Source organism: Nicotiana tabacum, chromosome 1 (assembly GCF_000715075.1).
Source record: "Nicotiana tabacum cultivar K326 chromosome 1, ASM71507v2, whole genome shotgun sequence".
In the NCBI taxonomy this organism is placed as follows: Eukaryota; Viridiplantae; Streptophyta; class Magnoliopsida; order Solanales; family Solanaceae; genus Nicotiana; species Nicotiana tabacum.
The window spans coordinates 674,839-819,017 of record NC_134080.1 but is presented as its reverse complement, the minus strand read 5'-3'; the positions used below and the strand labels follow the sequence as shown (position 1 = coordinate 819,017).

Here is a 144,179-nt window from a genome sequence, read left to right as displayed (position 1 = left end):
TCATAATAATGGAAGAAAACAAAGAAATAGATGAAGAATAACCCATAAGATTTAATTACAAGCTAATAATTGAAGATTCAATAATAAACCCACTATAAAATTACTCAAAATAGTCAACTACAGCCGTTCACGTGCTCTGCTCTAAGATATATTACAAAAGATGACCTAAAAATGGGAAAATAAAGTATTTATACTAGGCCGAATTTTCTGGACAAAAATACCCATGCGAAGGTAGTGTGGTCCGCACAAAATGCACCGCGGAACGCAATGAGGCTTTTGGCTTCAAGTCTTTGCTCTTTGAACTTGGCCATCGCGGGCAGCATAAAATGCGCCGCGGCCGCGGTGGCTTCAACTGCGGTCCGCACAAAAAGGACCGCGGACCGCATTGGCATTGATCTCAGAATTCCCAACTCTCTGAACCCCATCTTTACGGACCGCACAATCTCGATTGCGGCCGCAGTGAGGCTACTGCGGTCCGCACAAAATGCTTTGCGGCCGTATTGCTTGAGTTTCCAAAATATGCACCTCTCTGAATCTCCTCACTACAGACCGCACCAAATGGATTGCGGCCGCAGTGGATCTGTTGCACTATGCTTGGACTTGTTCTTGGTACTTGTGCATGTTTCACTCCTTTTTGAGCTGATTTTGACTAATTGTCACCTTTTTGACCAAACCTTGCAAACAAGTACAACATGTAAGCCTTTGGGACTATTTTGTACACATTTTTAATCAAAACTCAAGTAAGAAGGAATGTAAAATGAAAATAATCCCTAGTTATCAGGGGGGAAGGACTGATCAAGCTTGTGTGTCGGGCTAGTAAGGCCCCATTTTCGAGTATCGATGAATATTGGGATCGAGGCTGGCTAGGCTATTTTTTCCGAGTGAGGACCTCAGACTTGATCCAGTTGAGCACATGCCAATCCTTGAAAAGTGGAATACAAAACGTAAGTGAAATTTCGTTTTCAAAATTTTATTTTACTCTTTTTTTTCCTTCCTTCTTCTCGGTGCTTGGTAGCAGTGTAGCCGTCGCTCGGGTCTCGAATACAGTCCCTCAACTCAAGGAGTGGGTCGAGGGCATCGTGTTACAAATACCATATTCTGAGCGCGCATGGCGCGAACTTTTGAAGGGTCGGTGGGAGGCCCATTCACATGGTGAGATTCCTTTCCCGAGTGAGCAATACTTGGGTTTCTTTTGTGTCACTAAGTCTTTACTTGTTGCATTTCCTTTTGTTGGTTTATCCAGGGACGTCACACTGAGGCCTCTATCCGGTGATGAAGACTGCCTGCCGAGTCCCCTGCTCCGAGATAGGGTGATGAGAAGAAAAAAAATAGGGCTCCAAGCTCAGAAAAGAAGAAAACAAAAAGAAGGTGGTGCACAAGACCAAAGAAAATACTAGCGCTTGAGCCCCACCCTCGGATTCACTCAGACCGACAGGACGAATCCGAAGAAGAAGAAGAAGAAGCCTCTGAACTGGTGGCCCGTGTGCGGTTGCAGTTCGAGGGACAAGGGGCCTCCGAACCATAGAGAGGTGAGGCCGATCTGCCTCGAGCCAGGGAAGCCAACGAGGAAGCCGTAGTCGAGGCCTCTCGGGATGTAGGCAATGCCTTGAAGGATTTACTCGGTGTGATAGACATCACCTAGTCTCCTTCGTTCACTGAGTCCATGATCAACGGGGGGTCCAAAGAGTAGAAGACCCCATCCGCAGCTTTTTAGATGACGTGGATTCTGCCACCACGGAGGACGTCACCAGATTGGCTGACTTGGTGATGCCGAGGAAGACTCCATCTTCAGGAATAAGCGGGCCTTTCTCAAGTCCGATACTGATCAACCGGTTCCCAGTTCCGAGCGTGGATCATGACCGGAGGCGATCGATCATCATCTCTATTCTGGAAGATGCCCGAGTCCCCTCTGCCCCCATAGGGGTGGCCAGTTACCTTCAGTGTTTGGTGATCGAGAAAGACCAATCCAAGACGAACAAGGTGGAAGCGCCCTGCACATTCAACGAAGCTCAATAGGCGTTAAATCGGGTAATTTCAGATACCTCTTGACGACTTCTAATTTGTATTTAGATTAATTTGTAGATGATCATATCTTCTTTTTTTGTGTTTATAGGCCTCAATGCTTCATCATGAGACTTTTCTCTGATATCGAGAAAAGCTAGACCAGTATAAGGCCGAAATTCGAGGGCTCACTGAGAAGAGAGATGCTTACAAACTTCTCAGTGAGCAACATAAAGGGGAGGGTAAGAGCCTCCGAGTTGAGCTAGAGGTGGCCCGGAAAGAGCATGCCGACCTGGTGGAAAAAGGTAAAAGTCTTTGAGGTTAGTGACGATGAGCTAGACTCGGTGACTAACGCTCCAAACCCGTAGGTCCAATAGAAACTTGATTGGACCGACCAACTTCGTGCAGAAATGGACGTGGTAAAGGTCGAGGCCGAAGAATGGAAAATCAAAATGGACCGCTTGGCTTCAGAAAAAGAGATTGCCCGGGCGGAATTGGCTTCAGCTGAGGTTCAACTTCGGGCAGCAAAGTAAAAGGCTGTGGTGCAGGGCAAAAAGATTGAGGAGCTCCAGTCTCAGTTAAGTTCGGCCATCTTTGATCGAGAAAATATGGCCAAGGATCTTGAAACGGCCAAGTCGGTGGCCGAGGTGGTTAAATTCGATGTCGACGAGATGGTGGCCCAATATAGGGCCGATACCAAGGCGGCCCAGGATCTAGCAAAGGATATCATCGAGCACGCAAAGCGGCAATCCCAAAAGGAGGCCCTCGAGGAAATTCGTGCTCGAGGTTTCGACTTGTCGGCCAAAATTGAGAGTGCCAAGGGGCTCGAAGTCAAAGCCAAGAAGTTGGCTAATCCTGAGGATGATAAAGACTTCAAGGATTTGTGCGGATCCGAGGGTGGAGGATACCCCGAAGATCTTGGTGATGAGGCGGCCCCCAACGAAAACTAGGCCACTTAGGCGCTTCACAGATGTTTTTGTTTTTCTGCTTTTTGTATTACCTTCTTTTTTATTTCTTTATTTCTTTTTTTTGTTGAGGCGTTTGGCCTTTGTAAAAATTTGTATCGAGGCCGTTTGGCCTTTGTAAAAAAAATCTTTTGTTATGTAAATAAGGCTTTTTTCTTTCAACAATTTCTGAGTTTTCCCTTTGCTTCATTATTTATATTTACAAAGATTGAAATGCCTTAACATAAAATAGTTAGGTTATGTTCAGAGGTTCGAACAAGCCTTGCCTTCAACATTATTTTGTTTAAGGAATCGTAGGGGTTCAGTGTGACCGGAAATTTCCCCCCAAAGTACTTATAATTTTTTAGGTTATAGTTTGTCGAGGGTAGCCTTCAGAACCGATTAAGAAATTTTAAGGCCTTGTTGTTTTTGTTACGGGTCTCGGACGTCTCCGAGCCATTTTAATATGGTCGTAGACTTTTAGTTTGGGTGTTACTTAGCGGGCCCGTTATTCTAAGTTATTCGGGCTTGCCTAAGATAACAGTTCCCGAGCAGGGATGGCCGTAGCCTTTAAAGTTCGGGCGTTACCTAATAGGTCTTGTGCCCCAGGCTTTGATAACTCGGACCGTCCAAGTTTGTCTTTGGACAAAAGTCCCTTAGTGAGAGTGATCGTTTTCACTCGGATTAAGGCGGCCCTTGATCTCGATACCTTTAAGGGATCAGATGTAGAAAATTCCTTAAGAAATGAAAAAAGAAAAATTTTAAGGGACAAATATCTATCTGCAAGGTAGGGACTTCTTTTATTTCTTGTATGTAATAGTTACAAATGTGTACAAGCTTTGTGCCAGGGATCGAGCAGTCTATTGGGGCACGGTTCATTTGACCATTTGGCCTTTACAATAAATCCTATCGATCGAGCCGAGACCGTTCAATCATAGAGTCTCTGTCCTTGCTAAAGTTGTTATCCGAGGGTAATGCCCCTAGTGTCCAAGGTTGATCATAGAGAAGCCTAGGATACTGTTGATGTGATCTTTGACACCAATTCATGGTTGGCCTTCGATTCTAAGTTAGCACGATCCACTGCTGCCTCGTTAAAAATCTTGTCGGAAAGCCCATTTGGGACAAAACCGGTTCAAGGAAAAAGGAGTGTAATGCGTGCTTTCAGATCTAAAAAATGTACAGTTCCTTATTGGTTACCTTCAAGTGTTAGTTCAAAAATAAGTAAAAGGAATGAATGGGGTCATACTTAGCAGTATTATCGCTTCAAGTGAATTACGTTCTAGTTATTCGGTAGCCGTTCACCGTTCATTGCTCCAAGTTTGTACGATCCTTTTTCGGTGATCTCGGTAATTTGATATGACCCTTCCCAGTTCGGCCCCAGCTTCCCCTCATTCGGAGTCTGGGTGCTTAGTGTGACCCTTATTAACACTTTTTTTGGGCGGCCAACCGGACAAGGGCATCTTCGTGCCTTTCATCTAATAGTTCCATGCTCGTACTCATGGCCTCGTCATTTGATTCTTTGGTTGTGTATCATAACCAGAGACTTGGTTCTCCGACTTCGACCGATATTAGATCTTAGCTGCCATAAACCAGCAACAACAAGGTGGCCCCGATACTGGACTTCGAGGTCGTACAGTACATCCATAAGACTTTGGGTAAGATTTACCTCCATTTTTTCTTTGGCGTCGGTTAACCTCTTTTTGAGGTTTTGGATATGGTCTTACTGGTCGATTCTGCTTGTCCGTTCCCACTAGGGTGATAGGGTATTGATAGGGTTCTTTTGATCTTGTGGTCTTCGAGAAATTTGCTTACTTTGTTGCTGATGAATTGTTTCCCGTTGTCGCATACGATCTCGGCTGGCATTCCGAACCAGCATATGATGTGGTACCAAATGAAGATGATGACCTTTTTCTCCCTGACCTTCTTGTATGCCTGGGCTTCCACCCACTTAGAAAAAAGTCAGTCATAAGTAATATAAATTGAGCCTTACCGGGTGCCCTTGAAAGGGGGCCAACGATGTCTATTCCCTACTTCATGAATGGCCATGGTGACAAAACTGAATGTAGCAGCTCCCTGGGTTGATGTATCATCGGGTCATGTCTTTGACATATCGATCCAATAGTAGCCGGCTCTAATTATTTTTTGAGCCGATGATTAGGCGCCTGAATGATTTTCGCATGTGCCCTCATGAACTTCCCTTAGAACGTATTCGATATCTCTTGGTCCTAGACATATTTCTAGTGAACCATCAGACGTTCTTCTAAACAGGGTTTCGTCTTCAGACAAGCTAAACCGAGCTGCCTTCATACGCAGGGCCTTTGATTCTTTTGGATCCGAGGGCAGTTTTCCGGTCTTCAGAGATTCTATATATTTGTTTCTCCAGTCCTACGTCAAGCTTGTGGAATTTATCTCGGAGTGGCCCTCTTCCACTACCGATCTCATAAGTTGTACGACTGCCCCCGAGTTGAGCTCATCGTCCTCGACCGACGACCCTAAGTTAGCAAGGGCATCAACCTCACTATTTTGATCCCTAGGTACGTGTTGCGAAGTCCACTCTTTGAACCGATGTAATGTTACCTGCAACTTATCCAGGTACCTTTGCATCCGTTCTTCTCTGACCTTGAATGTCTTATTAACTTGGTTCACTACGAGGAGAGAACCGCGCTTAGCTTCGATCACCTCCGCCCCTAACCTTTTGGCTAGTTCGAGACCTGCAATCATGGCCTCATATTTGGCATCATTGTTTATCAATTTCACAGTCCTAATAGATTGTCTAACTATATTGCATATTGGTGGCTTCATACAAAGCCAAGTCCAGACCCTTTTGTATTTAAGGCGTTGTCCGTAAAGAGGGTCCAGATTCCCGAAGACATCCCCGAGTTTACCAACAACTCTCTTTCAACCTTTGGTATTAGAGCCGGTGTAAAGTCGGCCACGAAGTCCGCCAAAATTTGAGATTTAATGGAGGTTCAGGTTAATATTCAATATCGTACCCGCTAATCTCCACGGCCCATTTGGCCAATCGTCCCGAGGGCTCGGATTTATGCATTATATTTCTCAATGGGTAAGTAGTCACAACACATATAGGATGATATTGAAAATATGGTTTCAACTTCCTAGAGGCGCTTAGCAAAGTGAGCTCCAATTTTTCTAAGTTAGGGTATCTAGTATCGGCCTCGCCTAGAGTCTGACTAACATAGTAAATTGGAAATTGCGTATCTTGTTCTTCCCGGACCAGGACCCTACTTACCACTATCCCCGATACTGCCAAGTATAGGTATAGTCGTTCGTCTACCTTCAGCGTGTGAAGCAACGGTGGGCTCCATAGATACTGCTTGAGTTCCTCCAAGGCCTGTTGGCACTTTGAGGTCCATAAAAAGTTGTTCTTCTTCTTCAGTAGTGAGAGAATCAGTGGCTCTTATCGGAGGACCTCGAGATGAATCGCCCCAGGGCGGCTATGCGTTCGGTTAACCTTTGCACGACCTTCATGTTGTCCATAACTGTGATATCCTTGATGGCTTTGATTTTTTCAAGGTTGATCTCAATTCTCCGGTTGGATACTATGAATCCGAGGAATTTTCCTGATCTGACTCCAAACGCACATTTCTCCGGGTTCAGCTTCTATTTCTTCAATATGCTAAAAATTTTCTGCAAATATTTTAAATGGTCCTCTGCTCGCACAGACTTAACCAACATATCGTCAATGTAAACATTCATTGATTTTCCTATTTATTCCTCGAACATCCGATTTACTAGGCATTGATAAGTGGCACCGGCATTTTTTAGTCCGAATGACATCACAGTATAACAATATGTACCATATTTAGTGATGAATGAGGTTTTTTTCTTGATCATCCAAGTTCATCCGTATTAGGTTGTACCTGAAGTAGGCGTCGAGAAAATTGAGGATCTTGTGGTCGGTCGTGGCATCAATCATGCGAACGATGTTGGGAAACGAGAAGGAGTCCTTGGGACATGACTTATTTAAATCCTTATAGTTTACATACATTCTTAATTGATTCCCCTTTTTAGGGACTACCACTACGTTTGCTAACCAATCCGGGTATTTAACCTCCCGAATAGATCCTGTTTTAAGGAGTTTAGATACCTCGTCTTTGATGAAAGCATGTTTGACCTCAGACTGGGGTCTCCTTTACTGCTTGATCGGGTGGAATTTAGGGTCCAAGCTTGTAGGTGGTTATCTTTGGCGGGATCCCTGTCATATCAAGGGGGATTAAGCGAAACAATCTATGTTAGCTATAAGATATTGAATGAGATTTTTCCTAAGCTCAGGACTTAACCCCGTGCCTAGATGTACTCAGGACTTAACCCCGTGCCTAGGTGTACCTTTCGATCGGGTAGATGCTCGATTAATATGACCTGTTCCATCTTCTCGACCGTCGATTTAGTGGTGTCGGAATCATCGGGGTTAAAAGACCTGGGAACCCCGTAGTCATCGTCATCATCAGTCACATGCTTCTCCGATTGGGTCGGGGATGGTGTCGGTAATTGCTATTTAGCTTTTTTCTTTGTGGACGAACTTGGCCCCCTTGTCGTTGTGAGTGCCGATATTGGAATCGCCTCTTCAAACGCAAATATTTCGTTTGTGGCTAGCTGCTCTCCATAGATTATTTTAATCCCTCCCGGTGTTGGGAATTTTAACACTTGGTGTAGAGTCGAGGGCATTGTCCTCATGTTGTGGATCTATGGCTTCCCGAATAGAGCGTTGTACCTTATGTCTGGTTCGATCACATAAAACCTGGTTTCCTGGATAGTCTCAACGGCATTCATCGGTAATGTTATTTCTCCCTTAGTGGTTTCACATGCCATGTTGAATCCGTTTAGAACTCCAATTGCAGGCACGATTTGATCTTGTAGGCCGAGTTGTTCTACGACCCTTGAGCGGATGATGTTGGCCGAGCTACCTGAATCAATTAACACATGCTTAACTTGAGATTTATTTATGAGTACAGATATTACCAGTGCATTGTTATGGGGGCTGCACGATCCTTTCTGCATCCTCATTGTTGAAAGACAAGGTTCCTTCCGGTATGTAATCTTGAGTCCATTTTTCCCTTATGATGGATACTCTGGTGCGCTTCAACATCAGCCCTTGAGGGCATCGACCCCACTGATGATCATATTAATGATGTGTTGAGGTTCTTCTTGTTTGGTCTATTTATTAGAATTCCTATTCCTAAAATTGTTCTTGGCTCGGTTACTCAGGAATTCTCGAAGGTGCCCGTTGTTGAATAACCGGGCTACTTCCTCTCTCAACTGTGGGCAATCTTCTATTTTGTGGCCGTGAGTGACATGATATTTGCACACCTAGTTAGGATCCCTTCGGGCTGGATCAGATTGTAGAGGTCGAGGCCATTTGGTGTCCTTAATACATCCAATAGCTGATCAATGGTGGCATCATTGACATTAAAGTTATATTCCGATAACCTCGGTGCTTCCTTAGGACGAGAGGTCTGACAAAACCGTTCTTTATTATGAGTCCCCGGTTTCTCTGAACTCGATCACTTCTCATTTCATTTGGGATTCCGCCCGGATCTACTGTTTCTTCGGTCTTCATTGTAAGGCTGGTACCGATCCCTATTTGACCTCGGTTCACGGTCGATATCTCTCTTGACCCCGTCGATGGTTCTGACGGGATAAACGGATCCCTAAGGGGCTCTAAGTTGATCATCTTCGACTTTGATTTTTGATTGATACCGGTTATACTCGCCTGCCCAAGTAACAGTTGAAAATTCTATCAGATTTTGCTTCAACTGCTGTGAAGCCATTAAGATTCGAACATTGAGTCCCTTGGTGAAAGCTTGGATGGCCCAATCATCAATGACCGGGGGCAGATCAATCCGTTCCATCTGAAACCGGGACACAAACTCTCTTAGCATCTCATTATCCTTCTATCTTACTTTGAAAAAATCCAACTTCCTAGTTTCGATCTTGATAGCCCCGGCGTGTGCTTTCACGAAAGAGCTTGCAATCATAACAAATGAGTCAATAGAATTAGGAGGAAAGTTGTGATACCATATCATAGCTCCCTTTGATAGGGTCTCTCCAAATTTCTTCAACAGGACAAACTCGATCTTATCATCCTCTAAGTGATTCCCTTTGATGGCGCATGTGTAGGAGGTAACATGCTCTTTTAGGTTGGTCGTTCCGTTATACTTAGGAATCTCGGGCATGCGGAATTTTTTTAGGGTTCGACTTTGGAGCCGCACTCATAGGAAAAAGTTTTTGCACGAACTTCTTGGAATCCAGGCCTTTCAGTATCAGCGGCGCTCCCGGGATTTGGTCAACCCTGAAATTGTAGGTTTCTACCTTTTTGTCATTTGCTTTGATTTTTTTCTCCCCTGATTCTATCCGTTTTGTCAGCTCCCTAAGCATTTTTATAATCTCGGGGTTAGTCCCCGATTCGTTTCCATTCGACCACTCTATGACCGGTTCATCCCTGCAGATGACTTACCGGGACGGATCAGGTTCGATGCATGGCTTTGGTTCTGTAACTGAGCTATCGCCGCCTGTTGTGCTTGTAACATTTCGAAGATCTTTAGTAGATTGATCCCGTCTCCTCCATTGTTTTGAGTATTTTGTGTTGTCGATCGGGCTCTACCACATATGCTATTCTCAGGGTCGGTAGGCAGATTTATGTCGATAGCCAAATGCGAATTAACGTCCAATGGGTCTAAGACTGGAATTTCCTTGGGATCAACGGGCGGTACCTCGTTACCGGGCGCCATGTTGTTATTTTCACCATGATGATCAGACTCATTGTCAATAGATATGGGTGTTAATTGTGAGTTTGACATTTTGAGCTTTAACTTGAAATTAGAGGTACTTCAAAGAACAAGTGTAAAGTAGTGTGTGTTATGGAAATTTGTATCAAATAGCCACTATTATCCTTAGCCCCACGATAGGCGCCAAACTGCTTACCCTCAAAATCAAATAACAATTGAATTTGTAAGTAGTTTTAAGGATACGTGGATTAAATTGACACAAAGTAATAAATTAAATTGCAATTGAAATGAACAATAATAAAGTAAATTCAAACCACACGAATTGAATAGTTACAACCTTAGGGGGGGTGAGCTACCCTCGAATTGGACGCACTTCGATCAGTATCAAGACACAGTTGAATTAAAGAGAAAATAACAATATATTGCTTCTGAGTGCGTATTACAATATGCTTTTAAAGTAATTAGACCCCATTGATATAGTAGGGGAGTCTTATGTTAGGTACAACTCCATAAAAGGTAAAAATCCCCTAATTAACTGATTGCTGATCTCACGTCGACATATGCCGTGATCCCCGCCATGATATTCGGTCGGTTACAGATATCATAACCTTCTGTTGGCCGAGCTTGACTACCTAACAACGTTCTTCGAAATTAATCAAGGCCAGGACCGATCCCGAATTATGGCCCCGATATCCTCGAGGGCGGGTGTTATTGTCTGGACTCAAAATTGATGAGATCCCTACTTCGGAATAGGCCCCCGGTTATCATATCTCGAGCTTGGCCTATCATATCGGAGATCGACATGTATTACGCGACCAATTTACCCGTATACAACCTTATTCAATGTGGGATAACAATCCGAGAATTACTAATCTCACAATAAAACAACAAAATAAGATATTGTCCTTCTACTAAAGTCTTTTAAGAAAGTCAAGATTAAAATGAAGAAATGAAAGTTTCTCCAAGTTTTCTTGTGTAAAATCAAACACATATTTTATATTATACTTTGTACAAGAACAATAACAATATATCCAGTATAATCTTACATGTGGGGTCTCGGAAGGGTAGTGTGTACGCATACCTTACCCCTATCTGGACAGCTAGAGAGACTGTTTACGATAGACTCTCGGCTCAAGTAAAGGTAGAAAGGAAGAATAGGGGAGAAGAAGAAGAAAAAGAAAGATAGGTTGTATATACTTTGTATATCCTATTTTTTAAGTAACGAACCAAAATTATAGTAATAAACATATATTCACTAAATAATTTCATAATGATTTAATTCCGTATAATTCATAGTATTACAATCACATTATAACTTAGTTCACAAAACAAAGGCTCTCCTTTCAATATACCATGCGAAATCCTTTTCTAATCTTATGTTTGCAGCACATGAAGCATAAGAAGAATACACAACTATTACAACGTTGATGTAATGTTAGCTGGTCAAAACACATAGTAAAAGAGATAGATAGCCAAAGTCAAATGGTTTGAACGAGAAAGATAAAAACGCGGCGATACTACTCCAACCAAATTTGGAGTAGTATTTAACCAACCCTTTTTTCATTCAAAAGCCAAAGAGCATCTTTTCCTTGACACCTCTCTCTCTCTCTAGAACCCCATTAACCTACCAAACCAAAATACATAACCAGCTCTTTGTGTCAATTAAAAACCAATATATTCTCATTTAATAAATTTCGAAACCACAACCACTAGTAGTATTATTATTTAGGTGGATTTTATTATTCCGTGTGGCTCTCAGTCTCAGGCTTAGAAGCTAAATTGTTTGTGAGGAGTAAATAAAAGAGAAGGGCCTACCAGAAATCGAGTAACACGTTTCTCTACCGCTAATATCTCACATCCTTATCCTCTTTCTGACTATTCCCATTTTCCTCCATACCCTCTTTTGTATCCTTTCTTTCTCTATCGAAATCTATTCCTTCATCTATCTAGCTTGCTTATTATCTTTTCTTTTTCCATCCATTTAGTATAGTTCTTCTTTTTTTTTATCTATCTTTAGGGTTGGTTTTCTCTATCCTTTTCTTTTCTTTTTTTGAAACCCTCGACTCATCGCTGTGCTCAAAGGTTGTATCTTTTTTAACGATTGAATCGGGGGTTGTATCTTTTTTTTTTTGTTGGTTGTTATTATGGCTTTGGTGGCGGCTTTGCTTGAGATTTTAGAAAAACCTAGTTTTGGGGAGGTATTATTAGAGCTGGTGATGTTTATGGGTCCTATCTGGATTGCTGTTGTTGTTGGGGTATTGGTGGGATGGGTATGGAAGCCCAAGTGGGCTAAGCTTGGCCCTGATTCCTTTGATTCAAGGGATGTTTCTGCCTCTTCTTCTTCCGGTATGCTCCTCCAGAATTTGTCTTCTGGGTTTGCTTCAATTTCAAGCCTCAAATTGCAACTTCCCACTTGCATTCCTTGGATCAAGGAAGCTCAGTCACCGCCCTCTATTTCATGTTCTAGCTCCAGGTTAGTTGGAAAGTCTCTATCTTTTTGTTTTGTTTCATCTTGCGAAAAGATAAAATTTCATTTAATTGAATGTGTTGTTATCAGTTCGTCCGAGTTGGAAGGCGAGAAATCAGTAGTAACAGAGACAGACCTTCTTTACCTAGACGGATTGGTTGAAGAATCAGATGGAGGACCCGCTTGGATTCAAATGATGGACCGTTCTACCTCAAACATGTCCTATAAAGCTTGGCGTAGAGATCCTGAGGTACATTTCTCTTCCCCCTGGCCTGGTATGTTGTGTGCCCTTTTAACTATGTTGCACTTAATTGGCTTAATTGGATTGCATTTGTAATGTCTTGATGCTAGACTGGACCCCCGCAATATCGTAGCAGAACTATATATGAGGATGCCACTCCAGAAATGGTGAGGGATTTCTTCTGGGATGATGAATTCCGGTTGAAATGGGATGACATGCTTATTCATGCTCAAACATTAGAAGAGTGTCCTACCACTGGAACCATGATGGTTCAGTGGGTGCGTAAGGTATGAGCGCCTACTCTGTCTTGACTTGTGCATACCTTTGAAATCGCGTAATTGAACTATGGCTTACATCAATTCATTTTTGGTCCAGTTTCCCTTCTTTTGCAGTGATAGAGAATACATCATAGGCCGTCGAATTTGGGAATCAGGGCGAACTTACTATTGTGTCACAAAGGTAAGACAATGAAGTCTTTTTCCTATATGCACAAGTAGTATATGCAAATTGTAGATGTCAAACATGTGTATACGTCATTTTCGTATTCACTGGGATTTGTGTTTGGTAATGGTAAATAGACTGCTTTTCTACATGGCACACAATTTGTTAACCTAAATTTGATACTACTGTTATATCAGTGGAAGCCAGATAATCCGAGTTAGAAATACGCAAATCAGATTTAAGGGTGTGCCCAACTAGGATGCTTTTAGTCATGGAATACTAGTTGGGAACCTAAACCTGATAAGCAAATATCATTTTTCATTATCTGAGTAGAGCTCATAGAAGTAGAGTTGTGTTCAAACCACCTTTAAGAGGTCCACTACATTTGAATGTGGCACAGAATATACTTGTTGTGAACTGAACGTTCATAAGCAAAGATATGTTTTCTATCTACGGAGAATACAGAGAAATTGGAGTAAGAGTACACAAGTCAAATCTAAGAGGGTGTAGTAACCTCTCTTCCAACCCCTTTTCTCTTTAAGGATATCCCAGGTTTGGAAATGAATATGCTGTGCGTGGGTTAATCTTTATTCGTTGATGGCCAGAAGGACCCACTCTTAGATACCTTCCATTTTCAGAGTCAAGCCTTCTCTTAGATACTTACCATTAGTTGACTGGAGTTGGAGGTTATTTTCTGTCTCATTTGCATTTAAATAGTGAGAATACTTCAAAATTAGCCCCAAAGAAGAATATTTACCTGGACCTAGGGCTTTAGTATAGTAGTAAGAGCACATTATGTGATGTGTGGCAGTGTGGATTAGGCATACGTCACGGGTTCAAATCCTATCGCAGACAAAAGCCTGCTATTTAAGTGGATAAGGGTAGAGGGGCAGGTCCATTATCCACAGAGTTTGAAACCATGCTCCACTGGCGTTTCGGGATTTCTCGATTATAAAGAAAGAAGAAGAATATTTTACCTGTGGGAGAGGGAAAGACCCAATAGTACATTGCAGGTACCCTAGTGGGAGCACCTACCTCATGTTTTTCAGTGTCAGCCTAGACGCTGCATGAGTACTGTTGCTTCAGGAGAATAGGGTACTGAACACTAAATACTGATTTTTGACCTGATATTGGTTGATGGTGCCCTCACTCCCATTCATATTCTCCATTGTACATCATTTTGTTGAAATCTTGAATAATAATAGTTTAAGATCTTTAAAAATTGAGTTTCTCTACGTTTCAGGGTGTACCATGCTCCTCTGTGCCCCGTCGCAACAAACCAAGACGTGTTGATCTCTACTATTCAAGTTGGTGCATTCGTGCAGGTAATACAAAGTGATATTGCTTTGCGTAATTGCTCAACTTCCAATAAAATAGTGGTTACTCTTATAATAAAATAATAATAATAAAAATAGTGGAAGTTACTGAAGCAACTATGATAATTAACCATCTGATGTATTGGCATATGGGGTCATGCTAGGGAATATTATTATTAAAAATGAAATTTGAGATGTTCCATTTTAATATCTGAGAAGAGTTACTTTCATTACTATGCCTCTTAAGTTGCTTTTTTCCCTGTGAACAGCTGAATCCAAGAGAGATGGTCGGATGACTGCATGTGAAGTGTTACTCTTTCATTATGAAGACATGGGTATACCTTGGGAAATTGCAAAACTCGGGGTTAGGCAAGGAATGTGGGGAGCTGTGAGAAAGATTGACCCTGGTTTACGTGCATACCAGCAACACAGAGCATCCGAAGTCCCAATTTCAAGAAGTGCATTCCTGGCGCAGGTCAACACCAAAGTTGATATCGATAATCTCAGATCATTGGGGAGCAGAACCAATCTGTCTGAGATTGAGCCTGAGGATTCATACGAGAAGCCTGCTCGGAGGAACATACCGAAGTTCCTAGTTATCGGTGGGGCAGTTGCCCTTGCTTGTAGTCTTGATCGTGGACTCCTGACAAAAGCGGTTATATTTGGAGTTGCTAGAAGGTTTGCAGGGATTGGGAAAAGGTTGTGAAACTGCTCTAGTATGTCAAAGGCATTTATATACATCATCTGACCCATAGGAGAACATACTTTGCCAGCAAGGCAGCCGTTGTGAAGAGCTATGCGAGCTATATCCTCCTCCACCGCGAAGAGCATCGAGAGTTATATTCTGTTGTTTTCTGTCGAGCTGCAACGCAGCCACTGTTCAGGAGAATCCAGATAATATACATGTATTCTTTGAAAATTCTGGTTATCACTGAATATCTCATGCTGCAAATAAAAAGCAGAGCTGATTCTTTTTATGGACTTTTTGTCGTTGTCTTATATTTTAATTAAATTTTTCTTGCTTTTCTTCTTCGATGGATCACAGATATTCCCCTACTTAAGGACTGGGAAAATTGGTCAGATAGAGCCCGTTTGGATTGGCTTAAAAAATGTGACTTTTAAGCAAAAAAAAGTTGACTTTTAAATGCTAGAGTAAGCAGTTACATGTTTGGATAAAAGTGCTGAAACTAAAAAAAAGTTGTTGAAGTGTTGGGCAAACAAGTGCTGGTAAGCACTTGATTATGTTAAAATGATTGAAATATCTTAAAAGTTATTAACACTATAAAGAAGATGATTTATTATAATATTTTATTTTAAATTGATGCATACAAATAATTTATAATTTAGTTCACTTTTAATTTAAACTAATTACCAAAATATAAATTATTTATTTAAATAACATGCAATAATTAATTATTTGACCAAAAAAATGATTTGTTGCTCATAACTTCAAATTCTAGGGTAACATGTAAACTCTTAGAAAGATTTTGAGTTAGAATATAGTTTCATCAATTAAAAAGAGGAGGGATTCAATAGCTATTTTTTTAAAATTTTATGGAACCAGAAAAAAAAAACTAAAAGAACAATATTTACAAAATATTAGAATCTATCAAACATTTTATTTATAAAGCTAGTGTTGCCTTTACGTTTAGGACATCAGCGAAATTGAAAGAGTTTGGAATATGACAGCAGAATGTTTGAAAACATCGATTAGATGACACAGGGATTTAATTAATAAGGGATGGGTAGTTTTGGGGTTTAGAAAAAGTAAATGGGATAGTAGGGTAAATTACTAGGTCAAACATAAGAAGCTTGTAAGCCAAAAAACAATAAGTTGGGGTCGCCCAACTTATTGCTTTCGGCTTGTTTTGGGTATTTTAACTTAAAAGTATTTGGCTCAAAAGCACTTTTATAATTCATCCAAACACTCAAATAAGTCCAAAAGTGCTTTTACAAACCAGCTTTTAAGCCAGTCCAAACACCCTCATGAGAAGAGGCTCAGAATTGGCTGGCCTTGGCATTGTTGTCACGATCCAATTTTTTTTATAGGCTGTGATGGCACCCAATGTTGCCGCCAGGCAAGCTAACGCTGAATTAACCTGCAATTTGTGTTTTTAATAACTTTCCAAGTAGTTAAATTTCATTTATTAAGAAAACGAGCGGTAGAAATTTAATAAAGTAAAACGAAGGCTAATGAGTGAGCAAATGCAGTGAAATAATTACTCAAAAATCATAAAGTCTACTAGTATGTGTTCCAAAACATGGTGTTACAAGCGTATGAGCAACTAGTAGAGTATACAAAACTCTAACTACTGTTTGAAATAAAGTAAGACAGAAACTAAATGCAAAAGAGAGATCCTGAGTGCTGCAGAATGACCCAGGAAGCATCTCACCACCAGGCCTCAGGATAGGGAGAAATTCAAAAATAGCCAGATTTACAACTGATCGTTCAAAAATAGCCCAGTTTCAAAAGTAATCGAAATTTAGCCACGTTTCATGTAAAGATAAATTTGAGCGAAAACACTGTTCAAAACCAAAAAATATGCCAGTATATTATGCTGGAGTTCCAGCATAAGTACACTAGAACTCCAGCATAATATACTGGAGTTCCAGCAAGTATACCGGTCCAACATAATATACTGGAGTTTGGAGCACCGGTGCTCCAGTCTCCAGTATATTATACTGGAGCCAGCAAAGTATACTGGTCCAGCATAATATGCTGGAGTTCATACACAGGTGCATCGAACTCCAGTATATTATGCTGGACCAGTCTTTGTTGCAACAAAACAGTGGCTATTTTTCATTGACTTGGTAAACGCTGGCTATTTTTGAATGACCAGTCCGAAAACTGGTTATACCGTGCTATTTTACCTTAGGATATCGATGGTATGCGCCCGGTATGACAGCCAGATGCACCTGCCTCAGATCCTGCACGATTAGTGTAGAAGTAAAGTGTGAGTATATAAACATGTACTAGTAAGTATCTAGTCTAACCTCGAAAAAGTAGTGACGCGGGATCGACTTCGACATTTATAACGGGCCAATAATACAATACATAAATTCTAATTGGCATGAAGTACGTGAATAACAACAATAACATGATAACTATTTCAACAATTGCAGGCCATTAAATAGATTATAGTCTCTTAAGTCATAAAGTAATATCAAGTGTATTCAGGCTCCAAACATTATCACGCACGATTTATGTCGAAGTTGTATGGCCTGATCCAGAATAATATGTACACTGTTGAGGGTCGAGCGACACGAACCATAGATGCATCTATTCTACTGTCGAAGTGTTCGACCCGCTCCACAAGAAGAGAGGATACTTTATGAACATCTGATTTAAAAGCTATTGCAAGGCTAATACACAAGGAAGCACAATTTCTATCAGCGGTAAAATAATCCGTCAAAACTCAAGTAAGTGAAATTCGATCTTTTACAATTTCTTTATCAAGTTCCAATATAATTTATGCACTTTAATTAACAAGTAAGGTGCAAACATTACAAATATTTCATGAATTGGGTCCTAAACTACCCGGACACAAGCATAATTTGTAGCTATGCACGGACTCTCGTCACCTCATGCGTACATAGCCCCTACAATTAGAAGCAAATAATAATTTAAATCACCTATGGGGTAAATTTCCTCTTACAAGGTTAGGCAAGAGACTTACCTCGTCTCAAGCTCACTTTCCAGCCCACAAATTCGTTCTAAAGTCTCAATTTGGTGCCGAACAATATGAAACTAGTCAAATGTTACATAAATTAATCAATACATGTTCAAAAGTTCCTAATTTAAATATTAGAGTAATTACCCAACCCAAATTGGAAGATTCCTAAAATTCACCCCCGGGCCCACGTGCCCGGATTCCAGAAATTTTCGAAGATAAACGTTATCCCTGATCTCAGGAACTCAAATATATAATTTTCATCCAATTCCATTATTATTTTCGTGGTTGAATCTCATTTTTGTCAAAACCTAGGTTTTTCACCTAAATCTATAATTTCCATTATTTTATATGTTAAAATATACCCATAACCTATGCATTAAACTTACATTGGGTAGAATTACTTACCTTCAATAGTTAGATTGAAACCCCTCTCTATAGAGCTCCAAAATCGCCCAAGAAGTGTAATAAATAAACTCAAAATGGCCTAAGTCCCGTTTTTAAAAATATTTCTACCCAGTGGTCCTTATACGCGATCATGGCCAAGCTCTCGCGATCGCGAAAGCTAAACCGAGGAGCCTAGTAAAAGGCTCTACGCGAACGCGAGAGGACCCATGCGAACACGGTGCACTGGGCCGCCTACTCCTCGCGAATGCGGGGCCCAACACGCGAATGTGTAAGATAACTGAGTTGTCCAGGCCCAGGCCCAGGCTCCTACGCGAACGCGGCCTGCCAAACGCGAACACGAAAGCCAAAGGGACCAGGCCTCCGCGAACGCAAAGGGAAAAAGCCCCGGTCCCCAAATCCCCAAATCCCTTATTGCAAACGCGAGGGTCCTTCCGCGTTCGCGAATAAAGAAACCAGAACAAAAAATTCTCGTGTTTCCAACTTAACTCTGGGTGGTCCGAAACACACCCGAGCCACTCGGGACCCCTTCCAAATGCACCAATAAGTCCACAAACATGATAGACCTGCTCGAACTCCCGAAACGCGTAAAACAACAACGAAACTAAGAATCACACCCCAAAACCAAATTGAATCAAATTATGAACTTCAAGTTTCCAATTTGCTCCGAACGCACCGAATCATACTTAGACTACTCGGAATGATACCAAATTTTGCGTGCAAATCTTAAATCACCATACGGAGCTATTCCGAGACTCGGAATCCCAATTGCACCCCGATAACATCAAATCCTAATTCAAACCAAATTTAAAGAACTTTAAAACCTTTAATGTGCCAACTTTCAATATTAAGCGCCGAAACGCTCCCGGATCATTTAAAACCCGATCCGAACAAACGCCGAAGTCCAAAATCATCATACGAACCTATTGGGACCGTCAAATCCCGGTTCTGAGGTCGTTTACTCAAAATGTTGACCCAAGTCAAAGTTAGTCCTTTCTAGCCAATATTAAGGGACTAAGTGTTCCGATTTCAATCCGAACCTTTCAAACTCGAACTAACTATCCCCACAAGTCATAAAACAGTATAAGCATATACGAATAGTCCTATTTAGGGGAACGAACATCCGGAAAGTAAAACGACGAGTAGAATCGTTACAATTGTGCTAACGGCTAGCTATCCTGCATCTGATACCGTTTGCATAAGACCGTGTAACAAGTGCCGACAACATGACTCATATGCTTGTATCAGGTCAACTGAAATATTACTGCATCAAATAATAGGGGAAAAAGTGACATTCTTCCTTTTCTTTTTTCTTTTCCTCCTGGATGTCGGTCTGTCACGAAACCCTTAGGGGTCGTTTGGTATCCGTATTAAATCATTCCTGAAATATAATCCTAAGACTAATTTATGTCACATAAGAGATGGGATAAAATAATCTCACATTTGATGAGATAAGGTGGGATAAAATACGATATTCCGGATTAAGTTTGGAATTAAATTTACATCTTATAAGTTTGGGATTTATTTGAGATAAATTTATACTGCCAGCCAAACAAGATATAAATTTAATCTCACATCTTATCTCACCTCCTACCAAACGACTCCTTAACTTTGTTTTCTTTTTAGGTTGTTCATTCTACAAGTATTGTCTAATTTATTAAAGTGGAAGTTCTAACAAATTTTAAGTACCATAATAAGAAATTCTATGAGAATAAAGCTAAGATTCATAATTGCTGCCCAAATCAAGTTTCCTTACTACTTGGGGATTGCGTGGGGGGAAAAGACTAATGCTGATAGATAAACTCCAACTTACATCCTAATCTTTTCCGTTAACGATCATGATCAAACTTGTCTCTTTTTCTGATTTTTATTATGAACACCCAAAATTAGCGCAAGACATGGGTTTAAGGAGATCATATTCAAATTCTGACTTAGACGCCAATTGAACTTTGGGATTAAAAATGAAATAGCAATAAAGCATGTAGTACACGGGTTAAGGTACATTCCACGTTTATAATACAAATAACAACAACAAATTCAGTGTAATGGCGAAATCAGAAATTTTATCTAGTGTGTTCAAACTTGAAAGAAGTAAAAACAATTCTTGATAAAGGGTGTCCGATGTTGCGGAAGCCAAATGTATATAGTGTGAATAAGTCACAACTACTATACCAAAAATTATGACAGCCACCAAATAATAAATAAGACGGTAAAGCAACAATAAAGGGAACACCAGAATTTACGAGGTTCGGCTAATTTTGCCTACTCCTCGAACACAACCAATATTTTATTCCACTCCAAAAATACAAGTGAAATAATACTAAAGAGAGAAGATACAAATGCCTTAAACAGATGAGAAGGCAAATGAGAGGTGTGTTTAAATCCTAAACATTAAGCCTTCTTTTATAGGGGAAAAATCCCCCCAAACTTAACTCCCAACCAATGTGGGACTTTGGCATTTTGCCAAACTTCAACAAATCTCCACCTTGGCAAAATTCCACATTTTCAATTCTCTCTCAATAACAAATTTTGGTTGTGTCTTCATCTTCAATCTTCAGTGTTCAACAATGTTGATCAAATCCAAACAATGTTGAAACTTGATCGCAGTCACCACCTTAGTTAGCATATCAGCAGGATTCTCCGTAGTATGAATTTTCTTCACTGTGACTCCTCCTTCTTCTATGATTTCTCGTACGAAATGATACCGAACATCAATATGCTTCGTCCTTGCATGATAAACTTGGTTCTTCGCTAATTGAATAGCACTTTGACTATCACAAAAAATTGTGATACCTTTTTGTTCAACACCAAGCTCCTTTAGTAATCCTTGAAGCCAAATTGCCTCCTTCACAGCCTCTGTAATAGCCATGTACTCTGCCTCTGTTGTAGACAAAGCAACTGTTGACTGCAAAGTAGACTTCCAACTAACTGGTGCCTTTGCAAAAGTAAACACATAACCAGTAGTTGATCTTCGTTTGTCCAGATCACCCGCAAAATCTGAGTCACAATATCCAACTACAGACTGATTGTCTTCCTGCTCAAAAACTAACCCGACATCTACAGTATTATGAATATACCGTAGAATCCACTTCACAGCTTGCCAATGCTCCTTCCCTGGATTGTGCATATATCTGCTAATAACTCCAACAACTTGTGAAATGTCAGGCTTTGTGCAAACCATTGCATACATCAAGCTACCAACAGCATTTGCGTATGGTACCTTTGACATATACTCTCGTTCAGCTTCATCCATTGGCGACATAGTAGTACTTAACTTAAAATGGGAAGCAAGTGGAGTACTAACTGGCTTAGTCTTGTCATCTATGCCAAAACGTTGAAGTACTCTCTTCAAATATTCCTTTTGAGATAAACAGAGTTTCTTTGAATGTCTATCTCTAATTATCTCCATGCCAAGAATTTTCTTTGCCTCACCCAAATCCTTCATCTCGAACTCCTTCTTCAGTTGAATCTTCAACTTATCAATTTCTTCCGAATTCTTGGAAGCTATCAACATATCATCAACATATAGGAGAAGATATACAAAGGAACCATCTTTAAGCTTGTGCAAATACACACAATGATCGTATTTGCTTCTCTTGTACCCTTGCCGCAACATAAACTCGTCAAATCGCTTGTACCATTGTCTAGAAGATTGCTTCAATCCGTACAACGATTTTTCAAGTTTGCACACCATATTTTCTTTTCCAGCAACTTTGAATCCTTCTGGCTGAGTCATGTAGATTTCCTCCTCCAAGTTTCCATGTAAAAACGCAGTTTTTACATCCATCTGAACTAGTTCCAAATCCAATTGTGCTACCAAAGCCAACATAATTCTAATGGAGGAATGTTTTACAACTGGAGAAAACACTTCATTGTAATCAATTCCCTCCTTTTGAGCATATCCTTTGGCCACCAATCTTGCTTTGTAGCGAACATCTACTTGGTTAGGAAATCCTTCCTTCTTTGCAAATACCCATTTGCACCCAATTGCTTTCTTTCCCTTCGGGAGATTGGTCAATCTCCATGTATGATTCTGATGAAGGGACTGTATTTCATCATTCATGGCAATCCTCCACTTATCTTCTTCTGAACTTTGGACAGCGTCTTTATAAGTAGTAGGAACATCATCAGCTACAATTGAGGTTGCACAAGCAACTGTCTCTATGAGACGAACAGGTTTCGTTATTGTTCTTTTTGGCATGCTGGTTGCTATTGATTCAAGTTGTTATTGAGGTTCCTGAGTTGGAATCTCCTCTACTGGCTCTCCTTCCAGAGGGTAATCTTCATTTGTTTCCTCCTCTGCTTCTTGTGTAGGAAAAATAAATTTTCCCTCAAACTCCACCTGCTTAGAAGCACCTTTATTTTGTTTGGTATCTTCTGTTACCTTATTTACCATAACAGATTCATCAAAGGTAACATCCCTGCTGAATATTAATTTCTTTGTCATAGGACACCATAAGCGATATCCTTTGACTCCAGAAGTAATTCCCATAAAAAATAGCCTTCTTTGCCCTTGGATCCAATTTTGACTCCGTCACATGATAATATGCAGTTGAGCCAAACACGTGCAAAGAGTTATAATCTACAGCAGGTTTTCCATACCATTTTTCAAATGGTGTCTTGCCATCAATAGCAGCAGATGGTAGACGATTAATGAGGTGACATGCATATGTAATTGCCTCAGCCCAAAATTCTTTGCCCAAGCCAGCATTGGACAACATACACCGTACCTTCTCCAGCAAGGTCCGGTTCATACGTTCTATCACTCCATTTTGTTGTGGTGTATGTCTAACAGTGAAGTGTCGGACGATGCCATCATTTTCACAGACCTTATTGAAATGATCATTTTTGTATTCACCTCCATTGTCTGTGCGAAGACACTTGATCCTCTTGCCTGTTTGATTCTCCACCATCGTCTTCCATTTGAGAAAAATTCCCAACACTTCATCTTTGCTCTTCATTGTATACACCCATACTCTTCGGGAAAAATCATCAACAAAGGTTACAAAATAGTGCTTCCCACCCAATGAAGGTGTTTTGGAAGGACCCCAAACATCTGAGTGTACATAATCCAAAATGCCTTTAGTATTATGGATCGCTGTACCAAATTTAACCCTTGTCTGTTTCCCTTTAACCCAATGCTCACAAAATTCCAAGTTGCAAGCCTTTACTCCTTTTAACAATCCTTGATCTGATAGAGTTTTCAAGGATTTTCCTCCAGCATGTCCCAAGCGCATGTGCCATAGCTTGGTTGTTTCTGCCTCTTTGTCGTCACTGGATGTCACTGTCGCTGTCCCAATAACTGTACTGCCACGATAGCGGTACATATTATTATTCTTCCGATTAGCCTTCATTACCACTAGTGCACCGGAGCATACTCTCATCACTCCATTTTCTGCAATGATTTTGAACCCTTTTGATTCTAGGGCTCCCACAGAGATGAGATTCTTCTTCAAATCCGGTACATATCGAACATCTGTCAATGTTCTGATCATTCCATCATGGTTCCTTAATCGTATTGAACCAATGCCATATGAGGTAAGAGGGCTGTTATCCGCTGTGTGGACGACTCCATATTCTCCTTCTTGAAATTCCACGAACCAGTCCCTGTTGGGACACATATGATAGCTACAAGCCGAGTCCATCAACCATATGTCTGATGATGTTGATGACTCTGTTGTAACTAATGAGAAGTCTGAATCATCACAATCAGCTACATTTGAATCCATAATAGCCTTTCCATTGTTATGTTTGGCCTTATTCTTCAACTTCGGACAGTCTTTCTTCCAGTGCCCTTTTTCTCGACAAAAGGCACATTCATCTTTGCTGGGTCTGGATCTTGACTTGGATCTTCTCTTCTTTGTCCTCGTTTGATTTTGAGGACGACCCCTCACAAACAGTGCTTCTCCTTCTCCGCTCTTCTGTTTTTCTCACTTTCTTTGTTCATAGTTGTACAAAGCCGAACAAACTTCTCTGAGAGAAATTTCGTCATTTCCATGGAGTAGAGTAGTTTCAAGGTGCTCGTACTCATCAGGAAGTGACGCCAACAACATTAAGGTGAAGTCACCATCATCATAAGTTGTATCCATATTTTGCAAATTTGTGACCAACTTATTGAAACTGGTGATATGTTCATTCATCGTGGTACCAGGAACATAGGTGAAGTGAAACAGTCTCTTCTTCATGTACAATTTATTTTGACTTTTTTTCTTCAAAAATTTATCCTCCAGTGCTTTCCATAATTTACTTGCAGAAGTTTCCTTTGTGTATGGATATTTCTGCTCTCTAGCAAGGTAGGATCGAATGGTACCGCAAGCAACACGGTTGATAATTCTCCAATCTTCTTCTCCAATAACATCTGGTTTCTTTTCTTCAATGGCCAGATCTAGCCCTTGTTGAAAAAGGACATCTAGAACCTCGCCTTGCCACATCCCAAAATGTCCGGACCCGTCAAATATTTCGACCGCAAATTTCGCATTTGACACAATTCTTGTCATAAGCGAAGATGCCAATGATGATGTATTGTTGACACTTGATGTAGATTCTTCTTGTTTATTGTCTCCCATATTTGACACAAATATTATTTAATAGCTGACGACACAAATCAAGATTATTTCCTTTCTGATGTAGAAGATCAGACTAAGCTGCAACCACAGAGCACACTCAGACAGAACCTTGACTCAGTTACCAAGATAAATCTTTTCTGATGTGGAAGATCAGACTATGCTGCAACCACAGAGCATACTTAAACAGTACGTTGGCTCTGATACCAATTGTTGCGGAAGCCAAATGTATATAGTGTGAATAAGTCACAACTACTATACCAAAAATTATGACAGCCACCAAATAATAAATAAGACGGTAAAGCAACAATAAAGGGAACACCAGAATTTACGAGGTTCGGCTAATTTTGCCTACTCCTCGGACACAACCAATATTTTATTCCACTCCAAAAATACAAGTGAAATAATACTAAAGAGAGAAGATACAAATGCCTTAAACAGATGAGAAGACAAATGAGAGGTGTGTTTAAATCCTAAACATTAAGCCTTCTTTTATAGGGGAAAAATCCCCCCCAAACTTAACTCCCAACCAATGTGGGACTTTGGCATTTTGCCAAACTTCAACATCCGATATATGTTATATACCTCTAAAATATAATGTTTTACTTATATATAGGTGTAATTTTTCGACGAACGACGGTCAGTTGACCACTCTTATGGCTATATAGCTTCGCCCCTGATCCAGTATATTCCCCATAAATAAGGTCTGAGAAGGGTAGTGTGTACGCAAACCTTACCCCTACCTTATAAAGATAGAGAAGTCGTTTCCGATAAACCCTCGGCTTCAATTTATAATAAGCATAAATCATTTTGTTTGACAGCAAAAGATACCGTCTTGATCAATTTTAGTTGATTTATTTGTTTCTTATATTAATCAATCCCAATATTCTAATAATCTCCTCGTTACGTAGTAAACATTTCCCTCATTAAACGAATATAAGTAATATTGTCTTATACTATTCGGCACATGATGTAACAATTGAACTAACGTCTCATTAATCTATACACAATTTAAACTAGTAGTACTATTTCAAACTTTCTTTAGAAAATTCAGAATGAACTATATGAAATATCAAATTTTAATGGGACGCGCGACATGAGTAATTAGAATCTAGGAGAATAGAAAATGGATAAAATGAAAAGATAGGAGTAGAAGGCATGCAACAGCTAAAAAAGAACGACTATTTGATCGTCTCGTACAGAGTAAAAGAACACACAAAGTAATTAAATTAGGTCAACATTTACATACAACATAAATTTATACACCTACCCTCTTCCTCTGGTTAATAATATAATAATACTGATTAAAAGGAAAAAAACATCGACAAGTATTTTCAAGGCACTAAGATTCACAAGAATTACGAATAAAGAGAAGAGGGAGCTTTTTCATGATGAATTCATGAGCAAAGCCAACAGATATTGCTGAAACCTTGGCGTTGGTAGATAGGGCAGGGCTTTTTGATTTGTTTTGTATTTGGTTGAGCTTGAGCAGCCTTGGATATTTGTGTTGGCGGAGAACAAATGTGCTCCTCTCCTTCTTGTGGGAAGACATGAGCAGCAGCACAGGGCATAGCAGCCCCAACTTTTTGCCCCAAGAATTCAGCACAAACAGCATCAAATGAACTGAACAATGAATTCATGATTCCTCGCCTGTCACTACTAGGATTGATAGTAACAAAAAAGACTCCTGAGTTTTCTTGTGCTATAGAAAGCAATATATATATATATATATATATATATATATATATATATATATATATATATATATATATGTATATATATATATATATATATGTATATATATGTATATATATATGTATATATATATATATATATATATATATATATATATATATATATATATAGGCAGTGGTTCAAATGAATTCAATATTTTCAACGCGAAATATAAATTTATAGTAAAAATCACTAAAATTACAATAAATACTAGTAATAGATATGATCAACTCATAACTTTTCAATATAATGAGTTGAATGCTAAAAACTTTAAATATACAACCCATAGAATTAAAATCCTAGATTCGCCGTTGTATATAGGAGCAAGGACGAAGCTACATTAGCCTAAGGGTGATCAACTGAACACTCTTCGCCAAAAAATTACACTACATATAAAATAAAATATTATTTATTATTAATTAAAAAATAGATTTTAAATACCTTCCATAATCCACTAGCAAAATGATATTAAATTTTCTTAAGGATGGCTAAGAACAACTTATAGTAGGACAAATATTGCGTCACATAGGGCAAAAATCACATGATCGGAGGATGGGAATATCATATATTACATGAATAATACCTTATTGGATTGAGAAAAGGAGAGCGCGATACTAATATGAATATTGACCGCTGTGTTACAGCTGAGCAGTTTTGGGTCTCATTTGTAGCTTGTTAGAAAAGATAGCCATTATCGAGCTTCATATCTATCTATAGCAGTAAAGTAAAGCCGCCAATGACCGCTTTATACAGCTGTTTTATGTTTGGCATTGTGCATTCTTTAAGATGGCAAAACCCAAAACGACAAAAATTAAATCTTTTTTTTAATAAATAGGATGTAGGGAGTTGCGACAAAAAGGGGAATAATTTAGCTGAGTGCATGATTCTATGGAGAGTTAAGCTTACATGAAAAAGTAGTCCCAACAAATTCAGCAAGCCAAGGACATAATGGAATTATATGATTGTATGACCCAAAATTTAGATATAAATTTATAGAGAAAAGGGTTAATTCAAATCAATATTAATATCTAAATGACACATTTAGTTTGTTTATGAAGAGTTTCAAGCGTGTATTACTAGATAATGATATCTTGGAGCAATAATGATTTAAGAATATGAAAGATAGCAATTAATGATAATAAATGATATTTAAGTAATAAATAGTGCATTAATATTCACCCGACAGGGGTAAGATTTTTAGGTGATCCTTGTGACAATAATAGATGATGAGAAGCTACTGAATATTCTGATTCTTCTTGGATCAGGAGAGATAGATAGAGAAAAAACGGTGTAAAGGTAAACTTTATTTGTATTCAATAAAAAGAGAATCTTCACAGAGAATGTCAATGTTGTACGTTCCTTATAGAAATGTTTAATTCCTTTTTTTAGAATTACATCTCTTTATATTTATAAGGATACATGAGCTTCAAAACCTTAATAGTACAACATAGGGGAATATTCACTAGGGAATCTAAATCTTTTAAACTATCCGTTACTGCCCGTCGAGGACTGATGCTCGTCCTCGTCCTCGTCTTCTATTAAGCTACCCCGACCTCGACAACGATCTCCTCCCTATCCTCCCCTCCCCCCATTTATTCTTTCTCCCCCGCTTTCCCCATTCTATTTTTTTCTTCTTTTCCCCCAAGTTCCCCGCCGTCGTTTCTCAGCCGGCGACCCCTCTCCTCTTTCCTCTTTTTTCTCTCCTCCTTCTTCTCTCTTCTCTTTCTGCTCTCTTTCCTCCCCTCTCATCCCTCTTTCTTCTCACTATCCCCCCTTCCAGTTTCTTTTTTCTCCCCTGCTTTTCGCCTTCTGTTTTTTACCTCCAGTTCTCCACCGGTGTTCCCACCCGGCGACCCCTCTCCTCTTTCCTCTTTCTCCTCTCCTCCCTCTTCTCTCTTCTATTTCTACTCTCTTTCCTCCCCCTTTTTGCGTTCCCTGCCTCTGAAACCCTAGCTGGCAACCGAGACTGCTGTTTAGTTGGGCAGCTCGGGCTGCCGTCGAATTAAATGCTAGTGCAGCGATGACGGGTTGACAGCCCCCTTGTTGGTTTCGTGGTTGGCATACATGATTTTTCAGGTTGTTAGTCGCGACAGTTGGCGACGAGCATGAGGCGTACGAGCGAGAAGCGCGGAGCAGCCCTTGTTGGTGCTTGCAAAGGCCGATGGGAGTTGGAAGGAAACACGTCAGTGTATGTAACCTCGGGTGTGCACCGAGTCGAATTTCCAGGTTCTACTTTCGGGAGTTGGTTCCTCCCGCTTTCCGTCTCCCTTCTTTGTGTTAGTTAACTTGTTCCATTGTAGTTTGCATTAGTTTAGTCATAATAGTAGCGTGCCGTAGTTACTATTGTCGCGTCTTTTTTTATTGCAAAATCAGGTTTCGGCACGTGACAAATATTTTAAGCAAGGTATTAAGGGAGAGAGTCGCCATCTAACGGGTTTGAGGTGCATTAGGGCACCTATTTGCAAATAACTCTGGTTTAACCAGTTTTCGTCACCAAAGATAGGGTAAAGGCTCAAATTACCTCGAAGAGAAGGTCTTAGGCACTCTCGAGGTCTACAACTGTAAGTCCTGATTGAACTCGAATTATATGAATTAGTCAGACAAACAAAGGCAAAGAAAGCAAGAAGTTTGGAAAAATTCATTATTAAAAGATTTTGAATAAACATAAATAATTGATTTAAAGACAAGATGGGGGTCATATATTTTTTAGCCTAAAGGATCACCCTGTGCAACATAAATAATACTTCATAACTCCCTCGAGATGGGGTGTTACTCGTATTATTCAGCGGGTACAGACTATCATCTCCTGCTACCCGATTACTATCTTTAGGTTTTTACCTAAGTGCACTAGTAGATTCTAAATTGTGCCATATGTGTGCACTACCCGTCCCATGCCTATGGCCCAGGAGGCATTTGGACCTCTATTTTGGGTGGTTCTAAACTTAACTTAGGCTACTCAAAATGATAAATCTAAGCGACATTCAAAAACACGTAGGACTATACATAAGGGCAGTAAATGGCTCAAGTTGACCTCCACATATAAGCAACAAATGTACGCAATCAGGTTTTACATATTAAGCAGGTGACAAGTTCCAGAATTAACATGAAATGGGGTCCTCAAATCCTTTAGGCATGATTTCTATGTGATTCTGAATTTTAAACATACATGCAGTGCTACTTTTAGGAACAACGAATTTGGCAGATTGCTAGTACTGCAAACCCTATAGGCATGCTTTCTAATTCGTTTGCGAAATAAGGCAGTAAAATAGTTGGTAGTTCAAAATTAATAGTATTTAATCAACGTACTTTCCGGGCTAGCAGTAGAGTCCTATAGGCAGGATTTCTAAGAAGTAGCGCTTGAAACTGGTTCTTTATCTTTTCATTCCTACGGGCATGCTTTCTAGGCGGGCAGTATAATAGGAATAACAAAAATAACAGCTAATTTGATTATGTTCTATAGGCATGATATCTACGCGAATATTGTGAAGAGCAGGTATTTGTTACTCAATGTAATCCTATAGGCATGATATCTAACATGGAGCAATTTAAAGAAATAATTGTTGTATTACAGTTTAGTAGGCAGTTAACAATGTGTGAAAATGAACACGTGCACATGTGGGATTATTTGTGTCCTATAAACATGTCATCTAACAAAACAAAGAGAAGCAAAACATGTTTGACAAATTAAACATTTAGATCCTATAGGCTAGATTTCTACCTTTTTTACGCAAACATTAGAAAACCCATTTTCCTAATTTTACTAATACCCCAATTGTTATTACAGAATTATTACAGGCACAATAATGAAGTAAATTACAAAGTGATAGAAATAACTATAGTGGGCCTAAGACAGGCCCAAAGTATACCCAACCCAGCCAGGCCTTCTATTCGTATCAATACAAGTTTCACCACAACCCAGAAACCTCAAGAGCACTCGAACCAAACCCAGTAGCCATAGTTGATCAAAGGATCCAGAAAACAGTCATTTACAAAAGCCAATGGGCTTATTCAGTAGGCATAGAGAGTGACAGAATTGAGCAGTTAGGACAAAGAACCTTAGGCCCTAGTGTGTCAGAGTTCACAAGTGTCTCAAAATGGACCCGGAGCAGTGCTCACACTAGGGAGGTTAATAGAGAAGTTCAGGAGGCCTTGGCTTTTAGCCGACCAAGAATTAAAGGTTTAGAACAGGGAAGAAACCAATAGTAGTAAAATAACAACTCTTAGAAGAGCACTTTCTAACATTACAAAACGATCACATAATGGTCATGTAAATACAGGGGATGCATACACTCAAAAAATAGGCTAATGCTGCAAATTATCACATAACATATTGGGTCAGGGTATAGGAGGCAAGGAGTCTTAGAGTTCTGGGATGAGATAGTACATATGCAAAGGAACATTAGGCCAAGTAAGACAAACACTGATCATTAATGCAATAAGTTCAAAACCTAAAGGATAAATTTATGCTAAACACAGGGATTAAACAGTATAACTTATACTTGATGAAGCAAACAGAATCAGATGTCACAGAGGGCATCCATCAAGAAAGACTAGTTTAAAGGATAACCAGTTGTTAGAGGTACAGAATTGGATACATCAAGAACACAATAAGTGACAAACATAGTCATAGAAACAAATTATAACTAAAGTGAAAGTTTAAATAGATTAGGGCATACTAATAACATAAAATCACTATAGAAATTCAGAATCAGGCAGGAAGCATGGATTAAGCCATATAACCAAACACTCAAATTATCAATAACATTAGGTTAAACATGCTTCGAATTGTCCAAATTGCCTAAGTTAGATATAAAATGCATTATTTAAGGCTAACAACTTATAGGCAGAATCACACATGAAGAGAGTCAAGGAATTATATCGTCGGGCAATTTCAGAAATCATAGATATGCTAATTAAAATATAATAGAATAAACATTGCGAATGGTGAGAAACTTACAAGTTATTGCTCAACAAACAAGAAAAGAACAACAATCATGACCTAGAATCTCAGATACGTCAAGTTCCCAAGGGTTTCAAGAACCCAAGCAGTGCTCACACCCAAGAAAGGTCGAAAAGTAGGAAATCCGGTGGCCTTGGCTTCAACCGACCAAGAACCAAATAGAACAAAACAACAAGTGAACATAGAGTAAAAGCCCCAATATTTTCAGTGAAAATTAGCGATTAAAGTCCTGTCTAGAAGGGAATGGGGGAGGGGTTTATATAATAGTAAAAATTAAACAGTAACGGAGTGATTTAAGCAATAAAGAAGGAAAATAAATATACAAATAGGTCTGAAAAATCAAATTAGGAGACTGTAAACCCTAGTTTTTTAAGGAAAGTAAATATCAATAGAATATACACAAAACAGTATCATAGGACGAATATAGACAAAAATAATGCTCAAAATCAGAGATTTGAACCAATTTTGGTTTTATTTTTAAGAGATATGTAAACCCTAGTTTTAAGGAAAGTAAATATTAAGAGAATATAAATAAAAATCCGACTCACAGTAGCATAGGATGAATATAGACAGAATAACACTCAAAAATTAGGGATTTGAACCATTTTGGTTCAATTTTGGAGAGATTTGCTTGCCATATTTAGGCAAGTACTATAGGAGAATAGCCAGTACCACAAATGGGGTTATTTATGACAAGAAACAACCATTGAATCCCATATTTGGTGGGATTAGGAGAAGATTTAGGGGGGGAGGGCATTTTTAGGGTTCTTCAAAGAGGTGGAGAGATGAGAGGGTAATGAGGCGGCGGTGCAAAGGGGAAATGGCTCATGGCTTGGGGAGGTGATGGGATAATTAAAAGGGTAGGGTGTATAAGGGTCGTTGATCTTGAGAGATCAAAAACCAAGATTAAAAATTTAGAACGGGCAGGGCATGGAGATGGGGCACCGACCGGGTTTTGGGTCAGGGCTTGTTTGGTTTGGGCTGGGGTTATTGGGCTAAGGTTATTAGGATTTTTGGGTCATTATTTGGTCCGAAAATGGTTTAAAAGTGGGGCTAATTTTTAAATACCCAACATTTACCAAAAAATAATTTATAAAAATGATTAATAAATAACAAAGGTTATTTGTATACTAAAATGATTAAAAATAATAATTTAACATGATAAAAATATAAAAAGTTATTTTGGCACAAGTAATATAATTATACATGAATATAGGCTATTGTTGCAAAATTATGCAATTAGCTTAAAAATACAAATATAATTATGAAGTAAAATATTTAAACATATATATTGGAGTAAATAATAAGTTTGGATAATTAACTCATCATGAAAATAATTTAAAGGATAATTATTGGATATTTATATAATAAAATGCAGAAAGAAATTAATTTAAAGCCTTTAAAAATTATGAAAAATGCTTGTATAGGTTTATAAACTAAATGATGATGCAAATATACAATTTTTGAAAGTATATATATATATATTTTAAAAATATGAGGAAAAAATTGTGTATCAACAACTACTTGTCCTCTTCTAATTTGGTTTGTTGCCTGTTTTGTGTTAGTGAGTTGCCTTAGTCTGTCATAGGTATAGTAGCTGTGGTCTGGGATGGTAGAGTAAGGTCACATCCTCGGGGCAGGCGGGGAGGGTCGGGGTTAAGGTAGGGATCAGGGGGTGGGATGGGGGCAAGGGAGAAGGGGTTCAAGGGAGCCTGTAAGCTGAGTATTGGATCATGAAACGTAGGTACTTTGATGGGTAAGTATATAAAGATGGTGAAGATTCTCCAGAAGAAGAAGGACAATATAGCATGTGTTCAGGAGACGAGGTGGGTAGGATAGAAGGCGAGGGATGCATAAGACTATAAGTTATGGTACTCTAGAGTTATGAAGGGTAAGCATGAAGTGGGTATTTTGGTGGATAAGGATCTTAGAGAGCCTGTGGTTGAGTCCAGGCGAGTGAATGATAGATTAATGACCATCAAGTTAGTGGTCAGAGTATAGTCCACCTGCCTCACTACCACGTGGATCCCGCCCAGCAGCATCACATGGATCGCATCGATCCATGTCACAGCCACATGGATCACAGTCATCAGTGTCACAACCAGTCGGGTCACAGCCACTCGAGTCACAGCAGTCAGTATCACAGCCACTTGCGATCTGTGCAGCTATGTCGCAGTCACAGGGATACATCTATCGTCATCAGCGACTCCACCTATTGGAGGCCTTCGCTTGCGGGATAGTAGCCCTGACCCCCTACTCATTCCACACATGCCTCTGATACACATGTTTCGGACGATGCTGCTGCTACTGCTACTGACGAGGAGGTGCATTATGATCAGTATGGCAGGATCATCATAGTCCCCGAGGGTGATGGGTAAGAGTTATTTGTTATTTTTATGTTTATTTTTTTGTACAGTTTTTACTAAGATATTAATTTGTTTTATTTATTAAATTGCAGGTTCCTCCCGAGTAATATTACTACGAGGATAATCACCAAAGCAACCAGAAAGCTTTATGATGCCCCTTATGCGTCTTGGCGTGAATTCCCATTCTCACTGAAGGAGGCAATTTTCAATGAATTTAAGGTATAAATGTTCTTTTAAGCAGTATAATTATTTATATTTATGATATTTCCATATAATATTTAACTTTTGAAATACAGAGCAAGTGTGTATGGGAACACCAGTATAGCGCGGACGTGGCTACAAATTTTAATCTCAAAGCTCGCAAGCGGTTGTCGCATTCTTTCTCTATAGATAGACATCTGAACCAGAAGCCTGGCTGGTTGCTTTAGGAGTTTTGGGATGATTTGCAAAGGCAATGGCTTACTGCATACCTAAAGTTAGTAGAGAGCACAAGTGTAACAACTCGGCCGATCATTTTATGAATTTCAGCCCTGTTATCCCCATTTCTGCTTCTTTATGTCTTGTTCAACTGTATTATGTGGTATCGGATTGTTTGGTTCGGGTTCAGAGTGGTTGTGTGGAGGAATGAGACACTTAGTCTCTTTTGAGTAAGCTTAAGTTGGAAAAGTCAATCGGATGTTGACTTATGGGTAGAAGGTCTCAGATGTGAATTCTGATGGTTCGGACAACTTCATCAGGTGATTTGGGACTTAAAATCATGATCGGAATGTATTCTGGAGGTCCGTGTTAGATTTAGGCTTGAATTGGCGAAATTGGAATTTTAGCATGTTTTGGTTGGTAGTGAAAATTTTGATATCGGGGTTGGAATGGAATTTCGGAAATTGGAGTAGGTCCGTTGTGACATTTGGGATGTGCGTGCAAAATTTTAGGTCAATCGGATGAGGTTTGATAGACTTTTTGATCGATTACGGAATTTGAAAGTTTTGGAATCCTTAAGATTGAATCCGAGGGTAATTTGGTGTTTCGGCATTGTTTTGAGTGTTCCAAGGGTTGGTATGAGTTTGAATGTTGATATGTGACTTGTCCGTATTTTTGGTTGAGGTTCCCGGGGCCTCGGGATGAATTCAGAAAGTTTTCAAAAAGTTTGGAATTGAAGTTAAGCGGCTTGAGCTGCTGTTCCTGTTATAACCAAACCTACGGGGCAGGAACCACAGGTGCGGGCTGCGGAAGCGAAGAAAGGGCCACAGATGCGACAAAGGTTGAGAAGGGGCAAGAGCCGCAGATGCGGTGAGGTGAGCGCGCCTGCGAGGTCGCAGGTGCGGGTAATTGACCGCTGATGCGGTTATGGAAGGAAAAGTGACTTCTGCAGGTGCGACCTGTTGGACCACAGGTGCGGTGTGCAGGTGCGTGTTTGGGGCCGCAGGTGCGGAAATTCCTGGGCATAAACTATATAAGCTTCCCTTCGCAATTTTCAGCCTTGTTTCACCATTTTTGAGATGGGTTTGGAGCTTTTTGAGAGGATTTGAAAAGGGATTCAAGGGGTAGCACTTGGAGGTAAGATTTGTGAATTCAATACTCAATTCTATGGTGATTTTTAACTGATTAGACATGAAATTAGTGGAATTTAAGGGTTAAAAGTGGGGAATTAGGGGTTGGAATTGGAGAGTTTAAATTGGGGATTTGAGGGGCCATTTGAGGTCCGATTTTAATGTTCTTGGTATGCATGAACTCGTGGGAGGATAAGGATTCTTGTGATGTGATTTTTATCAAATTTCGAGACATGGGCCCTGGGGTCGGGTTTGGCCAATTTCGGAATTTTTGAGTTAATTTGATAATTTTTGTATGGGTTTCATTCCTTTAGTGTATGTTGATGATAATATACTGATTTTGGTTAGATTCGGGGCATTTGGAGGCCGAATCGAGAGGCAAGGGCGTCGCGGGCTAGAGTTTGGCATGATTTGAAGTAAGTAACGCTTCCAAACTTGGTTCTGAAGGTTCAAAACCTCGAGCTATGTGTTCTATGATTACTATTAAGGTAACGCAAATGCCAAGTGGCGGGCGTGTGGGCATGCACTGTGAGAATTGCGACCTGGATCATTCTATGGCACCACTTAGTAACTCTTTCTTGTTGATATCCGTGTTTCTATCATGAGATTAAGTAAATGTGCTGTGAAAACATGCTAGGTATCCTGTTAGGGCTTCACGCTGATACTGTTGAGACCCGAGAGGTCGTTTCTTGCTGTCATATCATTAGCTTCCTTCTTATTCTGTACTCAGTCCTGTTCATGCCTTTTATATCATGCTTGAGTCTCGATTATTGTTACTTGGCACATCATATCACTGTTCGGGCTAGTATCATGACATTGTGAGACCGTGTGTGTGAGACTTGAGAGTGATGATTGAGTGAGGCCGAGAGCCTAATTGTGAGTGACAGTTATGGGATCGGCTGCACGCCACAACGGTTATTTTGATGATTATGATAGCGCTTGGGCTGTAGGAGCCCCTCCGGAGTTTGTAACACACCCCTAGTGAGCGCAATTGATGATATTGAGGGATATATCTTCCCCGGACATGGATCTTGTCCGAAGTATTTATACCTGGAGATGGATCTTCTCTATAGGGCTGGAATAGCCTTCCTCGGTACTGGATGACTGCGGTCAGTGATATATATATTCCAGGATAGATCTTCCCTGGGCCGGATGGCCATATACAGTACCGAGTGGTTGCGCACTTGTGAGAGGAGGTACACAAAATATTTATCATGCTATTTGTGCATTGGTACATAGAGATTTCCTGAGCTTTATACTCCGTACTGTTCAAACTGCATTTATTTAGTATTTACTGTTATTTTTACTTGAACTTCAAACATGTCTAGTTTTCTGTACAGTTTAATGGTATTACCTGTTGAGGTTTGGTTTGTCACTGCCTATCAGTCCATAGTTTAGACTTGTTACTTACTGATTTGATGTACTCACGTTACCCACTGTATCTTGTGTGCAAATCCAGGTATCTCAGGGCACGGTAGTGGTTGCTGATCATTTCAGTTGTGGACTTCCCTTGGAGATAGCGAGGTAGCTGCCTGGCGATCGTAGTTTCGCCTTCTCCTTCTTATCTTCCTCTTAGTGTATTTGTTGGCTATTCTCAGACTATGATAGTCTTATTTTATTTCGAACAGTTGTAGTATTTTGCTCATGACTTAGTGATACCCGAGGTCGGGCTTGTATTTTCTGCTTTGCTTTGACTTTTACTTTATATATTTTATCGGATTTCAGTTGGAAACATGGTTTTACTTAAGTTTTAAATGAAATATGGATTATTTGGAAATCAATTGGCTGGCCTAGTTTCACGATAGGCTCCATCATGATCGGGTCGATTTTGGGTCGTGACATGTTGGTATCAGAGCATAGGTTACATAGGTCTTACGAGTTATAAGCAGCTTTAGTACAATCTCGTGGATCGGTACGGAGATGTCTATACTTATCCTCGGGAGGCTGCAGAACCTTTAGGAAAAACTTCACATTCTTGAACTCCTGTCGTGCGAATCCATTAATTTTGGTAACTAAACTTCTGTTATTCTATTCTCTCACAAATGGTAAGGACACGTGCTACCGGTCAACCGAGGACGCGGTTGAGGCTGTGGTAGTGGTAGGGGTGTAGCCCGTACAACAGCTAGGGCAGCACCTGCAGATCCACTAGCCGCCCTAATTCATGATCAGGCTCCAGCGGCGGATGCTCCAGCAGTACCAACTTAGTCACCGGTTGTGCCTATTGTTATTCCGGGTCCTCAAGAGACCTTGGCTCAGATCCTGACCGTGTACACTAGACTTTCTCAGGCGGTCACAGTTTCTACTACAGTAGCTACTTCTCAGGACGGGGGAGGCACTCAGACCCCCACCGCCCGTACACCCGAGCAGGTTGTTCAGGGACTGTAGACACCGGAGGCACCACCAGCTCAGTCGGTTGCACCTACTCAAGATTATGTGGTTCCAGTTATGCCTGATGACGAGCAGCGTTGATTGGAAAGGATTGGTAGACTTCAGACTCCGACTTTCAGTGGTGCAAAAGGCGAGGATGCCCAGGGTTTCTTGGACAAGTGTTAGAGGATGTTACGTACAACGAGTATTTTAGAGACTAGTAGGGTCTCATTTACTTCTTTTCAATTTTCTGGAGCTGCCTTCACTTGGTAGGAGGCTTATGAGGGGCGTAGGTCTGTTGGTGCAATGACCCTTACTTGGCAGCAATTTATTGCTCTATTCCTGGAGAAGTATGTGCCATAGTCCCGCAGAGAGGAGGTACACATGCAGTTCAAATAGTTGCATCAGGATGATATGACTATGACGCAGTATGAGATGGGTTTTTTTGAGTTAGTCTATCATGTTGTTTGGTTGGTTCCTACAGACTGGGAGAGGATTAGGAGATTCGTGGATGGCCTCGCGTATCAGCTACGGATTCTTATGACCAGAGAGAGGGTGTATGGTGCTTCTTTTGAGGAGGTGGTTGCTATTGCTCGAGAAATAGTGTTGGTTTGCTGCTAGGAGAGAGTTGAGATGGAGTCCAAGAGGCTTCGGGGATCTGGTAGTTTTTGTGGTGTTCCTTCGGGAGGTCAGTTTCAGCACTGCAGAGGCCGTCCATTCAGACATGCTCAGCCAGCCCGTTCGGGCCACCGTGGTGGATCATCTAGCCACGATTCTCACAGTTCACATAAGGGTCACTCATCTCTCAGTGCCCTTCCAACTCAGAGTTCTACTCAGGTACCATCAGTTCAGGGCTTATCTATGCCTGGTTCTTCTAGTGGAATCCCGATGCTCGAGGCTCCCTTCAGTTCCCACCGCTATTTGCCGGGAGAGGTTGCTTCGAGTGTGGAGATTTGGGTTATATTAAGAGGTTTTGTCCTCGTCTTATGGGAAGTTCATCTCAGCAGAGGAGTCAGCCTTCGACTTTAGCACCAGTTACTTCCCCACCCGCTTAGTCAACTCGGGGTGGAGGTTAGTCAGCTAGGGGTCACCGTAGAGGGGAGGTCGATCAGGTGGTGGTCATGCTCGTTTCTATGCCCTTTCAGCCAGACTAGATGCTATTGTTTCAGATGCTGTGATTATAGGTATTGTCTCAGTCTACCATAGAGATGCCTCTGTATTATTTGATCCCGGTTCCGATTTTTCATATGTGTCATCATATTTTGCTCATTACTTGGATACATCTCGCGAGTCTCTTATTTCATCGGTTCATGTATCTACTTTGGTAGGCGATACTATTATTATGGATAATGTATATCAATCATATGTGATAACTATTGGGGGTTTGGATACCCGAGTGGATCTCTTGTTGCTTAGTGTGGTTGATTTTGATGTGATATTGGGTATAGATTGGTTATCTCCGTGTCGTGCTATTTTGGACTGTCATGCTAAGACGGTGACATTGGCTATGCCGGTGTTGCCACGGATTGAGTGGCGAGGTTCGACGAATTATGTTCCAGTAGAGTGATTTCATTTTTTAAGGCCCAGATGATGGTTGGGAAAAGTTGTTTTTCTTATCTGGCCTTCGCGAGGGATGTTAGTGCAGAAACTCCTACCATTGATTCAGTTCTGGTAGTGAAGGACTTTCCGGATGTGTTTCCTGCAGACCTGTCGGGCATGCCACCGGATAGGAATATCGATTTTTGTATTGATTTGGTGCCCAGCACTCAGCCCATTTTTATTCCACCGTATCGTATGGAACTGGCGGAGTTAAAGAAGTTGAAGGAGCAGCTTCAGGAACTCCTTGATAAGGGGTTTATCCGGCCTAGTGTGTCACCGTAGGGTGTGCCTGTTCTATTTGTAAAGAAGAAGAAGGATGGCACTATGAGTATGTGTGTTGATTATAGGCAGTTGAACAAGGTCATGATCAAGAACAAGTATCATTTGCCTTGTATTGATGATTTATTTGACCAGCTTCAGGGAGCGAGGGTGTTCTCCAAGATTGATCTCTGTTCAGGGTATCACCAGTTGAAGATTAGGGACTCTTCTTAAGACAACTTTCAGGATCTGATATGGTCATTATGAGTTCCTTGTGATGTCTTTTGGGTTGACCAATGCCCCAAAAGCGTTCATGCATTTGATGAACAACGTGTTTTGACCTTATCTCGACTCGTTTTTCATTGTATTTATTGATGATATTCTGGTGTACTCGCATAGTCAAGAGAAGCACACAGAGCATTTGAGAGTGGTATTGCAGCGATTGAGGGAGGAGAAGCTTTATGCAAATTTCTCCAAGTGCGAGTTTTGGCTCAGTTCAGTGGCTTTCTTGGTGCACGTGGTGTCCAGTGAGGGTATTCAGGTTGATCCGAAGAAGATAGAGGCGGCTCAGAGTTGGCCCAGATCATCCTTAGCCACAGAGATTTGCAGCTTTCTTGCTTTGGCGGGCTATTACCATCAGTTCGTTCAGGGATTTTCATCTATAGCATCACCATTTACCATATTGACTCAAAAGGGTGCTCCTTTCAAGTGGTCAGATGAGTGTGGGAACTGCGTACCGGTAACCAAAAGATCATCCGGTTTTGCAACTCCTCCGAATCCTCGTTCTATTTTGGGATATGACACTAACAGAAAGAAGTCACGACCAGCGTGCACTCCTCAAGAGAGAGAAGAGAGGGATTTCGTAGCAATTTATATATACCGTTCAGATAATATCAAAGCTGTAAGAGCAACATTTTGCACATTTAGGCTAAAACATATAATAAAATCAGATAATAAATAAAGCCAAATAATAACAATTATTCTAAGCTCGAATTCTTGAACCCTAAACCAGAGATTCTGGGTTCTTTATCCCCAACGGAGTCGCCAGAGCTGTCACACCTCCTTTTTCGCCTGCGCCAACCGCAAAGGGGCGCGGAAGGGAGTTTTTCCAATTAAAGGACAATCGAATCGGGATTTATTTATTTATTTCAGAGTCGCCACCTGGGAGATTTATGGTGTCCCAAGTCACCGATTGAATCCCGAATCGAGGAAAAGAATGACTCTGTTTAACAATCTGCGTACCAGAAATCCGGATAAGGAATTCTGTTAACCCGGTAGAAGGTGTTAGGCATTTCCGAGTTCCGTGGTTCTAGCACGTGGTTCTAGCACTGTCGCTCAACTGTCGTATTTAGCTTAATTATCTGATTTTATACAATTATGAACTTATGTGCAAAGTTTAAACTCTTTACCGCTTTTATTATTATTATTATTATTATTATTTTAACAGAGAATTACAACATTGTGAAAAACGTATCTCGAACCACGTCACATCAATGTACCCGTGGTTATCGACACATTTCGACTCTGTTGAGATTTGGATTTGGGTCACATAAATGTGCACCCGAGTTTAAGAAAGTAAATTGTTAAAGGCGCGCCTAAAGCGACTAACATATCATTATTTTGGGTAAGGCCGTGAAATTTGCTAAACGGCCGATCCCGAAGTCTATACAATTATTAACTAATTATTGAGGGCCCCGCGACTTGTGCGTTTTATTGGGCGGGGCTCATCTCGTTTATTTTAAAAGGATAGTCCTAAAGTGCCTACATTTTTTCCATTAAATTTGTCTCTAAAAATGAAAGAGAAAATGTCCTAATTTATTTACATGCTTACGAGTTGTTATAGTCGGGTTCCGAACGCAATTTGTTAAATAAAAATGTAAACACAATATGGACAGCTCGTTGGTCAACGTGGGCCCAGGTTCACCGCATGTAGTATTAAACGTGACTTGGGCCGTCTTATTCCAATATTGGGCCTAGTTAATTATTCCTACACATGTTCACAATTTTTGCATTTACAGAGATATAAGATGATAGTATCTAACTAAGCAAGTTACATGCAAGTTTTAGAAAAAGCAATTAATTGGAATGAAGTAACTTAAAGGTCTAGTTTTAATCCTAAATTCAAACAATTGATTGTTGGAGCTAGATTGCCATGATATTAAAACAGTCTACTGGCATGGTTTTATTTAACATGCATTTGAACCTATACTACCTAATAACCAAACTAAAACAACGGGACATTATTGACTACATTACTATAACACTGTCCAGTTATACAGAAATGGCAGAATTTTTTTACAAAACAGTATTGTATAGAATGTCCTAAGTACAATCAGTAACAAAACTAAATCAAATTAAAACTTCAACTTTTTATTTGTATTCATGCTTCATGTTTCAGTTTACAGTAACCAGCGTATCAGTTGTGTACCTGATATTGGAAGCAAAAGAAGAGGAAGATCAGCAGAAATGCAGTAGCATATAACAACAGCAACACCCAACAACCAGTAACAACCAGCAATAAGAAACCAGTGACAAATTTTAAAATCAAGCAAAAACAAATCCAGCAATAACCAGTGAAGTAGTAGCAAATAACCCAACCAAACTCAAGGAACAAACCAAATGAAAATCCAGAAACACCAACAACAATCAACGGGCAGAAACAAAGTGAACCTTTTTTAGATTGAAATACTAGTTTATGTTTAACCCTTAAATTCTGACCCCTCTGTATATCCAGTGTATGCAGAGTATATATCGGGTGTATACTACTCTCTCTTTAGATTTCCAGAATGTTTATTTTTCTGTTCCGAAAAATCCTCAAATCTCTCTTAATGTTCAGAAAAATCCTCCCCTTTAACTTGTGTCAAGCTCTTCTTATTTATAGCCAAACTTGAAGCATTTAAATTGATCCCTTCATCTTCTCCCCATCCCCCTTTTGAATCCCACTACTTAATGTTTTGTCCCCCACTATATTAAACAAATATATTAGTTCCACTAACACATATTTTTTCTTTATTTAATTCCCTTATTCCCCATTACCGCATGTTTTGTCCCCCACTATATTAAACAATGTATTAATTCCCACTACCACTTGTCTTGTCCCCCACCATGTATTAAACAATGTATTATTTTAATATTATTTAATACTTAATGGACAAAGCACTCATTAATCCTTTTTTAAAAACTTAAAATCCCGAAAATGCCCCTGAAAATACTGCAATTTACCATTCTACCCCATCCGTTTCAATCTGTACCAAAACCATATCAGCTATAACCAATTCACCTAATCAATTAATCAAATTACAGCAGCTATAACAAAATCAAGCCTGACAATTGACAACTAATAATCAAACATTGCATAATAAACTCGCCAAACAAACTCCTAATCGACAACGTTCATGAATTAACAACAAAGTCAGATTCATATCCGAACAAACTAATCAGAACAAACAAGTAAATCCAAATCACTAAACTCGATCATCAGTTGACCTCAAACTAAATCAAACAACATCATAACCAAGATGAATGATTCATACTAAATCAAAAACTAAAGACCAACACATAAACACTCGACATTAAATCACTTGATGAAAAACTAACGAACTTCAAACAAAAAATGAACACGAATTAAATCCAACAACATTATAAGAAAGATGAATGATTCAAACTAAATCACTCGACATTCGACATTAAATCACTTGATGAAAAACTAACGAACTTCAAACAGAAATGAACACGAATTATCTCTAACACAAACAAAGACCTGTGCTCGAATTCAAACCAACCTATCGGAACACGAACATAATCATAGAAAGAAGAAAAGGAGCGGAAGATGAATTTACTGAACGAAAACTAAAAGAAAAGAGAACGGAAACCTACTAGTTTGAAGTCCGGGTTCGAACGGAACCTCAACAAACAATGCCGAACGGGAACCTCAAGAGTGGTTTTATGGCTACACTGTTGTGAATGGGAAGCGGCGGAAGAAGCGACGATGATGGCAAAGCTCAAAGATGACGGGGAAACAACAGTTGGCTGTTGGTGGCTGGTCGTGGAAGTTGCTACTGGTTTGGGGGCGATGGAGGCGACGATGGTCATTTGGACGTGATGACGACGGGGCTGGGGACGATGGACGTTGGTTCGTTGCTGGAATGACGGACTGGTTGCTACTGGGCGGGGTTATGGGTGACGCTGGAGGAAATGACGAAGGAGATAAAGCAGCGACCATGGTTGCTGGAGATGGAGCTCATTTTGGACTGGAGGTTGACGTCAAAGAACGACAATGATGAGGCTGGTTTTGGCAGTGGGGTTGTTTGAGGTGAGCTGCTGGATGACGAGGGGGAAGGCAGTTGAAGACGAAGCAGCAGCCATGGTGGTTCGTCCATGGCTGGAGTTGAAGACGAAGAAGGTGAAGTAGAAAGGGTGGTCGACGGAGTAAATGGTGGTGAGGGGGCAGCCATGGATGGCGTGAGGGGGAGCAGAAGCAGCGAGGGCAGCCATGGGAGGGTGATTTTGAGCAGGAGGGTTTGTTTGGAGAAGGAGAAGAAGAGGGGGCGGGTGCTTTTTAGGGTTTTGGGAATGAAGAATAAAAAATGGGAAGGGGGGGGGGGTAACTCGTTTGTTTATGGGGCGGACCGGGTCGGGTTGACCTGGTAGGAGTTTATTTGATTTGGGTCTGGTTGATTTAAATTAAAAGGTGGCCAAATCCGATTTTCTTCTTATTTCCAATGCTTTTTATTTTCTTCTTTTATTTTTCTTAAACTAAAACTAAATTCTAAAAATCCTAAATTATCCTATAGAACTAAATTAATTTATAAAAGTGCAAATTAACTCTCAATAACAATTAACACACAATTAAATAGCAATTACGATAAAATCACACAATTTGGACATTAAATGCTAAAAATGCAACGTACATTATTTTTATGATTTTTTGTTCTTGTAAAACAAACTTAATTGCTCCTAATTGTAGAATTAAATCCTAAATACAAATGCGACATATTTTTTGTATTTTGTATTAATTTAACAAATACATGCACGGGCAAATACAAATAATTATCCAAAAATGCCACGAAAATTCTCAAAATTGCACACAAAGGAAAATTATTTTAATTTGAATTTTTGGGAGTAATTATCACATAGGGCAAAAATCTCGTGCTTACAGCTACCACTCTTTACCTAGGAATGATGAAAGAGTTGTCGGGTAAAGAAATGATGACCAATTTTGACCGAATGGGGTGAATTGAAAAACGGAGGCTGAACTCCGATTTCTGAGTTGCCTACATATCCCTGGTATTACAGGAATCAGTACGTGTGTAGTTCTGGATCCAATGGTGAATGAAACCGTTGGAGTTGTTATAGGAATGACCGTGTGTTTCGGAAAGGGTTCTTTTGGGTAAGACAGTATCAGATGAATTTATGTGAAATCATGAATATGAATTTGAAGCGTCATGGTAATGTCAATGAGCAAATACTTGAACGGTCATAAAGTAAGAAGTGGGAATTAATGGTAATCGGTTACATTTTGAAATAATTGCCGGAGGTGAATGTTATGAATGGAAATCGGAGCGAAGATTGCTCCCATTTGAAGAACAGTTCCTTCCCGGATTACCTTCAAAATTTAAAACATGATGCATGCAAATATATGGGTTATTGCAAGAATTTAAATATGATGCAAATTCTCTTTGGACCATGAAAGTTGTCTTTGGACGGTGAGGATGATGTCCTTGAACCATGACATCCTGGGCCATGAATTGTGGGATAAGGGATTCGTAGGCCATGAATTGATGTTCTTGGTCCATGAAGATGATGCCTCTGAACTATGACGCCTTTGAATAATTATGTGCAATATTGAGAGATCTTCAGGCCATGACATGGTGTCTTCAGGCTATGAGGATGATGCCTTCGGACTATGGCGCCTTTGGACAAGATGGTGATGTTTCAGCCCATGAGATGCAAAGACATGATGTTGGGTCATATAAGAAGCAAAAAAAGACATAGCTTAGTCTTGTATAAGATAGTGCTAGATTTCAAGTAGCATAGCATTCGGTATTATTCAAGGAAAGGCAGAGCTTAGCCTTATGTAATTGAGGAGGCAGGGCTTAGCCTCATGCAAGAAAGGAGACAGTGCTTAGTCTCATGCAATTAGGAGACAGTTCTTAGTCTCGATGCAAGGAAAGGATGTGCTTAGCCTAATGCAATTGAGGATGCAATGCTTAGCCTCATGCAAGAATATGAGACAATGCTTAGTCTCAATGCAAGGAAAGACAGTGCTTAGCCTTATGCAATTAGAGAGGCAATGCTTAGCCTCATGCAAGAAGAGGAGATAGTTCTTAGTCTCATGTAATTAAAGGAGACAGGGCTTAGTCTCATGCAATGGAAAGCAATGCTTAGCCTTATGCAATTATGGAGGAAATGCTTAGCCTCAAGCAAAATAGTAGACAAGGTTTAGTCTTATACAAGAAAAGGAGACATGGCTTAGTCTCATGCAAGGAAAGGTAGTGCTTAGCCTTATGCAATTAGGGAGGCAATACTTAGCCTTATGCAAAATAGAAGACAAGGCTTAGTCTCATGCAATGGAAGGCATTGCTTAGCTTTATGCAATTAGGGGGCAATTCTTAGTCTCATGCAATAAGAGGCCACACTACAAAAAAACTAGAATTAGCTACGAACGTCGTCGCTAATCTGTCGCTAAATCGCCCGTAGCTAACAGAATTTCTTGATATTTGTCGCTAATCCATCGCTAAATGAGATTAGCGACAGATTTGTTTGTATAGCTACAGAATTTGTCCATCGCTAAAACTAAATTTTTTAGTAGTAAGGAGACAGTGCTTAGTCTCATGCAATTAAAGGAGACAGGGCTTAGTCTCATGTGACGGAAGGCAGTGTTTAAGCCTTATGCAATTAGGGAGGCAATGCTTAGATGCAAAATAGAAGACAAGCCTTAGTCTCATTCAAGGAAAAGATATAGGGCTTAGTCTCATGCAAGGAAAGGAGATAGGGTTTAGTCTCATGCAATGGAAGGTAGTGCTTAGCCTTATGCAATTAGGGAGGCAATGCTTAGCCTATGCAAAATAAGAGACATGGCTTAGTCTCAAGTAAGAAAAGGAGACAAAGTTTACTCTCATGCAATGGAAGGCAGTGCTTAGACTTATGAAATATATGAGACAGTGCTTAGTCTCGTGCAAGGAAAGGTAATGAGTGGTAGCAGAGTATTTCCTAGCTGGAGATATATTTGCATTTGGCAATTTTGTCGTTATGAGGATAGTGATGTGTGTATTTGTGAATACTCCTGTTATGTTCATTGTGCCTGCATACAAAGAAAAATTGTGAGTTTTGCGAGGAAGGTTGGTTCGTGCTTTTGTATTCTGCTTGCCTATGCTCATGTCTTGAGATTCTGTTTGAGTTACCCTAGGTAACATATGGCTATCATAGAAATAAAGCTTTCGAAAAGATATGCGTGCATTTGATGAATGTAGTTATTTAAAAACATAGTAGTATGCAATATCAAGAAAATTATATGAACCAATGACTGTGACAATTTAGAGACATCGTGATTTCCTTGCATTGAATTCTGCCCCAGTTTACTAAGCAATTCTTTGGTCGTTCCGCATATGATAAAATTGGCTGGACTTGCTTCAAAATTTTATGGGTACTCCTCAAAATTCTGCCCTAGTTTCTAACTATGGGAAAATGAAGATTTTATTAAGATGTGACCGAACCCACAGGGCTGCGTATGTATCCCCTCTTAAACGGGAATCAGGTCAGCGTAGTTCAGTTATATCAAATGAAGAAATATAAACAATCCTAAACATAGTATCTTTTAACAGCGTCTGAGTCGATAGGTTTTGGCCAAATTTCTCGGTCCATTTATGCAAGTATGAGTGCTCCTCCTGTTAGTACTCTATGAACCATGTAGGTCCCTTGCCAATTGGGGTGAAAATTTCTCTTTGGCTTCATCTTGGTGCATGAAGATCCGCTTCCGCACCAGCTGCCCCGGTGTGAATTGTCAGGGTTTGACCCTTTTGTTGAAAGCTCTGGACATTCTGTTCTGATAAAGTTGACCATGGCATACCATATTCATTCTTTTCCCATCAATAAGAGCTTATTGTTCATAGCGACTTTGTATCCATTTTGCATCAATAAGTTCTGCTTCTTGTATAATTCTCAAAGAGGGAATTTCGACTTCAGCGGAAATGACAGCTTCAGTACCGTAGACCAACATGTAGGGAGTTGCTCCGGTTCATGTGCGGACTCTGGTACGATACCCCAATAAGGAAAATGGTAATTTCTCGTGCCATTGCTTGTGGTTGTCTGCCATCTTTCTCAATATTTTCTTAATATACTTGTTGCCAGCCTCCACGGGCTCCATTCATTTGGGGAATGTATGTTGTGGAATTCTTATGCTTGATTTTGAAGGTTTCACACATGGCTTTCATTAAGTGGCCCCAGCATTCTTTAGACCAAATGACATCATTTTATAGAAATACACTCCCCATGGCATAATAAAGGTTGTCTTCTCGGCATCTTCTTCATCCATCCATATTTGATGATATCACGTGAAGCAATCTATAAAGGAGTGGAGCTCATGCTTGGCACAATTGTTGATCAGTATGTGTATATTGGGTAACGAGAAATCATTTTTGGGACTTGCTCTATTTAAATACCAATAGTCGACACATACTTTGACCTTCCCATCTTTCTTTGGAACTGACACGATGTTAGCCAACGAGGCAGGATATTCAGCCACTCTGAGAACTTTAGCTTTGATCTTCTTGGTAACTTTCTCTTTGATTTTCAAACTCATATCCGGCTTGAACTTTCTGAGTTTCTGCTTTACAGGAGGACACATCGAATTGGTAGGTAGTTTATGAGCCACTATAGACGTGCTCAAATTAGTCATATCATCGTAAGACCATGCAAAAATATCTTCATACTCTTTCAGGAAACATATGTACTCTTCTTTCTCTGATGGTGACCGGTGAATGCTTATGCGAGTTTCTTTGACTGTTTCGGAATATCCCAAATTGACTACCTCGGTTTCGTCCAAATTGGACTTAGGCTTGCTCTCAAAAAATTTCACTTCTCTAACAATTTCCTCAGGTATTATATCTTCTTCTTCTATTTCCTCTGAATCACTATCCTTATGTTGTGTTGTCTCATTACATGTCACCGTTGTTGGTTCATCAAGATAAGTAATGATAATGTTGTAGAGAAATGTAAAGGATAATAGTGAATACTAAAATAGCAATGCATTAAATAAATCTTGAAAACAAGTACGGCTCGATGACTCGAGCAATTATTTCAAAACAAAATACGTCCAAAACAAAATACTAAAAATGTCTTAAATGTTTAAAATTGCTTTTAAAAATAGATCATGCTAATTGCCAGGCTACCCAGGAAATCGAGGGGGTCGGGACGGTGCAACCGTCCAGTTCTTGAGAACAGCTACTTTTCCCATGGTCTGAATTGTAAGGTCTTCCTCCTCCTCCTCAACTATTGCACTGAAATCCATGTCTTCATCGTCCATAAATAGATTCCTCAGGCCAGCCAAAACCTCATCTTCTTCAGATCCCCATATCACATCAGTTTGTTGAAATATCTAGTGCAGACGCGGTATTGGCTGTTCAAGAGGGTAATAAGGACCACACCATGGTGGCGACCAATTCTGATACTCGTGCCAGGTGTATTCATATCCCAAGCCCAAAAGTTGTGACGTGATGCTTTAGCTGTATCGGTTTGGTGATCTCTTGAAGATTTTTGTCGAGACCCTTGCCGAGTTCATACCCTATCCATAACAATATACTTTCAATCTTATTACTATACCATTTGTCTTTCTCAATTGCATTGTCGCGCTCGATGTGATGGTACGTTTCTCCGCCCAACTTCCTTCTATTCTCGACAATCAGAACAGTTTGATTGGTGTAAATGGGATTACTTCCATCCCCGTGGATGATTACTTCTTGATGATTCCATTCGAACTTCAAGGCCTGGTGTAGCGTGGAGGCTATGGCCCCAACAGCATGTATCCACGGTCGTCCCAACAGTAAATTGTATGTGGAGGATATGTCTAATACTTGACATTCAACATCAAACCATGTCAGGCCTATTTGCAAACATAGGTTGATTTCCCCAAGCGTGGCCCTTTGGGACCCATCGAATGCTTTCATGTTCATAGTTCCTACTCGTATCTCATGCAAACCTCTACCCAACCTCTTTAAAGTAGTCAATGGACAAATGTTGAGACTCGAACCCCCATCTATCAGGACCTTGGCGATGAATTTATCCTCAAACTGTACTGTGATATGTAGTACCCTGTTGTGACTTAATCCTTCTGGTGGTAGCTCATCTTTGTGAAAAGTGATCTTATGGCTTTCCAACACTTGTCCTACCATCTTGGCTCTTTCTCCACTAGTGATGTTGTCGGGTAAATAGGTTTCAACACTTTTATCAATGCATTCTTATGCGCCTCAGAATTCTGTATTAGTGATAGAATGGATATCTGAGCAAGGGTTTTGTTTAGATGATCAACCATAGAATACTCTCTTGCTTGCACCTTTCTTTAAATATCATGCGGGCTAGTTTCAGTGATAGGCTACTTGGGAGCGGCTTTATTACTTGTTCCTCCCAAATGCTCGGGCATATAAACCCTACCGGTCCTGCTCATACCTTGTGTGCACCGGTTTCTTCCATTTTCCCGTTTTCTTTCCTTCTTGCCTCTATAACATAGTCCCAAGGTACGGTATTGGACTTAAAGGACGGTGTGGGTGCTACTGTCATGATGAAAAGTGTGGTCACTTCCACCTCAAACGGAGTTGGCGTAGCTGAAGGCATTGTTACTTCAACCTCAAACGGGGTCGGTGCAATTACTTCAACCTCAATTGGTGACTGGATCTACACCACAATAGGTGTGAGAATGAGTGGAGGTATTTTAGGTTCATTCCCTTCACGAATGAGCCTGATTAATCCTTCCGAATCGCATTCTTCATCAGTTTCGATCACATTTACCCCCTACCCCTGTGATCCGGGAGGGGATTGTTGCGGACAATAGGTTCGGCTCCTTTAGCTTGTATAAATTTGGTGTCAATCAGCGTCTGGATCTTATCCTTCAAAGTGTGACATTCATCGATAGTATGACCCTTCATGCCCGAGTGGTAGGCACATGTCTTCTTTGGATTGACCCACTAGGAGGAATTTTCCATGGCAACAGTGGGGATATGAGTGATATAACTGGCAGCCTTCAGTCTCTCATACAAATGATTGATGGGTTCAGCAATAGGAGTGTTTTGTTTAGGCGGTCTACGGTCAAAATTTGGTTTGGGTTTTTGGTAGTTTTAACGGGCTGATGGTAAGTGGTAGTATACTGGCTGAGTGTTATAAGTATGGTAAGTGGCGGTGGATTATTGGTATCTGGGAGGTGAAGGCTGATATGTGGGTGGTGGTGTTTGGTATGTAAGGGGAGACTTCGAACCTTGGGCTACCATCACTGCCACTACTTTCTTCTTTTTAGAAATACCGCCCGACTGCAAGGCTTTGTTTGTAGCTTGTAGTGCCTCAAAATTTTTACCATTCCACTTTTAATTCCCTCTTCTATTCTTTCTCCCAATTTGATGATGTTGGAAAATTTATGATTTTCAATAACCATCAACCTCTCGTAATATTGCGGATCTTGAGCTCGGACAATAATTATTCATATGTTTTTCTTCTAGTGTTGGCCTTACTTTCGCAGCTTCGAATCTCCATCGAGTAGCATACTCGCGGAAAGTTTCTGTTAGCTTCTTCTTATGATTCTGAATGTAGAAGACGTCTGGCACATTTTTGTATTGAACCTGAACAGATTCATAAAATCTAATGCCATGCTTACCTAGTTAACCCATTTCTTTGGGTTTTGACTGATATACCAGGACATGGCATCTCCAGTGAGTCTTCTCATGAATAGTTTCATGTGGATTATTTCATCTTTGCCAACCCCTATGAGCTTGTCACAATATGTTCTTAAGTGTACCTTCAGATCACTTGTCCCGTCGAACAATTCGAACTTAGGAGGTTTGTAACCTTCTAGTAGTTCTATGTTCGGCTGAATACAAAAATCTTCATAATTCAAATGTTCGATGCCTTTACCGCCTTCAATACCTTGGACTCGAGTAGTTAGTTTCTTGAGCTCCTCTGCCATGTTCTTGATGAGCAGGTCCTTCTAGGCAGACTTTGTTGTGTACAGGATCTGTTATGGAGTATGGAGTAAGGTTTCCACGTATATAGGGTTGCTTTGATGGACTTCAGGAATTTGGGCATAGTGGTGGTCGTTGGTTGAGTTTTGGGGATCAAGGGTAGGTTGTGTTGCATTTTTAGGAGTGTGGTAGGTGGTGGTTTGTGGATACTGGGTTGGATGGTGATGATGTTGTGGAGGGGTCGGTACTAGTGAAGGATTAGGATTTTGTGGAGGTGTGTCATACTGATGAGGTGCAGGAGGATTTTGTTGGTTTTGTGTGTTCTGGGGAGGTGCAGGGTTTTGGGCGTTTTGTTGGTTGACGTCGGGGACGTTCAGGGTAAGTGAAAGGTTTGCCAAGTTCCAGACCTTCTCAAGTTCCACTTGCAGCTCCAATATCTTCTGTTCCAACCGTAAAACCAAGTCATTATGTGCCGGAGTACTCCGACCATCCAAAGTATTAACATTCTCTACATGTGTAGCGTTGTCTTTCCTGTTATCGCTCATATCATCCATTCTGTTTTTCCTTTGCTTTTAGGATCACTTGGAGGAGGAGGAGGTGAAGGACCTCTAGATCTGGTATGATATGATGATGATGCCAATATGCACGAACAAAGAAAGAAAAGAAGAAAACAAAAGGTAAACAAGTCAGTAAGGGGTATTAAAAGGATGTTTGCGGTATTTAAACACATATTGCAGAATTATAAATTTGCATCCTAGTTTTGGGAACCTCATTGTGTCCGAGGTAGGCCTAAGCGACATATAGAATTCGAGAAAATCGATGCCAATAACTGCATCATTTCATTTATATGAGAAATGGGCCAAATCTCTACTAAAACGACAATAATTATAAAGAGACACTAATGGCATTTGACTTATTACAACCAAAGTCTAAAACGAGTCTAGAAAGAAAGTAAAAGCATCATTCCTAATCTATTTGGTCCTAGAGGGGCCTTCTCCATGCTTGACCTTCTTGGCTCCATCAATCAGATTCCCCAGGTCGCGCATGTCCAGCAGCAGATACGCCCTTCCTAGATGCCCTCCATTGTTGCCCTCTGTGTTTTGACAGTCCGAGATCCTTTTCCTCATCTTCCCCTCAAACTCCATCAACCCCTGCTCCAAATATTCCAGCCTCTTTGTTGATTTAGTAGCGATTTCTTTCCACTCGTTGATTGTTTCCATGTCCACTTTATGTTGTTCCAAATGCCTGGCTTCAGACTCGAAAACCCTTTTGCGCAACATCCTATATTTGACTTGTGCTTCAGCAGCGTCGTCTACAACTATATTCTTCATATTAATCCTTGGCTTGACACCCCACACTATATCATTTACCAACCATGATGGATAGAAATACACATGGGCAGCGCGATACCGATCTAGCTTAATGGTATCTTTCTCCACAATGATCTTTTGATGCCACATGTGTTGTGCCTCAAACTTGAATGGAATGGCGTTCCCCTGGAAGTCTGATTTGTACTGAACCATTTTGGAAACTCATGGTACAACCTGCTTTCTCACAGCTTGCCTCATTACCCTAATACGAGCATAAGGATAGATCCATCTCAATCCGATTAGCACTAGATGAGAAGTATCTCTTGACCTGATGATGAATTCACTGCTAGGGAACCACTCGAACATCCAATGCACCTTATCATCAGTCAGATTGCTGAAGACGTTGTCAAATATTTTGCATGATGAAAACAGTAAATGCAGTATTGAATAAAACGTAAAGACATAAAAAGAAAGAAAAACAAGGAAGAAGTTAGTTCGCGCAATGTGAAAATTGTAATAAAGTAGACAATGGAGTGAGGGTGGGGAGAGACATGATGTAGCAATTCTTAAAAAATGTCTAAAGAAAAACACATGTTCTGACCAAATTGAGCAGAGATTTGCATATTAATGTGAATTCAAATAAAGAAAAAATAGGGAAGAGGGTGTACATGTAGCAATAAAAGGAAAACGGGAGCGGGATATTCATGTAAAAACAAAAATAATAAAGACATGTTTATCAGAGAAGACTAATTCATATCGACCAAGTTCACTTATGGTAAGAGCCTAAAAATATCCCCAACAGAGTCGTCATGCTGTCGCGCCTCTTTTTCTCGCGAAATTGGATTTCTACATGTGACAACTCTTTTAAATGGGTATTAAAAGAGAGAGAGAGTCGCCACCTAATGGGTTTGAGGTGCGTTAGGGCACCTATTTGCAAATAACTCTAATTTAACCAGTTTGCGTCACCAAAGATCGGGTAAGGGCTCAAATTACCTCGAAGAGATGGTGTTAGGCATTCTACAAATATGGGTCCCGACCGAACTCGAATTACATGAATTAGTAAGCCAAACAAAGACAAAGAAGTTTGGGAAATCATTATTAGAAACTCCATGAGTAAACACAGATAATTGGTTTAAAGACAATATGGGGGGTCCTAAGTTTTTTTAGCCTAAAGGATCACCCCGTGCAACATAAATAATACTTTGTAACTCCCTCGAGATGGGGTGTTACTCATATTATTCAGCGGGCAAAGACTATCATCTCCTGCTACCCGATTACTATCTTTAAGTTGTTACCTAAGAGCACTAGTTGATTCTAACCATGCCTTATGCGTGCACTACCCGTCTCATGCCTATGGCCCAGGAGGTATTTGGACCTCTATTTTGGGTGGTTCTAGACTTACTCAGGTGGCTCAAATAATAAATCAAAGCGACATTCAAAAACACGTAGGACTATACATAAGGGCAGCAAATGACTCAAGTTGGCCTCCACATATAAGCAACAAATGCACGCAATAAGTTTTTTTTACATATTAAGTAGGTGATAAGTTCTAGAATTAATACGAAATGGGGTCCTTAAATCCTATAGGCGTGACTTCTATGTGATTCCAAATTTTAAACATGCAAATAGTATCATTGTCTTAACACGACAAATATTACAAATCCTATAGGCATGCTTCCTAATTTATTTGCAAAATAAGGCAGTGAGACAGTTTGATAGTTCAATTACCAACATTTGTCAACATACTTCCTAGGTGAGCGATAGAGTCCTATAAGCAGGATTTCTAAGATAGAGCGTTTGAAACTGGTTCTTTATCTTTTCATGCTTTCTAGACGGGCAGTATAATGGGAATAACAGAAATAGCAGCTAATTTGATAATGTTCCTATAGGCATGATATCTACATGAATATTTTTAAGAGCAATTATTTATGACTCAATGTAATCCTATGGCATGATATCTAATATGAACATTGTGAAGAGCATGTATTTATTACTCAGTGTAATCTTATAGGCATGATATCTAACATGAACATTGTGAAGAACAGGTATTTATTACTTAGTGTAATCATATAGGCATGGTATCTAACATGAATATTATGAATAAATAATTACCATTTTGCAGTATGATAGGAAGTCAAAAATGTGTGAAAATAGAAATGTGAGCAGATGAAACTATTTATGTCCTATAGGCATGTTATCTATCAGAATACGCCGAAGCAAAGCATATTGAGCATATTAAACACTCAGATCCTATAGGCAGGATTTCTACCCTTTCAAGCAAACATTAGAATAGACCCATTTTTTCAATTTCACTAATACCCCAATTGTTATTACAGAATTATTATAGGCCTAGTAATGAAATGAATTATAAAGTGATAGAAATAACTATAGTGGGCCTAAGACAGGCCCAAAGTATACCAAGCCCTGCCAAGCCTTCAATTTCATATCCAAAAGGATTTACCACAGCCTAGAAGTCATAGCCAATCAAACCCAGAAAATAATCTTCATTTACACAAAAATAACCAAAACCCAGTAGCTAGTAGAGATTCAAAAAACAGCCATTTACACAAGCCCATTGGCTTATTCAGTAGGTGAAAAGGGGGCAGAATTGAGCAATTAGGACAAAGTAGCCAAAGAACCTTAGACCATAGTGTGTCAGAGTTCACAAGGGTCTCAATTGGACCCCGAGCAGTGCTCACACTAAGAAGGTCAGTAGTAAGAGTCTTGGTGGCCTTGGCTTTTAGCCGGCCAAGAATGGTAGGTTTAGAATTGTTACACCTCATGTTTTCATACGTTAAATTACGCCATAAGAAAATTAATGGAATGAGATATTACATCCCACATTTTCGTATGTTAAAGTTTCGTCGTAAGTTAATCTACATAAGTTCGGGAATGAGATTATTTTGAGATTGTAAGCATTATGCTATTTCAAATAAGTGATAAGTAAATTCGTGAAGGAGAGAGAGTAAGCAAATCAAAGAAAATGAGTTTCGTTGAAGTTTGACATTTTGGGAATAAAATACGGTCCGAGTTATAATACACGATATGACCGTGATAGTATGATGTATAAAGTATATTAAAAATGACTAATATTTTAGGTAATTTGAAATAATTCTTAATTATACGGGTAATTGGTTAATTACAGGGTAGCGGAATACTACCTAATTAATTATTGGATAAAGTTTAAATTTCCCAACAAAGGAATTACGTGGCAGCAAGCCACTTTCCAAACAAGTGACGATTAGTCACTTTGGATTATGTCGTAACCTAACATGATAATTAAAAGACACCTCATTCTCACATTTTAAATAACAAGACTTGTACAAGTAATTTGAATAAAAAGCCTTCATATCACAACTTAGCAACACTTCATTTTTTTGAATACAACATTTCATTCTATATATTTTGTATACATTCCTACAATCAGAATGTTAACCATTTCTACAATCAAGAACGTTAGCCAAGCTTAGGAACGTTACTGCTCAAAGTCACTTTCTAATCCAAGATTTTCTTTCCAAATAGAAAATCTTGGATAGAAACATAAGTAATGTTATTTCAACTTTCCAAATAGCAACATTGTTGCTAAATTCTTAAGGAAAGGTTTCGGCCAAGATTTTTTTTGTATAGCTACGTGATTGATTCGAGCTTTTCATATGACTTGTTCCGTATTTTATCGCAATTAACGTATGTTAGAGGATTGTCAAAACTCGACTCAGGTATGTTAAGGCTATCACTTCTTTCTTTTTGGTATGATCTATACGACACGAACGAAACAAGCAAATGCACAACTTCCATAAATGACTTTATTCATAGAAATACTAAAGATGCTTATGTTCTTGATTCCCTATGTGTCATATTATTCTATCATATGTTCATGGGTCTCAAAAATACATAAGTTGGTAAAGTTTATTTTATGATATTAATCAGAGGCATAATGATCTTATGACGCACCGAGAGATTTTATTAATGTATTTCATATGCATCTCATGCATTTATACAAGTACATTGACCCATGACCAAGATGTCATTATATACGCGTATATATATAATTATATATATGTGTGTGTACATACATACATATATATATATATATATATATATATATATATATATATATATATATATATATATATGTATGTATGTATATGGAATATGGAAAAAGTTATGGCGTTATATACGCACCGCCACCTGATCAGCTGGTATACGTTGATGATTTTTCCCACAGTGGCCGGGATGATATGATGGGATGCCCTCAGAGGCCTGATGATGTTATGAAACATGTACCTATGCACGACATGACATTCATACGCATATGCATGACACTATAAGTACTTCATGATTTACAGAGTTATTCAGACTTACAGGGTGAGTCATTTACTCTATATTTCTTCCATGTCTGTTATGTACTAATTTATGTGCCTTACATACTCGATACATTATTCGTACCAATGTACCTTTTGCTTGGGGACGCTGCATTTCATGCTCGCAGGTCCCGATAGACAGGTAGAGATTCCTCAAAGTAAGCTATCAGCTCAGCGGAAGATGTTGGTGCGCTCCATTTGCTTCGGAGTTGCTTGTTTGGTCAGTATAATTTAGACGCATATTGTTTAGTATAGCGGGGACCTATCCCGACCTTTATGTTAAGTGTGTACTCTTAGAGTCTTGTAGACAAATGTCATATATACGAATGTTTGTATGGCCTTGTCGGCCTATGTTTTGAGCATATAAAGGATCATGTTGGCCTTATTGGCCCGTACGTCATATGTATAAGTTTGGTTTACATGTTGGGTCGTCCAATCTCGAGTAATTTCCCATGATTTATTCTACTTATCTCACGACAGCCTTCTGGCTCATTTACCTATGATAGTATGATATGAAAGATACGTTACATAGGTACACAATTGAGTAAGGTACCGGGTGCCCGTCGCAGTCCATCAGTTTGGGTCGTGACAATAATAGCATAGGTAATAAATGAGAGAGAGTGGACAATGGTCAGGGGCAGAAGTTGAGAACACAAAGCAACCAAGAAAACAGGTCACAAGACTTAGAAGGAGGTTCAGCAAGACTCGGAGACAGGTTCAGCAGGATTTCAACACTTAGTAAAGTAACATATAACAACCACACATTGAAAGAGTTACGGGAGAAACAAGTTTATAAGATTGACAGAAATTACCAAACAAGTTAAAAACCTAAGAGGTCTAAATTATGCTAAGTGTACATCTTACTGTCATAAGATAAACATGTTAACTCTCATCAGGAAGCAAGACATGATAGGGAGCACACATTATGACAAACCAGGTAATCACTGAAGTAACAAAGGTTAGGTGAGCCAAAGGCATTCTGAAGGACATGTTAACAGGGATACAACATCATAATTGATAGAAAAGGCTTTAACACTAATTAAAACACATTATATATGCAAGACAAATATTGCAAAGATTCAGAGCAATATGAGCAAGTGAACTCATGTCAAATAGCACATATAGGTATTCTAGTATTGGCACAATAGACGAATTAACTAAAGAATGTCCAGGCTATGTTAGAGTTTATCATGAAGCAGTTAAAACAAATTGAGATAACTGTTCTAAAACCTCAAATAATCATTAAAGAGGGTATGGAATCAAGTGAACATGCTGAGTGATAAAAATAACAGAGAAACATATTATAGTTAACAAAGGGAGTTCCAACACAAGTCATTACAAATGTGAAGCACATTACAGAGATTCACGACGAAGCAAGTAGGCATATTCAGGAATATTTAGGCACTAACACACTAGTTAAACTGGCTTAAGAGGGTCAAATTATCCTAGTTAGACTTAGACAATCTTAGGACTAGTAACATTGGATGGAAGTTAGATGTTAAAGAAACTTAAAACAAGTGCCAAGTTAACAGAGTCATGCATAAAAGTAACCGAGAAACATATTAAGTCGTGAACTTTACAGATGAGAACACATGTGAATCAAAGACACACAAGGATGAAACTGTAAAAGGTCAAGTGGCTTAACAGTTAAACGAACAACAATAAAGAACAAAAATCCACAAGAACCCAGAACCTCAATGTGTCAAAATTCCCAAGAGCTTCAAAAGAACCTCGGGCAACGCTCGCACCAAGAAAAAGTTCGAACATAGTGGCATTGGCTTTCAGCCGGCCAAAACATAGCACAAAACTAGATAATGAAGGAACCACAGAATAAAACTTCAGATTTTAGTGAGATTATAGCGGTTCAGGTCTGTCCCGAAAAGGGTAAGGGAATGGGTTTATATAGTGGTAAAATCAGTACATAAATAAGGAAATATAATCAATCAAACCATAAAAGGGTTGGGTCGGGTTAGCTTAGGCGGGTCGCGACCGGGTTTAGGATTAGTGGGTCATTTGGTTTGGGCTGGGGTTATTGGGCTGAAGTATTGGGGTTTTAGGCCATTTATTTGGTCCGAAATGGGTTTTAAAATGGGGCTAGTTTTTAAAATACCCAACATTTATAAAAAATAATTTATAAAAGTGCTTAATAAGTAAAAAAAATATTATTTTTGCACTAAAAAGATTAAAAATAATAATTTAACATTATAAAAAATATAAAGAGTTATTCTGGCATAAATAATGTAATTATACATGAATATAGGCTATTATTGCAAAAATATGCAATTAGCCTAAAAATACAAATGTAATTACAAAAATACAGTAAAATATTAAAAAACATACATATTGGTGTAAATGATAAGTTTGGATGATTAAATCACTATAAAAATAATTTGAAGGATAATTATTGTATATTTATACAATAAAATGTAGAAAAAAATTAATTTAAAGCTTTCAAAAATTATGAAAAATATTTGTATAGGTTTGTAAACTAAATGATGATGCAAATATACTATTTGAAGATATATATAGAAATAAGAGGAAAAAATTGGCTATCAACACCAAACTCTTTCATTCACGGTGTCTATCTCTTTCCTATTCTAACCATTTAGAGTCGTAGCTTTTGACCAAAATCATGTATTCAAACAATATTGAACTTCCTGAATATAACGATATTGTTTCATTATGGAGCAAGCAATACTTGAGAGGTTAATTTGTGGTGGGAAATAATGATGTAGGTTTGTTGAGTGTCACACTAACTTGATTGCTGACTAATCCCTTAGATAAATTTTAGTAGTTCATAAAGACTACCAGGTCGCCTTCCCACCTCCCTCCCTCCTTTAAGTACAGATCAGCCCATCATTATGTGCCATTAATTAGCTGCAAAAGGTATATGAGTGTATGACGAATGACATTCACAATTTCTTCCTACTTGGACCGTCACGCCCCACCCAGTTGTTGAAGTTTGGCAAAATGCCAAAGTCCCACATCGGTTGGGAGTTAAGTTTGGGGGGGATTTTCCCCCTATAAAAGAAGGCCTAATGTTTAGGATTGAAACACACCTCTCATTTGCCTTCTCATTTGTTTAAGGCATTTGTATCTTCTCTCTTTAGTATTATTTCACTTGTATTTTTGGAGTGGAATAAAATATTGGTTGTGTCCGAGGAGTAGGCAAAATTAGCCAAACCTCGTAAATTCTGGTGTTCCCTTTATTGTTGCTTTATTGTCTTATTTATTATTTGGTGGCTATCATAATTTTTGGTATAGTAGTTGTGACTTATTCACACTATATACATTTGGCTTCCGCAACAATTGGTATCAGAGCCAAGGTACTGTCTAAGTATGCTTTGTGGTTGCAGCATAGTCTGATCTTCCACATCAGAAAAGATTTATCTTGGTAACTGAGTCAAGGTTCTGTCTGAGTATGCTCTGTGGTTGCAGTTTAGTCTGATCTTCTATATCAGAAAGGAAATAATCTTGATTTGTGTCGTCAGCTATTAAATAATATTTGTGTCAAATATGGGAGACAATAAACAAGAAGAATCTACATCAAGTGTCAACAATACGTCATCATTGGCATCTTCGCTTATGACAAGAATTGTGTCAAATGCGAAATTTGCGGTAGAAATTTTTGACGGGTCCGGACATTTTGGGATGTGGTAAGGCGAGGTTCTAGATGTCCTTTTTCAACAAGGGCTAGATCTGGCCATTGAAGAAAAGAAACCAGATGTTATTGGAGAAGAAGATTGGAGAATTATCAACCGTGTTGTTTGCGGTACCATTCGATCCTATCTTGCTAGAGAGCAGAAATATCCATACACAAAGAAAACTTCTGCAAGTAAATTATGGAATGCACTGGAGGATAAATTTTTGAAGAAAAACAGTCAAAATAAATTGTACATGAAGAAGAGACTGTTTCACTTCACCTATGTTCCTGGTACCACGATGAATGAACATATCACCAGTTTCAATAAGTTGGTCACAAATTTGCAAAATATGGATACAACTTATGATGATGGTGATTTGGCCTTGATGTTGTTGGCGTCACTTCCTGAAGAGTACGAGCACCTTGAAACTACTCTACTCCATGGAAAGGACGAAGTTTCTCTTAGAGAAGTTTGTTCGGCTTTGTACAGCTATGAACAAAGAAAGCGAGAAAAACAGAAGGGCGGAGAAGGAGAAGCACTATTTGTGAGGGGTCATCCTCAAAATCAAACGAGGACAAAGAAGGGAAGATCTAAGTCAAGATCCAGACCCAGCAAAGATAAATGTGCCTTTTGTCGAGAAAAAGGGCACTGGAAGAAAGACTGTCCGAAGTTGAAGAATAAGGCCAAACATAACAATGGAAAGGCCATTATGGATTCAAATGTAGCTGATTGTGATGATTCAGACTTCTCATTAGTTACAACAGAGTCATCAACATCATCAGACATATGGTTGATGGACTCGGCTTGTAGCCATCATATGTGTCCCAACAGGGACTGGTTTGTGGAATTTCAAGAAGGAGAATATGGAGTCATCCACACAGCGGATAACAGCCCTCTTACCTCATATGGCATTGGTTCAATACGATTAAGGAACCATGATGGAATGATCAGAACATTAACAGATGTTCGATTTGTACCGGATTTGAAGAAGAATCTCATCTCTGTAGGAGCCCTAGAATCAAAAGGGTTCAAAATCATTGCAGAAAATGGAGTGGTGAGAGTATGCTCCGGTGCACTAGTGGTAATGAAGTCTAATCGGAAGAATAATAATATGTACCGCTATCGTGGCAGTACAGTTATTGGGACAGCGACAGTGACATCCAGTGACGATAAAGAGGCAGAAGCAACCAAGCTATGTTACATGCGCTTGGGACATACTGGAGGAAAATCCTTGAAAACTCTATCAGATCAAGGATTGTTAAAAGGAGTAAAGGCTTGCAACTTGGAATTTTGTGAGCATTGTGTTAAAGGGAAACGGACAAGGGTTAAATTTGGTACAACAATCCATAATACTAAAGGCATTTTGGATTATGTACACTCTGATGTTTGGGGTCCTTCCAAAACACCTTCATTGGGTGGGAAGCACTATTTTGTAACCTTTGTTGATGATTTTTCCCGAAGAGTATGGGTGTATACAATGAAGAGCAAAGATAAAGTGCTGGGAATTTTTCTCAAATGGAAGACGATGGTGGAGAATCAAACAGGCAGGAGGATCAAGTGTATTCGCACAGACAATGGAGGTGAATACAAAAATGATCATTTCAATAAGGTCTGTGAAAATGATGGCATCGTCCGACACTTCACTGTTAGACATACACTACAACAGAATGGAGTGGTAAAACGTATGAACCGGACCTTGCTGGAGAAGGTACGGTGTATGTTGTCCAATGCTGGCTTGGGCAAAGAATTTTGGGCTGAGGCAGTTACATATGCATGTCACCTCATTAATCGCTTACCATCTGCTGCTATTGATGGCAAGACACCATTTGAAAAATGGTATGGAAAGCCTGCTGTAGATTATGACTCTTTGCACGTGTTTGGCTCAACTGCATATTATCATGTGACAGAGTCAAAATTGGATCCAAGGGCAAAGAAGGCTATTTTTATGGGAATTACTTTTGGAGTCAAAGGATATCGCTTATGGTGTCCTATGACAAAGAAAGTAATATTCAGCAGGGATGTTACCTTTGATGAATCTGCTATGGTAAATAAGGTAACAGAAGATACCAAACAAAATGAATGTACTTCTAAGCAGGTGGAGTTTGAGGGAAAATTTATTTTTCCTACACAAGAAGCAGAGGAGGAAACAAATGAAGATTACCCTCTGAAAGGAGAGCCAGTAGAGGAGATTCCAACTCAGGAACCTCAACAACAACTTGAATCAATAGCAACCAGCAGGCCAAAAAGAACAATAACGAAACCTGTTCGTCTCATAGAGACGGTTGCTTGTGCAACCTCAATTGTAGCTGATGATGTTCCTACCACTTATAAAGACGTTGTCCAAAGTTCAGAAGAAGATAAGTGGAGGATTGCCATGAATGATAAAATACAGTCCCTTCATCAGAATCATACATGGAGATTGGCCAATCTCCAGAAGGGAAAGAAAGCAATTGGGTGCAAATGGGTATTTGCAAAGAAAGAAGGATTTCCTAACCAAGTAAATGTTCGCTACAAAGCAAGATTGGTGGCCAAAGGATATGCTCAAAAGGAGGGAATTGATTACAATGAAGTGTTTTATCCAGTTATAAAACATTCCTCCATTAGAATTATGTTGGCTTTGGTAGCACAATTGGATTTGGAACTAGTTCAGATGGATGTAAAAACTGTGTTTTTACATGGAAACTTGGAGGAGGAAATCTACATGACTCAACCAGAAGGATTCAAAGTTGCTGGAAAAGAAAATATGGTGTGCAAACTTGAAAAATCATTGTACGGATTGAAACAATCTTCTAGACAATGGTACAAGCGATTTAGCGAGTATATGTCAAAGGTACCATACGCAAATGTTGTTGGTAGCTTGATGTATGCAATGGTTTGCACAAGGCCTGACATTTCACAAGCTGTTGGAGTTATTAGCAGATATATGCACAATCCAGGAAAGGAGCATTGGCAAGCTGTGAAGTGGATTCTACGGTATATTCATAATACTGTAGATATCGGGTTAGTTTTTGAGCAGGAATACAATCAGTCTGTAGTTGGATATTGTGACTCAGATTTTGCGGGTGATCTGGACAAACGAAGATCAACTACTGGTTATGTGTTTACTTTTGCAAAAGCACCAGTTAGTTGGAAGTCTACTTTGCAGTCAACAGTTGCTTTGTCTACAACAGAGGCAGAGTACATGGCTATTACAGAGGCTGTGAAGGAGGCAATTTGGCTTCAAGGATTGCTAAAGGAGCTTGGTGTTGAACAAAAAGGTATCACAATTTTTTGTGATAGTCAAAGTGCTATTCAATTAGCGAAGAACCAAGTTTATCATGCAAGGACGAAACATATTGATGTTCGGTATCATTTCGTACGAGAAATCATAGAAGAAGGAGGAGTCACAGTGAAGAAAATTCATACTACGGAGAATCCTGCTGATATGCTAACTAAGGTGGTGACTGCGATCAAGTTTCAACATTGTTTGGATTTGATCAACATTGTTGAACACTGAAGATTGAAGATGAAGACACAACCAAAATTTGTTATTGAGAGAGAATTGAAAATGTGGAATTTTGCCAAGGTGGAGATTTGTTGAAGTTTGGCAAAATGCCAAAGTCCCACATCGGTTGGGAGTTAAGTTTGGGGGGATTTTCCCCCTATAAAAGAAGGCCTAATGTTTAGGATTGAAACACACCTCTCATTTGCCTTCTCATCTGTTTAAGGCATTTGTATCTTCTCTCTTTAGTATTATTTCACTTGTATTTTTGGAGTGGAATAAAATATTGGTTGTGTCCGAGGAGTAGGCAAAATTAGCCGAACCTCGTAAATTCTGGTGTTCCCTTTATTGTTGCTTTATTGTCTTATTTATTATTTGGTGGCTGTCATAATTTTTGGTATAGTAGTTGTGACTTATTCACACTATATATATTTGGCTTCCGCAACAATTAATTAGCTGCAAAAGGTATATGAGTGTATGACGAATGACATTCACAATTTCTTCCTACTTGGCCCGTCACGCCCCAACCAGTATCTCGTAATTCCTTTGTTTTTGCCAAGTGGAAGATCTTACAAAACATAAACGGGGACAGGTTACGTGCTACTAAGTCACGTGAAGCTCGTGTGTATGTGTATTAATGGTCATACATCTCAGTGTTGTTTTTTAATGATCTTTCCTTTGTTGCACAATATTAAATTTGATAATTAATTCATTGGTGGTGAATATAATACTATTTCAATCCTAATGAAATAGAATAACCTTGACTTGCCTTGTAATTTTTATGAATACATTTTTCTTCCTGCAATTGCTCAATTTAGCAAATATTACGCTACCATAATCCTATCATTAATAATACCCAATGATTACTAAACACTTATTTTATCAAAACTTATAATTAGATATTCTTTATCATAACAAATAAAATGTCGATAATGTGTTAATATATGGGTTTGCATAAAGACCTCTCAATAAACTCGAGGCCTAAAGTCAAATTTTAATTAAGGGTCTTAATTTTTTTTCATTTATGTCTATAATAGATTTATCTTGCAAAATATAGTATTAATATTACATTGGTTTTTTTTCTTTCTTTTCGGTAGTGTAGTTATCTTATAAAATATAATATTAATATTCATATTGGTAAGAAAATTTAAGTTAATAAGATGTTAGCCATGTATTTACAATTCGTTACCTTGGTTCTTATTGTAAAAACGCTATTTATCAATATGTAGATTTGAGTATCTTAATCCAAAGTTCTAAAATATTTCTATTGTTAAAAAATAGATAATCGTTCTTCCCATTTTTATAAGGATTTTGTACCTTTTTTTCCTCTATAAACTTCAATATTATCTAAGCGAAAATAAGATAGTAAATTCACGACTAAAATTATTTTTGGGCCCCAAAATTTAGGGGGCTTAAGCAAAAGCTTTACTAGCCTCCCTCTTAAGCCACCCTTGGGTTTGCATAACTTGTCTTGAACGACATATAAAGCTCTGAAAGAGGATGAAAATATAAGCGGGAACAAGCAGGATATGTGGCTCAAGTCCCTCAGAAACCCCAAATTAATAAACGAAAATGAGATGAAGTGAAATTTTGAATAAACAAGTCAAAAAAGGGAATTGTGAATTTGGGGAAGTATTTTAAAAGGCGAGGGTGTGAAGCGGAACGTTTTACGTAATACAAGGCGAGGCGAAAGCCTCGAGATATGGGGCTATAAGCCCCAAAGATCTTTATTTTCTGAAATTTATGAATTAATAATATATCACTATAACAGAAAAAATATAAAAGATATATTAAAATTCAAGAAAACTAATTTTTTTTTGAGAAACTCATACAAAATAAAATATCTTCCATGTTTTATAAGTATAAATAATGTAATACTGCTAAATTTACTATGAAATATAAATTAACTACAACATCTTAAAAATCATAATTTCTTAAAAAATTAACTTTCAAGCATTAAAAATTATAATTTCTTAAAAAATATTATCAAACGGCATATTTTACCTCTTTAAAAACTCAATAAATCTTACCAATATTGTAATTTAAAATATTACTCCTTCATGAGTAAATATAAAGTTATAAACTAATAAATGTATGATAATTTTGAGAGACTTCTAAGATATAAAGATCTATCAAGTAAATATATAAATTTTGATTATCTATTTTCAGAAGAAATATTCAAAGAATATTCACCCTCTCGATGTTCTCAATTAGTAAATATGTATAATGGTTCGTTATTTGAGTTATTCACAATTTTCATATTCCTATAGATAAAAAGAGCTTTTAATAATTTATTTGTTAAAGAATATTAAGAGTCAACAGTACTAATTAGTGAACAACACATGATTTGTATAAAAATTGTTAGGCGAGTCACGTGCTTTGAGCATTAGGCATGTTTAGGGCGCACAGTCGGTCGCTTGGGGGCGTAAGCCTCACAGAACTAAATCTCACACATAAGTCTCAAGGCATTTTGATAGTGCCTCGTCTCGAGACGAGTCCTAAAAAAGCCTTTTAATACACTGATTTGGGGTAGCATGTTAACCGTACATTTTGGAGGGGTAGAGAGTGTAGAAGAAAATCGTGGACATAAAAATCTAGTCGATAGACCACTACCCGTAAGCAGGGGCGAAGCCATATGCTTGAAAGGGTGGTCAACTGACCACCCTTCGTCGTAAAATTATACTGAGTATATAGGTAAAATATTAGATTTTATAGGTATATAACATATATTGAATACTTTTTTTCGGATTTTTTTTTCATCTGAACACCCTTAAAAAGGTTTCTGGCATCGCCACTGCCCGTAATAACTTGGTGTATCAAATGACACAAAATCTAGTGGTAGTGGTACGAGTTGTTTGGTTGATCACATGTTGATATACTAGGAGACAGAAGACCATATCACATCAACAAGAAGAGGGGCCCTTTTCGAGGCCCAAGTTGAAGTTAAGCCGTGAATTGGAAAGAAACAAATAAATAATTAATCGATAATTAAGCAGCGACGTCGTTAGCACTTAGCTCAAGTTGAGAAAAAATCTCGATAACCAAAGTCCAAAACCCAGCATATTTAAAAGTATACTCGAGACAAGTGAGTTTTGCTCAGTTGGTAAAAGCACCTCCATCTATGATCGTTAGATCTTGATTTTGAGTCACCATGAAGGGGAAGTGTGAAAACACCGTAGATCCTCCTAATTTGGGAGAGATTTTACAAAAAAAAAAAAAAAAAAAAAAAAAACCAGCATATTCGCAGGAGCTTTAGGTGAGAGTCCCTACATACTGTTTCCATAACCATGTGATTTTCCACTAATACTGAGGGATAGCCACCCGTTATTCTATTGACACGTGTCGCCGTACCTCTGAATTTGCCACCCACTACAAATAATGTAAACTCTCACCCGTTGGTCCTCCTCATTCACTCACAAACTCAGCCGGACAACCACTTCCTCCGGTGAACTGGTTGGTAAATTTTACTCGTCTCATCCGTCATCATTTTCCTTTTATTATTGATCTTTTGCCCAACTCCTTAATACCCTCCCTTTTTCACTTAATTCTTCACGTTCAAATCTAATACTGGCTGATTTCCAGGTACATTGATCGATTATGTTTTTCCTTGTGTGGGATCGGAGTACTAATATTGACTTTTTTTTATTTTTTTCCATACTAAATATTGCGTGTCTAGAATCTATGAAGTGTAACAACTACGTAGTAACATGAATCACAATTTCGTACAATTAAAAAATGGAGTAATAAAATTTTGAAAAATCGTAGTAATAGAAACTTGAAAACGTTAAGTGATAGCCTTCCAGTCTTATTCCATGTATATAATAATCTTTGATTCGCTCCGCAATTGAAGCATTATTTTTAATGTGCTGTTGTATTTCGTTACTACTCACTAGTAACGCACAGCTAGGCTTGATTTCCCTTTTTTTTTTTTTTTTTTATGTTGAGATTGGTAATGTAATAAGTATCTGATACTCTTCTGATTTTGGTTTGTCTACACATTTATTAATGTCCTCGGCAAAAAGCAGATCTTTTAAGCATCTACCTTTTTGTGGTTGATTCTTTTGCCTAAAAGGTGCAAGTCATCTGCTTTACTTCCTGCATCTTTAGACGGAGCACTAAGTCCAAGCAATGGTTCACTTTTAGAGTGAACAGTGACTGAAAATGATAGCTTAATGCTTTCCCTTGCATGACATATGCTGGCCTAGAATTCGCGGTGACTCTGATATTATTCGCTTGCTGCTTTTAATTTCTTGTTGTAATAGGTTAAAATTAGGAGCACGATCAAAAAGATCCACTACCTTTTACGGACCTCACTTTTGTGGGATTACACGTTTTTGTCGTTGTTATTGTTGTTGATAAGAAAGACGTAATTTATTTATTGGACGAATGAGGAACCATCAATGATAAACGTGAAGGCTCTTAAGTGCATTTATGTCAGAAATCAATTTCTGGAGGGTAAAATATAAAACAAAATTTTGCAATGCTATGCTGTTCCTTTAAGTTGGTGGTATAAGACTGTAGCTTAGTCTCTCGTAGATTCTCATTCTGAATATTAATATACCCCCTTCCTTCTTGTAGACCGCAATATCACACATGGCAAGCATCACAGCTTCACACTTTGTGTCAAGAAGCTCAAATGTCTGCAGTGGAGCAGCCTCTGTAGACACCAGAGCAAACTTGTCACAGATAGGGCTGAGGAACCATGCTCTGACTCACAATGGGTTGAGGGCTGTTAACAAGGTTGATATGCTGCAATCAAGAACTAATACTAAGGTAACAGCTAAGAAATCCAGCAAACAGGTATCCGGAACTGAGATGGAGAGGCCATCAGGTACCATCGTTTGTGGAAAGGGGATGAATGTGATCCTTGTTGGAACTGAGGTGGGTCCTTGGAGCAAAACTGGCGGGCTAGGTGATGTTCTTGGTGGACTACCACCAGCCTTGGCAGTAAGTATCAGTCTTGGGTTTGGTTTTTATTACATTGTCGTACTCATTATTTTGTTTTAGTTTGAACTGCATCAGTTTGCAACTGATCTATGTCTCACCTCTTAACATGTCCTAACACATGATAATCATTTAGGCCCGTGGACATCGCGTAATGACAATATCTCCCCGTTATGACCAATACAAAGATGCTTGGGATACTAGCGTTGTCGTTGAGGTACTCCTGTCGTAACTGCCTATGATACAATATATCTGTTCCATTCCCCGATTCAAGCATGTGACCCCTGCTTTGTCTGCAGATCAAAGTTGGAGACAAAATTGAAATTGTTCGTTTCTTTCACTGCTATAAACGTGGGGTTGATCGTGTTTTTGTTGACCACCCAATGTTCTTGGAGAAAGTAAGCATATTCTGAACCCTGGGAAAGGTCCTGAGGGATGCTATAATGTGTGAATACACAGAACACATCCTTTTGAATTTCGTTTGACTCTACCGATGCTTTTACACTTGAAGGTTTGGGGCAAAACTGCTGCAAAAATCTATGGCCCCAAAGCTGGACAAGATTATTTGGACAATGAACTTAGGTTCAGCTTGTTGTGTCAAGTAAGTTAATTGTTGGACTATTGTCTTGACTCTACGTGGCATTTTAGTCTGTCAATCCTTATTTAACCTTGTTTTCTTGTCACTCTCAGGCAGCTCTAGAAGCACCTAGAGTTCTGAATTTGAACTGCAGCGAATACTTCTCAGGACCATATGGTAACACCTCCCAGTTTCAGAAAGCTCCTTTGCAGTCTTAGTATATCCTAGTAGGTAATCATCTTTATTGTGCCTATTTCTATAGGAGAGGATGTTGTCTTCATTGCCAACGATTGGCACACTGCTCTCCTTCCCTGCTACCTGAAGTCGATGTACCAATCAAGAGGAATCTATATGAATGCCAAGGTAAAAATCTCCTTGTTGTCACTTTTTTGCACTTTACTCTGCCAATAAAAAAGGTTGTACTAATATATGGTAAATTTCACGTTGCCTCCAGGTCGCTTTCTGCATCCATAACATCGCCTACCAAGGGCGATTTGCTTTTTCAGACTTCTCTCTTCTCAATCTGCCTGATGAATACAAGAGTTCTTTCGATTTCATTGATGGGTATGAATTTAATGCTTGGAATCAAACCACTGACTTTAGAAGCTCTTTTGATGCTAGTAAATTGAGTCTTTTTAATATTGCAGATATGAAAAGCCTGTTAAAGGTAGGAAAATCAACTGGATGAAGGCTGGGATATTAGAATCACATAGGGTGGTTACTGTGAGCCCACACTATGCCCAAGAACTTGTTTCCGGTGTTGACAAGGGTGTTGAATTGGATAACGTCCTTCGTAAGACTTGCATAACTGGGATTGTGAATGGCATGGATATCCAAGAATGGAACCCAGCAACTGACAAATACACCGATGTCAATTATGATATAACCACTGTAAGATAGGATCTTTCTGACTTAAGTATATGCTGATTTTTTTTTGTAATTTTATGAAATGAAGGACTTCTTGCTAATCAAACTTCCTACACAGGTTATGGATGCAAAGCCTTTACTGAAGGAGGCTCTTCAAGCAGCAGTTGGCTTGCCTGTTGACAGGAAGATTCCTTTGATTGGATTCATTGGCAGACTTGAAGAGCAGAAAGGTTCTGACATTCTTGTTGCTGCAATTCACAAGTTCATCGGACTGGATGTTCAAATAATAGTCCTTGTAAGTACTGAATAGACTCATGATGTCTGCCTTGTTGTGGTTACTTGTGCCAAAAATCGAAATTGACCTGCAACTTGTCCTATGCATTAGGGAACTGGCAAAAAGGAGTTCGAACAGGAGATTGAACAGCTCGAAGTGTTGTATCCTAACAAAGCTAAAGGAGTGGCAAAATTCAATGTCCCTTTGGCTCACATGATCACCGCTGGTGCTGATTTTATGTTGGTTCCAAGCAGATTTGAACCTTGTGGTCTCATTCAGTTACATGCTATGCGCTATGGAACAGTAAGAATCTTAAGATCTTTGTACCCTTTTACTGATTTTAAAAAAAAGAATCATAAGACCCCAAAAATTGTTACTCCAGCAGGCTTTTCGTTGCTAAAAATTGGTTATCTGGTTTTAACATAATCATCTTTGAGTCAGGTGCCAATCTGTGCCTCAACTGGTGGACTTGTTGACACTGTGAAAGAAGGCTATACTGGATTCCATATGGGAGCATTCAGCGTTGAAGTATGTGATTTTACATCAATTGTGTACTTGGACATGGTCCATCTCGTTTTGAAGATATATCATCCCTTATTGCACAAACATTAACTTATTATTCTTCTTGAATCTGGTCAGTGTGATGTTGTTGACCCAGCTGATGTGCTTAAGATAGTAACAACAGTTGCTAGAGCTCTTGAAATCTATGGCACTCTCGCGTTTGCTGAGATGATCAAAAACTGCATGTCACAGGAGCTCTCCTGGAAGGTAGGGATCAATTTGATAATTTGTGTAGGTACGTGTGGTTTGTGGTTCTCGTCCATGAGTAATAGCAACTGGTCTTTAATTTTATGCAGGAACCTGCCAAGAAATGGGAGACATTACTATTGAGCTTAGGAGCTGCTGGTAGTGAAGCCGGTGTTGAAGGGGATGAAATCGCGCCACTTGCCAAGGAAAATGTGGCCACTCCTTAAATGAAGTTTGGTCATACACTTGTTTGAACAATAAGGCCATATTAAGCTAACGTATCCAGTTAACTACGTAGAATCGAATGTGATCAATCATCGAGCAGGTGATTTGGTTTCTGCTGGCAAGCAGCGTATCAGGCTGTAAAAGACAATAGTAAATAGTTACTACTAACCAATGCAACTTATGAGATGGATAACTAGTTGTGTCATTCACTCGATGTGTGAATTCGTTTTTCTTTACTGGCATAATTATTTGCAGTACATGATGAAAACTTTAAAAGGAAACATGATTTCCTACCTCTCGTGTGCCATCCATCTTTTCTCCTTTAATGAATGAGGCTTTCATTATGCTCATCCCCAAGTTGATGTCTACAATTTCTGCTTCATTGTATGATCCTCCACGTTCTCATTAATCTCCAGAAGTTTACAGTTGCAATCTAGCACATATTTTGAGTGTACTATCGCGTGAATTTTTCTCTAAGTGGCAGACACATGTATAGGCAATGGAAGAAGAATATAATCAGACTTTAAGCCACATGGGGATGGACCATTATCACATACCTAGGGAACTAGCTCTCCCAGGAGGTGACGTGGCTTTAGTGTCATCCATCCAAGATGACTTTTTTTACTTGGAAATTCAATATAGAGCCAGTGGAGTCATTAAATTCTGCCTAAAAGTCATTTTTAATAGAGAAATGGAAAGAACTCAATCAATTAAACAAGGTCAGAATCTCAAATTATTTGGTTGGTCACATGAACTACGCTTAACATGTGCAGAATTTCTTCGAAACGGAAAAGTGGTTAATTGGTGGCTGTTAAGAATTATTATAGAACATCTAATCCCCTCCGTGGTAGCAAAATGATTAAAAGAAAATAATTATTCACCCATATTATTTACTAAAATAGTTGGATAATGAATTTTTTATAAACGGGTCAAATATAATAAGAACTAAATATCCATTTAAAGAATGAATAGCTAATGAGTTTAACTCTTACATTTGTAAAGCCTCAAATTGGAGGTTCCGGAGACTCAAAATTCTCCCAAAATTGATCATATTTTATGGATTGAATCGGATAATTTATTCGCTTTTGAATTACTCATATCTGACCTGACCCACCCATTTGACAACCCTAATCCCCTCTATCCAGTGACAGACAGTGTAGAAAAGCGAAATTGGTGCCGTTTGGAAGAGCTTTTCACAAAGTAGGAAGCAGCAAATACAGTAGAATTACAGAAATAGTGGTTAAAAGAGAGGACGAAATGAGCTGGCCGACATTTATGACGGATCCAGGATTTAAAGTTTATGCATTCAAATTTAACGTTTTAGTATTAAACTCAATATATTTTTAAAATTTTGTATTCAGATCTACTATTTATTTCAACTTAAACGGATTTTTGCATACTTCCTCCATTCCCGTTTATGTGAACCTATTTTTCTTTAGTCCGTTCCAAAAAGAATGACTCATTTCTAAATTTGAAAACAATTTAGCTAAACTTCCAATTTTACCTTTAATGAAGCTTTTATAACCACACAAATACTTTGGACCCCTTTTTGACTTGTTTAAGATCACAATTCAAAAAGTTTTTATTTTTTTCTTAATCTTCATACACAATCAAATATGTTCACATAAATTGAAACAAAGAAAGTGAAATTTATGTCTCAGCGTCAAAAATTATAAGTTAAATTGAACTTGGCTCTTTTTACCTTACATCCGCCCCTGTCTGTCAATGACGGTGAATGTCACTAAATCAAACGTGGCAAGATTCTCAACGTTAAGAAATGAAATTCTTCATTTTACTTTAAGGGGTCGTTTGGTAGGGTTCACAAGAATAATGTTGAATATGGTGTATTAGTAATGCTGTATTAGGTACGCCGACATATTTCTTATCCATTATTTGATTTGATGTATTAAAGTATTACACAATTTCTAAAAGAATTATTTGTTTACAAAAATACCCTCAAAACTAGTCCACACTCTAACTTTTTAAAAGAAACATATGTTGGGAAATGTTTTTAAATGAAAAGGTATTAAAAAATTATTTTATTTGTCTACTATATTGTAAAATAAAATTAAATATTTATTTATAAAAAAGGAAATATGCTAAGTATTTATTTATTTACTAGGGATATAATTTTATTTCTCACTATTTGGATTATTTTAAACTTGCATTAATATACTAACTAGCATATTTTAATCAAGCATAAAATTTGAAGGACAATTTTGTCTTTAATTAAGCTAATGCATACATTAAAACCTATTGCATTGCTAATACCATTATTTTCTATGCATTAGTTATGCATAGGATAATACCAAATATGATGTATAACTAATGTTTGCATAACTAATGCATAAGTTCAAAATATCTACGAAACAGGTTTTAATATATACATTAGTTTATCTACTGCATCTACCAAACGACCCTAATAGTTGTTGTCAACAAAATACTGCTGTATTACTCGACGTACTATTTATCGCTAGTTAGCTCAGAAGAGTAACATATCCGTCTTGTCAATTGTTGATTGATCCAATAATTCAGAGGTAAAAATGAGCAATAGATTAGAGGCTATGATTGATATAATTACCTGGCAAGTGCGGAAAAACAAACTATCTGGTTAGTCCATTTCCAATCAACATTTTCATTATTGCATTTAAGTATCACCGAAAGATTTTTTGACATTTTACAAAATTCCCATCTTTTTTTTTGTCTGCTTCGCATTCAAAAAGTGAGAACGGAACAAAAATATGATTCTTTTTGACTCAAAATACGGAAATAAGTGTTAAAAAAAAAATTATCAAACTATATATAACGCCACAAATTGGCGTTATACAGTAACGGTAACTGCACCGTTACTGTATAGCGCCACTTTTTGTGGCGCCATATTAATTAAAGGCTGACACATCTTACATAGCGCCACTATTAATAGCGCTATACCCCTTATTACCTGACCCCGCCAATAATTTCTGGGTTCAATAATTCAAAAGCGTATAAAGCCACTTTTTGTGGCGCTATATACAAAAAAAAAAAAAACTCTCCGGCTAGCCATTTCCTATATAAACATCGTAGAATCGCATATCTTCATTCAAAAAATTTTTTTAACTCTTGTTGGTTTCTATTGTTGTTAAATTCTCCAGCATTTTTTCATTATGTCTGAAGAACGTAGAATAAGAGTATCATTATATTGGGGGTGAGGTTGTGATGGAGAATAACTCTGTGGGCTACAGTTTACCTGCTAAGTGTAATGTTAAATTGCCACTTTCAATGGAGTACGAAACATTGATATCGTTGTTATGCAAAAAATGAGTGTGAGAAAACGTTCAGTGATACTCAAAGTAACCGGAAGATATCCGTATTCCATTACGCCGCAAGGGGTTGCTTTTTACTCAGAGTTTAACATCGACGATGATGACACTTTGAGTGATTTCCTGAGAACTCCGGACGAATGCCGGGAATTTCTTGTAATCACAATGTTGGAGATGTACGTGAAGGTCGAAGACGTTCCAAAAAACGAGGTTGTGCGTAGTAGAGATAACCCCCAGTCATCGGGTGATTATTCTGGATCAATTTTTGCCGGACATGTTCCGGGGGAAAGATTTTTTCTTGATTTAAATTTATCACCGTCGGCGAATGAGCAGCGAAAAAATAATTTATACCCTGCTTTCCATAATTCACAAGAAGAGTGGTAAACTTCAATTTTCATTTGTGTTAATTATGTATATTTTTTGGCGTATTGAATTAATTTTAACGCTCATTTATTTAATAGGGGGTACCGGCCGGATATGAATTTTACAAGTGGCCCATCCGGTAGTCATCACCTAACTGAAAACGTCCATCATGGAATGTCATCACATACGACTTGTAAGTGAAATGATATAGCCATATGTAAAACATTTATTAATTTAGTAGCTTATATTTTTGTTGAAATGTGCAGTGAAAACGAGCAAGTTGAACTACCCGTACTCACTCAATTGCCCGAAAACAACGTATTACATCAGGATCTGGCAGATGCACAGAGTGAGGAAGAGAACAGTGATTACGATAACAATGCCGATGAATCGGGAGACGAGACACCATTTGCTCGTGAGGATGGTGATAAAGAGGACGAGGAGGAAGGACCCGATTTGAAGAGAGCCCCCCATAGACGAAAAGTGTACGAGTCTGAAGTGTCGTTTCATTCAAGGGAGATTCCTTATATTGATAACTTGCCAGCCGAGCCGGATGTGGAAGCTCTCACAAGGGATTTTGATGAAATCCGGACAGCAATGTGGGATGAGTCTAGACCAACGGTGCTTGCAAAGGGGATGTTTTTTCCTGATAAAACACGCGTAAGCAGGGCTTGTAAAATGCACAATGTTAAAGAGTGTCGTGAGATGCAGGTATCGGAGTCAAGTCCGACGGTATACAAGGCTATTTGCCGCAGGTGATTTTGGCCATGTAATTGGATGTTGTGTGCGTCGAAGAAGAAGACAGGTATGTGGAAAGTGGGTAAATACATTCCCACCCACACATGCGAAATGGACACTTTCAACGGGAATCACTTCAACTTGGATATTGACTTGATATCTCTTGTACTTATTCCGCACATCGAAGCGTCCATAAGGTATAAAATCAAAGAGTGCATTACAGCAGTCCACCAGGAACATGGTCACACAATTACTAAAAGAAAGGCATATCTTAGGCGCAAAAGAGCTTTTGAAATAGTCTATGGTAACTGAGATAAGTCATTTGCGGATATGCCTAGGTACATGGCTGCACTTCAGTACTTTAACCCCGGAACAACTGTTGAATGGAAGCTTGAGCGGAGTCCGGGTACACCAGAATATATATTCAATTGCGTGTTCTGGGCGTTTAAGCCAGCAATTGATGGTTTTCCGTATTGCCGGCCCGTAATATCCATAGACAGAACTCATGTCTATGGGAAGTACGATATCAAGCTATTGATAGCCGTGGCAGTGGATGCTAATGGACAGATATTTCCTCTAGCCTTTGCTATTTATGCCAATGAAAGCACAAAGTCGTGGACAATGTTTTTGAACCACCTGAAAGAGCACGTTGTCAAATAGCGTTCAGGTATTTGTCTAATATCTGATCGGCACGGGGGTATATTTTCTGTGGAGAACCTTCCTGCATGGCAAGAACCTTATGCATACCATCATTACTGTGTGAGGCACTTGAAGTCCAATTTTCAGAAGGCACATCCCAAAAAGGATCTACATGATTTGATGTGGATGGCAGCAACAGACCACCACCAGCATATATTCCGAAGGCATATGGATTCTATCAGGTAAGAAGACGAGGCAGCATAACGTTGGTTAATGCGACATGACCTTGAAAAGTGGACGTTGCATGCAGATGGTGGCAAACGCTAGGGAATTCTTACTACAAACGTGTCAGAGTCCTTCAACGGGTTATTAAAGTTGGCAAGAGGATTGCCCGTCACAGCCATGGTGCGTATGTCGTTCAAGCAGATGGCGGAGAGGTTTGTGCAATGGTCTGCAGCTGCAACGGAATTGATGGAAAGGGGTGTTGAATTTATGCTAGTGCCTATGAAGAGATTAGAGAAATACAGACGGCGAGCACATTGGCATTCCTTTTTGCAATATGATAACGAACGAGGTATTTTTGAAGTTCGCACCGCTATACTGCATAATCGGGGTAATAATGTACATACTGTAAATGAATCTACAAGGTTATGCTTATGTGGGAAATGGTCAATCTACCACATGCCTTGCTAACATGACATCAAGTGTTTTCAACGTGTTGGTTATGCGGAGACCAACTATATTGATCAACAATATAGTGTTTCCAAATACCTAAACACATATAGTGGTCAGTTGCAGTCAGTGGGTGTTGAGCATTACTGGCCCCCAGGACCATTTAAAATGGTGTGTAACAAGTCCTATTTGCGTAAAAGACAGGTGCAGAAGAGAACGCGTATACGGAACCAAATGGATGTTAGTGATACCGTATATGCGCGCAAATGTGGTATATGCTCGCAAATAGGACACGACCGTAGAAAATATTCTTTGGGTGGCAACAGTAATCAAGCTCAGGGCGGGTGTTCTTCTATTGTACCTAAGTACCCATGAGTTCATGTTGTAATAATTAGTTGTTATGTATACGATTTAAGTATTTATGAAATAAAATTTCCTTGTTTGTTAATTATGATTTGTACTTTCCCATTTTACCTATTTAAATAATAATTTAATATAGTTATTGGTATATTTATTATGTGTGTGTTGTCTTGTCGACATCACGGTATTTAATACGCAAAATATAGCGCCATTATATATGGCGCTATGTGTGTGTTGTCTTGTCTTGTCAACATCATGATATGGCGCCATTAGATATGGCGCTATCTAATATAGCGCCATTAGATATGGCGCTATATGTGTGTTGTTTCGCCTATAAATAATGGGTTCATTGTAGTTATTTTGTGTGCTCAAAATTTCCCCCAGAAATATTTCATTAAAAGTAAGTAAGGTTTTTTTTATTATAAGCAAATATTTCACAAATGGCTCAACCTGGTCGTCCACTAATTTGCTTCTGTGGAAAACCATGCATGATGGATTGTGGGTGGGAAGGTGCTAACCCTGGACGCCGCTATTGGTGCTGTATGAACACGTTGTACAAGCAACCCGACGAACCTACTTGTGGATTTGATGAATGGGCTGAGGAACCATGTTATCAGGAAAGCTACAGGAAGAGATTACAGGATTTTCATAATATGTGGTTATACCAACAGAGAATACAAAAGGAGGGAGATAGAATTATTACAGAAATGAGGGAGAAACTGAAGGAGGTGGAAGATAAAAAATGGAGAGCAGAATGGAATTGTGAAGCACACAAGGAACGCAACGAAAAATATAAACGGAACTTGCGGAGGTTAAGGCGAGAGTGAAAGAGTTAGAAGAAGAAAAAGAACAAATGGAAGAACGATTTAAGTGGATGGAGCGAAGAATAAATGGCAACTCGGACTAAACATTGGCGTGTATGTGTTTAGTGTCATTTTCATATTTCATGTATTTTTATTATGTTGGCATGTTATGTTTGTGTTTGTGTTGTAGTAATGTTTTCCTTGTTTGTTGTACTAAATTTTATTTTAATTTAAGTGGAAGTTAAGTTTAAGTTGTTGTGTTACTATACCAAATACTATAAAACGAAATGAGAACTAAAAAAGTAACTGTCATATTCGATTAAATATTGTTGTTAATGTATACAAAAATATTATTTACACCAAAAAAACATAAAAATGGAAGACCGAATCAATGTGTCCCGCATTCGGTGTGTCTCAAAGTAGCCGTTGTCCTGAGGCGCATCCCCTGCCGCCCGGGTACGCTATCAGGATCATCATCATCAAGTCGTCTCCTTATGGCCGGATGCGGCACAGGATGGCATGTATCAGTGGTGCTGTCAGGTCCAGTAGAAGGCTACATAATAATATCAAACTTAGTATAGAAAACTACATAACAATTCACAAAAATTTATATTGTCTTACCATAATCGTGTCTGGATCCTGAATGTAGTCATCTGTCGCAGCATCGCATGAAGCCTAAAAAAGTAAATTAATAAAGTTAAAGAAAATAAATAAGTTATAGTAAAAACAGTAATAAAATTAATACTAATAAACTCATATCTGCGCATGTGATGAGCTGCCATAACTCAGTCGGCGCCCACTTTCAAAATCTCGGATCGGTCGAGACTCATCAGTGGTAGACGGGCCAGGGAAATATCTACCCAACTCCACTCCTTGAAAATCCGAGCCCGTGATCAAGAATTGACCCGATAGGATCACCTGCGACGTCCCTGGAGTGTCATAAATGCCAAGGCTGTAAGACGGCATGTCGGTCTCATGCATGCCACCTCCCATATCAGCAACAACATTATCAGTAGGAGCCTCAAATCCCCCTTGCTGGGGACCTCCTCTCCGCCATATAAACTTCGATAGGAAAGTGTTGCGGAGCTGGGGTCAAGTCCCCTCGGCTGTCCTAAATACCCATCTGCGCTGCCAACCAATCAATAAATATGTCGTCCACCCTCATCCGATCATCCCTCTCATAATGTAAAGGATCCCATGCAGGTCAAGTCGGTATAGGCTGCGGAAATCCAAACTGACGAAATATTCGCTCTGAGGCATGATGCTCGACAATATCGAAGCACGTGAGAGGGACGAAAACCCTCCAAATATGGCGGCCATGCGTGCAATACGCTGACATGGTACCTATCAGCTCTTCGTTGTACGACATGCAGATGAACTATCAAATAATAACACAAACCGTTAGTATGCGCAACACCTAGTTAAACAATAATTGGTAAGTTTAGTTAGATATTCACTTGTGCGTCCTCCAGAAAATCCAACACATCCCTACAGAAGGGGAGATTATGATGGCCATGATACTCTCGTGCAAGTCTACGACGCAATACCCACCTACAAGCTAGAGGGAGATCAGGAATATGTACATTAGCCGGTAGCTGTGGTAGGGGTGGCCGAAGCTGCAGAAATCGCTCCCACACCCAAACCTAACATACAAAGTTGACGTAAAGATTAACTATAACTAGGTAGAATTGTAACTAAATGACATATTATTTGAATAAGTTGTCACCTGTAAAAGTGGTAGAAAGTCAGAAACGTCTCTCTGTGTGCCCATGGATGCCCGACACATCTGCCTGTTCAAAAATGATAGGACAACACCACCCCAGCTGTAGCTAACTGTATCATCGAAGTCCGCAATATGATGCAGAAAACGGAGGCTCACTAGGTTCCCCGAAGTGTTCGGGAACAAGACCCCCCTAAATAAAAGGAGCAACAACAGCCTCGCATATTGCTCCACATCCACCTCCGCTGAATCGTCGGTGATAGTATCGTGGATCTGCACCAAGTGGTCTCTAATGGGGACCAACTGCATATGACTGCTCCCAATTGCTACATCTGGGTCTCAGACATGAAGCCCGTGAGCCTGTGCAGCATATCCATATATGAATCCCGATTAAAATATCTCATATTCCCAGGCAGTAAAACTGGCAAGCCATCAGTGGACAGGCCATATAAAATCTCGACGTCCTGGAGTGTGATGGTGGCTTCGCCGATGGGCAGATGGAAAGTGTGCGTCTCCGGTCGCCACCGCTCAATCAACGCCGTGATCAAAGCATAATCGAGCTATATCCGGCCAATGCTAATGATCCAATATAATCCCATCTCCTCCAGGTGATGGACCACACGGGGATGTAGAACGCGGGGAAGAGTCAAAAACTCCCACAATCTGCGTAAGCAACTCTCCCCCCATATATGCTCGGATCTATGCTGGGGCTGTAGGGGTAGTAGCTCCGACGTCCGAGGGCCGGGATGTATAGGTGCATCCATGTCGTCAACTGTAAATTCACAATTTTTAATAACTATCATTAATAATTATGTGTTTTTTATAATTTAAATTCATATTTTTTAATAACTTAATTGTAAAAATTATATATATACTTATGGGTTTAGCTAGATTTTCTGAGGCCCAGTGGTACCAAACTATCATTAATAATTTTATCTTTTTTTTATAATTTATATTCATATTTTTTAATAACTTAATTGTAAATATATATATATATATATATATATATATATATATATATATAATTTTTATAATTATGGGTTTCGTGCTAGATTTTCTGAGGCCCAGTGGTACCAAACTATCATTAATAATTTTATGTTTTTTTTATAATTTTTATTCATATTTTTTAATAAATTAATTGTAAAAATTATATATATATATATAATATATATATATATATATATATATATATATTTATTTATTTATTTATAATTATGGGTTTCGTGCTAGATTTTCTGAGGCCCAGTGGTACCAAACTATCATTAATAATTTTATATTTTTTTTTATAATTTTTATTCATATTTTTTAATAACTTAATTGTAAAAATTATATATATAAAATTATGGGTTTCATGCTAGATTTATATATATACCTATTGGTTCCGGGCTAGATATTTAGAGGCTCAGTGGCACAATATAAGATAATTAAACAAAATGAATTCTAAGCTAAAATACTACACAATACTACGCTACAAGGCTCTAAATTTTACTACACTAAAAAGGTCTACATTTTACTACGCTAAAAAATAATCTAAACTAAACGGCATAAAAACACATAAACATACATGAGGATATTAACAAACACATTTTTTAGACTAATTTACATATTTTAATACAACACTAAAATTAAATCCGGATAAAATTTAACATGCTAGTTTCGAAAAAAATAAACACAAACCGAAATAGAACACATACAAATCAAGTAATATGCATTGTTATAAAAGTTTCAACTTAAAATAAATCGAAATACCTCGATTTAGAATTTTCGGAATGTAAATAGATCGAAATTTTGACTTCGGAAGAGTGAATACACAATAACACGAAGTGGGACCACCAATCTTCAACTTTTATGTGTCGGGGGACCCAAAATTTTTATATTTTTTTTTAAAATGGGGCAGAATGGGGGGGGACCGGAGTAAAATAATGGAGATGAAACGAAGAAGAAGAAGGATGAGGGATTTTTAATAAGGCGTATAACGCCATTAATAGTGGTGCTATGTCAGCCTTTAATTAATATAGCGCCACAAAAAGTGACGCTATACAGTAACGGTAACTGCACCATTACTGTATAGCGCCACTTTTTGTGGCGTTATATATAGTTTGGTAACTTTTTTTTTAACACTTATTTCCGTATTTTGAGTAAAAAAGAACCACATTTTGATTTTGGACTCTTCAAAAAGTAAGGTAGCATGATTGAGGAGCGGAATGGCCTCCAGCTCAATCAAGGCATCTTCCTTTACACAATCCTATAACGGCACCTGTCTACTTCTCTATTATTTCTTGTCCAAACATCACAAGGAGAGAGAGTTGCGTCTAGGCATGTACCTTTTCAATTAATCAACTATACTTAATTCAATCGAAATCGACTATAAAAATGTTCCACATGTATTTTATTCAAATCGAATCAATTTGATTCTAAATTCTATGTCTACTGTCTACTAAGCTTTTAATTGATCTACTTAAAGTGTTGTTAGTTTTATTCTTCGGCGAAGGATCAAATATATCCTTGTATGATAAAAAAAGATTTAAATATTTCTTTCGTTATACTTTGGTTCCAAATATATTTTTGTCGTAATATTATTGGTTTAAACTACCCTTCTTCTGTTCAGTTTGTCCAAGGTGGACATCCAATCTTACGTGACACTGATATTTGATGAGGTGGATGCAACATGACATGTCACCTCAATACCCCTAATCCATATATAAAGATTAAAATTTAAAATACAATATTTTTCATGGCAGTGATAATGGTGACAATAAAGATAGAGGGGAAGGAAATTTTAGTGGTGAAAAAAATAGAAGAGAGGGATAAAATGAGTTAGAGGCGTTAAGGTGGCAAACCATGTGGCATTCAGCTCATCAAATATTAATGTCACGTAGAATTGAATGTCTAATTTGGACAAACTTAACAAAAAAAGGTATATTTGAACTAATAGCATAGCGACATGAACATATTTGAACTCAAAGTATAATAACATGATACATTTAGATTCAAAGTATAACGACGAATATATTTAAAAAAAAATTGACCATTCTCCGTTTATTCTTTCGTCAAACTAAAGCAACAAATTTAATTCCGTTAAAACTGAATGCATTTAGGACAAAGATCTCTATTGTTCCAAACCAAACACAAGTCGGTGATGGTCTCTGTTCTCGCAGATATTTTTATTAAAAAGTACAAGAGATCACAAAAAGCAGCCGCCGTTAATAATCTTTAACTCCGTTACTTATTACACTCCCCAGTGGCAGCCAGTCACCACTCTGTCTCTCTTTCACACACCTTTTTGTAGGCTTTCACCATTTTGCTTTAGTATAGTACTTAGCTTTAGCTCCTTTCTCCGGTATCCATTTACTGCTCCGATAATGGAACCCTTCACACATAGGCACTGCTCTCTTACCACATTGCTTCTTGCATGCCTGTTTTTCAGTCCAATAATGGTGGCTTCTCTAGGTATCAACTACGGCCAAATAGCCAACAATCTTCCCTCGCCGGAAAACGTAATACCTTTAGTCAAGTCCATCGGAGCAAGCAGAGTGAAGCTCTACGATGCAGACCCAAAAGTCCTTAAAGCATTTGCTAATACCAACATTGAATTTATCGTCAGTCTTGGTAATGAGTACCTTTCGACTATGAAAGATCCATCCAAAGCTCAAGCCTGGGTTAAAAAGAACGTCCAAGCTTATTTACCTTCCACCAAAATCACCTGCATCGCCGTCGGTAACGAAGTTCTTACATTTAACGATACTTCCTTAACCTCCAATCTCCTCCCTGCTATGCAAAGTGTTCACACTGCTCTCGTGAATCTCAAATTAGACAAACAAGTTACTGTCACCACCGCACATTCACTTGCTGTTCTAGAAACTTCTTACCCGCCTTCCGCCGGAGCATTCCGTAAGGATCTCGTCGACTGTGTGACCCAGATCGTCGACTTCCATTGTAAAACTGGATCGCCTTTTTTAATTAATGCTTATCCTTATTTTGCTTACAAGGGAAATCCGAAGCAGGTGTCACTGGATTTTGTGCTGTTTCAGCCTAATTCTGGTATTGTTGATCCAGAGTCCAATCTACATTACGACAACATGCTTTTCGCTCAGATCGATGCTGTTCACTCTGCATTAGCTTCGATTGGTTACAAAAACGTGTGCGTACAGATCTCGGAGACGGGATGGCCGTCAAAGGGAGACGCCGACGAGGCCGGAGCTACATCGGAGAATGCTAGAAAGTACAACTGTAATCTAATGAAGCTTATTGGTCAGAAGAAGGGAACGCCTATGAGGCCTAACTCCGATTTGAACATATACGTGTTTGCCTTGTTTAATGAGAACCTCAAGCCTGGTCCTAGCTCGGAGAGGAATTATGGCCTCTTCAAACCCGACAGATCTCAGGCCTACCCCTTAGGTTTTCCGGCAGTCGACGCCGTCAGTACTAATAGCAGCAGCTCCGGTGGTCATTCTGGATCTGGCACCGGTACCACGCCGTCAACGTCATTGCCCCCAGCAAGTTCCTCATCCGGCTATCTTGCCATTACTTCTGATTCGGTGAGCCTTTTACCTTCTTCTTTTCCTTTATTACATTTTACCTTTTTATTTTCTAGAATTATGTTGTAATACTTGGCTAAAGCATGAAGTTTCTCTAGAATCAAATGATACTTCTCACACTGCTAATAATATTCATGTGCAATTCTCTTTTTATTTCAGGGAACAAGTCTTTCCAGCTGCAAGTCCTTGTCTCTCTACGTTTTGGGTTTTATTTCACTGGCTCTCCAACTTTGACATTTGAGCTTTGGACTATAGGTATTTCAGTCGAAAGATAGTAGTCTAGTTTCTGCCCAGTGTGCATGAAGGAGAACTACCGTCAACTTTGTAATAGCTATTTATCATAACCTTAGAGCCAGTAGTCTTTGTATTCTTTGATTATTTTGTTCGACCCCTCCGATCAGATAGTAGCGGCAACTTTGGTTATGGCATTAGGTTTTTAAGATGATAGCTGGCTCGTTATTATCATCCTATTCATCTGTCAAGTTTTATGGCTGGTTTCTCCTTGTTTAGGCTGTCATTGAAATTTCAGCTTAATGAGTTTGTACCTTCGTCCTATCCAATGATGTAGGTTACTCTGCTTTCTCCCATAAATCTCACGAAAACAACACGAGACTTCAATTGTATCTAAACACGCTAAAGCCAGAAACGTATGATAGTGCTTCCAGAGGTAAAAACAAAACGCTGATGTATCATTAGATTGAAGGAAGGTTTTGCCCTTACAAATAAGTTTTTGTCATGAACGGCAAAATCAATACTACTCTACAAGAGTATAATGCCTCTTAAGAATAACTTGGATACCAGCTGATACCCAAAAGATACAAAATTTCTCTGGAAAAAAAAATTCAACTTTCAATAGACAGCCAACACTGGAGCCTACCCAGTTTCTATTTTCCCCTATGTGCCAGTCTTACTGATACAACACCTGCTTCTAATTGGTTGGATAAAGCCCCAATCGGCCATGTTAGCTGACATCCGAGCAAGCCATGCCATCCCAGCCAAGAATTCAGCAGTATTTGCCGCAAAAAGGGAAGCATCCAAAGGTTATCATTGTGATAAAAAGAGCAAATGGCCCATGGTATTCAAGAGCTTCTATTGCTGGATGGCCCTCCCACAACTCCATTTTGTTGAACTTTAACTCTTCGATAGAACAACACATATGCAGCTGAAGTTTTGATATCAGATTCAGCGGCAGCTGAAACATGGGAATCATCGAAATGATACCATCTATCATCATCGATCAACTGCAAATTAAAAGAAACTGTGAGTTGTTTGTAGGTGTACAATGAACCTATAGTCGACCAAGACCATAGGAGCCCCTTGAACGACTCGGGTCAAATCTCCAAGCTACAAAATTAATTGCTAACTCGAGAAAAATATATTCTGGAGTGCGACATAGCCAACAAGCACAATACTCCACAACAAAAGGACAAGACAAATTAAAAGGATACCTTGCAGTAAGCAGTGTAATGCCCACCACCTAATCCGCCATAATGGTTGCTTATTGCGTATAGCTCATACACATGTGAGCTCTCAGTTGCATCCTTACATTTCACATACTTGCTTAAATCCAAATTATGTATGGGAAAATTCACAAAGGTATCAAGCTTGTTCTTCAGCCATCGGCTATAAGAGAACCGCTTTAAGTGGAAAACAAGTATGTCAGGTAATCTCCATAAATCTAACTTCTTGGAGGCTTGTCTATGCTCCTTGCAGCCAGGACAATACCTGCATTAAATTAAAATTATAAACAGACAATTAAATCCACACTAAAGGAGCAACAAGCTTCTTAGTACAACACGTCATTACATACCACATATCATCTGGTCCTAAAGGTTCCTCCTTCAGGAAGGCCTCCAAGCATGAAAATAAGGATATAGCTTCTTGCTTGGTTTTCTTCACTGTAAGTCCACTTTTGTGAACCTCAGGAAGATCCTTGAGGTAGCTGGCATCATATAGTTCATATTCCTTCTCAGTCCAATCCAAAATCACCTTTAGCATTCTAGCTGGTTGTATCACCGTATCTTTTACAACTGGCCTGCAGCAGGTGCCTCGTTCATCAGTTAAACAAAGATGAAATGCCATCCCCCTGCTGGAATTTTCCACTGGTTCTGTGTACTCCATTGATCTGTCTTCATGACCAAATTGAATAGTACAGCTGTTCATTGGTTCTTCAATCTTTTCCAAGGGAGAACCATTTTCTGCACCATCCTTAAAAGCAGGTTCTGGTGAGATGAATGCTTTTCTTCTCAATGGAGAAAGCACCTTATCGACAGAAAAATCAATATCAACTCCATTACGCGGGTCTTCCAAGAAAGTGACAAGCGGTGTCAAGAACAACTTCCTCTCACTAGCCTTTGAACTGTCTATGATACATCTGAGAAAATGCATAAAGATCAATAGGAGGTGAAGAAGAAGATATAACATGTACAGTCAAGACACTACTCCAAAAGCTACTTCTTCTTGATGAGTGATTAGTATATGTATACAAGTCAACTAAGAAATTTAAGAATTCACCTAAACATGTTCACAAATACACATTTTCACTCCAGCTGCTAAGAGCAAGACAGGCAAAACACTAGTAATTATCAAATGCGTGAACAATGGGATAGCTGCTGGGGAAAAACAGCAGCACTCTTCCATTTTGACAGCTTGCATATTAGCTACAAGATTCAAGGACTTTTTTATGAACATGTACTACAGAATTCAACAACTTAAACTTACTTGTCCTGGTACCTATGACTAATCTCCAATCTTGTTAATAGGGCCACATTTTTCGGGAGTCTGTATGCAACAATATGTTCATCATCCTTGATTGAATTCAACATATCTGTAGGGTTCTCAAAGTATCGAAATATCCGATGCTCATAGACCTGTTCAAGGAACATTTATGTGAAACAAACAGTAGCAGAGCATGCCACTCCAACACAATTCTACATACTATTCTAGTACATACATTTGCATAAGCATGCATATGGCTGTACCAGTGCATAAATGGGCAAAGAGAATTACCTCTGCAAGTAGCAGGAATTCATCAGTCCTTAAGCAGCATGCACTTTCTAAAGCCTGTATAAGATCCTTAATACAACCATGTTTCAAAACAGTAACAGTATATGGCATTGGAAGGCCACTGCCATCACTATAAAACACTGTTACTGTCATTGTCCTTGTCACTGTTGAAGGAAGTGGTAAAGACAAATACATGAAGGGGTCAAATGTTATTGAGATTTTGTTGCAGTCCGGACAAACCAGAGTAGACTTATATTGACCCTGCAATAAATAGTTTCAGTATGAGTAAACTTGCAGGCCATAGACACTAAACAAGCTAATTCCCTCAAACAACAAAACATAAAGCAATTTCAGATATTTTACAGCAGGGTTTCTGTCAAAGAATTACTGGAAGTGACATAGCCTTAGTTGACAAACAGAAATAAGTGATTATCCGCCTCCATTGCTGAAAGGCATTGTAGATCTCCAGCAGACAAAGGTAAGAGAAAAATAAAGTAATTCCCAGGTCTAGTCAGGATGTAGAAAAGAAAATCCATTACATAAAAGCCAAACAAGAAACAGACCTAGTTAATTTTAAGAAAGTTTAGCACAGAGACAATAAATGACAGAAAGCTGCAAACCTGACAAGTGTCAACTATAACAGAGTCATTTCTGGCTCTGTGATATCTCCAAAGCTCGTCAGCAACTTCTTCATCTGGACGACCATCTGAGTCTTTTGTCTCAAAGTACGGTTTTTGCTTAACACGATTTAGATCTTCATGTAATCCATCCAAGAGGAAAGCAAGTAGTTCCTAGAAAGAGAAGCACATCACTTATTAATATATCTACCAGCATTTTACCAGAGACAATGGAAACATCTCAACTTAGGACCTTCTGCTCATAGTGAGAAGACCTACCAGCAATATTCTAGGCGACGAGATATAATAGGCTTTACTAGTGGCAAATGTAGGGTACTTTCATCTAAGAGTTCCATTTCCCCACTTACTGAGGGAATAGGAAAAAATATTTTGGGACATAAAACCTAAAATCTTTTTAAATAAAAGACACATACATGATATGTAAACAAGTAACCATCTAATATCATCAGATGATTCAAAAGCATTCCCAAAGACCAAAATCAATATTGAGAAAAACGTACAGCAGATATGGCAAACTCGGCCAAGACGAGCAATACCAACCTGAGAATCATGCTGGTTATATCCACTAAACTGGGGAGCAAATCGACCAAGTTTTCCTTTGAATGCACGTGGCGCAACAGGTGCCCGGCCGGAGGACCAAAGTTTCCTCAATAGTTCACCAAATGCAAATGCAAGTTCACCCTGTAAAACTAAAACAGATATTAGAAACTTAAATCAAATATCTTCCTAACAGAAAGTTCACACAATAGACAAAAAAAGCAACATTACATGCATCCCCAAAGGGTTCTGCTTGTTGATCTCATCAGTGTAATCCTGCAAGAAGTACTCAACAAGTGGAGGGGTATGAACCAGACATTGAATTGCACTATTCATGAAGCATGTGTTGCCCAAATTCTGCAGTCCTGCCAACCCTCCCCTTTCACCTTTACTTGCAGGTCTCATACTATCATATCCATCCTCAATGTCACCATAAGTGGAGCTCAAAGAACTCCCTTGATACGTATTAGAGCTATATCCAGCAGAAAAACCATTGGACAAAGTCGGACCACCAGCGATTGTGACAGATGACCTCAGTGGTTCAACTGGAACCAAAGCCAAGTCGTTTCCAGTTGAATCGAAGCCAAAACCAGAAGGAAGCAATCCTTCAGCTTGCACCTCCAGGAGAATCTGGCGGGAGTGCATTCCATCAGCAGTATTAACTAGAAAGAATATATCAAATACTTTTTCCTTTTTTAAGCCTTCTTAAATTTTAATTACATATAACGTGTTATTGTGTATCGTAAGGTTCCTCCACACTTTAATTCTCCATCATAAGAACTCTGAATCTTAGGAGTCAGGAATCTCTCTATGTTTCAACAGAAAGTAGTCATCACCAACCCTCCCTCATTTCATGTTTACTTGGGAGTTGGAGGGAATATGAGTTCCAGTTGAGGAACATAATACCCAATTCGAAGCTTACAACTCTTTCTTTAGTCAATTTAAAAAAGAATGCCACTTCCCATATTATTTTCTATTTTCAATATTCCCATTTTACCTTAATGATGCTACCTTATAGGAATGGCATGGGTTAAGACCACATGACTAAAGGGTACTTACGTATGTTATACAAAATAAAGATTCAAAATACCGCAAGATTAAGACCACCTTTTTATTTCAAGATTAAAGATTCAAAAACCTTCTTTACATTCTTAAACTTCGTGCACAGTTAAACTAACACACAAAATGAGATGCAGGAGATAACAAGAATATAATTACATGCCAGCATGTTGCAGATTATTCCAATAATTCCTAAGGTCGTTTGGTTCACAAACTAGTTATTCATGCATTATAATGCAGGGAATGTGAATAATAATGAAATGATTGTTATACTTGGATTGCCTGCTTTAAAGAATTTTTTTTATTAATTCCCGAGAGCCCGTGGTGCACGATTCAGAACTCCGTGGATAATGGTCCCAGCCCACTACCCTTCTCCACTTAAACTACGATTTTGTTTTCGGCAAGGTTCCAATGCATGACATGCGCCTAACTCACACATCACAAGTTGCGCTCTTACCACTAGACTAAAGCCCTAAGGCCACGCTTATCCATATAAATTATAATAATATTAGAGTACACCTATTTTTATTTCACGTTCTATCCCGCAATAAAAAGATACTGATGAGTAACTTGTGCAGGTATTAGCAATGCAGAGTTTACTAAGGCCTACCATATGTTTTATTAAGTTACTTGGCGACTTTTTTTGGTACAGTAGACCAACCATAGTATTACTTATGCGGAATTTTTATACTGGGTTATTTTTGTTAATGTGGTAAACCAAACAACCCCTTAGTGTCTGGTTAATGCATAGCACTGTAATCTAATCTTTCTCGTTTTCAAAGAAAAATAAAATGATAATGCACAGATTGCATATTGCATGAGAAACTCACATCTTGATCCATCTGCAAGTTGGAGTCCTCAAGTGTTTGGTCTGAAGCAACTAATACTGTATGCTTCCTTTTATTAAAATAATCCCAGATGCGTGCCTGCATAATCCAGGAAATGATAGATAAAAGCGTAAATTTTTTTCTCAGCTTAATGACATGAAAATAGAACTAGATAGTGTCCTACTCTAAAAAGAAACAAACCTTTTCTGGCGCTATTCCTTTGAGCCTACACACTATGCTATAAAGTTCATGTAAAGATGCCTGAAACATATAACACCATTTCAGAGTTACTTAAGAGCTGGAAAAAAAACAAATCCATCAAACAGAGGAAATCACCAAAAACGCAAAGAGAAGATGCAGCTAGCACGTCACATTGGTGAATAGGACAAAAATGAAATAAACATGCCACGATATAACCCTATGAGCAGCCTCCATAGAGCTAGCAGTTTCACCCAGTCACTAAGTTAAAGAGGGTGCAAAAGTACAAAAAAAGACCATGAAAGTTTTTGTGTGCTCCAATAGCATATTAGAAATCATTCTCCGTGCACCACCCCTAATTTTCTATCACATTTGATCAATTTGGAATTTAAATTGATAATGATAATGATAATGATAATGATCGAGGACAGCAATGACAATAACGACAATGATGAGCGGATCTAAGTTTCACAATTATACGATGATGATCAGCGGATCCAAATCCCACAATTATTTATTTAAACTAAAACCAACTGACAAACGATTGATATTTCTCCAGCACAAAAAAAAAACAAATAGTGCATTTAGCAATATTCTTAAACAGCCACGACACTGCCAGCTGAAAGGATAAGCGGATGTAGACTGATTGTTAATTAGATATCAAAAGCAAAAGATAACAAGAGGGCACCCTAACATAAGGTGGTTTTTTTATTTGAAGTGGCAAAAATGAATTTCCTTTAAATAGAGAGGGCAAGGCCGTACTATACCTTTTTACTTAACCTTATAACCTTGTGACTTCTATCTCTAGTATCATGTAAATTGAGACACAATGGGAACACTTCCACGCTAAGTTGCTTGGCATCTCCCACAGAAATCATCTTTCGAGGCAATGCTGGTCCTCCCTTGTACCTAAAGGCAGTAGAGTATTTATCCCCAAAAAAAAGATTAGGAAAGGAAAGCACGTGAGAACCCAGATACTTCACTCATGATATTAGCAGATCACTAGCATGTATTAAAAACCAGGGCAAAGAATGGCACGGAAATCCTAGTGGAAAGTCAATACTCGTACAATCGGCTCTGAAGAAGTATTTTGAAACCCTAACTAGCACAGTCACTTAATTGCAAGAAGAAGAACTACTGCTCTGATTGAGTTCCCCCTTCCAATGAAAACGAAAAATTATTAAGGAACAGAAAAATAATCTAATCTTGACAGTCAACCATAACCATCCATACACAACTGTTAATTCCAACCATATGGAAAATTGCATAGCTGTCATTTCAACAGAAAATGCCGCTAGTACAAAATTGGAGTACTTTCCAGAACATCATAAGAGGTGTTGCCAAGATAAGTCCATTGCACCATCTGCAAATGGGAAGTGTAAAGAGAAATAAGCAAGAAAAACTCACCATTCAGAGAGCTTCTCCCATACTTCTTGTGCGACCAACACATAATCACGCCCTTCTTCCAAAGTTATGATAAGCTCGGGATCATCACTCTCGCCATCAATTTCCCTAATTATTATATCACTATTATCGATTGGTCCAGGTCTACTAGCTGTGTTTGGAAATAGAAAAGGCTGAGATTGAGTAGCGTCCTCGTTAAAGGGATAAGCACCCAGTGGCTTGCCAATGTACCTCTGCCAATCCCTGAACCACCTAAACATACATACAAAACCAAATGAGCATGCCTCTTTATGTTTTTCCCTTTATTTGACTTGTTTTAATTTTCTTCTTTCAGCTACTGGAAAAGAATTCTGGCTTCCACAAACTATCAGAACACCACCAGTGAAATCAGAAAAAAGAACTAAGAAATAATCAAACAGTTGGGAAGTTAGCAGTACTGTGATCAGATCAATTTCTTATCTGGAACTGGTTTACGTTTCGATAGCCAACCATATTCTGGAGCAACAATCTTAAAGTTTAAGATGAAATAGCAAGATGGAGAATTCAATTGAAGGGAAGATCTGAAGAGAAGACCATACAACTAGGTGAGAAGAAAGCAAATAGTAGCTTTTTTTGCCTCTGTAGCAATTCGAAACCTGGTCTCTACCAAATATTAAGCAAAATTTTTAACAGATCCAAACAATCATTGTGAATATAGCGCTTTAGCTCTCATAGTTTCTATGTGATTCAGCACATTCAGGTCGTTGATGATTTTAACTTGACCAATGTTGCATGCTTACTGCATGAACTTGATAACTCTTTGCATGGCGTAGATTCTGCCAAGAGGAGAAAAAAAGATGTGCACGGAAAACAAATAGCCTCCTTTTCTTTCATATAGGTGAGGAAAAAACCGAGCTGCACTATGATGCCTGGAATTATTAATTTTTTGTGATGACATTGCAGTCCGGACCAGCTTGCGCGCACCTAACTATTCCACCATGTACCTGCTACCTCCCATCAGCCCAGGTGTCGGGTAACTCAATCCACCAGCGCTAAGCAAATAAGACGAAATCACCTATTATTTTTTGTACTCCATTGAAATTTGAACCTGAAACCTCATGATTCTCCTCCCACTTCGTTGACCACTAGTAAGCCACACCTTCAAGTCCAGTACGCTGCCCAAACAATTGAGCCATTTTTACTGTTTCAACGCTCAAGGAATAAAATATATTTTAATATCGCCAATGACATCTTACAATACCAATCACTTTCGATACAGTTCATTTTTTTTTAGGGGCTGATAATTATGGTGTCCTGGCAAGCTAGAGCGCACCTCAACTAATTCCACCGGGTACGTGCCCACCCGCACAGGTACTAGGTAACTCTATCCACCAAGGTTTAGACAAATGGTAAAGAAAAAACTCAGTATTTTTGTCGAATTTCAACCTGAGACCTCATAGTTCTCCACCAACTTCATTAACTCTCACAATTATGATTCTTATACCATGTTGTGATAATTACTGAGAATTACTCCCTCAGTCCCAAAATACTTGTCATATTTCGTTTCTCGAGAGTCAATTTGACTAATCTTTGAAGCTAAATTAGATTAGATTAGTTTAAAAAATTTAAATTAAATTTTAGATATTCGAAAACTATATGAAAAATACTATAATTTGCAATTCTTGTCATATCAATAAGGTGAAAAAATACATGTCAAAATATTGATCAAGCTCATGTGTTTGATGCTCGAGAGGCGAAATACGACAAGTATTTTGGGACGGATGGAATAGCACATTCACCACCTTATGATTAAAACAAAGAAGAATCCTTTCAATATGCAGAAGCACAAGTTAGCTGATAGATGTGAGTGGGTAAGATAAGCAGCATAACAACGGATTCACATAAGCAAATAATCATAATTTTTTTCATGTTTAGAAAGAAAAAAAAGTACACAAACTGAAAACTCCCTGCATGCCTTGTTAAAGCATCAATGGCAAACAAAAGTAGATAAAAGAAAAGCAAAGTAGGGATGAGGAACCTGTTAGAAATAACATAATAGGTATTGCCTTCTCGCAAATTGGATTCAGCTTTGCTGATAAGCTCCTGAATGATCCTAGCCTCTTCTTCAGGCGTGCAAGGCAATTCAATAGATCCATTCTCCATCATGTATCCCGAATCTGGAATCGTCATGATCCACTACTCAATTCTACAAAATACCAAAAAACAAATATAAAAGTTTCAATTATAAATAAAAAAACTGAATAAATTGGATTTTCCAAAATAAGAGTATAAAGAAAAGAATATACGAACCCTAAGGATCGAAAAGCGAAAAAGGGGAGATAAATGGGAAGGAAGAACCCTAGATTATAGGAGAATACTCAAATTTCCCCCGATTTGGATTTATGATGTGCTGCACAAATACACAAACCGTCTCTCTCCCTTGCTGTCTTTTGAGTTTTCCTCCACCTACCTTTTTTATATGATATGCCCAATCACACCCTGTACTCTCTCGAATTCACTAATCTTTCCCCCTTTTTTTAAATATTGTATTTCATTTTTAAATTTTTTTTTGGTAAGTTGAATATAGTATTGTATTTACCAGTCTTTCTACTTCTTTTTTTCTTTTAGATTATCGAAATTCTCCAAATATTACCTGAATATTCAACCAACAAAGACAATCCCTCCTATACCGAATTATACTTGGTGGGCGTTTGGACATAACAATTGTAAAATTCCAAAACAGGATGAAAAAAAAAATCAAGTGAAAATAACATTTGGAATTTAGAGTTATTTGGACATGAATATAATTTTGGGTTATTTTTGAAGTTTTATGAGTGATTTGAGTGAATTTTGAAAAACCACTTTTTGAAAATTTTATGAACAAACGCTAATTTCGAAAAAAAAATTAAAAAAATTTAGAAAAAAGAAAAAAATTTCTTATGTCCAAAGGGCTCTAGTAGTTTACAATTTTTGCGATTTCTCTTAGTACTATTATATTCGATGACTTGTAAATTTTTCTTTCAAGATTAAATTGATATACTAAAACATTGTCAGCAACTTCATTAAGTCAATGGCTCGAAAAACTTAAAGCTACTCATCCCAAAAAGTTGATATGATTAGTGTAAAATTAACCTTCTGTGTGAATAAGAATGTACTAAAATTTTTATTATAGTTGAAATAAGACTTAGGTATTAGAGGTTGTTTAAAATGTATTCTAAAATTTAAAACTTTCATAATTGTTAACAAGACCATGATAGAAGAGAGATATTTTCCCCCCTCAAACAATAACTCACAAAGTATGTTTTACTTACAAAAACGAAGAATTAAAGAGGTCTAAATTGTTGCGCCTCTTATTGTCCAAGTAGTATTATTTTCCGGTCTACTTTATTATATCTTTAATAGAAGAGGGGGAGGGGGGGGGGGGGAAGGAGAGGGGGAGAGAGAGAGAGCTCCAAATATTATTGCCTCTTAAAAACATGAACAAAAATCAACTAAAAGCAAGGGAATAACTAAATTGTCAAGTTTCCCTCCGCAGAAGCTTCAAAACTTACAGGAGCACAAATACACAAAAATCTGCAGTTGAGAGAGTTGAGCATCTAAACTATTTACAGCAGCTTACAGCTTCCGCAGACAACTTTCATCTATAATTCACTGCATGAATCTTAATGACAAAATCATAAGGTATCAACAGGTAGCTGATGACATACCCAGGCCACCCAAGGACACATACCAGCAAACATGCAAATCGGACTGGTACATGACATGGCCAAAGCTACCAGTCAACACAAATCCTCTAAACAATGACTGCCATAACCTCATGTATGCAAGAATCTTCAGTGTGTATAGAAAGTTATTGCCACTTAACAAGATCTGCAAGTCATTGTTGCTAATCATAGATGTTATGTATTAAACACCCCAAGAAAAAAAGAAAAAAAGCACCTAACACAAATTATGACATGGTCACTCTCCCATCAGAGCTAGCAGAGGCCTCATTTCCAGCTGGAGAAGTTTCACCACCTTGTACCTCATCTTCGCTGAAAATGCTGTCCTCACGAGATTCAGAGGATGAGGCAACCTCCTCATCACTGGAAACCTCAGCCTTGTGCCGCCTCCTCACATCCTTTATGCCTCTTCCTTGAAGAGCCAGTCGCCTGCGCTTTCTCGCCTTCCTCTTGCCTTTGGGAAACTCTTCCTGATTTGATTCAAAAGCCCGGTTCCTGACATCTTTTGCAGCTCTATCCATGCAATCTTCATTATCCTCTGATTCAGTAAATTGGGAATCAACATCAAGCTTGCGTCTCTTCCTACTTGTACTGGTCTGATAAAGAAAAGTTAAGCATTAAAAGGATATAAGTCAAATATGAATCCAAATGGTAAATTGAATATGCACATCATTCCTTAACAAGCATAATCAACATAGTTCCTTTCAGCTGTAACCTAAGCTTCATGGATGGTTTTCTGCCTTATTTGGGCGGGCACGAAAGCAGGCAGGGTTACAAACTTCGACATCACTTATTTTGGAAAGAAATCGAGGTGAAGCATAAATCAGCCGGAGCCTTCAAAACTAACTATTTTCCCAATATTTGATGTCCACACCATCGGTTCTTCCCAATGACCTCACTCTAGGACAAGAGACTGCCCAACATCGAACCTTGCCTCGGTCAACAATTAAATATTGCCACAGTTACATATTACTTTAAGAAATTTCATCAACTTAACCATTGATGCAACAAGTTTCTTTAATTGCAAGAGCTATCCAGATTTACTGCAGGAGTTTGGAAAGGTAAAAGGAAACATAACGCAGTTGCCTATTTCCTTCACACAGTATGCTCAGGGAACCAGCCAAATCGCACTTTGGCGGCTGCATACTGAGAGAAACCCTTTTTAATACTCCTAAAAATTACTAGGAGAATTATTTCTTTTATAGTCAAAATAAAGACCATTCTTCTTCTCCCTCATTTGGGGTGCAATCACCACTTTGGCAAACAGGAAATGGTATCTCCGGGATTCTATGAACAAAGAGAAATAAATGGTGAACAGAAGAATTTTCTTTTTACTCCATCGTCTAATAAATTTGAGGGGACAACAATTTTTTTGATGCCATATATATGGCAAGCGGCAAGCCAGTGTTACCAACTTTTTGGACAAGCTTCTGAAAAGGTAAGAATGTGGAGATTCTCATTAGATTCTCATTGTCAGAAAGATGTACCAGTTGAACCCACAGAGCTGGATATTGAATTTGTGTTGTATCTCCAATAACTCTCTCTTTCTCCAAGTCCCTTCTTTCTTAGGAAGTGTGTAAAAAAGTACTTGGCAGATGACTTAAATGGCAACCTTAGCTGAGTCTTTCAGAATTGGAGAAGGCTGAAACATGTCATTTAGTTTAGAATGGAGGCTTTGTTTATTCACCGTTAGTCTTAAACATTAAGGGTATTTCTTGTTAGTTACAATATATTAAGGATGAATTTAAACTTCTAGGTAAACTTAAGGGATGTTTTAAGTTAAAAAATCAAACCAAGTGATAAAATGTCACAGGAATTGTTAAAGCATACCTTGGGACCTCGATCAACCAGGCGAGACCATTCACTTCGGTTCCTTAAGCAATCAAGAACAGCCTGAGAGTGACTTGAATATGCGTAACGTTCTCCGTTGTGCTTCCTCAAGTTGGGCCAGTGCTACAGCAAAAGAAGGAAGATGAGAAGACAAATTAAATTTAACACCAGAAAGAGATAGTATCTTATCACATTAAAGCAACTGTACCGGAAGGACTGCATTGCAAAGCTCTTCATAAGTCATTCTTTGACCTTTGCTCATAATCTCAGCAAGCAAGCCTAAAAATGCAGAAAAATATACAGCATTAATAAGGAGGAATTTCATAGTAACAGTCAGAAGATCCAAATTAGAAGGAATTATTTTTTAAGAACATCCAGCATATATAACTCTCAAGAAGGCAAAACCTGGTAAAGTACGGCGTGAAGGATGTCCAGCCACTTTTGAATCATCAGCAGCAGCTGCACTTGGTGAATAGTGCATTGAGGACAAGTTCTGCTTATTTGCCTCTTTTGAGGCACACAAACTACTACTTGCAGAAGCATTGGAGGCAAGTACGTTACTCTTCTTCAGAGACTGCACAGTTTTTGCTGATCCACCATCTCCTTCTCTCTTAATAACAGAATCATCTTCTCTTCTACAATCAGGAGAAATTGATCTCTCGGATATCTTAGTTTCCTGAACCACCTCTTCCTGGGAACAGTTTGAACCATCTTTGCCTATATCCTTTGACTTTCTTTTAGATGTCTACAGCAAATATAAACACATATGTCAGAATAAATCCAAAAAAAGCAGATGATGCCCATTACAGGAAAAAATCTAGCTTACCAAACCATGATCTTTTCCTCCACCACTAGATGTTCGCTTCATTAGCACACTTGTACCCGTTGGAGAGGTTAACTGAGGTAAGCTACCAGCATGACGCATCCGTGGCACTCGAGGAACTCTAGGAGAACTATTAAGTTCTTGATGAAGCAGTAGAGCAAGCTACATATGGATGATGGACAAGTGTAAGCTAAGTGAGAAAACAGTAAGCTTTATAAATTCATTAATTCAACTTCTACCTCTTCATCACTTAGTGCCGCAGGAGATGACGAAGATGGAGGATGCATCAGATGTGTATTCACTTTAGAAGATGGTTGGGAACTGGGCTGGTTTATCTTTTCACCTTTCTGTGTCAAATGTGTACCTGTAGCTTTATTATGTACATGTGAGGCACTCTCACTTTGCAGTGAAGTAGAAGACTCTGCAGAGTGTGAACCAGCAGGGTTGCTACGCACCGCTGATGTTTTAGCAGACGAATTTAGGACCGAATCCTTTGCTTCTGATACTGTTCGCTTCACTGGAGCATGAAAGAGCTTGGTCGACTGCGAGGTCTTCGATGTCGAAACAACTGATGACTTTGGGAGCTCTTTCAATATTTTCTTTGGTCTTTCACGCCTCTCCTCATCCCTACCAGAATCCATTGACGAGCTCTCTCTTTTATTACTAAGATCAATCTCAGACATTCCTCTTGGTCTACCATTAGAATCATGATTATGAGCTTTTGAGGATGTTCGATTCTCAGGAGCAGAAGACTTGGTTGTTCCAGTAGATGATTTTCCCATGGATAAAACTACTTTACGGTGATTAGAAGCTGGTAAAGGATTTGTGACTGGTAAGCAGGATCTAGGTGCATCTTCAGCAGGTTTTGAACTTTCCTTGTGTCCTGAACTCTTTCTTGGTCCTACCGCAACTTCAGCAATCTTAGGTTCTTGATTAGATTGACAGAGAGCACTGGGTGATTCATCAGTATTAGTTATATTATTATCACCCATTGTTGCCTTTTTATCGTCTTCCTCTAATTTACAGTCACTATATTCTGAATTGATTACAGTGGTAATGTTTACTTCAGCTTTTTCAGACAGGCATCCTGAAGATATCCCTGCAGGTTTTGGCAAGGATTTTGTTATATCCAACTTACCGTTGCTTGAAAGTGAATGTTGAAATTCAAGGCCTGCAGGATCAGAATGGACTTCTGCTGTCAATTTAGCATCGAGTTCTGAAGAGCAAATGACCTTATCATCACTTGAACTTTCAATATTTGGGTGCCTCTTAATGTCTGGACCACGACATGTAACATTTTCTATCATGGGCTCCGCCATCTGTGATTCAGTCCCAAGACATACCGCAACCTCTTCCTTATTGTTGGTAGCATTAGTAGCAACCTAATTTCACAATCAATGTTATTACAGAAGAACTCCTTAACCAGAAAAGAAAAACCAAGAATAAATAATAAACATTAGCATGATGCAAAGCTCCTTTCTCTCCACAACTTTATAAAAGTTAGGGCTCAGCAAGACATTTTAGATCCAAAATCTCCATCTTAGCCAGATCCATAACCAGGAGGGCATAGTCGATAAACTTGCATTTCTCAAGGAACTACATAGCCCTAAACTTGGCCAGCATAAAATGCTAATGACGCTGCATACTTGACATGCAATGACAGTAAAACATGAAACTAATGCATATTCTACTTGGTAAAAGAGAAATCCGGCAACTGACAATAGCTTTAACAGAAACTTAGCCTGAAAGAACAGCCAACTGCGCTTCATATTTAATATGAATGAAAAAGAGCATCAAAATAATGCATATTCTACTTGGTAGAAGAGAAAGTCGACTACTGACAATAACTTCTGCATAAACCTAAACCCATTCGACTGTTATAGCCCCTTTCTTAGATTGTAGAGGGAGCAAGGAAAAAAAGAAACACACACCACCTTATCACCTCCCATTCCGTCCCAGATAAAAGCCAATAACTATCTATCATCTTCTATTTCTTTAATCAAAACCCAACCAGTTGCCCTAACAGCACGGTTGATCCAGCCCACTTCAGATCCACGTGCTTCACCATAATGGCTAGATTAAAATTAATTTCAGTCACTTAACAAATGCTATAAGCTCCAGTTTTAACATGTTTCAACACGTGCATAAATATTCTCTCATGTTTTATTGGATTTAAATATGGTTAACCTTAAAACAATAAGAATTATATAACAATAAGGGTCAACTTCGATATCATCACAAATTGGGGAAGGTGACGAGTTATGGCATTCTGGACTTCCCAAATTGCATGGTTACCCTCATAGCACTTCCCGCTAAGTGCTAACTTTTCCAAACAGAAAGGACTGATGAACAAAATAATGGTGGCGAGAAGAGATAGAGCACCAGAGCAGGTTCACTGGCTTTGAAAGTGTCAGGAGTTTTAGACTTGTCAAGAAAGAGAATGTGTGAGGAATTTTAGTTCTTTTTACAACAAAAAAAACATAATAAGAAGACTTTATCTCCTCTTCATTTTTGATAAGATCATTTGTAAATCTGATGAGTGCAAGTCCATTCTTTTTACCTCTATAACAAAGGGGAGGGGAAGAAACAATGGTTTCATGCATTTTCTGTTTGTTTTGAACTTCAGAAATAAAAATGAAATAGCCTATCTTCGACCTGCCTACAAAGGTTTGTTCTCCAGACCTTACACTTTTACAAACTTAAGTGCAAACAGGATTATAGCACATAAAAAGTACTCTACCACCTGAAAAAATGCAGTACTGGACATAATTGGTCATAAACTTGGGGCGATGTGTGCCAAGAGAAGTCACCACATAATCACAGGAAATTGTAGCATGAAAACCTGATGACATACCTCGTCTGTTGTAGGTAAACTAGCAGAATCACTACGCTCTAAAATTGTTGCTGCTCCATCATTCTCCATAGGAGAATCCTCTACCCTAGCAGGAACATGGTTTCTAATCTTGTCTTCCCTCGGATGTGCTTCACTTGTCGAGCAGCGTTTAGACACATCACAAGATACAATTTTTGAGAAGCACTCACTTGAAGCTGGAATGTCACAGTAGCTTTTTGTGTCGTGGTTCAGTATACGAGGTCCTTCCAAAACGCCAACAGCAGCCAGAACTTCCCCTGTATTTCCAAATTTTGTTCTCTGAATATCTGTCTTGACAGCCATGGGGCCTCTGTCTTTATAAAATTGCAATTTTCCTGAGTTAAGTCCATTATAACTTGAAAAATATAACAGTCTTAGCAGTACTAGTAGCAATTCAAATAGTAGACGAAGCAGCAGTAGCAGCAGTAACACAAATCAACATTTGAAAGTCACGACAGTGTGTGTGTATATATATATATATTTTGAACTGGAAATCACGAAAGTATTAGACATGCAACAACAACAACGGCCCAGTATAATCCCACAAGTGGGGTATTAGACATGCAAGCAAAGCTATATACATATAGATGGGTGTATATGAACTAGATACTAAAGTATCAAAGTTATTTTCTTTCCAGATAAGTAACAAAATGGTAGTAGCTTAATCACCTGGTCTAGAAGCATGAGTATCTTTCTTAAGATATGCCTCCTTTTCAACGATCTTAGACTTCTTCTTACCACTTTGGTCCTTGGACATCCCAAACTCTTTTTTTTTACGTTTGCTGCCTTGTATCATGCTGGGGCCCAATAAACCTGTGCCCTTCTTCACATCATCTGAATCCATAGCACCGTTAGATTCAATAACCGGCTTCTCAGAAACAGGGTTAACTACTGGTGAAAACAAGCGGTTTTCTCTTGACAATGAGAATAAAGCACCAGCACCATTACCAGTAGTCATCTCATTGCCTTTGTCGCTGGTGTTATCGTGAGTCTCCCTTGTTTCATTCTCCCAACAAGGAAACTCCCTATATTGAAAATTAAACTTTTTGGGAACATAACCACCACATTTCCACAATTCACGACCAAATACAGATGATAGCCCAGAGAATAAAGCTGGATCACCACCCGGAACACCTTGCATGTGAACCCTTTCCTCCATTGGCAAATCAGTCCAAAGCCTAAAGGGCTTTCGGATAGGCACAGTATTAGGATATGGAGGATTCATCCTCATAGTCTTGGTGGGCAACTCAACAAGCAGCTGAGCAACCTCAGTTTCTTCGCTATCATTCCTCCTGGCCTTATTCTTACATTTATCACACGCAAACAGCTTCTCACTCTTGACATAGCGCACGCAACGTGTATGTACCCACACACTGCACTCGTCGCAATTCACCATCTCCTCCCCATCATCAAAATTCACACCACACACACAATCCACTGTCCATGAACCATCCACCCAGTCATCCTGTGGGTTCGCAACAGGAAGCCGGTGAGACCGGCTCTTCATAGCTGCCTCTCCGCTATTCCAACCCTAAAACTGCATTAAAGAGAAAAACCTAAGATCCCCAAAAAGTAACCTCCTATAAAGCAAAATGCCTACTTATACCCACCTCAATTATCAATAACTAAATGCTAATTGAAACGTCCAATAACTCAATTATCAAACCCTTTACCAGTGAAATATCAAATTAAGACCACCAAAGGGCCATATAAGAATCAAGCCTATAATTGCAATATCCCCAAAAACAAAAAAGAACCTAAAATACCCAAAAGTAATCCTCCTTTAAGCTACTAATTACCACCTCAATTATCACAGCTCGATGCCAAATGAACGGCGAAAAACTCAATTATTCAAACCCTTTCCCAGTGATACATAAAATTGAGACGGTAAATAAGGGGAAAAGAGAAGAAGTTACAGCTAGAGGATATGTACCGTGACGCCGGAGATGCTTTCCACGCAATCAATTGAAGCTTTGAGATATTATAAGGATGAATACGAGAAATTACAGGGATTCGAATTGAATATTTGCAGGGATTAGAGTGTCAGCAGAAAAAGCTGCATAGGGGTTTGGCAGCTGGCCTTCTGGTTACTCGAGCGGGCTCGGAATTCTGGGATTGTATGGAATTCTGGTTGAAAAAGTATATTGGCGTCCGTCACGGCTCTACTGCTTCGTCTCGGCTCCACAATCCACATTACAACTTAACGGCGTCGGCTGGCCGTTACCCCAGAAAAAGTACACGAGGACTTACGGGGTCAATTATCAATTATCAATTCTTTGGAGTCTTAATGGGAGTTTTGGACAAACATATTATTTGTAAATAATAATAATAATAATAAAATATTTGAAAATCAATACTTATTTTATAAATTTGTTGTTATTTCAACCTTCGTTTAAAATAGAGAATCCAAAATTGATAAGTGGTTTAAGTAATATTTCAAATGAAATAGTAATTTTCACTCAAAAAAAAGTTCAATACTTTAATTAATTGAAATTCATGTTTAAAACATAGATTTAGATTTCCATAATACTTTGTCAACGTCATCTTTAAGTACTATTAACTTTTAAAGCTCAACTATTTGCTTGCTTGCATGATATCAAAATTTTATTACTTAAATTAAAAATATACTATTAACTTTACCAATATAGAATTTTGATACTATGAAAACACAAAATAAAAATAGATAATTTGTGATACAAATAAACAGGGGCGGATCTACGTTCGGCGAAGCGGTGTTCGCCGGAAAAATTTACTCTACATATAATTAAAATACAGAAACACAAATAGGTTAAATAGAGTAAATGTGACACCACTTGACACATTAGACATGCAGCACATTTGATGAAGTGTTGTAAATGTTCAGGAAATGTCATGGGTTCGAAACTAGCGAGCCCCATTTTCTGTTTTAATAAAAATTGTGTTCGGTAGAGTTTGAACGTATTCCAAGTTTTTTTAATATTCTTTTTCTCCTCTCATCTTCTCTCTCGGCATGAAATTGATTAAGAACGATTTGTGGAATCAAATAAATGATAAATTTTTGTGTGATTTTTGGTTGTATATATAAAAAAAAGTATTTAATATTATTCTTAATGAGGTTATTTTGATACATTTCTAAAATGAAAACTCATCGATAAGAGTTGTAGTAATATACCTGAGTAGTGGTTTATTATTAGAAGAATTTGAACGTATTTTTTAAATATGATATTGTTAAAGTGAATTGTTAGTCGCTCACTATTTAAGGTTGTGACACCACTTATAAAAAATCTTGTGTACGCCATTGCAAATAAGGTGAATTAATTAATAAAAAATACATAATAATTAGATGAAAAATAGATTCAATGACGCCTCAAATGATATTGCAAAATCTATTTACACACTACATTTATAGGTTCATTCATTATTTGTCTATCATCTATTATAGTAAAATCTTCAGCTCCACCACCAAATGATGTGATGCAGTGGATGTAACTGCTCTTCCCTTAACTAGAGGTCTCGAGCGCGAATCCGGATATAGTCGGGCTCCAATGCAGATACCGGACACCGGGTGAAAAAAAAAAAATCTTCAGCTCCATCTATTTGTCAATCTTTAAAGAGTAACATAATATTGTGCTTCTATTAATATTGATTTCTTCAAAACCAATCCCCCGTGAGATAATAATTAACCTCGATTTGTATTATGATATGCCTCTTTTTAGTTTAGCTTTGAACTTTTTTTGGGGGGGAGGGGCGGGGGGTTCAAATTTACCTTTTTTATTTGACTAAATTATTTTCTCAAGCTTGAATTTTTATGTTGTTACTATAATAAAATGCATTTATTTTTTTACTGTTATTTTTCTTATTCTTCTGTTAATTTTGTTTTTACTAATAAACTAGACATGATCGTTATTGCACCAAACATCATCTTCATACCACTTCAACACTCAGCTAGCATAAATAAGTTTATGTTGATTCATAAACAAGATCCCTACCCATTTTTAGCATAAATAACTTTGTGAACGTGACATTTTGAAGTTTGTCAATTGTTAGTTTCAGCAGAAAAATTAAATAAATACTTGCTCCCAATTATATCATTTGACTTTAAAGATTCTTGCTCTTCTGTTAAGAAAAATATTTTGTCGCAAATTATAATCTTTTATAATTGTTGTCACTAAAGAGTGTACAGGTGTAAAGTCCTTCATCACTTCATTTTTAATTGTTCATTTTTGACTTTACACTCCTTTTAAAAAAAATGAAGTATGTATTTTACCATTTTATCCTTAATAATAATAGTATTTTCGAAAGTCTTGGGAAATGATTTGGAGAATGAGTAGTTAGTGATAAGGTTACAACATGAAAAAAAATCAAGAATTTAATATGGTCTAAAGTAATAAATTATACATATTCGATGAATTTCTTAAAACAAATGGTTTGATCAAAAACTATTGGGTTCGACGGAACTCATATGTTGCATTGTAGCACCACCATTGTTTCCGGATAAAAAAAGTGAAAATATATTTTTTAGGTTGTTATAAAGATTGAAGGTCTTATCTTAATTACTTTAATAAGTTTATGCTGGTTCATAAACAAGATCCCTACCCATTCATAAATAATTTGAATTAATTAATGAAAAATACATAATAATTAGATGAAAAATAGATTCAATGACGCCTCAAATGATATTGTAAAAGCTATTTATACACTATATTTATAGGTTCATTCGTTATTTGCCTATAATCTATAGATATGTAATTTTTGATCCGCACATTAAAATTACCTTAAATAGTCATAATATTTTTAGGATATTTATTTGAGTTTATTTCTATAGAATTCTACTTTATTATTAATTTTAATTATATTTTAAAGCACAAAAAATTGAAAAATACAAAAATAGTTTCATGTTTTATCTCATTTATGTTTAGTTTAGGTTATAAATGTTTTATAGTGATATTATTTTAATTTTATCATGACTTTAACGTATTTTTCTCTATTCTTATTTTAATATGATATTTAAAAAACATCAGAAAATGATTTCATATTTTATATAGTTTAGTTTAATTAAGTAGATTGATCTTTATATTATATAGTATATGTATTTAAAAAGAACTTAAGTAAAGCTTGGGTATTATTTTAGCCCAAAAGAGGCCAAAATCTGGGCAGCCCAATCCCATAACCCCTTCAACCCAGCTGACCCTTTACCCTGAACCAAACCCGCCCCAAATACCCGTCCAACCCGCCCCATCTTCCCATTAAATCTCAGCCATCAATCTATTTTAATCCAATGGTCATAAGTTAGTCCCTCACCCCATATAAAAATCCCTTTTTGTCATAACCCTAACCCTATCTTTTCTTGAAACCAAACAGTCGCACCCTTCCTCTTACGCCTCTGCCCACCAAACTAGCCGGAATCGGGCGAGTCCACTCACCTGAGTTCCATGGTCCCTCCCCCCCTCTCTCATCTTATCCTTCCTCCACGTAGCAATGATAACAAACTCAGAATATTCTCTAATGATTTCACCCAAATCGAATCCGCCATCCCTCTCACGCGCTTTAGCTTTCTTGAACAAATCTCGGATAAATGGGAGCGGTTGGATGTGAGTGAAAGCCCATCCACGCCTTCCATTTTTCCGATTTTTTGTTTTATGAAAATTTTTCGGGAGTTTTCAGCTTTTTGAAGTTATTTTGGGAGATAATTTTCGAATTTCTTGGAGAAGAAGCAAGAAGAAGCTTCTAGGATCCTATATATTTGGGATTTTCAGACAGAAAATGGTGATGGGGGAGAAAATTAGGGTTCTAAGAGTGAGTTTCTTCTTCTCATTTGGTCCATTCCCAGTTAAGTTTAAGTTCCAGAAAAGCAAAAATACAAAAAAAAAACTAGAAAAGCAAAAATACAAAAGATTTTGGGTTCTTCTTTTACACATTTTGGTTCAAGAACGAAATGGATGTTAGTTGAGGTTTGAAGCCGATTTGGGTTGCTGTCCGTTGTTCGAAACTCGTGGTTCCTGTTTGACTTAGCTGTCGTATTCTCGAGTGGCCTTTTGAATTTGAAGCTTTGTAGCTGATTGCTTTGATTCTCTGTTATTAAGAAGAAATTTGCACTCAGGTTCATATCCTATCTCTTCTTTTATCTAAAGTATGACTGAGACTATGATGAGACTTTAGGATTAAAACAAACTTAAGCGTCTAGAATCTGCCTATGTTTTCAAGATGTTGAATGTGTTCTACTTCAGTTCTTTTGAATCTGCCTTGCTCGTCATGTTGAGATTAAGCGTGCGTTGCATCTCGGAAACCTTGTTGTGATATTTTCTGCTTGATCTCAATCATATTCATTTGGTTTAAGATACTGGCGCTGCCATCTTCTTTGCTCTTTCAGTCTTGCTTAAATTGTCCTTGGTTTGAAGATAATAGCGATATTTGAGTAGTATAGAGTGATCCTATTTTCGGCAGAATCGAGTATGTGTGGTTTTAATGTCACTTTGATTCATTGGTTTGCATTTGTTCCTTGAAGTTTGACATAAAAGCGCATTGAAAGTTTTCACCATTTTGCCTCAAAGTTAATTTGTCATTTTCGGATATCCTAGTTCAGTAGAGGTAATGTGAAGCTAGTTTTGGATTACCACTGGAGTTGAATTTTCTTTGCCCTTTTAATTCTTAAATGTAGGAATCTAGTCCTTGATTGAATGAATCCAGTATATTTCTACAACAACAACAACCCAGTATAATCCCACTTAATGGGGTTTGGGGAGGGTAGTGTGTACGCAGACCTTACCCCTACCCTGAGGTAGAGAGGCTGTTTCCAAATAGAAACCCGATATCCTTCCCTCCAAGAACTTCCCACCTTGCTCTTGGGGAGACTCGAACTCACAACCTTTTGGTTGGAAGCGGAGGTTGCTTACCATCAGAGCAACTCCTCTTCTCTTGTCTATTCAGTATATTTCTAAAAAAATGCAAATAAAGTGCTACAGGATGTTAGCTTAGCAGAATAAGAATTCTTGTGCCATGAGGATTATGTGCTTCCTCTTGTTCTGTTGGCATTCTTCCCTCCCATTAATTTGGTTACTAATGTTATTACATTTTCTTAGTGTACTTGCGTGGCGCCTTTTAAGATAGTATAGGAACAAGTGATTAACTTAGATGACAAAGTAAATTCAGGCTTGATAAGTGAGGTTTAAAGGATTTGAGATTATCAAATGGGGTTGGTAAGACATCTGACAATTGGTTTTTCCCAAATTCACTTTGTTTTCTCACTTGCGTTTCAGATTATTGATATATAGTTTTGGTTAGTTGCTTATTCATATTCTTTGAATGCTTTAAGCTCTTGTTGGTGGAATGTCTATTTCTAGTCTTTGTTTGTGTGCACAATTTATGTGATTCCTTATGTGGACGATTCGAATGAATTATTGTATAGAGTCATGGGAGTTGGGAAAAAGACTTGGCCCATTAATGTTAATTTGCTTACATAATTAGGAATTGGGCTTGGTCAAATGCATGAAATAAGAAGTTAAAAGAAAAGTGAGCATGAAATGAGTTTTATTTAATTTTATTTCTATCTTTTAATCGCTAGGAGCATGCTTAGGCCGACCACATTTGGGTAGGCAAGCTTTAGGACTCCTGTTAATTTTGAGGCGAGAGGTCGTTCCCTTAGTTAAATTTATCCGGGGAATGGCCCAAAGTATTTGTATATATTTATTCCGGGGTATGCCCCGAAGTATTTGTATTTGGAGGTCGATAGTAGAACTCGTAGTATTTTTATTTTTATTTTTCATTTTTTCTTTTACTAGGTGGGGACGACTTTGAGCTTCGCATGTGTTTATTTTGCTTTTCCGTGTTTATTTTTACCTCAATTTGAATTCTAAAAGCTAGCTAGATCAAGTACGCAATCGTGACATTTACGGGACTTGGGGAGTGTCTAACACTTTCTCCCCGAGTCAAATGAACCCCTTTACCTAAATTTCTGGTGCGGACTTGGTTTTAGAGTCTAAATGTTTAAAATGGAAAAATTATTTTTTTTTAAAAAAACGGTGACCTAGCACACCGAAATCAAAGTGAGTTGACGACTCTGAGTTATTTCCTTTTGAACACAATTTTGTCACCTTTTAATTAAAAATCCTTTTGAGCTTCAAAAATTCTTTTATTATTTTTAAGAGGGTTAGTGAGATTTGAAAAAAAATGGGGTGTGACATCATCTAAATCTTCAGCTCCATCTATTTGTTAGTCGCTAAAGAATATCATAATATTGTGCTTCTATTAATACTGATTTCTTCAAAACCAATCCCATGTGAGATAATAATTGACCTCAATTTGTATTATGATAAGTGTCTTTCTGATTTAGCTTTGAATTTTTTTATTTTTTTATTTTGTGTGTGTGTGGAGGTGGGGGGGGGGGGGGCAAATTTACCTTTTCTATTTGACTAAATTATATTTTTTAAGTTTGAATTTTTATGTTGTTACTATAACAAAATGCATTTTTTTTACTGTTGTTTTTCTTGTTCTTCTGTTAATTTTGTTGAACTTTTCTTTTTACTAATAAGCTAAACATGTTCGTTATTGCACCAAACATCAACTTCATACCACTTCAACACACAGCTAGCATATATTTTCAAGATAATAGTCAACATACATAGTTTTTTTCTTTAAATTTTTATTTTTTTTAAATATAGGCATAAGAGGCAAAAAAAATTTAGCTTTGATTTTAGTTATAACTTTTTCATTTTTTATAATATATTTGTCACCATCATTTCTCTTTTAACTTCGTATAACCATCATCAACCCTTTTCAATCCTGAAACTTCTCTCAATTTATCCAATTTGCATGTAATTTTATGTTTCAATTTAATTTTTTTCTATGTCCATTGACTTAATTTCTTTTCATAACGACAAAAAAATAAAGAATACTTTTGTCTTTGTTTCAATTTTAGTAATAATTATAAAACGTATTAGCTCCAAGATCACGCCCAATAATGCCTTATAAAAAGAATTAAGGGTCATTGCAAATATAATTCGATTTACAAGTCCGAAGTCGAATCCCACAAAGAACTAAGGCTTAGCTACAGTTGTTCAATATCGCTAAGAAACACAAGTTCAAACAATTTTCTAATTATAAAGATTGCGGTTCTTATTTTTAAACTAATTAATTAGAAAGCAGTAAAATTATTAATTAAGGAGACTAAGACTTGTAGACAAGATTAAGGAGGTCTAGAGTTATGATTTCCCCAATTGCCGGAATTTTTCCCGCTAAGTCTTCTATAATTTCGCATATGTATTCTTTACCGATCGTGGGTACTTTGGGTGTTGTAGCTCTCTCTCGAGCAACTACCACAATTTATGCTACAAACCCAAATAACACCAAAGTATATTGTATTGATAAATTGGCAGTAATAGGAACAACTCAGCTAAAGGAAATTACAAAGAACTCAAACACCACAAGAATGGGGATGAGAAGACACAGAGAGAAGGAAGATGAGAGGCACAGAACTTTCACATAATACAAGCCTACTGTAATTCTTATTCTACTAGGTATTTATAGGGAATGCTAAATCCTATTTCCTTGCTTCACACTTCACATGTTCCAGCACTCTGCTGCCAAACAAAGTCTGTTAATTTTGTTGGATGCTTCTTCACTCTTGTGTTGCGCCTCACATTTTCTGTTTCTTGAGGAATGTTGATCTGGCTACTAACTTGGTCAGCTGCATGCGCATTTTCAGCTATTTCGGTATTCATAACAATTTACTAGACGTATTCTCTCGAACTACGCTAGCTGGCACAAATTCACCGCTCATTACGATCGCACCAAGGTTTCATTATCTCTAATCCCGCCTTTAAACACTCCTTATTGATCTCTCACGTACTTTATGAGTTATGTTGTTTAACAACTACCTAAGTATGTACTCTCTCTCGAGCAGTACGCACTAAATAGGCACAGTCAATTGATGGCCATTCAATCAACAAGTAGTTGAACAAGTCGATAAATCAAACGACTTAATTATATAAAAACATAACAAGAATTTATCATACAAAAGGTTCTATCAAAACTCTAGATAACAAATTAGCTATTTGTCATAGTATGCATAACTACAATACTAGAATTCATAACCAATAATGAAAATAGGAAGAAGGAAGTGAAAAACTCGTAGAAGAATTCTGCGTCTTGCTCCTAGTGTGTTCTTGCCTCCTTAGGTCGAATCTCAGGTTTAAAGTATGTCAAAAGTCCTCAAAATAGCATTTTTATGTGTATTTATACCAAGTAAGGTCGGGCCAGACGAAACACCTTTTCCTACACAAAATAGGACTCTGGCTCTGTAAAATTTGTACAAGCGCGCCGCATGGGGCGCCGCACCACGCAGTGTACTTGTGGGGAACTTCAGAGAGCATGCAATTTGAGGGTCGCAACAATTTACACAGCCGCGGCGCCCCCTGCGGCGCGGATGCGGAAATTTAGAAAAATGTAAAACACAAAAGTTGTAGATCTTTTAAATAGCTTTCCAACGATATATTGTGGAGCCCAAATGGATTTCTGAGCGAAAAGTTATGTGCATTTTACTAGACAATGCATAGTATGTCTACTCGATTCTTCGTTTCGTTCTTAAAGTCCACTATCATCCGTTGATCCCCAAACACAATCCCAACTTAATCCTTGGGCTTTTAATCAGACTTCAAAGCTCCAGAATAGCTTGAATTCATTCCATAATATCTACGTAAATCGGAATCACTCTTACAAGGCATAAAACACATATATAGTGCAAAACAATAGCGATTAAAGTCCAAACTCAATTAAAGTATAGTAAATTAGAGTATAATAAGCGACTAAAATACGCAATTATAACCTATCATCATTCCATAATATCTACGTAAATCGGAATCACTCTTACAAGGCATAAAACACATATATAGTGCAAAACAATAGCGATTAAAGTCCAAACTCAATTAAAGTATAGTAAATTAGAGTATAATAAGCGACTAAAATACGCAATTATAACCTATCATCACTCCATTTCGTCTGCCACTAAGAAATGACGTTTAATTCATACCACCATTATATAATTATATTCAAAGTATTTATTTAGTAATATAAACTATTTTTTTCTGCAGTGAATCTGGATAAGGGATTACTTAAATATACATTGGATGCTAATATTTTAATTAAAAATATAATTCATATACTGAAATATTAGGTATATTCATTTACTAAAATATTAAGTAAATTAATTTGTATATATCTATACATTTAAATAATAAGAATAAAAATAAAAAGTTGTATTCACCTGATCTTGTCCTAATTCTTATCATGTTTGTCCCTAATACTTACGATCTTTATCCTAAATTTATTTATTAATTTAAATAGATACAGAAAGATATAAATATAAATATAGATAATAGATATTATCTTAAAATTGTCAAGTATCTTTTTCTTATTATAGGGATTCATGAAAGATGCATCAAGTTGAACACAGGAAAGAGAGATTTTGGTATAGGGAAGTCTCATATCTTACATAATTATTTACAATCATCATATAGAGAAAATACAATCATCAACAGTAATATTTACTCAAACGTTGAAGCAATTCTAGAAATCAAAAAATATTTGATTATTTTGTTGTTATCTCGATAAACATACGCGTGTATCTTATATATTACATTTATTTTATTTAAAAAAAATACTTTATTCAAATCTAAATATGGTGTTGTAAAGAATTTTATATGTGAAAGAGTTTTATAATTATATGGAGTAGTTTTTTTTGCCAGATGCGAAGTAGTATTTAATTAATTATAAAAGCTAACAAAAGTTTCTAACCATGATTGCATATGATAATTAGCCAAATAAAGTAAACTATAGAGAATTATATGTTATTCGCTCAGACTTTCGAGTTGGAGGTTCTGCAAAGTTTCTCAATTTTTTTAATCTGGAAGATTTTGTTATCTAATTGTCTCTTTTGAATGTTTCTAAGAGATTCTTTTTTTGATTGAAGTATTTTTTGAAACAAAAATACTTCTAATATAGATCAAAGTTCCATAACAAAATTGGATTGAAGATTGCCAAGTCAAAAATGAAATTAAAATAATTGAAAATTTAGTTACATTAAATGAGATTCCATATATAATTTTTAACTTATTTGATAATCTCTCCATGTATATAAGAGTGAAATACTTCGAGACACAAAGAATGCAGATTATTCATCTCTCTCTCTCTCTCCACATTTAAACAAACAAAAACAATGTTCTACATATAATTTTTTTTATAAGAAATTGGTAATAGTTTAATGTAATAACTTTATAAAACATGCGATGCATTCTAATGAATTACTAGTTCTTTTTAAAAATATAGTTTTCGAAATCAACGTCAAACATTTTCACATGTAGAATCTCATTCACTACTGTAGTGTCTTTCAAATATTAGATCCTTGCCCCGAATGGTCATTCAAATGGTCACTCAATTATCACAAATTATCTTCTAAAGTCACTTTTCTTTCGTTTGTAACAACAAAGTCACTGAATTATGCCTATTGCACTCAGAAGGTCACTCAACTAGATTTTCCAAATTTTGGATTGCCAAATACCTATTTTACCCTCTAAATTACAAACATTTATCTTCTTTTTATTTTTTTAAACTTTTTAGTATTAACAATAAAAATTCAAAAATTTATTTACACAATTTAAAATGAAAGAAAATAAAGGTTGTAAAATATATATTCCATGCACGTAATATAAAAATAATTATTTAAATAAAGGTATTTTTATAATATGCATTATATATTCTTGAAAATTATGCTCAATTATATTATTATGTTTCTACCAACTTTCCGACAGCAAAAAGTTATGTTGCCGAAAAGCAGAGGGGCTATTTGTATAGGGTAAAATATGCTATGTTAAGTCGTGCATGAAATATATATAATATAATTGAGCATAATTTTCAAGAATATATAATGTATAGTATAAAAACATATTTATTTAAATAATTATTTTTATATTACGTGCATGACATATATATTTTATAACCTTTATTTTATTTCATTCTACAACAACAACAAGAACAAACCCAGTTTGATCCCATAAATAGGGTCTGAGGAGGGTAGTGTGTACGCAGATCTTACCCCTACCTTATTTTCTTTCATTCTGAATTTGTGTAAATAAATTTTTGAATTTTTTTTGTTAATACTAAAATTATTATTATAACAAATTATTCTAATTAATTTTTTTTACTATGCTCATTATTTTGTTATTCCTGCATTATATATGCTTAAATACTTTTAATTTTTTTATTTTATAAATAATATTTATTTATTTTATAGGTAAGTCCATAATGTAAATTAAAAAGGGAAAAATCATAATATTAAAAAATTTTAAAAAAATAAAAAGAAGAAAATATTTATAATTTAGAGGGTAAAATAGGTATTTGGCAATCCAAAATTTGAAAAATCTAGTTGAGTGACCTTCTGAATGCAATAGACATAGTTCAATGACTTTGTTGCTACAAACGAAAGAAAAGTGACTTTAGATGGTGATAATTTGGGATAGTTGAGTGACCATTTGAGAAATGGACTTTAGTTTTGCATAATAGTATTTGCTTTTAGCTCTGACTATTATAGATGGTGAAAATTTGAGAAATGACTTTAGTTTTGATTTTAGATGGTGATAATTTGCATAATAGTTTTGAGAAATGAAAGAGGGGTTGCTCTGATGGTAAGCAACCTCCACTTCCAACCAAGAGGTTGTGAGTTCGAGTTTCCCCAAGAGCAAGGTGAGAAGTTCTTGGAGGGAAGGATGTCGGTGGTCTATTTGGAAACAGCCTCTCTACCTCAGGGTAGGGGTAAGGTCTGCGTACACACTACTCTCCCTAGACCGCACTAAGTGGGATTATACTGGGTTGTTGTTGTTGTATTTGCTTTTAGCTATTGAGTTCTTAGTGATATATGGCATGATGCTTAGCTGGTTATTCCCATATGTCGAGCAATTGCTCCAAATTTGAAATATCTAAACAAGAAGCTGAATTTTTAACCTACTCTTTCAATTTCTGAAATCACCTATCGTTGGACAACAAAAACTTTGCGAGCTACATCTCTGGTATTTATTTTGGAAGATAAAATGAGCTTTTTGCCTAGAAATTAAAAAAAAAATGGTGATCGGACTCGTTAGCCAGCGTGACATTGATAGTAATGGACCCAAGGGGTCTCTGTAGTACGAGTAGGATCAGTTGATGGTCTGATATGAGAATGTGCTAGGTATTTTGTGTAGAGATGCAAAAAATAACTTCGCTCTCCATTCAGAGAAGCTTTAACTTTGATTAAACTAATTAATTTTATATAATGAGGTGTTAAACCTAGTTAATAATAATTATTTTGGATCTATAATCGGTTAGTATGAATAATGTAGAATAGTGGTGGTAAGAGATTTGATACTGTGTGCATTCAATATCTCAAAATGATTAATGGTGGAGGAGTATCAAACAATAAATAGCATTGAATTAAATAAGGAGAATAATTTACCCAATATTAAATGAAGTGGATGATTCTTTCGTCGGACAAGGATGAATGATAGACAAATACTAGAATATTGGGACTCTTCTCGGATCTGATGGAAAAGTGAGGAATGATAGACAATCGAATCTCTTTAGAAAGGTAAAGTTTGTATTTTATCTAGAGAGAATCTACTTTTCAAAGAGTGTTCTTATCATAAAATATTACATGCATTTTACCTTATCTCTCTTTCTATTTATAAGGATATTCCCCTAATTAACCCTAAAAGTACAAGTACAGAGAATATTCAACAGAATATTCTCTTCAAAATCCTGCTATTGAACTAGCCGTTATTGTCGCTTCATATACTTAACCTCGGCCATGATTGATTGCTCGGGGGTGAATCCTATTGGTTACTAGTCGACCTTGGCCAAATTGCCACTTCGTATCGAATATCCTTAGGCAGATTTTGACCCATACCAGGAGTATTCATTTATCATGTTAAGTTGGCATCAATTCCATTCAAATTAGCCTAAACTAGTAGCAAGTCATAGACTTTTAGCATAGTTATTAGTTAGGCACTCTTATTTCTATGGTTGATCAAGAGAGACCTAGCTTGCTTGGCCTAGGCCTAACCAAGCTATGACTCATGCCTTTCAGCATAAATTGGATAATTAATTCATAGCTTTTCGTCAATTCATCCCTATAACCTAGAATATACCTCAGGCCCATGCTATTTGGTAAGAAAATCGACTAGAAACCTAACTCAGCTTCTAGAAGATAGTTGATGAAACGACCGTTACCCAAATACCATACATACATTTTTAAGAAAATAACATAGCCCCCAAAAGTTTGGGATCCTAAGCGATTGCTTTACTGACCTTATAGTCAGGCCAACCCGTGCCTATTTGGTAAGAAAACAAACTAGAATCCTAACTCAGTTTCTAGAACACAGTTGATGAAACGAAGACTACCCAAATACCATACTATAAGATTTAAGTTTCATCGATGATGCTCTGGAAGGTGTTTTGCACATTTAGGGGTCGTTTGGTAGGATGCATTAGATAAAATAATGCATACATTAGCTTTGTGCATTAATAATATATTGTTTAGTACACATTTTGAACATATGCATTAGTTATGCAAACATTAGCTATACATCCCATTTGATATTATCCTATGCATAACTAATGCATAGAAAACAATGATATTAGCAATGCAATGAGTTTTAATGCATGCATTAGCTTAGTTAAAGACAAAATTGTCCTTCAAAATTTATGTTTGATTAAAATATGCTAGTTAGTATATTAATGCAAGTTCAAAATAATCCAAATAGTGAGAAATAAAATTATATCCCTAGTAAATAAATAAATACTTAGCATATTTTCTTTTTTATAAATAAATATTTAATTTTATTTTACAATATAGGTAGACAAATCAAATAATTTTTTGTAAACTTTTTCATATAAAAATATTTCTCAACATATATTTTCTTTAAAAAGTTAGAGTGTGAACTAGTTTTGAGAGCATTTTTGTAAACAATAATTCTTTTAGAAATTGTGCAATGCTTTAATACATCAAACCAAACAATGGATAAGAAATATGTCAGCATAACTAATATTAGTATAACTAATGCAAGCATAATTAATACCAACATTACCAATACACTATATTCAGCATTATTCTCGTGCCAAACGACTCCTTAGTGTGATTTGAATAGCTCCACTCATGTTTTTCGGTCATGTCAGCAAATCACGCCCAATATAAATTCGGCTGACCTCTAACTTAACGTTTTCTGCTCAATTTAAATGATCTTTTACTGTTTATCTTTTAAGTTATCATATTATGCAAATATATTTTATGTCACTAGTCTCAAGGTGCGCGTGTATTCTATCTCAATGAGTATTAATTTATTTAAAATTTGTATTTAAATAGTAAAATAAAAGTATAAGTTCCTAAAGATAATTATATATGTTAAATGTGCATAATAACTAGATAAATAAAGAAGCTCTCGTAAAAATCCTCAATCATAAGTCAATAATTCAACTTAAAATTATTTCAATTTAATAATATCATAACTTTAATTTCACAAGTTATCATGCTTCCTTTTTCAGTTTCAGCAAGAACAAGTCCTTAAAAAACTAAATAGTGTTGAAGGATAACTTAAAATATATAATCAGGCAACTATTGAGTGTGATACGGCTGTGCGCCATGATATTGAGTTTGATACGGCTGTGCGCCATGATGTTGAGTTTGATACGACTGTGCGCCATGATGCCGAGTTTGATACGGTTGTGCGCCATGATGTTGGGGCATTGTGTATGCCTTTGTACATCACCCGAGCATTGTGTATGCTCTGTTACATATTTGAGACATTGTGGTGTCGTTGTGAACTTGTGGTGTGTTGGTATATTTCTTTCAGTGCAATTATGATAAGTCCTTAGTGGGTATCCTTGTTGGTTAATTCTTAATAACTCTGTTGATACACATTTATTGAGTTATTGTATAATTATCGTAGTTACTATATCATTCGTGTTGTGGTATGTTTGTATTTTCCAACACTTATTCCAGAAGTATTTAAAATGGCGGGTCGAGAATCTTACTGGGTTATATTTACATATAACTCACTCTTTATCTGCATGTCTATGCAGATACCATTGGTGAAGACGGAGCTAATAGCTGACGAGTTCGCTGGAGTTGATTCAGTTATTGAGGTGAGCCGCCGCATTGTTCGTGGAGGCTGCCAAAAGAGTTTATCATTTATCCATGTGATGTCTTTTGTAATTCTCTTAGATACTCCATGGTCTAGTGTAGAATTTTTGCTAGAGTTTTAATTTAATAATTTGAGATACCAAGTGTTCATAATTAATTATCAAATTATTTGGATATTCATACTTAATTAAATTTTGCAAATTAATGGTTAAGGTATGAAAGTATGGTTCGCCTAGCAGGTGGTGTTAACCGGGTGTCAGTCACGTCTAGAGAGTAACTTGGGACGTGACAAAACTTATGTACACTTAACCAAGTTTATTTGAGAAACTTATATCAAGTATAAGTTTATCCTTTCGAATTTCCTATTTTTGGTCTCTTTCGTATAAGCTTACATTAAAATACTATCCACAATCTAATATTCAAAATTGGTTTTCTCCCTGAATTCTTTTTCTTTGTTCTTTTTCCCTTTTCCCTTTAGAATTTGCAATGCATGTAGATATTTTAGAATAGCATGCAGCTTATTTTAGAAGAAAACAACGTAAATAAAAATAGAGTTCATGATAACTGCATCTTGGAACATCATAAGGTTTAAGATTCTTTATAGGGACGGATTGGTCTCTCGAACCTAATTCTATTACCTTTCACAAAATAGTTGTAATAGATATATAAGAAAAAGCTGTAAAACATTATGTAATATAGTTGATATAGCCAAGAAAGATGTCATAATACATGTTTTCTATATTAAGATAATATGTGATTCGACTATTAGATAAATAGAAATTCGATACAGGCTATTTGAATGATCCACCAAATTCAAATCTAATTTTAAATGGAATTTAAATTTGAATAATTGCTCCGATATAACTCTTGGAGAAATAAAAAACGGACAAAAAATGCATTAGCAGTAAAAAAAAGAAGTATATAGAAAGCAACCTATATATGACCCTAAACCAAAGCACAATAATTGAAAAGATGACAAAAGTAGCCATTGACGTCTAAACCAAAGCATTACCCAATCAATATTATTATTATTATTATTAATAATAATAATAATAATAATAATAATAATAATAATAATAATAATAATAATAATAATAATAATAATAATAATAATAATAATAATAATAATAATAATAATAAATAGTTTTGCTTCATTCTACACAATACAACAAATTATGTGTAACACTCCCTAAAAAGTTTATGATGAATAATGTGGAACATGATCTCTTTTATAGGAATATCAGACTTTTTTTCTCCTACATGAATTAATCCAATAAATCGAAGTCCTATAGAAACTGAAGAACCAAATATCAAACATTTATATAACAAATTTTACTTAGTAAAATACGTTAGAGACCTTTATTTTTTAAAACAAAATTATGAATGTGTTTTTCTAATTCAAGTTGGAGATCAATTTTGTAGGGTCGATGTGTAGTTTAAATCGAATAAGAATTCCTTCATTAGGTAATTTAATTACAATTAAATCCTTAAATTATATGAATATTTAAGAACATAAAAATCGATCAATATTTTAGGAATATTTTAATCGTTCAATATTTAGCATAAATTATTTATACTTTTATAATAATATAGAATAATATAGATATAGATTAGTACATAAAAAATATACTGAATTTAGAATATTCCATGAAACTGACATGTAGACTTTTACAAATTAAAGTACATCTCGAATATATCATACAGTACTTAATTAGTGAGATGTGGGGATCATCAATTGCTTCATATGCATATTTGTACCTTTCTCCCCTCCTACGTAAAACCCCCCCCCCCTCCCCCACCCACCCCACAACTCATTCCCTAAAGAACATGAAAATTCAAAGATGAAGAAGGCATCTTAAGGATTTTCCATCCACAAGCAATTGAAAACCTTCGTTGATCTTCTCAAAGGGTAGTTTGTGAGTAATAAACTCGTCCAATTTCACCACCTGATTTTAGTTCATACACATTAGTCTTTAACTTTACAAGAATATGAGGAAAGACATATAGAGGTTAAAAAAATAAAATAAGACGCAGATGTAAAAGAGAATTTAATTACCCCAGCCATGCACTGTTTGGCAAAAAGTGGAAGTTGAGACTTTCCTTTGAAATCACCAAAGACAGAAGCCACAATCCTACGACCAACGAACAGTTCCATAGGATGGAGTGGCAACAATCTTGGTGTCGGATGGATTCCTAGAACTATTGTCATTCCCCATCCCTACAATAATTTTTGAAAATAAAAAAAATTCTATCAACAGTCATTCTTTATGCTAATTTATTGCAAAGGGAATATATTAAGAGCCCGTTTGAAAAAAAATTTACTTTTTTTTTTCTTTTTAAAATCACTATTTGGCCATACAATTTTCAATTTTCACTTAAAGATGAATTTTGAAATTTTTTGAAAATTTGAAAAAAACTTCAAAAAACTGCTATTCAAAATTTTCACTCTTCACTCACAAAAATTTAAAAACAATCCAAAATTATATTCATGTCCAAACACAACTCTAATTTTTAAATACTACTCATATTCACGTCCAAAATTTACTTTTTTCCGAAATTTTATAATTCTTATGTCCAAACGCCCACTAAATCTTACATCATGTGTGGACAAAAATGCCTCGCGGAGAACATCCAAATTTCCAGCACATTCAAAGCTATAATGTACCCCTCCTTCTGTCATTTCCCTTATTTTCTGCACCCAATTCAACACACCATGTGATTATAAAAAAAATATATATATATATAAGATGTCAGATTAGTATTAAATCAAAGATAAACTTATCCTATTTATAAATTAATTTCTAGAGTTTGTCTCCTTATAAGAACTGACCTCATGTACGGGTATATCGATTTCTTTGGGGTTTATGAAGTCGGTAATTCCAATTGCTTGACCTTAGGATCATAAAAAGTAGCATTAGGGGCCAAATTATTTGTCTAATTGCCTAATTAATTCAGAGCCCTCCGGTCCATAAGTGATTTTTTTTATTGTTTTCACACATATTAAGAAATTTACCTTTTAACATTAATTAACAATGAAATTGATCATATTAATCTTTACTATTTCTTCACATAAACACTCCTAAAAGGCCTAATTAATTACTTCATGGGCAATGTAGAAAAAAAATAATTAATTCATTTTTAAAATCTGAAAAAATACTTATTTTGGATCACAAGAAAAAGCCAAAAAACCACTTATTTTGGACCGGAGGGAGTAGCTGTCAAACTTCACAACTACGTAATCATTTAATACTTGCTACAAACTACGGACTTGGACCAGAAATTAGCCACATGCATGGATATATAAATAGCAGCCGCCAAATTTAATTACTCCCTCTGGTCCACAATAAGTGTCCAATTTGCTTTAACCATTAAAAAAAATACTAAACTTTAGATAAAAGTAGTTAGTATAACTAAACTGCTCTTAATTAAATATTGCAACATAGTTAATATGAAGAGTAAAAACCTTTTTAGGAATACATACATTAAGATAATTTTGGAAAAACAAATTGAATTGTTTTTTGGTTATATAAATAGACACTTATTTTGGATCAAAATAAAAAAGTAAATTGATCACTTATTATGAACCGGATGAGGTAGAATTTTCCCTTTCTTAATGGTTTTCTTTTTCAGTAAGAGTTTACCTTTGATACGTTTTTCAGGATTAATATCCACTCCTATTATTTTCGATGCACCTCTGGTTCGTGCCCCTTCCACAACCTGCACCCAATTTTAAATTTGAATTAATTGTTTTGCTAATCTTATTTTGAAATTGGTCAGTTTAAATCACATAATAATTGCCAAGATATTGTTTAACCCCTTCTGTTACTGTAATAGATTCTCCTTAAATTCATAGTTATTCCCTTACAATGCTTCAATCCATAAAAAGGGGAACTAATAAAGCTATGATTGGAGAATTAAATCAAAGTATACTGTTGACTTTAGAACGATGGAGAAGTATATTGAAACACAAATTTCCTTGATATAATAAAAACTATGACGAATCTCTATGTTAGTTGACTTAGTTCCATGAATTGTGTCACGGACTAATACAAGTCAACGTGGGCAAGTTGTAGTGATTCTTTAAGAGGAAAGAAAAAGGAGAAAGCTACTACCATACCAAATAGGAAAAAGATCAGAAATTAAATTTTATGAATTTATCCTTTAGAATTTTTAAAATTATAAATTTATATCTATTATTTTTAATAATTTTTTACACATAAATATTATATTATATGTCAAAAATACTAATGTAAAGCTGCATCCGTCCCTACCGAGGCCATCTAAAAGATGGTGACAGAAAATTGACGTACTAATTAATTAGATGGGTTTGGGAAATGGGGACAGTTGTGTCAACAAAGTAACAGATATTCCGAAGAAATCCAACATCAACTTGATGCCTATGCTCTCGTTGACAATCACAATACTATACACGACAAATGGCTAAATATATCTCTTTGCTTTCAAATATTATTTATCTGTATCCTTCGTTATATTATTGGGTTATTTATACCTCTGCCATTATTATTTGGAACAAAAATACTCATATTTTGGATGGAGTGCCATGTGACAACACCAGATTAAAATGACCCTTTTTTTTTTTACCCAACCCGTTTTATAAAAAACCCACAACCCGAACCATATTTTCATTTTTCAGTAATTTTAAAGAATTTTCTTTTTGTAAAACTTAAAAAGAATTGCAAAATATTTTTTTAAACCGAGTAGATACTGAAAAATTTTTGCAAAACAAATTGTAAAAACTGAAAAAGTCATTTTTTAACAAAATATTTTTGTTTTTTAACAAAATATTTTCGTTTTTTAAAAACTGAAAAAATATTTCCAACAAAATATTTTCGTTTTTGAAAAATATTTTTTTTCCAGTTTTTTTATAGATTTTGTTTTTATAAAAACTGAAAAAACAAATTTGTATAAACTGAATTTTTTTTTTGTAAAACAGGAAAAAAAATATTTTCGTTTTTTAAAAACTGAAAAAATTATTGTCAACAAAATATTTTCGTTTTTAAATTTTTTTTTTCATTTTTTCAGTTTTTTAAAATAATTTTGTTTTGTAAAAACTGGAAAAACAAATTTGTAAAAATAGAAAAAAAATATTTTTTGTTTTTTAACAAAATATTATCATTTTTTAAAAACTGAAATTTAAAAAAAAATCTAGAAAAAGAAAAGAAAATAGGGGTCGGGTTGTGGGTTTTTTAAAAAATGGGTCGGGTAAAAAAAAGAAATGGGTCGTTTTAATCTGATGTTGCCACGTGGCACTCCATCCAAAATAAGAGTATCATTTACTTATGAATTAATGGATGGTTGGATGTTATAATCTTATTTTTGTAAAAATACCTTTCTAATTCTCAGATAGTCCGGGATTAAACCATTTAACAAGTACAGAACCATATTGTTGTAAAGCCTAAAGACAGAAAAGTGATTAATTAGGAACTTACAGCCAAACCGACAGCTCCTAATCCAAATACTGCCACCGTTTCCCCTGTTTGAACGTCAGCCGTGTTCCACGCAGCTCCTAAACCTACATCATCAATTATCCATTTCATTCTCTTTAATATAATTGTATACACAACTTGCATAATTATTGGAACAAGTTGAGAAATAGCAGTTTCCTGCAGAAGTAGGACACCAAAAATCTTGTCCTTTTGGTAATGAATAAGCCTGCGTATTTCACCCCGCAAAGGAACCTTGAACTTAGTGGCGAAGCCATGAAATTTAATAAGGGTATTTAAATTTGAATACCTTTTATTAGTGGGCTATTCAAATGTGTTCAAAATCTATTTTTTAATCAATAACAAGTAATTATTTTATCTTATATATAATATAATTTTTCGCGAAGGGTGCTCAATTGATCACCCTTGGGCCAACATAGCTTCGCCCCTGCTTGGAGCAACGATAAAGTTATCTCCATGTGACTTGTAGGTCACAAGTTTAAACCGTGAAAGTAGTCATTAACTCTTGTATTAGGGTAAGTTGTTTACATCATACTCCTTAGAGTGCGACCCGATGCTTAATTTGTACATTAGGCTATTTTTGTTTTTTGGCAGCAAATACCGTTATCTCCATGTGACTTATAGATGTATATTTCTGAATTTAGGGGTGTCAAATGGACGGGTTAGACAGATTTTGGGCGGGTCAAAACGGATTGAGTCAATAATTGGATGGGTCATTTGACCCGCCCAAAAGTTACTTGGGCTAAGATGGGTTGTGTCAATATGGGCTAAAATTTGGATCATAATCCAAAACCGCCCAACTCTTATCGATCTTTAATTAATATATGCTATGGCTGCCCCATGGGATGCTCATTTGAAACCTTTGTCCGGTCAATGCGAGAAAGAGAGAAGTGATGTAAACATAAGAATGGAAGGTTTGCTTGTCAGCTGTCGGGCCAATGAGGCTCTTCTAGCTTTACCTACACGGCAAGGGAAAGATCAAAGGCAGTTCCAAAAAGGAGTTCCCTATTTCCAGCTTGATAAAGTAAAGTCTCAGTGCCAGTTGTAAGGTTAGGAAAGCCAGGTATGATGAAATCCTCTTTTCGAATAGGAATTGATTCGATCTTATTATTAGAATATGAAGATTCAACTGAATATACTGTTTTTCAAGAAGGAATCGCCATCACCAGTGGAAGTTGAACCCGGCGATCTCTTCCTCCTAAAGTATGGAAAAAGGAAGAAAAAGCAGTCAACCACAGGGAAGGAAGGAAGTATAGCTCAACTTTCTTGCCTCTTCCTCAATCCAGTAGCGAGGTTTCAACAAGTTCTTTGTACGAGCGGGTCATTTGGGCTCCTATTTTTTATCAAACAATTAAATTAAAGGAGTAATAGTTAAAAATTGAAGTGATAAATTACCGGTGGAAACGCCACAGCTAAGCAAGGTCATCTTGTCAAGTGGGGCATTGGGGTCAACCTTGACTAAGCAAGCAGAGTCGACAACAGTGTACTCACTAAATGTGGAAGTGTTGAGGAAATGATAGATGGGGTTGCCATCCTTATTCCTGAACCTACACTTGCCGTCGTTGGCCATCACGCTTTTGAACGGATCCACCCTGAATTTGCCGCACAAGTTGTTTTTCTTTGAAGAATTGCAGTAAATGCAGTCTCCACATTCTCCATTGAATATTGGCACTACACGATCTCCTGCTTTCATATCTGTCACCCCTTCTCCTACGCTCTCCACCACTCTACATATATTTTCATTTTAATTCGTATTTAAGAAAGAAAGAAAGACTTTTATATATTTTCGGCTTGATGTTTGACTTACCCTGAGGCTTCATGTCCTAGAATTCGAGGGTAAGCTCGTTGAGCTTCATTCTTTACACAAATTAAAAAATCATCACAATTAATAATTAGTAGAAAAAGTTATGTGATTGAATCTTGGTAGTACGTATATACCTCGCCTTTCCAAGCACTGAGATCTGTGTGACAGATAGAAGTAAAGAGGATCTTAATTCGGACCTCCATTTTCTGAGGCGGATCCACCTGCACTTGTTCTACGACCAAAGGCTGCCCTGGACCATAGGCCACAGCAGCTGGTGCAACAACAAGAACAACATCATATATATAGCGCCTCTGTTAATTTCTATATGGTGAAAGAACAAAATCCAATGTTCCTATATAACAAAATTTAATAAACTGGATCGATCCCCCTCTATGCCTTCTGGGTCGAGCCTGTCGCATAGGTTGCATAGAGCTTGCCTAGTGCGATTTACACCCCTCTGTGGTTTACAGCCTATTATACAATGGGGTTTACCCGGTGCGCACAGAGAGCTCACCCGAAAGGTAGAGGCTGTAGCGGCAGCGAATTTTCCTGGGATTCTAAAAAGAAAAAAAAAGAAAATAAACTGACCTCTGCAAGTGATAACCTTTCCAAGCGAACCATTTACATGGTAAATGCCATTGGCAGCCATTGATGACCTTTAATTGTGGTCTAGTTTTCGGGCTTTCCTATAGTCAGGTTTAATTTCTTGTATAAAAGACTATGGAATTGATAAAGAAATTCACTACAGGTGCAGGCCTTCTTATAGTGCTAGCGAAAACCAACTGGTCAAACGAGGCTGCCAAAATAATTAATAACATACCAATCTACGTATCCATAAACAGGAAAATCTAATTGAATTAGTTTTCATCCCTACCATGACGTTTGTTAGCAGTCACTGCAAATAAAACTGACACTTAATTTAGTTGCGTGTTTGGTTATTATTTATAATTTTGACACAAAATAAAATTCTCCTTCTAGAAGTTTTATTTTGTGTCTCGTACAATTTACACTAGTTGTACGAGGTTCCTTTTTGTCTCACAAATTTGTGGACCCCAATCTTATACTAGTTGTATGGGACGCAAAATAAAATTTTCCCCTTCCTTATATCGTAATTCCCATAATTCTTATACCCCATACACCTAAAATGAGAATATTAACTTTTATACGGAGAATTATTATTATTATTATTTTTTATCTTGCCTTTCTTACTTGATCTCTCTCTTTCTGTACCTTTTTCTTGAGAGTATTTCTACTATTTCATTTTGAAACTTAAAACTTAAAAGTGCTTTAAAAAAAATTCAGATTTAGAAGAAAAATGCAAATGTTAAATTTTTTTTCAGTTTATATCAGATATTTTGTTACACCTAATTTTAACTCTACTCATAAAAATGTTATTTTGTTTGGGTAAATGAAAATATCAAGGACTACAAAATATATTTTATTATTAGTTATACTGCTATTTTAGTCTATATTTGATTCTTAATTAAATTATTACAATCTATATTTGATTATTGATTATATCATGCCAATCTGTACTTGAAACTTAATTATAGTAACATAATCAATATTTGATTTTTACTCATGGTAGGACAATAATTTCAAATCAGATTTGGTAATATTACATCACCTACCCAATCGAATTAAAATTATACAAAACATTATAGTGCATAAGTGATGTAGCATAGGCCAAGGTTGTTATTGAAAAAAATTGTTGTTTTGCACGAATTCACTTAGAAAATCAGATACATTAATTGACTCTCTGCTATAGAGCCGTGGTTCTATTTATGATGGAAAATGTATTATACGACGACCCTATCAGTAATACTTATAACTATTTTGGACTGAATGTATATAAAAATATTTATTTACATGTTTAATCTTATGGAAGTTTTCAGCAGATGACTTACACTATTGTGTCAAACAAAATAAAATTAACAGATAGAACAACAAAATATTACATTGGACTATATTGAGCTTGACAATTAATAAGTTAATGACAATTAATAAGTTAATGACAATTAATGCATTAAACATACTCACATTCTTGTTTCTGGAACGGTAAAATTACTTAGAAACTTGTATTGAAAGAATGTCACTTTCGAAGTCACGGTGTGATGTACCTAATTCAATCGGTCATGGGATTTAAATGTTACTGTCTCCAACTTGTATAACTAGATATATTGAAGCACATCAAAAAATGAAAAAGATACACTACTCCATGTTAATTGTTCTTCTTCTTTCTTGTCAATTCTTCGCCTTCTTTCTTGTCAAGAACGTGGACTTGAGATTTGTTTACGGTATGTTACCGATAAATTTAATAATGCTATTTATATAACTTGAAAATTAATATTAAGAAAAAATTAAATGTACGAACATATTATAACATAATAAAAAATTAATATTAAGTTATTGTGAGCACGTGATTTTGGCCCCACATGAATTACTCTTAAAGAATTAGATTTTTCTTTTAATTGTTTGTCATTTTAGGAATTATTGTAGAATTTTCTTAATTATTTGCATTTTTCTGTGCATGCTTAATTTTATTTAATTCATGAAAATGCAAAAAAATATTTTGCATTGGCATTTAGGATTTAATTCTACATTTTTAGGTTAATTAGCAATTTAGTTGTCTTATAAAAATGATTAAAATCACAAAAATAACTCACTTTGCATTTTAAATTTTTAATTTTTGAATTTTATAGTTTTTCTTTTAATTTAGGAGTTATTTAATTTTTGTAAATACTATGACTAGTAATTAACTTAATTTGGTAGATTAATTTAGTTTTAAGAGTTAATTTAGGTTTTAAATTAATTTGAAAAAGAAAGGAAAATTGAAATTGAAAGGAAAAAGAAATAAGAAGGTTGTTTTTGGGCCAAATTCGTAGCAGCCCAAATGATTTCCCCCCCGAAATCCGTTCAACATCCGGCCTAACTCCACCCCATACCCGGTCCGTCCCATTTAATTAGCCAAACGACGTCGATTTTGAGGTCTATGATCCCAGTCGTTGATCTTCACTCGACTAACGGCTGGGAATTGGTTTATCTAAATATATTTAATCACTCTCCGTCTCTAAACTTAGAGACTCTAAACCCTAAAACACCCGCCGCCTCAAAATCCTCAAGTCTCCATCGGCCGGCGGCGTAGCTCAATCGGCCCCAAATTAACACCACACCACCCTTGTACCTTCCTCTTCCTAAACCTCAAAACAACTTCTCTCGAATCCCTCTCCATTTGTTCGAATCTTAAATCTAAGGCCGAAACCCTAAAGCCCCAAATTTTCCCCCGACTTCGGATCTAGGACATGCAAAGCTAAGGGGATCAATTGTGCACGTAACTGACGTTGCCCATTTGTTCTTGACAAGAATACACGGTTGACATCAAATTTGGGTTCAAATCGAAGTAGTCAGAGTTTCACCAGATCGATTTAGGTATTTTTCTTTTGTTTTTCCTTCTACCCATTCTGTGTTTCATCTTCTATTCCCTTTCCTTTTCTTCAGACAAAAAATTAGTAAAAGTTTTAATTTCTGAAATTAGTTCTTTCCCTTTTGGTTGTCTATGTTTGTTATTGTTCTGTTTGTTTTCTAGCTTGTTCATTTGAATTCGTTTTTGATTACTTGTTATTCATATCAGTAGGCCAACTTCTTTTCCTTTCCTGTTGTTGTTTCTATTGATCAAATTAGAAGTCTGCTCCCTCTCTCTTCTTTTTGTTTTAGCCAATCCTAGTCAATCGGCATTACTAGTTTCGTTATTTTGTGTTCTAAATGGTTAAATTCTTTATTTGCTGTGAATTGGAATCGTTTTTGGGTTTTGTTTAATTGGTTAATTGCTCTTTTAATTTGGAAGTCTCCTCTTGGGTTTGTGGTAGTCCAGACCTGGGCATTAGAAGCCCATTTGTTTAGGTTGAGATTTTGAATTCAGGCAGCCTGCTTTGGCTCAGGCTAGAAAGGTAAATAATAGGAATTTAAAGGGTAATATGGGGAGTTTGGACAAAAAGAATCTCTTGTAACTGAATAGGAAGCTGCTATGAAGGTGGGGGTTGGGGCTAGTTTTAACAAACAGAATTTAAAAATGAGGACTAACTAGCAAGAATGAAAATTAAAGAATGAGCAATTGGCAAATAACAGAACCAATTCTGCCCTAGAAAGCTTTTATAAAGAGGCATGTTTCTTCATTATCAAGTCAACGCTGAAAACCATTTGCATCTTGTAGTGGAAATCTGCTTGTTTTTGTTCTTTGTTTCATTATTGATCAGAATTTTCTAAAAAGGCTCCAAGAATTGTGTTCATTTGGGTTTAATTTGGTTTGAAATAAGCTGGTTTTGATGTAACTGCAAGCTGATATTGCTGCTGATTTCTTTCACTTTTCTTTGTTTTGATCTTTCCATGTATTTCTTTGAACATGGAGTGGCAAATGAAGTTGTGAATGTGGTTTTTTTTTGCAGGGAAAGTGTGGTGTCTGTTGAAATTCAATAAAGATGGCTCGTGTCTGAAGCTTGATTTTCATATGTTTACTTAGGCTATTCAGCCTCTTGTCTATTTCTCCTTCTACCTCTTTCTTAAATGTCATAGATCTATAATAATAGATATTTTAGTAGTTTATGTTTAAATATTAAATCTGTGCAAAAGTTTGAAGTGGAACTATGTTAATTAGCTTGATCTCCTGCATTTTCTTGTAGTTGAACTGAGTTTAATCAGTCTCAAGCTCAATTGATTGAGTATTCCTTAGAAAAGGGGTCGATTGGATTCTTCCCCAATTGTATGGAAATGGCTGGCAGTTTATTGAAGGTTATTGTCTAGTATGCATTTGGTTCCAATGGTTTGAATTACTGGTTGTTTGTTCATTCCACAAGTCAGGGTCTGTTACATTTTGACTTATTAGATAACTGTTCTCTTAAATGGCCCAGAATTTTGGTTAAACAGTGTTAAACTCATATGTAAATTGATATAGTGTGTGCATGAATCATGAGGTAAGGTAGTAACAATTCAATGTTCAAATCTGTTAAAAATCTCGAATGGGTGGCATAATGTTTTATATATTGCTGTTCCTTTTTTATCCTCCAAATTTTTGCTGCTGTGTTGATCGCCGTATTTGGGCTCAATGTCAAGCCCAAAAGAACACTTATTCCCTCTCTCAGATCTGCTTGGGCCTTTTATGTTGGATGGACTGGTTTATATCTGAAGCCCAAGCGACCCTTTGGACTTGCGTCTGGGTCCAATCCGCTGCCGCCAAATTGTTTCTCATTCTGAAAATGGGCTCACCTTTGAAGCCCAGTCCAAGGCACAACTCATGAGTGATTAGATTCCAAAGTAGATTAATTTTGCATTGGATTGAACAAGGAAGGGTTCCTTAAGTGAACGTATTTAGTTTAGAATGGGGCGCGATATATCAATGAAACCTACAAATTATGGCCCCCATATAAATTATTAATTTAGTATTAAATAAGCTTGAACAATGGTAGATCGCCTTAAGCACGTAATGTTTAGTTCTAGATTGCCTCTAAAAAACGCCTAGTCCCTTTTAAAAGAATTTGAGGCGTGCCATGCCAAATAAAATCCTTAACCTATGACCCTCATTTAATTAATTTTAACTCTTAAAATCGGAGTGTGCCATCAATTAAACTTTCCATGGCCCTCGCAAAACTTGTTACTAATTTGAAATCTCGAAGTTGCTTTAGGCGCGTTATTTAAATTGATTTCCTTTATTTATTAAATTCGAGTTTGCATTTCATGTGACCCAATTTAATTCTCAACAACGTTAAATAAAATGTGTTGTGGACTACGGGTGCATTTCATGTGGCGTGGTTCAAGGCGTGTTTTAAATAATGTTGAATCTTCCTAAAAATAATGAAAAGCGTTTAATAAGTTAAAAAATGTACCATAGTCTAAAACATGTATTAAAATCAGATAATAGGCCAGTTATAATAGTGTAAGCGACCGTGCTAAGAACCACGGAGCCCGGGAATGCCTAACACCTTCTCTCGGGTTAACAGAATTTCTTACTTAGAATTTCTGGTTTGCAAACTTCAAAAGGAAAATCGAATTTCCTCGATTTGGGATTTAAAAATAAACTGGTGAGTTGGGACACCAAATAAACTATTCCAAGTGGCAACTCTAAAGAATTAAATAAATAATCTCATTTCGAATAATGTCACTTTAATTGAAAAAACTCCCTTATATACCTTCGGGTGTGTAAAAAAGAGGTGTGACAGTTATTTTAATTATAAGTAAAATATTTGGGTAAAAGTGTATTATATACTTAGCATATAATATAGAAAGTGTTGTATAAATGGGAGGGTTTATAATGTCAAAGGCATAATAGACTTTTTAGGTGAAAGGTTTGTAAAATTTGGTTAAAGTGACTATTGTGATAACTAAAGCATAATATAATAATTTTTGTGTAACAAAAGAAAGAAAAGTGACTTTTGAATAATGAACAGAAAATTGAATGATTTCTACGGAACAAAAGAAAGAAAAATAACTTTTGGATAATAAACACAAAGTTAAATAACCACCCATGAAAATTACTCGCATAATAATTGGTTATAATTAACTTAAATAGAAACCTAACTGACCAACAAGAACTAGCTTTAATCTGTTCTTTGTTACTAGCCTGAATAATTATAATTTTTTATTTTATCGTTCTAATTTTACCCAAGCCTAAATAAGTGAAAACCAAATTATAGGAAAAGAAAAAAACGATGATATACAGTAGGGGTGTACAAATGAAACCGATAAATTACACCAATCCGATAATCCGAGTCAAACCGAAAAAAAAAACCCGATTATGGTTTGGTTTGATTTGGTTTGGTGTTGGAAAAAAAAACCCTGACCATATTTGGTTTGGTTTGGTTTTAAGTAAAAAAAATCAAACCGAAACCAAACCAACCCGACATTATACGTATAGAAGTTTTAAAAATATTTATTGTAGTGTAGTTTATAAATATTTTTTAAGCTTTTTCATACTTTTATATTTTCACGTATTATTTCAAGCTTGGACTTATAATTTTTGGATGCTCCAATAAGTTTTATAGTTCATAAATATTAGTAACTCAAATAAATCCTAAACCAATATCAAATCAATACTAATGTTAATAAAAGGCATTCAATTCAATTGTATTATGAATGAAAATAGTGTTGGATATCTATTTTTTCGTTTTTCTGTGGTTTAGATAAAACGCATAACTTATTTTTCTTTTAGTGTTTAGTCATGTAGATATTAGTACTTATTAGTCGTACTTATTTTAGCATCTTATTAGTAATTTTAAATTATGTTTGTTTTCATCATGACTTATTAATAATACTTATTTTATGCGATTTTATTATTTTTATTGTTGAATATTTTAGTACAATACCATGACTCATCTCATATTTATGTTATTTTATTGAAAAACATCTTATATAATTCTATCTTACTAGGATTAAAGAAATATTTGGAGCACAAATTCTATATTTTGTGCTATGAAAACTCTATGAAAAAAAATCCGAACAAACCCGAAAACCCGAAATTAAAAAATCAGACTTTTATTGATTTGATTTGATCTTTAGATCTAATATACAGTTTGCTAACAGCTAAAGTCGTTAAACAAGAAAAACATAGAAAGGTCCCAGAACACTAAAAAATTCAAGTAGAAGAAAAGATAACTAAATAAACATTTTAGAATCTGATCAGCAGTGACACATTGAAACCTATATGAATTGTTTAATTAATTGCGTCGTTATCTCTTAAATCCACAACCTTTTATATTAATCGATAAATGTACAGTTGTACACAATCTCCTCCATGTGTAAGTTTAGACTTATTAGTAGCGGTTTGACTTGATCCAGGCTGATGCTTCATTTGCTCAGCATATTTATAACTAAAAAATACCACCGCCCAACTTATCATCTTTGTTGTGATCGGGGTGTACAAAGAAAATCGACAAATCACACCAACCCGATAATCCGAGTCAATCGAGAAAAAAAGTTCGATTATGGGTTGGTTTGATTTGGTTTAGTGTTAAAAAGAAAAATCCGACCATAATTGGTTTGGTTTGGTTTTAACTAAAGAAAATCAAACCGAAACCAAACCAACCCGACATTACATATATAGAAATTTTAGATATACTTAATATATAAATATACTTATTGTGATGTAATTTATAAATATTTCTTAAAAGATTTCATAATTTTATTTTTTGAGGTATTATTTCAAGGTTGAGCTTAGAACTTTTGAATGTTCCAATAAATTTTATAGCCAACATTAGTAAATTAAATAGTGCTAACAAAAGCCCAAACCAAAATCAAATCAATATTATTGCTAACAAAAGATATTTAATTCAATCTTACGAAAGGGAATGTATTGAATATCTATTTTTTGTTTTGCAATAATTTAGATAAAAATGCATAACCTATTTTTATTTTTTCTTTAACGTTTAGTCATGTAATTAATACTCCCTTATTAGTCTACTTATTTTAGCATGATTTAGTACTTTTAGATCATGTTTATTTTTATTATGCCTTTTTAACTAGCAATATTTATATTACATAATTTTATTGTCTTTATTGTTGAATATTTTAGGATAATGCCATGACATATCTCATATTTTGTATTATTTTCTTAGAAAATACTTTATATAGTTGTATCTTACTAGGACTAAAGAAATATTTTGAGCATAATTTATATGTTTTGTTCTACGAAGATTTTATCGGAAAAACTCCCCTAAAAACCCCAAATAACCCGAAAACCCGAGAGCGAAAAACCTGAGTTTTATTGGTTTGGTTTGGTTTGATCTTTAGATTTAATAATCCGACACAATTAGTTTGGTTTGATAATTGTAAAATCCGAACCAACCCGACCTATGTACACCCCTAGTTCTGACTATGGTCCATGACTCATTTATTTAATTATTTAACATCTTAGGTGTTTACCCTATATCTATATTTTTTTTAACTGCCATGATCTGAGTAATTTTGATGGAAAAAATTGGAACTGAATCAATCCTCACATGCTAATTTTACTTACACATGTATTGACCAAGTGGCACAAAGAGAACCATGGTTTAATTTTGTAATATTAAAACTATTGACGCTTAACTATTAATTAGCTTTAATTTTGGTGTAGACCGACGAATCACTAATTAACAGCTAAAGAGGGGTTCACATTTACTTACCATAAAGAAACGAAGATTGACTTGTAAATAGGGGTACTGATGATTCGGTTTAGATCAGTTTTTTCCTAAAAAAAATTCAAATAAAGTAAGTCGGGTTTTCAAATATTGGAACCAAATCAGACCAAATCAAATCAGCTAAGTCGATTTTTCAAATATTAGAACCAAACCAAACCAAACCAATTAAGTTGGTTTTTTATCGATTCGGTTTATGTCAGGTTTTATCGGTTTTTTGATTTTTTCTTAAATATGAGACATACACCATTAAACACATATTCCAGTGACTATATTTTCAACGTAATACTATCAAACTAATTGCTCTTTGAGAAATTTATCATTTACTAAGATATATTGATGATAATTAAATTAATAGTGATAAATAATTTGGGGACTCAACTAAAAATAAATTATTTTTAACATAAAATTGATTCTTGTACTTAGCAAAAGAAAACTACAACTAGAATATAATGACAAAGAACTAAACTATTATAATAAAGAACTAGACTAAAAGTGCAAACGATTAACATGTACCATAAAAATTAAAAAGGTTGTATATATATATATATATATAGAGAGAGAGAGAGAGAGCTGTAATAATAAAATAAATACTTTTATAGTTGGTTTGGTTTAATTTTTTTGGTTACTTTTTGATTAAAATCAAAACCAAACCAAGAGTTGTTCGGTTTTTAAAATTAAAAACCAAAACCAAATTAAAAAAAATATCGATTTTTTTGATCGGTTTGATTGATTTTTGGTTTAGTTCGATTTTTCGGGTTTTTACGAACACCCCTACTTGTAAATAATATAAGTAGGGGTAGACTGAGAAAAGCAACATATTTTTATTCAGTGGTGCATTTTTTTGTTCCTTTAAATGTTAATCTCTTAATACAGAAGTAGACGTGTTAGCTAAATTCGTACATTTAAGTTGGACTCTAGCGTTAATGTTTAACAGACAATTAGGTCGAAAAAGGCTAATGCGTGTGGAATACCTATTTTTTTTTACTTTCTTTGAAGACTAGATACTTAATTCATTCAAAAGACACTTGGAATTTCATTGGAGAAAAGTTAATGTGGAAAATGTAAACATAGAGAGAAGGTGGACATTGGACAATGACACAAAACAGATTCAATTCTCTAATTCAGCTACCCTTGTCCTCTACTATTACGTAGTCCACGCTTGGTCAAGTTCTTTTATTTTTTCCACCGTACTAGGTAAGTCACAGGTAAGTCATGTGCGAAAGGCTCAACCCAAAAGATATTGAGGGAGGATTTAATCCCAGATCAACCGTATGAATAACGACCCTCCAAACCAACTGGGCAACCCGAAGGGTTTATTCTCCCGAGTTGAAGAAGAATAAGAAGAAGAAAAAAGGAGAATAAAAGTAGTCCAATAGTTATCAGGGATTGGATTTGTAGTATATGGTTGCGATTTCACCTAACACCCTCTTTTTCTTTTTTACATTTTCCTCCTTCACTATTTACGGTTCACCCTGTTAGAAAAATTATGAAGAGAAAAATAAATAATACGTGACAGTAATTAGTAAATTATCATTAATAGTCAAAGCTACATGCTTCGGGTAGACTATAGCTTATCTCATGTAAGATTAGAGAATAATTAGTATTTTATTCTTATTTTACTTCACACACGCATGAGGAATGCCTTTCTCTTCTATGATTGACTTTAGCTGGCTTCTGTTTTGGGCTCCTGGAGTTCGTTTTACTTCAAAAATTACGGTATAAATAGCACGGGCTAGCCAGTTTTTAAATTGGTCATTCAAAAATAGTCAATGTTTGCAAAGTTATTGAAAAATAGTCACTATTTTGCTGCAATACCGAAAGTTCCAGCATAATATACTGGAGATCGGTGCACCTGTGCATGACCTTCCAACATATTATGCTGGAACTCCAACACGCGGAAAGTTCCAGTATAATATACCGGAATATATTGGAGTTCAGTATATTATATTGGAGTATTTTTCCGGATTTTTAACAGTGTTTTCGTTCAGATTTATCTTTACAAGAAAAAGTAGCTAAATTTCGATTAATTTTGAAACTATGGCTATTTTTGAATGATCACTTGTAAATCTGGCTATTTTGGAATTTCGTCCTTAAATTATGGGGTATTATTACTTTTAGCCCGCACCAGAATCTATTACATCTAGTAGCCGAAAAAGTGCATAAAAATTTTGTATAATTTTTGTATATAACATACGAAATGTATATATATACAAAAATATACAAATTTTATACATTTTTTTTACTATTATTTTTAAAGCGGCTATACAGTGTCATTTTTCCAAAATCTACCCATTGTTTTGCACTATTTTTCTGATCTCTACCTAATTTTCTAATCAGTAACACATCATATATATTTAATTAGACAACTAATTTTCGCAGTTAGGCTATTATAAATTATGTAAAAATGTTTAAGTCGTAGTCATTTTAAAGAAACAAATTATGCACCTTGAGCGCATCAGTTACAATAACACAAGTATATGCTTAGAGTGATGTAATATGTGTTCCGTGAAAAGCATTTAAAATTTTTAAGGTCACTCTATGATATATAGTTGGATACTAAGATAGATTATCTGTAACAATAATTTAATGAAGCGAAGAGGGCATGAAGTTGTGTTATGAAAATATATTTGACTATTAAATTAAGGTTGACAATAAAGTTTCTTTGTTGCTTGAAACAAGCAATATGGCGTTTGGACAATTTGTGGTGAAATTGGGAAAGGGCGGTATTTCAAGAAGTGTGAATATTAGTATTAGTAATTATTTTCACGACTCGAACCCGTAACTTATAAATTACGCAAAAATAACTTGACAGTTATCTCCCGTTCTATTTTCTAACATGCACCCTCACCAATGTAAAATAGTTTAAAAACCCGCTGACCTAGTAATGCAACATTTTTTTGCCGTTTCAAAATTTTCCAATGGAGCTAAACCATATTTTCCAATTTAAGTGGACATCAATCGGCATAAGATCATCCATCCGACAGTGATGTTAAATAGAGGTGTTATTAAATCCATTGCACAAAAATTTAATTAAACGGTAATGGAATTAGGCCATGTGCTGTTTCAGAAATACTAAAAGGTGGATTGAAAATAGAGGTGACGTGTCATGGTGGGCGTGGCCGGTGTGGACTGCTGAAGATTTTTATTGGAGAAATTTAAAAATAGCCAGATTTACAGGCGATCATTCAAAAATAGCCACAGTTATAAAAGTAATTGAAATTTAGTTACTTTTTATGTAAAGATAAATCTGAACAAAAATACTGTTTAGAATTCGGAAAAATACTCTAGCATACTATACTGGAGTTCCAGTATAATATAGCGGTCCAGCATAATATACTGGAGTTTAGAGCACCGGTGCTCCAGTCTCCAGTATATTAAGTACACGTACACCGAACTACAGTATATTATGCTGGACCGGTCTTTCTTGCAGCAAAGTAGTGACTATTTTTCAATGACTTGGCAAACGCTGACTATTTTTGAATGACCAGTCCGAAAACTGGCTAGACCGTGCTATTTTAACGATTTTTATTTGTTTCTTTTCGAGTTCATTCGTTGTTTTCTTTTTCTTGTTCAGGCAAATCGCATTTCTTGGATACAAATTATTGCTTAATTCCAATTTTGGTCTATGCATTATCATGAGCCACATATTTAACATTTGTTTTTTTTTTTCTGAACAAGTAAGCCTCCCTGTCTAATACAATTAGAAAATACCACCAAGGGTGTGCAAATTGCTCAATATTAAGTGATTTATTGACTAAATTGCTAAGCTGACGTTGTCTGACCTTTAAAAAAATACTAAGGTATGAACACTAAATTGATTAACTAAAGTATTACTACTAGTTAATCAAAAAGCAGGGATGACAAGACCAAAAGATTCCTGTTGTTTACATATCTTTTCGTACCTTGAATCTTCTAGCAGGTTTAAAGTCAGAAGTCAGAACAGAACATTAATCTAAACATAATTTACCTAGCTCTACTGAATTTAGTATTTTTGCATACACGAAATTTGCAGTCTACATTTTTCTATTTAATCCTAAAGGGCTCGTTTGGTACGAGCTATAAGAAATATTAATTTCGAGACTAAATTTAAGAAAAGTTTATCTCATGTTTGTCTGGTAGAATTGTATTGGGAAAAAAATGAATTTACATTGTAGGTGACGTGGCATGACACGTGGACTGGTCAAACGGTCAAAACACAATAAATAGCCAAGAGGCACGGGCGACAACAGATAAGGGAAAAAGAAAGCAACATAGGTGTGGACCGTTACTAAAATAGGTACGAGTCTCGTACCTATCCAAGTCATTTAAAGACCGAAGATCGGAAGAAGTTGAAGATACGAATCTGATGACGTAAAAGAGTCTAAATACATCATTAAATATCAAATACGTTAGAATATTTGAATTAAAAAGAAATGATTGTGTAACGTTTCTTTTAATGTCATTTATTGCTCATAATGACCTCATTAAGACAAAGACATTACATCTTCTCCTAGAATTAACTATAAAAGGAGAAGAACTCACCATCTGTAAGGATATGAAATACTATTGGGATCTTACTGAAATACAAAACTATTTACTGCTTTACCATCATTCTCAAAAACATTTTATTTTGGTCTCCTGATTATCAGTAACCCGAATTTCATTTTAGCTTTGATCAAAGACTCAGATTTTTGGTTAAACAAATTGGTTCCGTTACCGGGAATCTGATAATCTTTTCTTTTAAGCTATATCTTGTCCATTGTTATCACCATGTCAAACAACAACACCGACAATAACAGTAATAACACATTGGGAAACCATGAAAATCAAATCCATCAAAATCAAGGTGACGTGGTTCCCTCCCCTCCAGATTCACCACCTCAATCTCGTGAAGGCACTTTTGTTACTGAATCCCGTGCTGATCAACAAGAACAATCTGAGCACTTTGAAGGAGGTACAAATGAAGCTTTACAAAAGCTAATTGATGCACAGGTCGGCAAAGCTCTTCAGGCTCTAGTTAGTCGATTGCCTGCTGCACCACCCACACCAACTCCTACTAATAATACATTGGAGAATCCCCGTTCTGGTCTTGTTAATTCTGGAAATGGAGGAACCACCAGTGAACCACAGGAAGGGGGACCAGGTAATTCAAATAATTCATATTTGCAAAATTTAGTACTAACCTTGCAGAAACAGATTAAGGAACAAAATGAGCGTATTGAGCAAATCCCTGGAGTTCCGCCTGTAATAAAAGGAGTAGACATGGACAAATACTCACAACAACCTTGGAAGCCAAGTGCTGCTCCCCTTCCAATTCCGAAAAAGTTCAAAATGCCTGACATCCCAAAATATGATGGTACTACAGACCCACGTGACCACGTGACTGCATTTACAACAGGCGTGAAAGGCAACGACTTGACCAAACAAGAAATTGAATCAGTACTGGTCAAGAAATTTGGAGAAACACTCACCAAGGGTGCATTAACCTGGTATTCTCTTTTATCTGAAAATTTTATAAATTCTTTTGCTGAGCTTGCAGATTCTTTTATTAAAGCACATTCGGGAGCACAAAAGGTTGAGAAAAGAATGGAAGATATTTTCAAAATCAAACAAGGGGATTCGGAGTTGCTTAGAGATTTTGTTGATAGATTCCAGCGTGAAAGAATGACTCTACCCCGTGTGCCTGACAACTGGGTTGCAATAGCCTTTGCAAGTAATTTAAACGACAAAAGTTCTGAAGCTACGAGACGACTCAAAGAAAGCCTTCGAGAATTTCCTGCAACCACGTGGAATGATGTTTACAACAGGTATAGTACGAAGCTGCGAATTGAAGAAGATACCGTACCTAAGTTTCATCATGAAGAAAGGGGTGGTCCCAGAAGATCAGAAACCGAAAAAGATCAGGTAAAAATAGGTACGATCCATATATGGGACCTGCAGGAAAAGACCCACGGTCAAAACAAGATAGCCAGCAATATGATCAAAAATCGAGGAACAGGGACTCTGGTTCTTCTTCGAAATTCAGGAATGATCGGAACAAACAAGAGTCACGTGATGATGACAGAAGTTTAAAGGCACGATTCGGCGGATATAATTTTAATGTCTCTACCTCTGAGCTCGTGGCTGTTTTGAGAAGCATGGGAGATAAGGTACGGTGGCCAAAAGGGATGCAGTCAAATCCAAATAGACGCAATCCAGATCATTGGTGCGAATTCCACAATGATCATGGGCACAAAACTTCAGAATGTAGATTCTTGCAGAGTGAAGTGGATCATCTATTGAAGCAAGGATACCTCACTGAGTTATTTAGTGAAAAAGGAAAACAAGCCTATATGAAAAATAGGCAAGAGCCACCAAAGCCTCCTTCACCCAAGAGAACAGTGAATGTGATAAGTGGGGGAGAAGATATTCACGGCATAACCTACACAGCGTCCAACAAGGTTTCTAAGGTAACAATTACACACGGGAAACGGGTGCGGCAGGTTTTAGAAAATGAAAGTATTTCGTTCAATGATGCAGATACCGAAGGAGTGATAACTCCACATAATGACGCTCTGGTAATATCTTTACTTGTACATGATACTAATGTAAAACGAGTTTTGATCGATCCAGGGAGTTCCGTAAATATTATACTACTAAGGGTATTACGTGAAATGCAAGCTGAGGACAAAGTGATACCCAAGGCGCACACCTTGTCAGGCTTCGACAATTCAAGTGTGGTAACAAAAGGAGAGGTAATTCTAACAACTTTTGCTACGGGTGTTGTTAAAGAAACTAAATTTCAGGTAGTTGATATGGAAATGGCCTACAATATGATCATGGGGAGACCATGGATACATGATATGGATGTTGTTCCATCAACTCTACATCAAGTTATTAAATTCCCATCACCATGGAGAATTTGCCAAATTCGTGGGGATCAGCAGACGGCTAGAAGTGTCAACGCTGTAACAGGTATGAGCACCGTAAATAAAGAAAAATAGCAATTACAGGAAATAGTTGAAGGTGTAAAAGATCAAACTTCAGCTGAACAAGAAAAGACAGATTTGGACTCGAGGCCTGATACAATTCAGGAACCTGAAGAAAATGAAAGCATCAAAACAACAATTGAAGAGCTCGAGGCAGTGATATTATTTGAGCATTGGCCTGAACGGAAGGTTTATGTCGGAGCCAATTAAGCTCAGACATGCGAGGTATGATAATTGAATTTTTAAAAGCTAACGTAGACTGCTTTGCTTGATCCCATGCTGATATAACAGGGATACCACCGGATGTGATGACTCACAAACTCAATGAAGACCCCTCTTTCACACCAATAAAGCAAAAGAAAAGAAAGCAAGGTGCTTTCAAGAACCAGGTGATTCAGGATGAGGTCCAAAAATTATTAAAAATCGGATCGATCCGCTAGGTAAAGTATCCTAATTGGCTAGCTAACACGATGGTCGTACCCAAGAAAAATGGTAAGTGGCGCGTTTGTGTGGATTATACCGATCTAAACAAAGCCTGTCCAAAAGATTCTTTTCCTTTACCGCATATAGACCAACTAATTGATGCAACCGCATGTCATGAACTTTTAAGCTTTTTAGATGCATATTCGGGATATAATCAAATTAAAATGGATCCTAGTGATGAAGAAAAAACTTCTTTCATCACAGACAGGGGGACTTACTGTTATAAAGTAATGCCCTTTGGTCTCAAAAATACTGGGACAACCTATCAAAGGTTGGTCACCAAAATGTTCCAAGAACATTTAGGGAAGACAATGGAAGTATATATAGACGATATGCTCGTCAAAACCCAGCAGTCTCATGATCACATTTCTCATCTATCTGTTACATTTGATATTTTGCGAAAATTTAATATGAAACTCAACCCAAAAAAATGTGCATTTAGAGTTGCATCAGGTAAGTTTTTGGGTTTTCTTGTTTCTAACCGTGGTATTGAGGTAAATCCTTCTCAGATCAAAGCAATAGAAGAAATCCCTGATATCCTTACTAATAAGAAGGAAGTCCAAAGATTAACGGGAAGAATTGCAGCTTTGGGGAGATTTATTTCCAAATCCTCAGAAAAGTGTTTCAAGTTTTTCTTTGCACTCAAAAAGCAAGATCATTTCGAATGGAATGAAGATTGTCAACAAGCCCTTAGAAATTTGAAAGCTTATTTGTCAAAACCACCGTTATTGGCAAAACCAAAGGTGGGGGAAAAACTTCTCATCTATCTGGCTGTATCTGAAGTTGTGGTCAGTGCTGTTTTAGTCCGAGAGGACCAAGGTAAACAATCTCCTATTTATTATGTAAGTAAGTCCTTATTAGATGCTGAGACACGATACCCACAGCTAGAAAAGTTAGCATTAGCTTTGATCATGGCATCTAGAAAATTAAGACCT

The 144,179-nt window shown here is 37.0% G+C and overlaps 6 protein-coding genes across 8 annotated transcripts; 3 read left to right on the top strand and 3 right to left on the bottom strand.

The window, feature by feature from the left end:
- Window positions 1-11,277: 11,277 nt before the first annotated feature.
- On the top strand, window positions 11,278-15,133 carry LOC107777670 (uncharacterized). The gene is made up of 6 exons (XM_016597757.2): window positions 11,278-12,164; window positions 12,249-12,408; window positions 12,510-12,686; window positions 12,775-12,858; window positions 14,084-14,165; window positions 14,426-15,133. The coding sequence occupies exons 1-6, from the start codon at window positions 11,836-11,838 to the stop codon at window positions 14,860-14,862; spliced, it is 1,269 nt and encodes a 422-aa protein (XP_016453243.1). The 5' UTR covers window positions 11,278-11,835; the 3' UTR covers window positions 14,863-15,133.
- Window positions 15,134-67,851: 52,718 nt separating this feature from the next.
- On the top strand, window positions 67,852-72,567 carry LOC107829009 (granule-bound starch synthase 1, chloroplastic/amyloplastic). 3 transcript variants are annotated; one of them, XM_016656421.2, is made up of 14 exons: window positions 67,852-68,036; window positions 69,162-69,530; window positions 69,664-69,744; window positions 69,827-69,925; window positions 70,039-70,128; window positions 70,218-70,281; window positions 70,367-70,467; window positions 70,559-70,668; window positions 70,752-70,995; window positions 71,090-71,266; window positions 71,357-71,548; window positions 71,687-71,773; window positions 71,885-72,013; window positions 72,103-72,567. In XM_016656421.2, the coding sequence occupies exons 2-14, from the start codon at window positions 69,177-69,179 to the stop codon at window positions 72,217-72,219; spliced, it is 1,845 nt and encodes a 614-aa protein (XP_016511907.1). In that variant the 5' UTR covers window positions 67,852-68,036; window positions 69,162-69,176; the 3' UTR covers window positions 72,220-72,567. The 3 variants fall into 3 exon arrangements, with proteins under 3 accessions (XP_016511907.1, XP_016511908.1, XP_016511906.1); XM_016656422.2 differs by having other exon boundaries at window positions 67,852-68,040; XM_016656420.2 differs by having other exon boundaries at window positions 67,915-68,165.
- An 11,394-nt stretch (window positions 72,568-83,961) lies between these two features.
- On the top strand, window positions 83,962-85,902 carry LOC107827850 (glucan endo-1,3-beta-glucosidase 11-like). The gene is made up of 2 exons (XM_016655065.2): window positions 83,962-85,349; window positions 85,509-85,902. The coding sequence occupies exons 1-2, from the start codon at window positions 84,174-84,176 to the stop codon at window positions 85,581-85,583; spliced, it is 1,251 nt and encodes a 416-aa protein (XP_016510551.1). The 5' UTR covers window positions 83,962-84,173; the 3' UTR covers window positions 85,584-85,902.
- A 115-nt stretch (window positions 85,903-86,017) lies between these two features.
- On the bottom strand, window positions 86,018-95,508 carry LOC107827849 (ubiquitin carboxyl-terminal hydrolase 9). Its single transcript, XM_016655064.2, has 14 exons — window positions 95,308-95,508; window positions 95,036-95,203; window positions 93,022-93,270; window positions 92,382-92,523; window positions 91,618-91,677; window positions 91,420-91,515; window positions 89,762-90,160; window positions 89,534-89,674; window positions 88,976-89,146; window positions 88,359-88,616; window positions 88,071-88,219; window positions 87,160-87,723; window positions 86,798-87,074; window positions 86,018-86,590 (listed from the first exon to the last, which is right to left on the bottom strand). Exons 2-14 carry the CDS (start codon window positions 95,185-95,187, stop codon window positions 86,429-86,431), a joined length of 2,820 nt encoding a protein of 939 aa, XP_016510550.2. The 5' UTR covers window positions 95,188-95,203; window positions 95,308-95,508; the 3' UTR covers window positions 86,018-86,428.
- A 976-nt stretch (window positions 95,509-96,484) lies between these two features.
- Window positions 96,485-104,484, bottom strand: LOC107827848 (uncharacterized). The gene is made up of 9 exons (XM_016655063.2): window positions 104,178-104,484; window positions 102,914-103,781; window positions 102,227-102,558; window positions 99,612-100,754; window positions 99,376-99,534; window positions 98,955-99,294; window positions 98,758-98,828; window positions 98,550-98,672; window positions 96,485-97,315 (listed from the first exon to the last, which is right to left on the bottom strand). The coding sequence occupies exons 2-9, from the start codon at window positions 103,749-103,751 to the stop codon at window positions 96,947-96,949; spliced, it is 3,375 nt and encodes a 1,124-aa protein (XP_016510549.2). The 5' UTR covers window positions 103,752-103,781; window positions 104,178-104,484; the 3' UTR covers window positions 96,485-96,946.
- Window positions 104,485-120,991: 16,507 nt separating this feature from the next.
- On the bottom strand, window positions 120,992-127,393 carry LOC107827847 (alcohol dehydrogenase-like 4). The gene is made up of 10 exons (XM_016655062.2): window positions 127,239-127,393; window positions 126,785-126,921; window positions 126,654-126,703; window positions 126,242-126,573; window positions 124,832-124,914; window positions 123,023-123,098; window positions 122,212-122,273; window positions 121,978-122,073; window positions 121,438-121,599; window positions 120,992-121,327 (listed from the first exon to the last, which is right to left on the bottom strand). Exons 1-10 carry the CDS (start codon window positions 127,297-127,299, stop codon window positions 121,217-121,219), a joined length of 1,170 nt encoding a protein of 389 aa, XP_016510548.1. The 5' UTR covers window positions 127,300-127,393; the 3' UTR covers window positions 120,992-121,216.
- Window positions 127,394-144,179: the final 16,786 nt, after the last annotated feature.

What these genes read in the sequence shown, in the direction of transcription:
- LOC107777670 (XM_016597757.2), top strand. Translation starts at nt 11,836, where the DNA reads ATGGCTTTGGTGGCGGCTTTGCTTGAGATTTTAGAAAAACCTAGTTTT. An exon ending in CTTGGCGTAGAGATCCTGAG is followed by an intron (nt 12,409 to 12,509) that starts GTACATTTCTCT and finishes TCTTGATGCTAG; the next exon opens with ACTGGACCCCCGCAATATCG. An exon ending in CTTACTATTGTGTCACAAAG is followed by an intron (nt 12,859 to 14,083) that starts GTAAGACAATGA and finishes TCTACGTTTCAG; the next exon opens with GGTGTACCATGCTCCTCTGT.
- LOC107829009 (XM_016656421.2), top strand. Translation starts at nt 69,177, where the DNA reads ATGGCAAGCATCACAGCTTCACACTTTGTGTCAAGAAGCTCAAATGTC. An exon ending in ACCCAATGTTCTTGGAGAAA is followed by an intron (nt 69,926 to 70,038) that starts GTAAGCATATTC and finishes TTACACTTGAAG; the next exon opens with GTTTGGGGCAAAACTGCTGC. An exon ending in TGGGAGCATTCAGCGTTGAA is followed by an intron (nt 71,774 to 71,884) that starts GTATGTGATTTT and finishes GAATCTGGTCAG; the next exon opens with TGTGATGTTGTTGACCCAGC.
- LOC107827850 (XM_016655065.2), top strand. Translation starts at nt 84,174, where the DNA reads ATGGAACCCTTCACACATAGGCACTGCTCTCTTACCACATTGCTTCTT. An exon ending in TTGCCATTACTTCTGATTCG is followed by an intron (nt 85,350 to 85,508) that starts GTGAGCCTTTTA and finishes TTTTTATTTCAG; the next exon opens with GGAACAAGTCTTTCCAGCTG.
- LOC107827849 (XM_016655064.2), bottom strand. Translation starts at nt 95,187, where the DNA reads ATGACGATTCCAGATTCGGGATACATGATGGAGAATGGATCTATTGAA. An exon ending in ACTTGCAGATGGATCAAGAT is followed by an intron (nt 90,161 to 91,419) that starts GTGAGTTTCTCA and finishes CACTCCCGCCAG; the next exon opens with ATTCTCCTGGAGGTGCAAGC. An exon ending in AATTCCTGCTACTTGCAGAG is followed by an intron (nt 88,220 to 88,358) that starts GTAATTCTCTTT and finishes TTCCTTGAACAG; the next exon opens with GTCTATGAGCATCGGATATT.
- LOC107827848 (XM_016655063.2), bottom strand. Translation starts at nt 103,751, where the DNA reads ATGAAGAGCCGGTCTCACCGGCTTCCTGTTGCGAACCCACAGGATGAC. An exon ending in CGGCACTAAGTGATGAAGAG is followed by an intron (nt 99,535 to 99,611) that starts GTAGAAGTTGAA and finishes ATCCATATGTAG; the next exon opens with CTTGCTCTACTGCTTCATCA. An exon ending in TTTGCAATGCAGTCCTTCCG is followed by an intron (nt 98,673 to 98,757) that starts GTACAGTTGCTT and finishes CTTTTGCTGTAG; the next exon opens with CACTGGCCCAACTTGAGGAA.
- LOC107827847 (XM_016655062.2), bottom strand. Translation starts at nt 127,299, where the DNA reads ATGGCTGCCAATGGCATTTACCATGTAAATGGTTCGCTTGGAAAGGTT. An exon ending in CTAGGACATGAAGCCTCAGG is followed by an intron (nt 126,574 to 126,653) that starts GTAAGTCAAACA and finishes AAATATATGTAG; the next exon opens with AGTGGTGGAGAGCGTAGGAG. An exon ending in CATTTTTGTCCACACATGAT is followed by an intron (nt 121,600 to 121,977) that starts GTAAGATTTAGT and finishes AAATTATTGTAG; the next exon opens with GGATGGGGAATGACAATAGT.